The 141,681-nt window shown below is 57.4% G+C and overlaps 1 protein-coding gene across 7 annotated transcripts; it reads right to left on the reverse strand.

The window, feature by feature from the left end:
• Positions 1 to 918: 918 nt before the first annotated feature.
• On the reverse strand, positions 919 to 105,702 carry CHL1 (cell adhesion molecule L1 like). Of its 7 annotated transcripts, none has more exons than XM_053929884.2 (29): positions 105,300 to 105,702; positions 80,154 to 80,228; positions 62,775 to 62,876; positions 50,913 to 51,073; positions 46,569 to 46,674; positions 44,931 to 45,118; positions 38,200 to 38,322; positions 36,815 to 36,985; positions 35,854 to 35,898; positions 34,139 to 34,259; positions 29,894 to 30,078; positions 24,513 to 24,644; positions 23,478 to 23,618; positions 23,045 to 23,156; positions 21,441 to 21,607; positions 18,811 to 18,976; positions 16,955 to 17,079; positions 16,171 to 16,272; positions 15,847 to 16,044; positions 14,460 to 14,530; positions 12,247 to 12,469; positions 11,214 to 11,329; positions 10,695 to 10,899; positions 10,378 to 10,500; positions 9,593 to 9,772; positions 7,672 to 7,836; positions 6,948 to 7,079; positions 4,575 to 4,647; positions 919 to 3,424 (listed from the first exon to the last, which is right to left on the reverse strand). In XM_053929884.2, the coding sequence occupies exons 4-29, from the start codon at positions 51,001 to 51,003 to the stop codon at positions 3,208 to 3,210; spliced, it is 3,678 nt and encodes a 1,225-aa protein (XP_053785859.1). In that variant the 5' UTR covers positions 51,004 to 51,073; positions 62,775 to 62,876; positions 80,154 to 80,228; positions 105,300 to 105,702; the 3' UTR covers positions 919 to 3,207. The 7 variants fall into 7 exon arrangements, with proteins under 7 accessions (XP_053785859.1, XP_053785860.1, XP_053785862.1 ...); XM_053929885.2 differs by having other exon boundaries at positions 105,289 to 105,702; XM_053929887.2 differs by lacking the exon at positions 105,300 to 105,702 and adding an exon at positions 104,359 to 104,397.
• Positions 105,703 to 141,681: the final 35,979 nt, after the last annotated feature.

The following is a 141,681-nucleotide window of genomic DNA, read 5'->3' on the forward strand; positions in this document are numbered from 1 at the left end:
ATTTATGCTTCACTAATCTATACCTCACGTATCGATATTCCGGGATCAGAGGCAACTGAAGATACGGTTGGGAAGTAAATTCTGATTCTTCTTATTGGGACAGAAAAGAATACAGACGTTTTCAGAGTCCGTGAAGTCAAACCTTTATTTGGAAAGTTGAATTCCATGTATAGTGAAAATATTTTGAAGCCGTACACATCCATAGGCATAACACACCACCACCTACGACACAAACACGTTTCAGTAAAGTTCTACTGTGAAAATCGATCTGGGTCAACAGAAAGGCCGGGCACTCGGGGCTCGCACCCCTGTCTCCTTCGAAGATGCCACCGCACCTCTGACGCGGAGCAGTCAGCGGGCTCCACGCCGCTCGCCTCGCTCGGGGACGCAGGTGGATGCGCCGGCAGGGCACGAACCCAGGCCCTGTGCGATCCACCCAGAATGGTTCCCAGAGTCCACCTTGAGGGCGTGTAAACACAGTTAGGGTTTCCGCTGGCAATCACGTCGTTCATGCTTCGAAAAGGAACCAGCCGGCATTTCTCATCATCGGTCTCTTTAGCTCATCTCTTCCGTGAATACAAAATAGGACAAAATATTATTTGGGACTTCCAGCACAACTGAATTGTTTTACACCTTTTATAAACGTGGGTACATCGAAAATATCTGATGCCTTTGCGCGGATAGAATAAATCCACCGAATGCACGTTTTCTTACAGACGCGTGCAAAGCCCAGGAAGAGCCTGTGCAGCGAAGACCCTGCTTGGTTCTCTCCTCATTAGTCGGTTTGGGTGCCAATCACCTGCTCGCTGAACAGGAGATTTGCTTTATTTCCTGCAGATTCGTTTCTCTACAAAAATATACTTATGTGCTCACAGGAAAAACCGCGGTGGTGTGGGGGGGTGACTTTTTGATACAGCATTGGGGGACCGGTTTGTTTATGAAGTTGAAAGGCATCTTAGCTTTTATTTTCAATTTTTCTCCATAAAAAACACCCTGTGACGAAGATAAGGTAACTGTAATCATCGCTAGCACTTCATAGTGAGACCGTTCGAAGCGAAGGGGTCGGGCAACTTGCCGAAGGCCTGATGCTGCTCGGGAGTCAGCGCTGGAACCAGGAGGGAACCCGGACCTCCCACCCCGGGCGGCCCTCGGCGACTCCCGCCAGCCGCCCCGAGAGCACGCACACCGGGCTGCGTCCACACAGCCGCGGCGGCAGACCAGGGAGAGTCAGCCAGGGCCTGGCCCTTCTGCGCGGGGAGAAGCCCAACACTGAGACGGTGAGGGAGGGGGCCGAGGGCGGACGGGAGGCGGCAGTGTTCCCCACGTCCGAGAGCTTGGGGCGCTCAGGGTACACGAGCAGGGGCTCCTCGCCACCCAGACGGGGGGAGGAGCCCTGGGATGTGGGAAAGGGGAACATGTCGTCACTTGTGTTAAAATGTGCAGTGAATCTGCTCCGGGCGCCTTTTCGGAGACTGTTTCCAACTCACACGGTCCCCTGCAGGCCCCTTTTTGACCGATGACAAAGAGCAGGGGCTCAAACCTCTGCACGGCTACCCCGCCAAGGCCCGAGCGTGGCCTCCTCGACCGCTGACCACCAGAAATTCCTCCCGGGGAGCCGGCACCTGACGCTGCTGCCCCCAGAAAAGCCGCTCCTCAGAAAGCAGACGGGGGCAGAGTTCAGGGGCGCAGGGGTCTAACCTGACAGTCCGCGCAGGCTACTGCACTAATAACCGTTATATACACATCCCTAATTCCGGCCCACAGGGAGTCGAGCGGGCACAGAAGTCAAAGCCAAGGACTTGAGGAGCTGTGCCCACAACTGCAGTTCAAAACGGGAAGTCAAGTCTGCGAGCGAACTCCACGCCGACATCACTCGGGGTCTCGTGGCACGGTGACAGCGGGTTTGCACAAACTGAGACGTTGACACGAGTTTTAAGGACACGCGTCCAGGGTCCTCCACGTTATTTCTAAACGGCTTTCGTGCGCAGTTCCAGGAGGACGGCAGCCGCGTGCCAGGAACCGCGTCCCCTGAATGCGCACTGACGTGGCCCGGGGAGCAGGAGGAAAACGGCCCCAGGGGGGTTCGGAACGTGAGGGAGGCAGACACACGCACAGGAGCCTAACTGTAAACAGTGTCTTCTGGGGGGCCGGGCAGGCGCACACTCAGCAACAAAACTCATTTTGAAAGTTATGGAAACAGCCCACCCATGTGTACGTGGCATCTGAGTTTGAGACTCAGATGGGAAAAGTGGTGTAAGAACGGAATGCAAGCCTTTCAGACAAAATCTTCCGTCTGGGGCCTCGCGTTTCTGGTTGCAGCTCCGGAAAGAAGCCAAGGGGCACCTTCCTGCTGACCCTCCTGGACAGACGGACGGGCCCGTTCACGCTGCCTCTTGCCGCAGCATGAAACCACCTCTACTCGAAACCGTGTGGGCAGTCACATAATATGTACAATGTGTCCACACAGCAGGTGTGCGGACACCCACGCAGACGGGAAAAGGAAGCGGCGCCCGTGAGACGCAGAGATGCCTGAAGCCAGGGAGGGCCCGGGCGGCAGGGAGAACTCGGCCTGCGCCATGTCCGGTGACCCAGCGGCGGCCTCCTTCGCAGCCGAATTTAGTCCGAGAGCAGGACAAACCAGGTGAGTGCAGACGCCACCACTGACGGAGGAAGCAACTCACCTTGAAAGCCAAACAGCCAGACGTCCGTTTAAAGTGGCCGCCTCTGGGCAAAGGGTTAGAGCTCAATAAATAGCGGCTGTTTACCTAAGACCTCTAGTAAAACTTAAATAATAGCTTCTGTACACAGTCAACAACAGATTTTAACAAGACATTCATATTCCTCTTTACACTTAAATAACCTGCCTGCTCACTGTCTGCCCTCCTGTAACAAAGTCACTCAGCAGCCCTCAGAGACCCCGTGCAGCAGCCCGGCTCTGTGGACGCAGGGAACACGCCGCGGACCTCTGGACTCGGGCGTGGTGCATCTGAACTCAGGTTTGCTTCCTCTGCGCCCGCAGCACCTGGAAAGGGAGATGAGGGAACAGGGGCCTACGGTGCTGGAGCTTCACTTTCCAAGGCGACGCCGCTCTCCCCCACGTGGTGGCCGGACGCTGCAGTCCCCACGGGCTCTCTGGCGACATGTCTCTGTCCCCAGCGCACGCTCCATGCCCGGGAGGCCGAGGGACAGGCACTCCCACTGGGCGCGTCACGCCCGCAGCGGGAACGTGGCCGCAGAGCTGCCGTTGCTCTCTGCAGAGCCCTTCTCCCTGGAGCCTGCGTAGGCGCCGATGAATGACCCGTCCTCGCTGAACAGGCCGTGGTCCCCGTCCCCGTACTGCACCAAGCTGTCCGCACTCTCTGTGGCCTGCGTGTCCCGGTGGAGGGACCGGAGACTCCCTCTGAGAGGCTTCTCGTCACTGTCGCTAGAAAACAGGAGACTCGTTCAGCGGAATGTCCCGAGTCCAGCAGCAGTGCCAACGAGCCTCTAAGCGTTCAGGGCATGCAGCCGACATCGAAGGCGGGGGAGCAAGCCCTGACGGACACTTACACACACACACACACACCCCCCGCTCGGAAGGCGTGACCCATCCACGTCCCTCTGAGTGACCGAGCACCTGTTACCCGTGCTCACAGCGCCCCTGCGGCCCCTACAGTGGGGAGCTCTGCGGGCCGGCGGAGGATCGCCCACAGTGCCGGACTGACCCCTCTCCTTGGCCTCCCCAACACCTAACCCTTCCCCAGTCACTCTGCTGTTCCTGTTCTTCAACCAAATTCTGTTCCTTGTAACCGAAGAAGTTCTTTTAGTACAGTAATGAACTCCGGTTTGTTGAGTAAAAAGAACGGCCGGCATTTCAGACCGTAAGCACTGCAGGCAGCCCATGCGGACGGTCTGGGCTCTACTCAGAAGCAACTCTGAGTGAGAGAGACACTTGTGACCTGGTGTGGCGTCTAAACCCCCCACCGCGGCTTCTTTTAGGTGCTGACACCCAGCACACCGTGGAGTGGCATACCAAATCAGACGATGCCATAAAATTGGAAAAAGGGGGAATTTGGAAAAATGTAACGAGCACGAGACCAGCACTTGGTGACACGTGGTGGCCCGAAAGGCTGCAGTGTGGACGCCTGGCCGAGGGCACTGGCCCCTCCCGGTGCTCGGGACTCGCCCTCACCAAGAAGCGCGTGCAGAGGTGACGTGTCCTGTGCGAGCGGTCGGGGCCCACGCTCGGTTCCCTGCGGTGCCATCTGTGGCCGCCCTCCGGCCAGTTGCTGCAGTGACCACTATCGCCAGGGCCAGGCCAGCTGGACACACAGCGGCAGGAGTGTGACTCGGGCCACCCTGCTGGGGACCGTCACTGGCCCCAGAACGGGATACTGCGGTGGCTCGGGCTGGGTGGCAGTGGCGAGGAGCCACTCCCAGGGCTGGGACTCGACCCCTGGGACAATCGTCTCCTGGGGCTGGGGGGACCCTCCCGGGCAGCACGCAGGGTAGGGGGAGAGTGTGAGGAAGATGCTGACCCATCTAAGGGCGAGTGGGGGCCAGGGCGGCGACGTCGCCTGGTGACACGTGTTTACCTGTAGTCACCGAAGGTCTCGTCCTTTCCCGACTGAACTTCCGGGTCCGGGTGCAGGTCCTCCTTTTCTTTCACTGGGAGAAAGAGAGGAGGAGTAACGCACCGGACTTACAGACAGGGCAGCCGCGCCAGGCCTCTGTCAGGACAGCAGACCTCACGCCCCGGCGCAACAACCCCGGGATCCCTGTAGGCCAGTCTGCCCCCCGCCAGTTACCCCTCACGGGAAAGAAGGGTTCCCGGGCTCTCCCTCTTCGGGATCGAGTTCCAGGACATCGCAAACCCTCGCACATGGAGCGTCTCCCCTACGGGCTGCGGCTGTGCACCACAGTCGGGCTGAGCAGCTGCCAGCAAGCGCACACGCCGCTCTCCTGACCTCTTTGGAGACGCCGCGGGCCGCACCCGCACTGCGTCACCGCACTGAGGAGCGCAGAGGTGCGCAGCCGTGGACAGTGGCGTCTGCGGTGGGTTTTCCTGGACAGCAGTATGGAGAGGGCCTAGCCTGTCCCACTAGGAAACTGCGGACAGAGGGGCTTCCTCCCTGTTCACGCCCTGCAGAGGCCGGGCCCCTTGGCCACCCCAAGGTGTGGGTGTGGACCTCCGTCTCCCCCGCGGGCACCGCGGGAAGAGGCTCCTGTAGAACTTGGAGAGGGCCGCGCCTCACAGCGAGGGGGCGAGCCCCCAAAGGGAGCTCCAGGTAGGTCTCTGTGAGGCTTCCAATTAACTGCCCGGAACACTCGCCAGTCCTTGAAAATCTACGCACAGTAACTCAGTCTTCGTAGGGAGAAGGTGTGATGTGTCATTGCCTACATTCCCCATGTAATTTTACAAAAATTTAGAAGTTAAGCTCATTTGTTAGTTTGATACACATGATGCGTTGCCAATGAACACCCGCAGGAGGAATCGCAGCCTGTGGGCTCCCGCAAGTTGGACGGGGAGCGGTGGGCGGAGCCTCTCCCCTGCGCGGAGCATTGCAGACACTCAGAACGAACGACGGCGACAAAAGCACAGGACGCACATCTGAACAAGACACAACCCATGGGACACGGAATGAAGTCGAAGTCCAAGCCGCCGCACAGGAGCCGGGCGGTCTGTGTGCACCCCGCACCACGCATTCGGGGCGGCGCCCCCTCCCCACACAGCAGCGCTGAGATACACGCCCCGCGATGCCTGGCCCTGAGCCTGCGCACGAGGGGCGGTGCGGTTGGGAGTCACGCCTGCAGAAAGTCCCGGGGTCCTGAACCTGGCGAGAGGCCTCCTTTCTTCGTAAGACACAAACACCTGTGCGGTCCTAGTGAGTCTGCTCGACGTCTCTGAGGTTCACAGACTCCAAGGAGAAGCTGGGAAGCGTTGAGACTCAGGAGAGCCCGTTGTTGGTGGGGGAAACTAGAAATGAGGAACCACAGGAGACAAGGCCCCCTCTGCTCAGGCGTCAGGGAGCGACTTCCCTCCCGCGATGCTGCACGTCTACTGGGCGGATATGAATGGGACCCAGACGTGCAGTCGAAGGAGTAACAGCGTCTCTGGGGAGAGCCTGCTACAGAATAACAATTAAACTGAAAACACCTTCATTTGTTCGTCTGTTGCGTTCGGTTTTATATCCCCCGCACGGTGAGATCACGCAGTTCTTGGCCTTTTCATCTGCCTGGTTTCACTCGGCGTGACGCTCTCTAGACTCACCCATGTTGGCTGAGTGGTATTCCCTGGAAATCCGGGGGGGCGTGGGGGTGTGAAAACTGGATGACCTTGTGGAGGGCAGGCCCCCTGCGATGCAGGCTGCCCCGGGGGTGCGTGCCCCAGGAACCCCCAGGGTCAGTGCACCAGCGGGCGGTGTTCGGCCTCAGCGAGTGTTTTTTGAAGACTCTCAAAGCCTTTGCCCATTTCATGATGGGTGAGATTCATGAGTGCACCTGCCCACACCTCAAGGAGAGTTCAGCAATTTTTGACCAAAAACCCTACTACCCCCACGCCCCACCCTCCCTAGTCACCCAATATTGCCCTAAGTGACATTTTTTTGCTTGTTTTCCTGGATGAAAAACGTCCTCAAAGGGAGATGTTTCACGGATGTGGAAGAGGTGAAACAAAAAATGGCAGGAGCACTAAACGGCGTCAAAATCAATGATTTTGATCAAAAACTGTGTTGAGCGGTGGGAAAAATGTCGCAGTAGGTGTATTGTATCAAACGGACGGAACTTTGAAGGTGACCAAAATTTAAATAAATGTGAATAAGTACACAATTTTTATAAGGAGATTCTGTTTTGGGGGCTCCCCCCCGTATGCGCCACTCTTTCTTCACGTACTCACCACCCACGGAAGGACCCCCGGGCTGTTCGCAGGGGGTGGCGCTGCCCCAGACCTAAAAGAGCTCGGACGTTACCTGAGTACTTCCCGCCTCGGTTCCTCTTCACGAAGCAGACGGTCAGCAGGACGAGCGTGAGGGCGGCGACGGCACACATCAGCCCGATGAACCAGCCTTGCGTGGCGATGTCCTCGTACAAGCCAGCGTACTCTGCCGCACAGAGAAGTCACACCCTGAGCACCAGTCACCGGCCTTGGGGAGAACTAAACAGCATTTCTAAACCCACACAAGAGCTCTGGTTCTCCTTCGAGTGACCCTAGAGGAAGGGGACCCGGAGGACAGGGAGAGGAGCCCCGACAAAGGCTCGTGCTTGGCTGAGAAAGGGCCTCTCCAGCCGCGCTGAGTCTGAGGACGGAAACCGGACAGGACAGGGCAGGCGTCCAAGTTCCACACACACAGCAGAAGCGCAGGCAGAAGCCGCCAGGTTACGGGAGGTCGCGGCGGCCGTTCTGTGCATCCTAGTGCATCTGGTTTTTCTGTCTAGCTTTTGTTACTGGCAGGCGTTAATATGCGGGAGATGTTTTTAGGCAACTATTGCGACAGAAGCAATAAAGGAAGTGGGACCTTGGCTTCATCTGGATGTTTGGAAACAGGAAGGGCCGAAACAAACCGAGGCTGCTCTTCTCTGGCTAACGCACTGTGTGCCGTTGCCTTTGACACGGGGAGTGGGGACAAGCACACCCTCTACACTCGGGACACAAGGGGACCGGCTCGGGCTGCCCCACGCGACCCCACTCCTCACCTCTCCCTCTCGCCTCAACCACATCTTCAAAAATGCTATTGTTGTCCACCCAGGTCTTAGTCAGGAGGCGCACCACGGGCTCGGCACCGGGCGCAGGGAGGGCCTCTAGCGGGTGACCCTTCTGAGTGACATTGACTCCTCCTGAGGTCTTCCCGGTCCCTGTGCCTGAGAGACGCACACAGTGAAAGCACAGAGGCTGTAATCACCGGAAAGCAAGGACGTCACGAGAGGCTACCGGAGCCGGGGGTGGCGACACATCCTCGGTCCATCCCCGAATGGTCAGGAGGTCAGTAAAGTCAACATTTTCTTTCCTAACTCGCTGGAAGTCAGTAAGTGCAGTGAACTTAACTCACGCCCTGTGCAGGTGACGTGCGGACGGAAGAACCGCCCGAGCGAGGGGTTCAGGGCCCAGCACAGACGTCAGAGCACGGGGCCCTGCCATCCTGTGTCATGCAGACTTGGACAAACCCAGCAGGGGACTGAGCATGGCCACCGAGGCTCACAATCGGCAGTGCGCGCCCACCGAACCGTGGGCCACTCTCCCAGCTCTCCCCCACGAGCACGGCTGGCCTGGGTCAGGGCTCGGTCCTGTGTCGAATGCGGGACATTCACAGGCCCCCGAGCTGCACCGAGTGCAGGGAAAGGACGGCACGGAGGTTGGGAAGGGTTCTGAGAAACGATACTTTCCAAAACACAAGGCCAAGCCGACATGTTCACAGAAAAAGTCCTAGTTGCAGATAAAAATATGGGTCACGTGTAATTAAAAGAGACATTTAAGGCATGACCTTGCAACAAAACACCTAAAAAACTTCCTTAGATACGTTGCTAAGAATCAACAGAATAAATGAAAACCAGGGAGTATTAACTTATGGAGATAGGATCTACTCCATGTGTCGAGAGCACTGGGGGTTACGAAACTGCTCTCAGTGGGATGTTGCGTTGCGTGTTAAGTTTTGGACTAGAAACCGGGTGCAGGGCTTCTGCTGGTGAAAGGGCCCGTTACCGACGGAAGTGCAAGGCCGACTGCGTTAGCTGAGCAAAGCCACGGAGACCGACCACCACGGGGCAAGAAGGCAATTAGGTCTGACTTTGGGCAGCCGAAACATTAATAGAATGTTACGTAGCACAAGCTGTTGAAACTAGAGCGAAGCAGGTGTTTCATTCAAACCGGTCCACGCCACACAGAAGAGAAGCTAACTAGCTCCCTCCATCTTTCCCCCCGCAGGCGGTGAACCTGGAAAGCAGAGTGTGGCAACCGAAAGGTAATCAGGGAGAACGCCTGCAGCCCCTTCCTGGGGAAAGGCCCCTCCCGCTTCCCGCTTCCTGACCACAAACGCCCTCCAGCCTGATCGGCCGAGAGCTCCCACGGGGCCCCTCTGTCCTCTGATGGGTTTTCCTGTCTCGCTCAACTCTCTCGTTTCTCTTCCCACATCCCCCTGATTCTAAGGAAAGTTTAGCAAGCCCACCACTAAACGCACTAGTTGGAGGAAAACATGGGGAGGACAGGGGTTCTGAGTTGGAGAAAAAACGCGATTAAATGGGAAAAGTTGGGCAGATGAAAGCAGACTTGTCCACCATTTCAGGTCAGGTGCTTGGCGCCAACCGCTGGGCAGGGAGACAAACTGATAGGCAAGTCAGTGTGGCGCCAGGCAAGAGGCCTCGCTTCCGTGTGGAGACATTTCCAGAAGGAAGACACCCTCCTCCGGGCCTCATGGATGACGCTATGGCCTCCTGCCCCCTAGTTCAGGGAAGCGAAATCGCAGTGGCCGCCGTGTCGTGTGCAAATCCGTAACTTCGCAAACAGGGAAGATGAATCCTGTGTCCAGCAGCTGGACAGAGGTCACGTCATCCCTAACGTGCACTGACCAGCTCGCACACCCCTATCATGGCGGCGGCCCCTGGCCCCACGCCCCCGACTCACCGCCATCCCCCAGCGTGGCGGTCTCCTCCGAGACGGCCCTGCCGCAGCCCCGGGCCGTGCACGCCCGCACGTACAGCTTGTACTTGGTGTTGGCGCTCAGGCCCGACAGGCGCCAGCTGGGCTTGGCCGGGGCGGTGACGTTGATGTCGTGCAGCTCCCCGATCTCCTCCGTGTCGTTTACTGAGAGACAGAGGACAGCGCCGTCCGGCTCAGACCCGGCCACTCAAGCCGCCCCGCCCGCGCCTGTGCCTGTGCCTGTGGTGTGCCAGGCCCCGCCACATCCGTAGCTACCAGCTCTCTGATTCCACGAGGCCGGGATGAGGGCCGTGCATGGGAAAACTGAGCCCAACTGGAAGAGACCCCTCGCCTAGATCTGGACCAGCCACTGGCCGAAGGCCTCTCAGGAATGCACACTGAACGTGGTCTCTGGCGCCCTCTGGGGGGCGGCTTTTACTAAAGCGGCGTGTGGCAAACCTGCCGGAAAAGGGCTGCACTGTGGATATCGACCCCGGCGGCCCGCCACCTCCAGTGTAGCTACTCCGCTGGGACTCCATAGTGAGCAGCAGCTACGGACCGCCTGAAGGACACGGACGTGGCCGTGTGCCGACAGAACTCTGTTCATACAGCAGGCAGTGGGCTGCGCCGCCCCCGGCCAGGGGTGCGGAGCCCAGGCTACTGGGAGGTGGCCCACCGGCAGCCTCGGCCCCTAGGCTCCCGCAGAGCAAGCCCACGCCCGACACGCATGCAAGGACACGCCAACGGGGGCCGCCCCAGCTCCCACGCACTCGTCTGATACTGCAGCAGAAAGCCAGCCAGGTTGCCGTTCAGCTTCTCGGGCAGCCCCCAGGCCACCATGGCCGCGTCTTTGTCAACCTTGACGACCTTCAGGAAAGCCGGCTGCTCGGGTACTGGAAAACACAAGACCGAGAACAGACGCTCCCAACTGGGGCCATTTCTGAAACAAACACCCGAAGCCTCCGTGGCTGTGCTTGTCACAGAGGCCGAGACGCTGACTCACAGGGCTACGCTCACACCGACGGCCTGTCCCACTCAGCCGCTCGGACCTCCCAAGCCGTCCCCGCTCCGCACGGCCCCCTCTCACCTCCCTCCGGCGTCTGGAACGTGTAGGGCTCACTCTCGGGCCCGGCGCCCTTGGAGTTGTAGGCCAGCACGGTGAGGCGGAACTCGCTGAAGGCCTCCAGCGAGGGCAGCATCCCGGAGCCCCTCTGCCCCGCGAACCGCAGCACACTCGCCTCCTTGGGGAGCAGCCGGCCATCCAGCAGGCTCCTCGTCTTCCACCAGGTGACCTGCAACAAGGACGGGAGCGTTTGCCGCGCTGGCCACGGCGGCAGAGGCTCTCTCGGCTCCTTCCGGGAGCAGTCCTCTTTTAAGTTTTTTAAAGCTTCCCTTGAGGAAGTGATTATTGGTCTTAGAGAAAGAAGAAGGGGGAGAGAGACACACACATCAATGTGAAAGAGAAACACTGACTGGTCACCCCCCATACACGCCGACCAGGGACTGAACCTGCAACCGGCCAACCCACGGGGCCCGGCCAGGGCCCAGAAGCAGTCCTCGCCCGCGCGGGGCGCCGTCACAGGGGGCGGGAAGCCGGGGCGGAGACCTGGTATCCTTTCAGCTGTCCGTGGACTCTGTCCTTGGGGACGGAGGACCAGGTGACTCTGACGAGCGTGCTGTTCACGACGTCCACCCCCTGGATCACCGGGGCCGCGTCGGGATCTGCAGAGCAAGAGAGGACGGTCAGCTATCGATGACCTCCGACCCTCTTCAGAGGCCGACCCGTCACATGGTCACGCAGAAGCACTGCTGTGGAGCCAGGTCCCCCCGAGGGGCGTCCCAGCCCAGGGGGTTTCTCGGAGAAGGGAGCCCACTCAGCCCTGTGGACTGAACCCCCACAGCAGGCCCAGCGACTCTCCGGGGGCCACTGCCTTCGGTGGCACGGGAACTTAACCAGCGCCGTGACCGAAATTACTTGGGACCGTTAGTAAACTAACAGCAACAGCGGTGAAGACGAGCTGATCCTAGAAGGGCCCAGCCGGCCCCGCCCACAGGACCCTCCTGACAAGCTGCCAAGTCCGGGTAGAAAAGTTCAGACAGCAGGTGAGTAAGGAGTGGGTCCTTTCCCATCCTCGACCTCCTTCTAGTCTCGGATGAAAGCGTCACTCTGGGGGTCCCGGGAGTCCGCGGAGAGCAGGGTCAGGCCCATCCGAAGGATCGTGCGGGTATTCAACGGTATGACCCCACCACCAGCACCTCAAAACTCTGTGTGCTCGCGTGTGCTCACGTGTGCTCTGCTCCAGCAGCACGGACGGGGGTGGGGGTGGGGCGCAGGCGTTAGGAGGGCTTCGACGGGGAGGGCAGACACCGCTGGAGCCCTCGGACATCGTGCTGCCTGCCAGCCGAGGGGAGGGCCAGGCCTTTGGCGTCAGCACAGAAACCGCTTTATCAGGAAGGCGGGAAGTGAAGCCCCGAACACCCTCCCTCCCCACTCCGCCTGCACGGACCCTCCAGAAGGAGGCCTGCACGGCCTTCCCCGCACGGCCCACGGCGCGCACCCGCTTCGCGCAAGAGGAGCTGGACACGGCGTGGAAGGGGACACGATCCACGTGAGGGCCACCGTCCCTAGCGTCACTTACAGTCCTCTCCGGAATAGAGGGTCACGGACTGCGGCTCGGGGCCGGCGCCCAGGCGGTTGACGGCTTGCACCTGGACGTCGTAGGGCGCGTAGACGGCCGGCGTCATCACCCGCAGGCTGTGCTCTCGGACCGTCTCTTCCTCCCACTCGACCGGTGCGCCCTGAGGCCGCCAGGCCACGCGGTACTCCAGGCCTGGGCCGTTCTGCTCCATGGGTTTCAGGGGCTGGAACGGGTGGGATATGGAGACACACTAGGTCAGGGCGGCGACGGCCCAGCCTGCACGGCACAGGAAGGCTGAACAGACACATCGCCTCGCTGGGGCAGTCCCCTCTTCACGCTGGAACAGGCTGAGCCTTCCTGCCATTCTGTTCATTAGACAGTCAGCCCCGCACCACGTCTCGTCCTCAGAACTGCAGCTCCGATGCCTGGAAGCCATCCTTGGGGTCAAGTCTCACTTTTCTTAAGAAAGAATCTACTAATAAATTCCACACAGGCTCAGCCTGCACCTCCCCTTTCTGCTCCCACACGTGGTCCCGGGGAGGAAGTGGCTGTGGGTCCCATGAGTGGGCTTTCCCTGGCCTTTCACCAGACCCTCTCCTCCCCCGACCCCAGCCTTCTGCACCTTCTGTCCAAGAGAAAAACAAATTAACCATCATTTTTAGAGAATATGCATGTTTCCACCTTAGTACGCAGAAGAGGTAGCTCCTATCAGGAATAAAATAACGTCCCAGCTCCCCGACTATTCTGTTACCGTTTAAGAACCTCCCCCCAAAACACGCTTTATTTTGCTGTACAGGAATATTTAGTGGTGGAATTTCTAGTACAGGAGGTCGGTTATTTCTGTTCTTGTCTTTAGCTGAGCGATACTTTAAGTCACCAATCATCGACGTAACGTAAGCCACCCTGCTCCCTTTGCAAACGTGGGAATGGGCATCTAAATGAGTCAGCTGTGCAAAGTGCGCTCAGGTGTGACTCAGTCCCGCACGGCAGGGCTCGCTTCCACAAGCAGTGACTGTCCGTCTACAGGCGTGACTCGGGAGTGTTACTACATGCACTCGGCTCCTGCGGGATTTGTGATTTCTCGACTCCATCCGATTTTACTTAAGTACTTACTGGAGGCACTGGTTGGAATTAAGTTGAAAACACAGTGTTATGCCAGCAAAAATAACTTCAAGTCCACATTTATTCCAGAGGGAACGCTCTTGTTAGCTAGCACACCCACAAAGAAAAACAAAACCCTGAGATGCCCCGCGGCCTGGGTCGCTCCCGCACTCATCGGGAAGTTTCACTGCCCCGGGACTCCGGTTCCGCGCCGCGCTCCGCGGCCGCGCTGTCCTGGGCCCGAGCCCAGCCCCTGCGCACAGGGATGTCACAGCCGGCACGTTTGCCAGACAGCTTTAGCTTACGCTGGCTGGAGCTCCCTGGCAGGCCATAAAAGGAACCGTGCCGTGTCGGAAACACGTTGAAGAAAGACCGGACTGGCCTGGCGGGCCCCCTTGGCACGTGCACCTGAGGAGACGGCAGGAACTCTCTGCGTGCTGTTTCGGACGAGGGCCGACAGAACCCACAGCAAACTCCCAAGGAGGCCCCGAACAGAGCCAGGGGGCCAGGGCCCCCCTTTCTTATTTAAAGAGAAAAGCCTATTTTTAATAACCTTTAACAGGGATACGGGGAACGTGTCCCAAGCCCAAAGACATCTGTGCCAGCGTCCAGCTGGTGTGGTAACGGGCAGACAGGCCATCCACCGGGGGTGGGCCCCGTCGTGGACCCAGGTGCTGGTGCTGCCCTGAGCAGGCCGGCCCCGGGGTCCGATGGAGTGCACAGAAGCGCGGGGGTGCTGGCGGTGGTGCTACTTGGGAGCCATTCCTCTGGTGTCTGTAATGTTTAACAGACCACACACCTGCCTGAAGCGCGAGGTCAAGGTTTCCAGTGCTGCTTGAACGGGAGAAAACTCACAACACCAGCTACGAAAGTGTTAGGGATCTGAAACCTTTGGCAACGGATCATAATCAAACCAATCTGCATCCCCTTTAACTTGCTACCACTGCAAAACCTGATCTCACAACACCGAAATCCCAATGACCTCAAACCACACAAAATGTATTTGTGAAGTGTGATAATGTAACGTGAAGATCCTAGCTCCTTTTGCTTAAAAATACTGTTCTGTCAGCATACTTGGCAAACAAACCTAAAAGAAGAGAAAGAATACACACCTCCCACTTTATAATCATCTCCTTGGGCTGCGAGGCTTGCACCCGAATGTTCTGTGGGTTCTTGTCTGGAGCTGGAAAACCGGAAGCAGGACGTTATTCCTCCCACCGGGCGGTCCACACGTGAACCGCCGGGTCGGCCCCCCTCGGAAAAACAGGCTTCAGCGACCTTGACACGGGTGTTACTTTCTATCGAGCTCAGTTCCTGCAAAGACCTAAGGCAGCATTTTTGAAATATAACTGACATGCAACATTGTGGGAGTTCAAGGTATACAGTGTAGCGATTTGACACAAGCACATACACAAACACGGCCATACGTTTTCCGTCACAGGTGCACGCTGCGAAAGGATTGCCGCCACACGACTGGGCTGCCCGTCCGTCACCTCGCATGGGGCAGCTTTAAGGTATTTTATTTTAAAGGGTGAAGTAGTGGTTCCTGAAGTCTCACGGACAGTAGATGGTTTACCTACACTATCTCGATTTTAAACCTCTTTAAATTTAGAACATGAATTTTAAAATCATAACCCTACTTTAAAAAAGATATGTTTTAATTTGAACCTGCTCTACTTTTTTCTTTTACAATCATCATTAGGAATTTACGTTGTGAACATCCGCCTCTCAGCCAATGAGATTAAACACCAGGCACTGACATCAACAGCCGGGAGCGCAGGCCGCGTGTCCTGGACCTACCGAGAGGGACCTATTTCATGAGAACGGGCTCAGCACGCAGGTCAGCGCCGCGTGCAACCGAGATTCGGATCACACAAGTATCTGGGTCAGGTAAGCCCTCCACTCGCTTTTTCTCAGCCGAAGGGGAGCGCCAGCTGGCGGATGTGTTCCTGCCGGGAAAACGGCCCATGTCCCGGCCACACCCACGGCCAGGGCCCCCTCAGCCCTGCACAGACCTGAGCACTGCCGCCCTTGGGGTTTCAGTATGAGAAGTGTGCCTCGGGAATTTAGGGAGATGCTGAGACAAAAAAAGAGCTAGATGCTTGAAATTAATGATGCTCGATACACTGACAATTTAATAAATAAGGTGCCTCCTGTGAGTCAAAGTTTTATCTCAGGAGGTGGAATCCTGGACTTTCTCTGTCGACCTTACTTTCTATGTGACCGCGACGTGATCTTTAGCTACCAGAGGTCACTCAGAGGGACGTCTGCTCCGCCCAGCCCGCTGGTCCACGCTCTGTGCCCAGCATCTGCATGACTCTCAACGACGGGTCGGATCTGAAGATGTGGTGCGCTGTCAATTCGCACAGCTTCTCGAGCTCTGCACTGGGGAAACCTGAGGTCCTACGCCAGCCTAGCTGTTCTTTTTAAAGACCAAGTCAAGGACGGGTTAAGACTAACAACCGGGCTGGACGCCGGGCGGGAAAGCCAGCGACCCACCTGCCGGCGGTGTCTCGTGGTGATCAGAGGGCCTGCTGGGGCGGCTCCTGCCCACTTCGTTCACGGCGACGACCCTGAACCGGTACCTCACGTACGGAGCCAGCGGGAGCAGCACCGAGGTCCCCTCCCCGCTGACCACAGTCAGCGTCGCCCACCTGCCAGGTGCCTCCTTGTCTCCTTCGAACTCCACGACGTACTCTGGGGGGAGAAACCGGGGGCAAGCCGAGAGTGTTCACGTCACAGGGGCCGTGGACACAGTGCACACCACTTCAGAGGCCATTTCAGGAAGAAGGGCCACCCGCTGTGGTCCCAGGCCGTCCCTACCGGTGATGTTGCTGTTGTGGTCGTCCCCAGCGTCCCACGCCAGCCGCACACTCCGGTTCTGTCTCTCCAACAAGCGCAGATTTTCGGGTGGATCCGGGACATCTGGTGGCAGACGAAGGGTGAGAAACGCAGGTGGCAGCTGCGTGGCCGCCCCTCGCTCAGGCCCTCAGCCAGCCTCCTCCTCCCTGGGCCGTGTCCCCTCCGGTCCGGGTCACAGATAGCACACCACTCAGGGAGGCAAGCGGCCAGGGGGCCCACAGATGGTCCCAGAACTTCGCCCACGGGTGGACTCGGGCAGCTGCCTGCCTGCACAGTCAGCGTGCGCCCGCATTCCAATCAGGGTTATCACTTGAAAACTAAGTGAAAGGCAGTGCCTTGCAGAAGGCTTGCAGCCCCCCCCACCCTTCTGGAGTTCTGGGGGCTCAGCCCCTCCCCCCGGGTCATAGCATGTCCACCATGCAGCCCCTGGGCCCCAGCCCCCACACTAGCCTCTCTGCTCTGGAGCCCCACTTCTCTGCGCTCCGGGAGGGGCAGCCCACAGCCCCAGGGCTCGGCCGTCTTGGCCGCAGCACTGCCTGCCTCCCAGTGCGCTGGCGCTGGTTCCCGTGGAGGGACAGGAAATTAGCATTAATTTACTTCTTCAAAGAGAGGAGAAAGTGGGGTTACTACTAAACTGAGAAATTCAAACCAGTAATACACCTGCGAGGGCTCAAATGACCACGGCCTTAACTTGACCTGTAGCAGGGGAGGAACGGACAGACTTCCCACCGGCGGGGCCGCTCACCGAGGACCGTCACTCGCGTTTCATCAGCCACACTGTCGAGAGTGGTGCGGGCTGCGCAGGAATACACTCCCTGGTCCTCCGGCGTGACGTTGGAGATGGTCAGGCGAGCCCCATCGAGGACCACCCTGCAGGGACAAGGCCAGCGTGTGACGAGAGGAATGGCCCACACAACAGAAGCGGCCCTTTCAAAAACGCGTCTTCGCCATGGAAAAGCAGGCTCATATCAGGCACATTCCACTGGAGGACGCCGACACTGAACACCAGGATGAAAGTGTCACTCAAGCAGCCACGTGTCTGCACAGCCAGGGAAGGGAGCAGTTCTGTCCCGTTCTGTTTCTCAAGGCCGAGCCCAACCCCGGGGGCAGTGCCAGACTCGGAGACAGGCCGCGTGCTCAGGTGCATCCGAGGAGGCCGCTGGCCCTTCCACAGCTGCAACAGGCCTGGAGGACACCCAGCACCCGGGACACCAAGACGGGCAGCTGCTCCCAGCAACACGGAGCCAGCGTGTCCCAGATGGGGTCGGACGGCTCCTATTTTGACCAGTTTCCCCTTCTCAGCCCTCCACGTGCCAGCAGACCACACAGATGTCCAGTGGCATTTCTCTGAACTCCAGGGGGCAGCCCAGCCCTACTTTCTGTAAATCCCTGCTGGGCACTTCCACCCTGCCCTCTGTTTTTGCCAGTTTGCAACTGAGTTCGCTACATGAAAACCTTTTACATAAACTGTAACTTCTTCCATAGCTGTGTGCTGTTAGCAAAACCAAGTAGTTTTGCACCCGAACTACACACACAGCAGTGAGCTACTTAGTTGAAATGCATGACGCCACCTTGTGGGCAGAGAGACCCCGGTAATGCAGCATTTTGATGCCAAACCCCTGAGCCGCTGAGAAGACTGAATGCAGAAAACCGCTTCCCACCGCAGTCAGCTTCACCACATCCCATCGTTGAGGAGACACCGGGGCCTCCGATCCCCACACCGGTGACCGGATGGGCCACCCATGACTCCCCAGCACTCCCAGCCGGAGTCTGCCCTCTGTGTCGATGTGGGGGAGCCCCGGTGTGAATTCGCTTCCGGTTTACACTGTTCCTGTGCCCACCTGGCACCGCACCAGAGCACACCACACAGCGACCCCTCTGAACAGGCCGCCTTCCTGGGTGAGGGGCTGTGAGCTCGTCGCCTCCCCCAGCAGCACTCTTTCCCCCCCCAGCACAGTCACCCACAGGAGGCAGGGGCACCGGGCCCGCGAGCTTCCTGATGCCTCTCACACTGTCTGGTGCTACTCAGCACCCACCCGCCCCCACTTTCCTCCCCACACTCTGTTTCTGCCTCACCCTGAGCACACGGGCGGGAAGGTGCCAACACCTGCCTGCCGAGTCTGTCCAGCAGGACCGGTCCCCACCAGGCTCAGGTCCTGCCAGTGAGACCGACTCAGTGGGTGGTGGGGTGAAGGGAGAAGGTCGCCGTCCCCTCAGGCAGGGGGTGGACTTGGAGCAGCCCTGAGGGCTGGGCTGGCCGTGAAAACAGCTCTGGTTTGCGCACGCCGGCACTGCCCCAAGGCCAGGTCCTAAGAACCCAGAATTTCAGGGGGCAGCCCCTTTGAGCTCCTCTCCTCCTGTGCCCACAGTTCTGTGAGCCCCGTGGCCGGAAACGAGCCTCAGGCACCTGCAGTGACTTCTGTTCACTGTGAACAGGATGGTCCACATGATACAGAAAGTTGGTCACGAAAACAGGGTGAACCTAGGGGCCAGGGGAGGTGAGGCGGGGCCCGTCTGCCCTCGAGGCCTGAAACAGGCCCCCTCCGTGCTGAGCCCGCTGCTCACACCGGCACACCTGTCCCCACACCAGTGCCTGCCCACCTGCCGTCCTCGGTGCCGTTGGTCTGCAACGCGTCCCCGTCTTTGCTCCAGGCCAGCGTCAGACTCGGCCCCAGGTGCGGGTCGCAGCGGCTCGCACAGCGCAGCTCGAGCGTGTGTGATCGGGGCACGCGCGGGTTCTCGGGGGACACCCGGACCGTGGTAGCCTCTGTTTTCACCAAACAAGCACAGGTCAGAAAGGCCACGTGTCTGCGGTTCGACCCGCCACAGCGGCCGGCAGGACGGCTCCATCTCAGCGGCGCCGCCCACTGCGACGTCCAAACACCCCGGCCCGGGCAGCCGAGAAAGCCCACGGGCAGAGTGAATCCACGTGCAAAATGAACGCCTTAGCGAGTGCCCTGCTTCCTGGGCTCCGGGAGTGCGAGCAAACGCCTCTCGGAGACAGAAACAGCCTGGCTTCTCCTGCCGGGCTCTGGGCGAGGGGTCACCGGGGGCCTGTTCTGCTGCACTGGTGCATACACAGGCCCTCAAAGCAGGCTTGTTGATTTGCTTGCTGAAAGAGTTAGGGCGAGCGATGTTTAGAAGTAAACGAGTGGGGGAGAGGTGAAGGGATTAAAAGGCACAAACGGGAGTTAGGGGGCAGTCACGGAAAGTGAAGGACCGTGCCGGGCGGGGACTGGGAGCCCAGGGGCACGTGATTCACAGAGTGCACGGCCGTCCGGCCACGGTGCTGCACCCGGAACTGATGTGATACTGAATGTAGACTCTAATCAGAAAAGAAAAACCCCAGGAGAAGGAGAGTGAGTGTAGGTGCAGACCAATGACATTGGCCGTGAACTGGGCGTCGTGGAGGCTGGGTGATGGTGAGCAAGATTATGTCATACATCCTACATCCTTGTGAGCTAATTTACAACGTCACAGAAGCAGCTTCGACAACCCTTTTTCACTGTAAACCCTTGGTAACCACAGCCTGAGGCTCACACACGGGCACTGCGGCTTTCTTGGGAAGTGCTTCCTCCCGACTGTTTCGAAGCACAGCACCCTGCTCCCAAAGGCCACTTGGAAGGGACGGGACTTGCTCCCCGTGGCGTTTGTTTGCTCACACTCCCAGGGGCCGCCCCCTCCCCCCTGCACAGGTCTGTCCTGAATGTCACTCCCCACCTGTCACTCACGGAACTGGCTACAGGGGAAGTGCTGATAATTTGTTACCTGGCAGCCCAGGCTCAGGAGGCAGAGACTGACAAACTGAGTTAACTTCCGGTGAGTCATTGAACACTCTCCTCCTCCTTCGAAGTTCGAAGTCGGAAGCCCGTCTCGCAATGACAGACACTCTCTAACAGCACCTACTCTGCCCCTCAGGACTCTGCCGAGATGGTCACAGTGAGACGTTTCCTAATTCGAACGGCTCGACGAGTGCTGATATGTCCGCTTTGCGGAGAAAGTAATTGGAGAGAAACTGGCACCAGAGCTTCCTACTGGTAAGAGGCTGCGCTAAGGATTTGAACCCCAGCCCACTAGAGACCAAAGCTCATGCCTTCCACCACTGCGCTATTCGGCCTCCCATTCAACCCTGTCCCTGGACCTGCCCCTCTGTACGCAAACAGGGCACCCTTAATGCTGCGCCGGCACGGCTCCTGCACGTCCCCGACACGTTAAATGGACGTCAGGGCAGACCGCCGTTCCCGAACTTGACCGTCTCTCTGGCAAGCTGCGGTGTGAGGTCCCCGTGGGCGGCACTGGGGGCAGGGGACATTGGGCTGGGAGGGTCCTGTGAAGTCCAGGCTTCACCCTGACTTTGAACCTGGCTGAGTCGCTCCCCCTGCATGTAGCCCGGCTTCGTGAAGCAGAGAGAGTCATCTTCGTGACTTCGAAGGGGCACTTTGCACAAGGGCACATGACACTGAAAATGCAGACAGACACAGAGTGGAGCAGCCGACAGGAGAGAATATTTAAGTGCTTCAAGAACGCGGTCCCTGGGGTGCGGGCCGGGCAGCTGAGGGCAGAGAAAGCAGCAGACACTGGGACACAGGTGAGGCGCAGAGAAGAGAATGAGCGGGAGGAGGGGGGAGGGAGGGAGGAAGCGTGTGTTGTGGGGGGTGGGGGGAGAGAAACACCAAGGTATGAGCATGGGTGACACACACGTGCCCTGAGACACGTCACCAAAGCATATCCTCACCACACATGGTGTGACGCCCTTCTCTTCTCTGTTTTCCTGAGCGACTTTAAAATCAAAACATTGCTGAGGCCCCAGAGACTCTTAACAGCGCCCAGGGCTCGAACAGACAAACACACGCCGCTTCCGACTCAAACAGCGGACAGGGTGCTCCCCACCCGCCACGCCCCGGTCGTAAGGAGCTGAATTCTTTGTTTATTCGTGACTTTGTAGCTCAAAGAGTTGATAACTTGTAACAACATGCTGAGTTGGTCATTGACATAAGACACACAGAAATACCAAAACAGGACGTGTCAGATGCTGCCGGTCACCCCGAGCACACCTTGCCCCCCTCAAACACTGCCGCAGGCCCTGGGCTCTCTCACTGGGGTCTTTCAGACAGAACTCGATCTAGGGGTCTGCGCGAGCGCTCACACTTCCATCGCCTTTCAGGTGGGAAGACGAAGACTAACTGGACCCGCAGGGGAACTCACACACCGCGAGAGCAACATCGACTTACTTCGGATGTCCAGACTGGCTGTGACCGCAGTCTTCCCTTTGGCGTTCTCCACCCAGCAAGTGTAGGAGCCAGCGTCCTCTTCGGTGGCTCTGCTGACCTGCAAGGTGCCGTTGTCAAAGACACGGTACCGCGGACCTTCAATGGGCCTGAGCTCCTCCACCCTCAGCCTGCGGACGGAAGGCACAGGTCAGCACAGGCCGTGAGACCGGACGCACGCTGAGGTCACGCACGCTTGTCCCTTCTCCGGGGGCTTGGCCGACCCTCTGCAATGCTCCCACGGGTCACGGGACCATCTCATCTGCCCCAACAGAGGGTCCCTGGAGGACCAGGGTCCACACCCCGGGCCTCGGCTCAGTGTCTCTACGCTGGCAGTGCAGCTGGGCATCTGGGCGCAGAGCACAACTGTGCATCTTTCCTGGCTCACGGGTGGGAACCCCTCCACCCGTGATGGCCGCAGGCCCTGGGCCAGGAAGTGTGGCCTTGAACGTGGTCGTGACCCCTCGGCACCCTCTGCTGCACGGGGGGAGCCAGGGCCCCAGGAGACCTTACAGGCCAGGAGTCTTTCCTGCCCCGTTCGTGGATTCTGCTGACCCCTGTGAGCCCCGGGGCACTTCCCCTGCGTTCACCCCATTTCCAGGCCTTTGCCGCCACAGCCTGGACGAGTCCCAGTGGGCAGCCGTGGAGCTCAAATTTCACAGGACTCTGGCTGTCCCCAAGGGATTTCCCAGGATGCCAAAATGTCCAGTAATCAAGATTGATACTATTTTAATGGAGGATCTTATTTATTATGAAATAAAGACCAAGAGAGCCGAAAAGACAGCCTGCCGAGGCCAAGCCCGGGAGTCTGCTGGCAGCTGCTGCGTCTGCACCACCCTCTCGAAGGACGGAGTCGGTCCCCTGCTGCGTGCGGCTGAACCTGCCCCAAGGTAGGACACCTGCCCCGGCTCCGTTCTCGGCCTGTCTGGGATGGAGGGGCGTGGGCACCCACCGGGAGCACGTGGGACGGTCTGTCCCCCTCACCCCTAAGGCCAGGCCATCTGCGGGGATGCCGATGTGCCACGTACCCTCCGCATCACTTTGGGCAGGTCACTCAACCTTTAAAAGCCTCAGTTACTTCTAGAGGGTGTTTAAAAATCAAAACCAATGCAGTAAAACTCCGTGAGGAGCAACATCCCCACAGGGAGGGAAGGACAGGCTCTGACCCCACGCAGCGCAGTTCAGTGCAAAGCACCTGCCGGAGAAGTTTCACGCGTGTTTGGGATGAGACATGGGCTTAGAGAATCATTGCAGCGTTATCTAGCATGTCGACCAGGAAGGCATGAGTTAGACACACCCAGAGAGAAACACAGCTCTATCCATAAACCTGTTTCCACAACCCCTTCAATTCTTTGCTTCCCTGCACGGGCAGAAATGGCTCTCCACATTCCCCAGCCTGGGCACACTCGGCAGGTGTGGCCCGTGCTTCCGGGGAGGCGGGTGCAACCCCGTTTTTCCGAGGCGCCCAGCAGGGCAGCCGTTCGGAAACAGGCGGCCTATTGGAGGGTGGACAGAGGGGCCCGGGAAGCCCCCCGTGGACTGCCATGAGGAGGGGCGTGCCCACTTACCAGGACACCACCGCCTGGGGCGACGCGAAGAAGTCGCAGTGCAGGGACACACTGGACCCAACCACAGCAGCGTAGTCTTCTCCGTCGTCGGTTTGAATCAGCGGAGAAATATCTATTTGAAAATCACGGAAATGCTTTTAAACGTTCACGTAAGAAATACCATTTGCGAGTCAAAATGTTCTTTACGCAGCCACGTGTGTACGGTGTGAACGGAAAGGAGCCGAGTGCTACAGGCTGCTCTCAGGTGAGCAGTGCTTCCGACGCAGCACGTGCAAGAGAGTCTGGTTTTGCAGCCAAGTCGGGGGCCTGGGGGCCGGACCAAAGGCCTGCTTTGCCCCGGGTTTCACGTGTGGAGGACTCAGTGCTGCTGAGCTCAGCCTTCATCCCCACCCCTCGGGCCACGGCAGGAGCATGGCCTGCCCGGGACCCTCACCGATGACATCGATGTTGGCGGTGGCCAGGATGGTGCCATGGGCATTGGAGGCCTCACACTGGTACACGGCCGAGTGGTTGGGCTGCAGGTTGGTGAAGCTCACCTCCCCAGGGAAGATGACGTCGCCGGCAAACGGGTTTTCTGCAGGAGGTTAAAGGATGTCAGTTTCACTTTAAAAATTTTTTTAAAAGGATGTAAAATATTTAAACACCATTGATTAAACATATCCCACAGGATTCACATTCTAAGACCAGTTCAGGGTGACTCATAGTCACTCCGCCGAGTTCTTTAGCATTTCCTAACATCAACGGTGACTATTGCTGCAGTTTTATTTCTGCAGTTTCGACGTCCCGCACATCAGTGCTGATTGCCCAAGTCCCCATGGCCTCAGCTCCCTGCTTCTCCACGCCCACACCCATACCCACACCCAGAGGGAAGGGCACTGGCAAGCCCCCCTCCAACCCAGAGGCCCCGTCCCTGGTACACGCAGGTCCTGCGGCCCACCACGGCCCACTGGCGCAGCCTGGCCGCTGTCCCCACACTGTTCCTGTGCTCCCCTCGTCCTTCCCTTCTGCCTGCGCCGCTCCTTCCAGTCCTGCCGGCTGTCTGACCGCTTCAGGGGCGCAGCTCACAGGTCTCAGCTCCCCTTCTCGGGAGGCTCAGAAAACGGGCCTGGCTTCCTACTTCGTGGCAATAATCCTACCTCACTCCCGACCCAAGCACAATTCTGGAATATGTTTTGGAAGCAGCAGTATTTAACACTCCTGGTGCATTTATTAGGGACCAAAGGTGGCTGTGGACGTAGTGCAGGTGATGTCTCAGAACCTGAGGGCTCAGCACTGACACGGCCAAGGCTGGGTGCGCCGTCTGCGATGCGTCTGTAGTCAGCCCGGACCCTGCTCCCTGCGCAGACCTGCTCCCCGCACACACCTGCTCCATGCACACACAGCAGGAGCCTGCCCACGCCCTGCCTGAGAGCCCCTCCCCTCCGGAGAGCCCCGCCCCTGCAGCCCCGCCCCCAGCAAGGGCACCCACCTTCGATGGGCAAGCCGTTGACTCGCCACCGGATGGTGGGCTTGGGCTCTCCTTCCGCCTCACACAACAGGATGACACTGGTCCCTGTGCTGTACACGCCGCTCTGCGGCTTCTTCACCCAGCGCGGGGGCTCTGGGAACAAAGGCAAAGGGGGGGCTGTCAGGGGTGTCGCCCAGGCTGGGAGGCCAGCGAATGCCGCAGCCTGCGCTTCCAAGACTCTCCAGCAGGTGGCAGACACGGCAGGGCTTCCTGGCAGTGTGCTGCGAGCATCCTGTAAGGAGGTGCACTTGTGTGAGTGTGCACGTGCATGCGTGAATGCGTGTGTGGGTGTGAGCGTGCATGTACACACACACACGTGTGTCCACGTGTTCTCACTTGGACTCTGAGCACGGACGGGAAATTCAGCGTGCTCAGTCGCCTGTGCTCGCTGCCTAGCTGCAGGGTCGGTCTGTCCCAGGACCGGAGAACGGAGGAGCAGGGACGCGGGGCTCAGCGCTGGCCACGCGCACGTCCACGCGGCAGCAGGGGTTTGAGCCGGCTGCTGTCAAAGCCACTTAAACGAAACCACAGTGTCCAGCGCGTCCTTCGGCTCCATGTCTGTCTATCTGGGAGGGAATCTGAGAAACATCGTCTCCCGGAGAGCTCTGTCAGAGGGCGGGGGACCCTGGAAGCGATGGCTCCTTCCTGCCCTCCGAGCCCTGGAGGGAGACACACGTAACCCACTCGCACCTCCCGTGTGAGGGCCGCGGCGCAGAAGGAGACTGTTCTTCAGCACAGACACCACTGCCGGGAGTGGTCGCCCCCCGAAGTGCCGACTGCAGGGCAGAGGCCAAGTGCCGCCGGCCTATTTCCCACGAGACGTTCGAATTTCCATTTTGGTTAAAAACGGTAAGTCTCTGAAGTACGTGGATAGTAACATGAAAAATGTCATATAAGCATTGTTTCCAAGGAAAGGAGGGGAAAAGGATTACACGAAAACACCTATGAATTCACCAGGAAAACCAAAAACATACCCAAAATCCTGGCAAGTTCAAATGCTTCGGTATGTATTCCATAGCGTATGGGCTTAGCAGTTAATCCCCAAGTTAAATATCTGTATTCATGATCTGCAATCCATAAATATTTAGTTTAAAATGTAATACCCAAATTATAAACTGCGTACCTCTCTCTGAGGTGAAGGGTTTTTTCACCTGGGTGCGTTTTTATGGTATCCTTACTTTTCTTTTCATAAACCACATTATAATCAAGTATTTCAGTAGAAGCCGCACGAACACGCAAGTCGTCACCTTCGGAACGGAAAGCTCTCCGAGTGTGTAAAAGCGCAGGGGCTCAGGGATGTGACGGACGGGCCGCGGGGACGGAACTGTGGGGCCTGTCCGAAAGCGGCTGTGAGAGAGGAGGCTTTGGAGGCACTCATCACAGGGACGAGCCCGTGTGGACGGGTGGACGCGCATGCTGGGCCGGGGCCCTGGGGATCGAAGCACCGCACGCCAGTACCGGTCCTTGGGTCGTGCGCTTGCAACCCACACACCCCGGGTCAGAGCGCCCCTGAAGACCCCGGGGACTATGGCCCAGGGAGGAGAGGGCTGGCCATGATTGAGGAGGCCCTGTGACTGCCAGTGGTTCGCAACCCCTGGCCTCCCATGTCACTCACTGAAGGACGTCTGGGGAGGCTGCGGACGCAGCCACGGCGCAGGGAAAGCTGGTGGCCACAGTACGGCCAGGGGCCCACGGGGCAGAGAGCCTGTGGCTCTGCTCCCACAAGGTAAGAGCCGGCAAAAAGGGGAGGGAGGCCCGAGAGAGGGGCCAGGACACCCCATAGCTGAACCTCGCTCGCTTCCCCGCTGCCCTGAGACGTGGGTCACCGAGGAGAACTGCGGGTGCTGGAGCCTTTGCCGTAATGGCTACGTTCGAGCTGAGATGGTGAATGCATCTCGTGCTGCCAGAGGCAAACGTGACGTTAGGATACAGTTAATTAGAGACGTCTGCCACTAAAAGGAAACAAAACAGGAAACTTGGCACCTGCAACTCAACACACAGGCTATTTCTTAGTAACAGGTTCCTATTAAATATGCGTATTCTGAATAAATAAAAATGGCTATACGCTCACCAAACTTGGGACTTCATTGCCGTTTTTTAGAAATACATTGGCTATTTGAACATGGGGCTTGCTTAAGTGTATCCGTGACTAAATCTCATTTAAATCCACAAACCTCCTTTCAAAAGGCAAAACACTTGCAGATACGTAAGTACGTATAAATACTTATTACACTAAAAATTCAGAAGTCTTAAATGATTCCAAAGTTTATAATATTGTTGGGGGAGGTTAGTTTTAAATAATCAGTTCAAATGGGATTGTGGTCATATTTTTATTACTGAATTTATAATGTATTAGATGTCATTTTAATATAGTTGTATTAATTCAGACTTAATGTTATATTTTATATATACTACATGTATGAGTAATATAAGTAATGCATAATGATATAATTAACATATGTATACGTATACATTAATTATATGAGTGTATTACTATAGTCACTACATTAATTATAGATTCAACATACATTAATTATATATTACCTATATAAATAAGGATGAAAAGGGGCCCCGTGCGAACCCTGACAAGCTCGGGGGAGGCCTGCGCGGCGGCCCCACAGTCTCAGAGACCAGAGTGACCCTGCGGGACAGTCTGAAATGAACACTTTCTAACTCAGTGGGTCATGGCCAGGGGCGGGGGGTCACGACCTAGGGCTGCAGGTGTCGTCCTTGACCGAGGTCGGCTGTCACCTTGACTGGGCCTGTCCACTGTCTCTTTGCACCTGCGATAACACAGACGCACCTGCCAGAGTGACCCCGCGCCCAGGCCCCGCGGGACAACCCTGGGCCAGGACACAGGCCCCAGCGCCCCTCATCCCCACCCTGCTCCCCGCGCCATCTCCACACGCGCAAACGTTCACTGTTAACTGACCGGCCCGCCAACGCGAAGGAAGCGTGTGTCTCTCCATTCTACTCTGTGTCCAACCCCGGGGGCTTCCCCGCTCCGCTTTCTCCCGCCCCCTGCACCCACCACCAGTGACCGTAACCCCCTTCCGCCGCCTCCTCGGATTCCAACGTGTAAAATAAGCCACGAAATGGCCGTTCTCCGGAGCATCTTCTCCATCCGCTGATATTTTCCTTCCCGGCAACTCTCGTCAGTCTGGCTCGAATAAACGCACAGATATTATCTACCGACTCGGGAACGTCCTGTGTCGACGTAATCAGTATGTGTATAATGGACATGAGGACATGTTTTTACATGTGTTTGCCGTGCATTCACGCACAGGTACCGAATCTCTGTCACCACACAAGCACAGCCACGCCACGGGAACCTGGGGAGAAGAGCTGCGAGCCCCCAGGGACCCTCCTGCTGTTCTGCTCCCACAGGTCACAGGACCCGAAGGGGCAGTCGCTCCCACAGTTGGCGGTGGTTGTGGCTCGATGCGCAGCGCCGGGGCTGTGCTGGGGGGGACGGCGCGGAGGGAGGGGGGAAGCACCACACAATGGGGCTCTCAGAAGGGCCTGGCGCTCACAACTGCCCCCCTTCCCAACCCTGGCGCTCGGTCAAAAGGAGGGAAGGAGGAAGGCCCAGGAAGACAGGAGAAAGCTGAGTGGCCGTGAGCTGGTCCCCCCGTGATTGATGAAGGTTGTATGTTCGCTGCTTTCACCCTCAAAAGAGGCCAAGAGCCCTTGGGGCCAGTGGCTCCTCGCGGGGCCTCTGGGAAGGCAGCCCCTGGGACACGCAGCCCAGGGCGCCCTCAGCGCTTTCCCATTAAGGGGAAAGGATTAACTGCTCCTAATAAAAACAGAATTTGCATCTCAATGGTGCTAATAGCTGCTCTATGAATGGTGGGGACAATTTGCTCAGGAAACCTGTATTCCTTTGGAGCCCTACAGTCAACATTTCAAACTGAATAATCGATTTTACATCCTTGACTTTTTTTTTTTTGCAACCCTTGCAATTCTTTTGAAAGCTGGTCTTGCAGTCGAGAAGCCGTGGCCAGATTGCTAAACTATTCTGCTCGGCAGCGCAGCTCCAGCCATCTGGAAGGGTTTCTAGGAGTCAGCAACTGGCAGCCAGAGCAGCGAGCAATTACAGGGTCTGGCTCCCGGGCTGTGTTTGTGTGTTTGTGCTGGGGCGGTGCCCGGCGCGGCCACACCGTTGGGTTGTCGGCAGTGACACAAACGAAGATCCCCTGTCCCTCTCCAGCCCTTCCTCTCCAGGCTCCTCTGTGACTGATCGAGGTCACGGGAACGAGCCCGTCTCTGTGCGCGCAGTGGGCTTCCTCATGCCTGGCTCTGCTGTCGCTGCACAAGGAACGTGAGGCCCCCGCCCCGGTCCCGTCCCCCCGACTGAGGCAGCGAGCCTTTACATGGGAGTTCCCCGTGCAAACTGTAGCTTCAGAGGTGAACTTGACTGGAATGTAGACAGAAGCCTGAGAGTGCCAGTCCCCGAATGGAACCCTGAAAGGGACAATTCCCTTCAACACAAAGACCACACAGCCTGTGGGAGTGCAAACCAGGCACCATCCCAAGGCGCGGCCAGTGCGGCCAACCACGCCTGTACCGCGGAGCTCGGTGCAATCAGAACTAGGGGTGCAGTCCGCATCCATAGAATTCCCTGATGACGAGGGGCCTTGATCTCTGCCCAGCCGGCTCAGCCCCATCTCCACCTACTTCCTTCTGCAATGCCATAAACCACAGCCACGCCGCCATGGGTCAAGGGCTTGGGTTTACGGAGAGAGGACCTCCCTGTCGTCTGTGTGCATCTTTCAGAGACAGGTGATCGTGACTCCACATAACCGACAGAGTGAATGTCCCCTGAACCCAGGCCATGGACAGAAAAGGACAGACAGGTGTCCAGGAAGAAGCTGCGGTGCAGACAGTGGCACAAAGTCATCGCGGACGCACCAAGTTCACAACAGAAGGGAACTCAGCCCACGCTCTGCTCACGCACGGTGACACTTCCTTCTATGGCGAAGCCCCCTTCTTTCACGACCAGACCTGGTGCAGTGCCGTGGGCGGGCACCGGCACAATGGTCCCTCTCCACAGGCTGACGTGGGGGACCAGCTCCAGCAGCTGTCAGAACGGCCCTGGAAGCCGTCCGCGCGCTGGGCCCCGAGTGCGAGATCTCCCTCGTCACTCGTCCCCTCCCCTGTGGTTCTGTGGGGTGACTCACAGACTGAGGGGGGGAGTGTGACGTGCAGGGCCCACTCCACAGTCAGAAGTGGGAAGAGCTTTCCTGTGCTCACACGTGTGCTCTACAGGTGTGGGTGTGCTGCGTGTGCGACTCTGCACAACCGTCACATGGGAGACACGTCAGCGTGGGCGGCGAGCGTACCTTCGACCGTGACGTGGAAGTCGTGGGTGGCCGACCCCAGGGAGTTGGTGGCCGTGCAGCGATAGCGTCCTCTGTCCTCATCAGAGACCTTCTCTATCTTCAACATCTTGCCGTAATTTTCTTTGGTTTCTCTTCCTTTTGGTAAATCACCACCCATTTTTTTCCATTCAATCTGTGGAGTCGGTCTGAAAAAGAACAAACAAACAATAAACACCTTTTACCATAAAATGTGGAGAACCCCGTGGGACGCACCTCGTATGGCGTGGCTCTGCTGTGTGCGCTGGGAGTCTGAATCACGTCCTTGTCCCCGGCACGGCCCTGCCCGCACCGCCGCCGTGGCCATGGGCCAGCTCAGGCCTCCACCATCGCTACCTCCTTCAGCCGCGTCCTCCCCCAAACCCTCCTCCTTCTGTCAACAGGGCAGGGGTGGCACGGTGAGGGACGCGTAATGGACACACATCTCCAGGTCTGTCTCCAGTGTGCCGTCCCCCTGTGGGTGACCTGAAGTGGCCAAAAGTGACAGCCCTGCCCCCTGTGTGAGTCTGGAGGGCACGGTAGCAGCGAGCCCTGCCGTCAGCCGAGTGCGGCCCTGTGGCCCCTCTACCCCCAAGGAAGCTGATTCTCCAGAGCGTGGCTCAGAGCGGAGAGCCGAGAGGAGCCGGGCAGAGAGGCCCAGAGGAGGGAACCTGTGCCCTGGCCGGGAAAGACTAGACCCCACAACCACAACACACGCACAGAAAAGCAGAAGCAACACAGAAAAACCAAGCTGACAAGCCGTCACTCTCTCCTCCTTGGTAAGGGGACGGGAGCAGGGTGGAGCCAGATAAGCAGGCCACAGGCCCGATGACTCTTGTGACATAAAAGTTCAAGGAAAGCCACACGGGCCGAGTGGAACTGGCGACGTGTCCTCTGCCCCCTCCAGCCGGGCCGATAGCATTGACGGGAAGCAACCCCTTCTTGCTGCTTCTGTTGATACTGCTTTTTTATCCCTCACTATATTCTTTTTATTATCAACTAAAAAATATCAAAAAAAGTGAAAAGGTATTGAGCAAGTTCTGAAGATGGGGCTTATTATAATCCTTTTCCCACAAAGGCTCCGAGGGGTTAACTCATGGGCTTCAGGCCCCAGGGGCAGGTGGCACATCAGAACCTAAGCTTGGCTCTCAGTGTGCGCTTTCTGTCACCGAGCGCCGGGCTGTTCTTTGGGCTCTTGCTGGCCCTTTCCCCTCCCTAATAGTGCATTCGTGGAATACGGACATGCGGGCAAATCAATCAGTTATTGGTTAACAACTGAACTACTATTGTCTGAGACGACCGTCCCAGGTGGCACTGATGGGCGATGGCTGACTCACGAGGATGCAAACAGCTGCTGCAGGTACACGGAAGACCTCCCACCTGCACGCGCCTGCCGCTCCTGGCCCCACAGGTGAGGCTCGTCCCGCCCTCGCAGCGAAACCGAGGCTCGCAGGACCAGCTGGGGCACGCGGCGGGCAAGTGGACTCCAAGCAGGTGCCCCCGCCCCGGCTTCCCGAGCTCGCACTGAACAGGTGCTTCCCCCAGCCCGCGGACGGCCTGCTTGTCATCCGTCTGTCAACACGGCAGCACGCCAGGTTACAGGCTGCCCTGGACCCCGGTTCCTCCCGACCGGGCTTTCAGGAGTTGGCGCTTTCACGGTGCAGACATTCACCCTCTGCAAAGGCTGTTTTTTTTGTTTGCCAGTCTTTGGAAATTACTCTAATCCTCTAAAACCTACCCCTTGGAAGAAGAGGAAAAATGGTTATAAGTATCAGTGACCGTGAAACATAATTTCTCCGGGGGCATATAGCTACACTGCCACATGCAGGCTCAGCTATATTCTTGCCAAAATTTTTCTTTTTTGTTTTCCATTTAATTGGAGGAAGCTTCACTAATGACATTGGAACACTGAAGACCTGAAGAAAACTGTATTGCTTAATCCGTGGTAATACACACACAGTACGTGAAAAGCTCGTTTTTGTCCAGGGCCCTGTCCTGCCCATTTACCTCACCTTTGTCCACAACGCAGCTTCCACCAGTGGAACTGCGCCCCCACCTAAGCCCACAGACCCGCAAAGCAGAGGAGACAGCGAGCACCCTGAGGCCGTCCGCCAGCAGAGCGGAGCTGCAGTATCCCCTCTGCCTGACTCACCCCCCGAGGGAGTGGGAGTGCGCAGACACCCGGGCATGAGCAGTGGGACTGGGTGTGAGCAGGTTCCCTGGCCTGAGCAGTGGGAGTGGGTGTGCACAGCCCCCCTCCCTGCAGCCCACCCGGACCCCCGCCTGCACGCCCTCCTCTCTGACTCACAGGGCCTGGGGGACCCTCCCTCACGCATCAGAGCCCAGGAGCTGTCCTGACTCAGGAACAGCGCTGTGTCCCCACTGTCACTGACCACGTGGGGACCACCTACTATCGATTCCCCAGAATCAGAGACGGCGCCGCCCGCGCCGCCCCCAGCCTGAACGCAGCAGCTGCTGTGGGTGGAATGGGCTGAGAGGGCCCCGTGGAGAGGCAGCACAGGTTCTCGAGACGGACAGGAGGGGGTCAGCCCCGCCCGTCCAGGCCCCATGCCCCACGCCTGCCATGGGGACGAGGAGAGAGCCGACACATGGTGCAAGGCACCGCGCCCGGCACAGGACAGCAAAGGCACACCTGGGCGCTGATCAGCATGTTGCCACCAGGCTGTAGTTTAAAGACGAGTGAGGAAAAGGAACACCACGTTCTCTGCACCCTGGGCAGGGTGTGGCCGACCTCTCACACTGGCAAGGCAGGACCCCCACCCCCTGCCCAGCACCAGGGAGAAGGAGCTGCCCACCTCCGGGAAGCCGGGCTGAGGGCGCAGCAGGGCTCTTGTCTCCCGAGGATTACAAAGCAGTGTCACTTGTCTTTGCAGATTACTTGGGACACCGCGTTTTTTCCACCGCACACGCGGCGTCCCTGTGGGTTTGCAGGCCACTTGCGTGGCAACCAGCCAGGTCAAGGGGTGAGTTAGGGCCTTTGTGGGAAACAAGGAGGGAGAATCACCTCCCTCCCACGGCATCGACGAGGCAGGGGCAACCCCAGAGAGGGCGTCACTTCTCCCAGGCAAACACTTGTGACTGTAGGGCAGGGCGGTGGCTCCCACTGTGACTCCCCCAACCTGACGCAGTCACCTTCCCACACAACGGAGACGGGACTCCCCAGACGGGAGGCTGCATCGGCCAGGCTCAGTGTGTGGGCGCCCGTGGGTGCGTCCACACAGACCCGCAAGCCGGAGGCTCTGCCGACGGAAGGGGGCGCTCACAGGGGCTGTGAAGCCATTAGAACCCGCCCCTCGGATCCAACGGGAAGCCACCCACTCAGAAAACACACCGAGTTCACATGGCCATGACCTTTAACATCCCACTCGCCGGTCCATGACCCAGACGCCCAGCTGCCGGAAGCCTTGAGCTCAGGATTGGACTGCTGGGGGGCTCCGCAGAGGCCAGGGCATGGGGCGGACGGCCCGGCGGATGCAGGCCAGAGGGCCCCCTTGCCTGAGCCAGGGTTAAGGAGGGCTGGTTTACAAGGGCTACCGAATGAAGATGACAACTTCAAGACACACGAGGTGAGGGAACGAGTCTGACTCTGGGGCCGGGCGCACAGCGCAGCACACGGACCACATGCCGTGGGCATGTACACTTGAACCCTGCGTGACCTTGCTCACCAGGTCTCCCCAGTCAGTTCAATTTAAAGAAGAAAAATATGTGACCCAGGGAAGGCTCCTCCTCAGGCTTTCGTTGGGAGGATTCGGAAACGTGCCTTCCTGTTTCAGGTCGGGGAAGCCCTGGGTGATTCTGTTCTCCTGTGAACCCCCTGAAGTTACCTGCAGGGACCTCCTTGGGGGCAAAGGGGAGCAGGTGGAGCGGGAAGAGGGGGTAGCCCACACAACCTGCAGGAGGGCGTGAGACCAGGCCCCCTGGGAGAGGGACCGGGGCCTGGCTGGTGTGGATGGCGGGCGGCTCGGGCCTCGGGCTCCGAGGAGGGCACCCAGCGACTCAGCTCAGGGGACGTTGTCCTTGCCGCCTCTGTTCACTCGCCTCAGACTGACAGAGCGATCGAATCACACAATCAGGCTCGGCCTGCCCTGAACCCTGGGAGTGAAGTGGAAACCACGTCCTCCGGAAGTGCACACTCCAGGGGAGGAGAGGAGATGCCCGGGCCGGGCGTCTCCTTGTTTGCACAGCGGCAGGGGCCGCCGGGTCACTCACAGGCCTTCGGCGAAGCACTCCAGCAGCAGCGTGTCCCCTCGGAGGATGGTGACGGGGTGCTCAGGGCCACTCTCGGCAGCCGGCAGCAGCAGCCTGGGCATTCGCTGATTGATCGAGTTTGCTAAACGGAAAAGAGAAGCCTCCTGTTTTTCTCAAACGGACAGTTCAACCCCTGTGCCCCCCACGTGTGTGCTGGTGGCGCAGACACGGGCTCGCCCCTCATCTGGACACTCGTCCACTTAGATGGACGCCCTCTCGCCCTGAGGCTCGGGCAGCCGCCCGGTGAAGCCAAGGCTGAGAAGGCTCCTCGCTGCCACGCCTTCAGGAGCAGGGGGCAAGCTCGGGTCAGCTAGTCCCTGACGAAAGCCCTTCAGTCCTGAACCGAGGCCTGTAATTCCACGTCCTCCACATTCGCCATACCAGCCCCGCTCGGTGGCTGTCCGTGTCTGTCACTGAACATGTCTAAGTACCTGCTGAGGTCCCTGCTATCCTGCAGTCTCCGGGGCCTGCAAGAGGGACCCGACTCGGGACGCCTGTGGCAGACACCGGGCGTCCCCGAACTCGCCACACTCCCTAGGTGACGCCTGGATCTCCGGGCTCAGAGGGACACAAGCTGGACAGACCTGTGGCGGCCTGGCTGACTGCAGGAGGAAGTGGCCCTTGGGCGACGTAAGAAAACCCCCAGGAATACTTCTCAAATACATGGCAAGTAAAGGGACTCCTCTCTCAGTGCTACTTGTGACAGTGTCTGCAAACGCCCACTTCCCTTGCTTCTGTGCCCTCAGCCTGGGGGGCCGGGCTGGCCGGGGCGCCTGCCCGAGCCTCCTCTCGTGTGGGCCTCAGACTATTGTCACAAACAACATCGTTACATTGCAATCAGAGTTAATGTTACATGTTAGTTGCATGAGTGTTCGTGCTAGCGCAAATATAAATCATATCAGTGTGTTCACATGTAATTAAGTGTCTGGTGTGCTGTGAGGGTATAACGTCCATATCTGAGCTACGGACTTCGAAGACTGCGGGCGCCCCCGGGCGGGGCCCCCCCGCCCCGCTGACGCTGCAGGAGATGCCGAAGCTATGCCGCCGGCCCCGGCCACATTCCTATACGTGGCCCCTCACATTTCGGAAACGAGCTTACTGCGTGTCACTCAGGTGTACTCCGCAGCTTCTGCAGAACACTAGCTCCGGTGCAAACAGAAAATAGTGCCACTGGCTTAGGAGAAAACAGAAAATATTCCACAGGCAAGCGAGGCTGGGAAATGCTCAGGTTGCCGACGACACGCAGGTCCCTGGGAGGCGTCCTGGGAAGTCCCAAGGAAAAACGGCCTTTTCGCTTTCGTAACCACGTTTTCCTTTCCGCACCTGACAGCCCTCAGCCAGATGTCGACTGACCACGAGGGCGTCTGCGGAGACTCGGAGTAACTGCTCCTCTGAACCTGTGTAGTTTTGCGTGTGGGCATATGCGTGTCTGTGCGTGTTAACTATGTTACGTGTGAATACAGGGTTAGACTTGCATAGTTGTGCGGCTGAGTGTCACCCCTTTTGTATGTATCGAAGGCAGTGTGACAGACACCTCGATGCTGAGGGGTGTCCCCTACCGCGGATATTGGCGTTTCAATGATCTCACAGCTGTGTTACAGGAAAAACTCACAGAGACGGCAGTGAGCCACCACAGCTGGACACTGACGCCAGCACGCTGCCCACAGCCCACTTACCCTGGGAACCAGGCTCTGTGGATGAACCCGAGGCGTTACGCTTTACTGAAATGAAAAAACGGAAGAAAAAGACTCACAAACATAACGGTGGATGCTGATGCCAACAAAGAATGAAGTCAGTTTTTTCTTGGAAACACTACAAAATGAGGTGTAACCATGCTTCACTAGAACATCCTCTCTAGGGAAATAGAGGAAACAAATATTTATACGCGGCTCAACCTCGGACTGCCGCAGATGGACCCAGGGTAGGAAGGTCCCCCCAGCGGAGAGCGCCAAGGCTGCCCTAGTGAAGCCCTGGCATGGCGGGTCACACGTAACGATGAAAAAGTCACCACTCAACCAGACAAGGGCGCGGCAACGCCAACTGCGGCTCCACCCGTGCCAAGCATCTTGCCCCACAAGTCTGTGGTTCTTTCTCACCACAGGACGTTTTCCCGTGTGGGCACCCAGGCCCGAGGAAGGATGAGAAGCAATTCAAGTAACTTGGTCAATTTGGGAAAGACAGAAAAGCTTGGCGTGATAGAAATGGCAATATTACTCCTTTTGCCCTCACTGGTGTGGCTCAGTGGGTTGAGCGTGGGCCTGAGAACCAAAGGGTCCCCGGTTCAATTCCCAGTCAGGGCACAAGCCTGCGTTGTGCCCCAGGTCTCCAGTAGGGGGCGCATGAGAGGCGCACACACTGATATTTCTCTGCCTATATCTCTCCCTCCCTCCCCCTCTGGCTAAACATAAATAAATTGCGCCCTAAATGCACTGTGAAGGGAGGTTTGGTTTTCTGGTTGCCAGCGACGGGCCCCACAGAGCTGCAGGGGCTGGCGTCTCGGACCTGGGTGACGCCTCTGGAGATGAACTGGACGTGGCAGAAAACACGAGTCCCAGCTCTCGCTAGCCTCGGCCGGGACGGCGTCACAGACACACTTGTGTTTGGCGCTCGGGCGGAAGGGGAAGTGTTTGTACTCACAACTGTGGACGGTCAGCTTCATGGGCATCTTCTGCACAATGGTCCTCAGCCTGGGGAAGGCTGCAAAGCAGCAGTAGTCGCTCCGGCTGTCCTTTTCCTCCACGTTCGCGAAGTACAGGTCCCCCTTCTGGCTCATGTACACCCTCTCGTCCTGCTCGATGTGCTCCAGTTCTGGGGAGAAGGATCTGTCGTTAAATGGGGCGACGGTCCATGGCCTGGCCGGGTAGCTCAGTTCCTTAGAGCATCGACCCCACAGGCCGAGGCTGCGGGTTCGATCCCTGGTCAGGGCACACACAGGAACCAACAGTGGACGCATGAGTAAGTGGAACAACAAACCAACGTTCCTCTCTTCCTTTCTCTCTCTCTCCCCCTGAAATCAGTAAGTGAAAATGTAAAAGGGGGGTGGGGGCAAGAGTCCTTCATTGTTCTCGTCTCCCTAGTACAGCTCCTACTCCTTTCTCCAGGACTTCTTCACTTATTTTCCCACCGTCTTCCTCACCCTCTCACGTCTGGCCTTAGCACAGGAACCGTGCGTGAGCAAGAAAGAGAAGAAAGCCGACACGCCCCGGAGCACGCTCTTCCCCAGGACCTGAAGGTGCGCTCGTCCCCGCCCCCGGGCCTCTGCTTCCGCCCAGGGGTGTGCAGGGCGCGTCAGAACACCGCCCGATGGAGACAACGGCCTACCGCCGCTCCCTTCTTAGGGTGCCAGAGCGTTCAAAAAGACGGCCCCGATGCCGTCTGAGAGAGGAGTCTCTCTCTCCTGGACGCAGCCCAGAGCGTCCGAGGGCGGCAGCACCTCGATGTTTGGCTGCAGCCGGGAGTCACCTCCTGCACTTCTTCTGAGCCCTGTCCGAACGTCACCGTTTTTCTCCGCAGCCACGGGGAGGACATTTAGAGACACTGCTAAGATACATACCAGACATGGGCTTTGCCATAAGCTGGAATTTCAACTCAAGAGCTGGCAAAACGCTTTGGAAAACCCATCACAAAGGCTAACTAATGCCTGCTTCCCTGTGGGTCCCTGTGTGCCACGGGCGAAGCGTTGCTGAAAAGGGAACACGGAGCCAGCAGCACACCGGCCGAGCCTGCGCTGGGCGGCCCTGTCCTGAGGTGGGAGGGCTGTCAGGAGCAGGAAGTGCTTTCCGCACAGACGTGAGTGCATCACCAGCCTCTGCCCTTCCCGGGTGGGACCCCCTCGGGGACACAGTGAGTGGTTCCCAGTGTGTCCCTGGACACTCGGAGGGGCGTATTTCAAACTTGGAGCAGACTGCAGGCAGACAGAGAGCAGGCGTGCTTGGGCCCACCCAGATGACCCGCTGCCGTTCTGCGTCTTTGGCTCCAGGGTCTCCTGTGACAAGCGCGGCGCTGGAACAGGCACGACTCACCGATGTTCATCCAGTAAATGTGCAGTGGGGGCAGGCCCGCCGGGGGCTTGCAGGAGAGCATCACGGGGTCCCCCTCCTCCACTTCGAGAGGCTCGATTTTCTCTTTTGGGAATTTGGGAATATCTGGTGAGAGAACCATTTGAAGACACTATGTGAAAACTAACTTTCAATGGCATGAATAATATTTTAATGCACCATCTTTTAAAAAATCAGAGCTTTTTTAGTAAGGCCAGCACCCCCATCTCCTTCTCCCTGCTGCAGAAGGAGGTGCACCCCCATGGGTGTGAGGACGCTCGGGCACCTGGGAACTGTAGGCAAAACCTGCCACTGGGACGTCGACGTGGCCGCACGTGCACCTGCCTGCCTTTCCACCCGCCTGTCCCAAGGCCAGCGCTGGGCACTTTTATGAAAAGATCTGTGCAGCAGCTTTAAGAACGTTCAAATGCGTTTTGCCTGCACATCGCATCGGTGCCTTTCCACTGAGGGGAGCCGGCATCATGGAGGCGCCCCAGCCCTGAGGAAGAGCAGGGCACGGGGAGGGACTTCTGTCACAGGACCCGCCGAGCGGAAGGCACTTTTGCACTGCTGTAGCTCGTGCTTAAACTGTGGCTGCCCGGAGACAGCCACTGCTCCCGGATATCTGCGGACGTGCTCACGACTCATCCGGTTCCTCCCTGAGAAGCTCGTGCATCTTTCCCGGGGACGGGACACTGCTCACACTTCTTATGGGTGCACCAGCTGGCTGCACCGAACGGCTTGTTATCCAAAATCAAGGGCCCTTCACAGGCTAGTGTCGCAGGGTGCAGGGTGGTCCTCACACCGCCTGGCCACGTGGGTGGGCCGGCTTCTGTCACGGGACGGTCCCTGCTGGCTCCACACCGCCCCCCATCACCCCATTCCAGCCCATTCCTCCTGGCAGGTCTGGAAACACACCTGGGATGGCAGCCGCCTCAGGGAGCCGTGCGGTTCCCGCCGAGAGGCAGGAAGCCTACACACACGTCCACCAGGCTCAGGTCCCCAGGCGAACAGCAGCTCTGCCCACCTGCCGAAGCCTCGGCTCTGACCCAGAGCCACTGCCCCGAGGGCCGCTGCACAGAGAGCCTACCGCAGGCTGTGACTCGCGGTGACTCACACACGGGCCCCACCCAAAGCCCAGCGCGCACTGGCTCTGAAGTCAGCGGAGTCGCGGGGTGGCCACCCAACCCGTTTGCACTCGGACACGAGGCGCAACCCCGGAGGGGAAACAGACTCCGAGGCAAAGAGCCTGTGGTTCCAACGGCACGAGCAGACGCCACAGGCCCAGCCGGAGCACCCGCTTCCTCAGGCGCCTGTCCATCGTGCAGCCACTGATTAATCGGACACACGGAGCCCCCGTCGGAGGGCCGCCCGCTCCGAGCGCTCAGAAAACCTGATGGCTGGAACGCACCCTGTGCCAGGGAAGAACACCCTTCCCGCGCCAGTTAAATCTGGATTACAACATCTCGAGTCTGCACACGGGAACATGCAATGCACCTGGCTTCCGGGGGGTCACTGATAAATCAAAAGAACAGGAAAATAAAACCCACAAGGTCCACCAGGCCCTTCACCACATTCTGTAATTCTCTGGAGCAGCTTGTAGCCAAAGGTGAAATCGTATCTGGAAACAGGGAACAATATTTACACGTGTAATAACTCAGGGTCTGAGAACAGACATTACAAAGGACGTTAATTTGTCAGGGTTTTAGGTCGGACTCTGACTCTGAAGCCATTTAGTGAGTCTGATGCTACGTGAGAAAGCAAACAGTTTAGCGTCCACAGATAAATGTGAAGTTTAATCACCGTAATTCAACAGCAGGCACGGGGTCTGCTTTAACTCCAGCGGAGACACGCCTCCACTTCAAACTCACCCTCACCGATGACTTCGGCTAGTTGTGTTGTCTGGTGAGACACACGGGCTTTGCTGAGTTGGGACACGCAGCTCTGGGCAAAGTGGTTCCGAACGGCCACTTTTCCTGGGCGCTGCGGCTCCCAGCTCATTTCAGACAGGCGGTCCACCCTCCAGAACCCCCACCGCTCACAGGGGGCCGGGCTGGACCGGACAGGGCTATTCTCCAGGCACACGTCAAACCAGGAGAAACATACGGTATTTAAATGGAATGTCACATGGACAGAACCTCAGCCCGAGCTGAGGTGGACCAGGAATGCCAGGTTGCTGAGGCTGCCCGGCCCGGGCGGAGGGGGGGCCCCAAACAGGCGAAGCAGAATCAAGTGTCACCACTTTAACTCCACGGAGGGCCGGCTGTGACGACGAGGGGGCAGAAACAGCCCATCTGCCCCAGACCCTCCGGGAGGACGTTTCTCAAGGAAAGCCCCCGCTCGGCTCCCTGCTGCACCATAAATTATGAGAAAAGCAGCCAGCGCAGAGGAAGGCTTAATAAGGTTTGCTGAATAATTTACTAACTCTCTGTGCTGCATCTGGAAACCCATTGGCTGGAGCGGGTTTCCCGTGTCTGGAAGGAGCACCTTGCATTTGTTTGGAGGCTTTCCTTTGACTCTTTCCCCGGCAAACTCACGGGTAGGGCGGCCTCGAGCAGGACCCTGCCCATGCATATGAGACTCCTGTCTGGGGGACAATAACGGGATTTTCAGTGGCTGTGTCCACCTTGGCACTCAGGGGGCTAAAGCTCTCAAAGCTACTAATGACAACTTGAAAGAGAGAAATACATTACAAAATTCAGATCACGAAGTTTCCATTGATACAAAAAGAACCAAGTCTCTGCACGGTAAGAGCAGAACACGTGGTAAAGGCTGGGGAAAGCCGCCGCTGGCCTCTGATTTACAAACCCCTCGGACCTGGGGTCCCGGTCCTATTCAAAATACAAACGACCCCAGAAAGCGGTGAGGCGGCGAAGCAATTTCGGGAGAGACGGAACACGATGCCCGGGAAACTGATTTGTTTTTCTCTTTGCACGGCAGCAGAAAAACGAAGCCATCGCCCATCACTTAGCTCAGACCCGCGCGCCTCTCCAACTCCAGGGCCAGCGGAGCGGGGCCAGGACCGCTGCCACGGCTCGGGGCTGCACTGCTCTGCTCCGATAGCTGGAGAAAAACATTTTAAAAACTCCTTGAAAGGCAGAGTCGTAGACTAAAATGGGCCATTTCGGTCTCTGCAATAGGACCGGCTGCTGCCTTCGCCTTTCTGTCTCCATAGCAACCGCCAGGATTCAGGTTAGGGATCAGCCCAGTGCTGTGTCTCCTTCAGCAGATTTCTAATAACCTCTCTCTCATCTTATTTCAGTTAACTGGTTTCAGAGAAAACAGATGATGGATGGATGGATACGTACATAAATAGGCAGATAGGAAGACGGATGATTGATTGATCTAGTTTTATGATCTGCAACCAAAATCTTCAGAGCAGTCATCTCTGATCCAGAATTCATTACCATTTGCTATGGGACGTCCCCTCCAACAGACTCCAGAGGTCATTTCCAAGTGCACACGTCACGACCTGTCCTTCGCTGTGCCCCAGAACTTCACTCATCAACCCAGCTCGTTGAGTTCAGACAGACCGGCAGGCTACACACTTATTAACTTCACATGTACCAAAGGACCGCTTGTAAAGTAAATGTACTTTACTTTACATTAGAAGGATAAAAAGAAGGAAAGAAACAGAACACTCTTCCACCCACCGCCCATCGTACAAAAACCGTTATTATCACCACATCCTTCCTGTCTGGTGTGCCTCTGCCCCTCCTCGTTCCATCCATCCGAGATGGCCACGGCCCTGACTTTTATTTTTCATTATAATTTCACCACACGGAATCATACCCCCAGACAACATCTATCTTTACCTACGTCTGAGTTTCCACAAGCAACATCGCAGTGTGTGTGTGTTCAGCCTGTTCCTGAGGCTCATCGGCGTCCACTGCGGAGTCACACACTTTACCCGAACACACTGCGGTTCTCTCATCTGTGCCACTGCGACGGGACCCGCGTTCTTCCAGGGCGTTCCGAACACCAACGCTGCTGCCACACAGGGCGCTCGCGCGTGGACCGGGAGACAGAGTGCCTGGGCGCCCGCGGCGGGGCTCCACCGGAGGAGGCCGAGAGCCCGTGTCCGCAGACCATGCAGCAGCAAGTGCCTGTGGCCTGGGTGCTGCCCGCCCCCACCGAGCCCCTGGCCTCTGGCCCATCGCCCACATCGCGGGCTCAGGGGCTCTCGTCGCCTGGGGTGCAGGGAGCGCTTCAGTCTCTGAATGGAGCGCATTCCCATGTCGGTGTGGGTTTACTCCAGTACGAGGTGCACGCTCATGTCTGTAGCGCTTTGTTCTTTTCTTGGAGTCCGCACAATCATTTAACACACTCCCACAGTGCTGCACTGGTCACCGTCGCAGGCAGCTGTCTGTCCTGCGTGGAGGGAGGCTAACCTCTGCCCTCCCGTCCCGGGGTCTTCTGATGAAAAGGGGGACTGAAGGTCAAGCACAGCCCAATGCCCCTTTAACGACTTCCCCTTGGAGCTTTCGGGTGTCTTGCTGACGAGTCTTCCCCACCGCGGTGTCGGGACACTGCCCGAGTCTTTCTCTAATACCCAAAACACTTCTCCACAGCTAAGTCTTCGATCCCCCGACAAAGGTTTGTACTCAGTTACTCTGTAGAAAAACTGAGTGATTCATGGAGAACGACATTTCAGCCTTACTGAGGCTTCCGATCCATAAAAGTGGTGTTTCCCCCATACGCGTAGATCTCCGAAAATGTTTTTCCGTAATTATGCCTAACTCCCAGCTATAAACCTTCCGCCCCGCTTTGCTGGACTGATGTTTTGTCTATTTTCTCCCTTCACTCTGCTTCCTGGGAGTTAACTCTCCCCTTACATCAGTGAGTCCGGGGCCATCTTCACGCCCTGTCCCCTAGCAAGCCGACATCACTAGCTGCAATCCCTTCGTCTGAGGTCAGCTCTCTCAGATGGAAAATACCTGCCGCCCACACAAGGCGTGGCCGCACGAGCAGGTGCTGTGGGCAGAATTCCTGCTGCCGTCACTTCCAGACTCGTTCCGTCTCCTCACCTTTTCCCCGTGACCCAGGAGCGACCTGGAGACACGGTCAGTAATTTGCAAAGACACTAGACTTTTCTAGTGTCCTCTGCGTTGTGGATTCCTAACTTAACTGCCCACAGTACTCTCTTCCCCCTGAGATGTCACCAAGTGTCGGGATGACGCCCTGCTGTGGCTGTCGGCGGGGCCGTCCCAGGTGCCTCCGACGAACATCTGTGCTCGCGAGCGTCCGGATAACGAGCAGATGCGGTAAGACCTTCTCCATCCGTTGTGACGACAGTTGTCCGTTTCTCCCTGAGGCTCTATTTCTGCTGCACACACTTCACTGTTACATTTGCGCCCTGGGCTGGTCTCCGGGGATCCTCTTCAACACAGGCCCCTTGTGCCGGACAGGACACAGCCATCCCGCTTTCCTGGGAATAACACTCAGCTGGGGCGTCGTTTCCACTGTTCAGTTTAACGGCTCCACACCCTCATAATTTAAGGGGCGTTAGGTTGTAAATCGTTTATGGCTTTTTTCTGATTTGGAGCATTTAGTCCATTTGCTTGCACCTTTAATTGGTGATAAGTATTTGAGCTTGTTTCTACTTTTGAAATTGTCTGCTTATCTCTTTTCTTCCCCTTCCCCACACCACTTGATAACCGTTCACATTTTTCTAGACTCTTAGTGTGATCAGGAGGCACCCTTAGGTGCGTCTTAACTGATCTCTCCTCCATCCTCTGCAGCATTTAAATCCAGTCCCCACCTCACTTCCAGGATATGGCACACGGTTTTCCACGATTTGTCGTTTGGAAGCATGAGCACGTTCTTCCTCCGTATCCCATAGGTCTGCGGCTCTCTTTGAGTCACCTCACTTCAGTGTCTGAACGCCGGAAGAAGAAACTGCCACCTGGTGCGGATGACGGACCACACGTAAGGATTTATTCTCCGGGCCCTTGGTTAGAACCACACGGCGCTGGGACCCTTAAGGTCGGGGAAGATAAACGACGATTGTGAAAGGTGGTCACCAGAGGCCCCAGGCAGAGAACCCGAGGTGCTGGTGACGAAGGCCTAGTTCTGGTGATAATCGTGGATAAATGACGCCTTGATAGGAAAGTAGCTCACAGTCCCCATGCCGACCGTGAATGGCAGACATTCCCGATAATACCGACCTCTGCTCCTCCCCTCCTGGTGGACACTTCTGTTGATGTCAGGTGGGCTTTCCGATGCACTTTGCGCCCCTGGCAGGTGAGAAGTTGCCTGTGTCCTGTCTCGTCGGAAGCGAGTCTTCACGTCCTCTGCCCCCGAGGGCCCACGGGTCCCACACGGCAGCCATGGGATGACGGTGGGTCAGGAGGAGGCTGCCTGGGTACCGCCCGTGCCCTGACACAGCTGCTGGGCCCGCAAGGGCTGCCCGATGAAGGAGCGACCCAGCGTGAACAGGGCCTGGGGGGTGTTTCCGAGGCACAACCAGCGAAACCTAATGCCTGTGTCTTGCTGCGATGCGGAACTGGACACTGCATGGACAGTGGCCACCTCCACTGCCCGCCAGCTCCCCACTTCCCGGCATTGGGCCCGGGAGAGCGTCCCCTGGGGTCCGTGGACTGTGAGGCACAGGGCAGCCGGTTAAACCTCGGCGTGCTGCTTCACTGCAGCCCAGAACCACAGCCACCTGGCCCTGCACTAACCCGCCCGTGGCCTGTGCCCCCCATGGTACTCACTGGGAACGATAAACTCTATTTCCTCCGACATGGCGGCTCCCAGCCTGTTGGAGGCGAAGCAGCGGTACCTGCCCTGGAAGTGCGATACGTGCCCCTCGTTTGGGATCCTGAAGGTCCCCGAGTTGTTGGCGACAATGACCCGGGGGTCGGAGAGGTCAAAGGGCTTGTCATCTTTCGTCCATGTGAATCTGTAACAAAAAGTCAGCTTAGTGCCGTGGGAAAATCATATGCACAGATGTTTACATAGAAAACCAAAGATTCATAGTAAAAAAACATATATTTACTGGACTATAATAGAAATCACCTTACAGGCTGCTGTAGACTAACCGTTTATCTCCCGAATTCCACAAAATGGTGTTAGGCGGCGGGGCCTGTGGCAGCTGACGAGGTCACGCGTGGGGGTCCCCATTAAGGGGATCAGGACCCCTATACAAGAGAAAATCCCTGCTCTCCCCCCCCACACTCGGTGAGGTTACAGAGGGGGACACTCAGGGAACCGGCAGGGTCCCCACAGACGTCGGGCCTGCGGCACCTGGGCCTCGGACCTCACACCCTCCGGAAGCGGAGACCGGCCTTTGCGGGGACACCGCCCCAGGCGGGGTGGCGTTGTAAGCGCGGCCTGGTCGGCATAATGCACAGGCAAGGACGCGGCGGTAACTGAGCACGTCAACAGCGCGTTGGCTGGCTCTGCTCCGTGTAAGTCAGGGTCGGTTTTAAATTTGTGCAATCGCCAGCACTTGGAGACCACAACACATGTCACGCATGTCAGGCCACGTCGATACATGATCCTGCTCCGGAGTTCCCCAGTCATCGCAGTGCTGGTGAGACGGCACTGCTGTCACACGGCCACCATTTAAGCCACTTCCCTGTTCCCATCTGCTCCCCTTTTACGAGCAGCACTGACCAGGCACCCCTGCCGAGTCACAGCGCACTGCAAATGACACGTTTCCACGGAGCGCGTGCCCTCACCAGGGACACAGAACCCGCCCAGCAGAGAGAACGAGGCAGTTGTGCTGCCCAGCTTGACCCACGCAGAACTTCACAGCCTGGAGTTCTCCCCACGGCCCCCACCCACCCGCATACACTTCTGCCTCCCCGACACAGGCGGCACCTTGAAATGGCGTCACCGGAGACTACGATGACCCGCAGGAACAAGTGTCACGTCATAGGAAGCACTGGGTGGTGCCAGCTTAGAAAACACCAAGAACAACCAGCTCGCGGGCCACTGCCGGTGCCCCATCTAAAGACGCGTATCGCGCACGTGTGGGACCCCGCTCACAAACGTGCCAACGTCTGCCTTGACCATGCTGCCTCTCCCAGAGCGGAACCGCCTCCGGCCTCTGGCGCTTCGCTCCCTCGGGAGGGGAGGGGCTGTGCCCGGCACAGAGCCCCAGCCTCTGCGGAGCATCAGCATAAGGCGGTGCACTTCACGCGAGAGCAATAGCAGCTGGCAGACGGCCGTGTGAGAAACAGCCAGACTTCGGTTTTGCGGACGCAGCTACCGCGCTTTGGCGGCCCTTCCCTGCGGCCACGTGTGGACTTCCAGTCCGACGAGCTCGCTGCGGTCAGCGCCGAAAGAAGGGAGAGGGGTTTCGTGCACCGCACAGCCCTGGGGTGGGGAGGGGGGCTGACACTCACTGCGGTTCTGGGTTTCCTTTAGCTTCACACTCCACCTGGAAGTGCTCGTCAAAGGGAAAGGCGACCAGCACCGTCGACTGCTTCGTGATGGTTGGCACCTGTGGGACTGAACAGCAAAAGCAGGTGTTTAGAGACACTCTTCCAGCCCTGAGAGAGGTTACTTTAGCCCCAACGGGACACTTCAAACGTGCCTTCTGTGGTGGTGACCGCCGGGCTGTATCGAAATTCCTGAACACGCCTGCTTGCCTCTTCGCACGACGCACTCAATTCAGAGGAACCCCGCGCAGTGCCGCCACTCCGTGCGGCCATGCGAGACCGTTAACCCAGAGTTCCAACCCAGAGCAGACCCCAAACGACCTATTTTGAAATCACCGGCATTTGGTCTCTGCGTACGGTCCTCATTCATCAGCTGTCATTTTGACAGGTCTGGTGTTTTTACCTCTCCTTCACAGTTTTCTCAGACATTATATTTAATTCACTGCTTCTACATTATTTCTTTCTGTTGATACATGATTAACATCTAATACCTTTCCTGTTATTGGACGTTGGATTTTATTTTCATTTTTCTTTTCCCAAGTTAGACAGCCTTTGGAAAACGTCCTCGTAAACTTTCCCGTATTGAGTCAGCGACTCGTGACACTTTCCCAGGCGCAGACACACGGGGGAGATTCTGGGTAGCGTCCCGGCCGCCGACTCAGCATCTAAAACAATAAACTTCCCAACTAATTACCACCAGGGGGAACACAGCCTCCCCCGTTCTGTTTATTTTTGTTTCATTTACTCCTCGTGTTAATAAGTGGTTTTCCTCGAGCGTATTCATCAGCTGTCATTTCCCATTCACCGATTTTCCTTCTTTTCCCGACTTAGCTGCCGGGGCTCAAGAACAGCCCCCCGCTGGACCGAACACAAACAGTCACCCGCATGTTCCAGGAACTGACACTAGGGAGCAGGGCTGGGTTCAGCTTTGAGAGGACGCAGCTCATGGCACGTGAACATCTGCCACCAAGCCCTCCGTGGTCCCCGCTGACAGACACCCCACCTCAAACCCGGACAGGGGACGGAACCCATAAGGGGTCGGCGGTTCAGCGGGACCTGCCCTCGGTGAATACGTGCTGAAGAGAGCAATTTGCAGAAAGTCAGGGAGGCCGATTTGGGGGAGTCATCCTGCAGACGGGGTCACAAGGAGGACCCCACGCCCTGACATCACACCCCGCCCCCACCTGCTCCTTTTCCTCATTTGTAAAATCGGGGACTCAGGCTGGAGAAGCTCTTCTTAGTCTTTTGGTCTCAGGGTCACCTGACATTCTTAAACATTCTAAAGGGATCCCAAAGTGCCTTTGCTCCCGTGAGTTACATCGGACAGCATTCACCATCGCAGAAATTAAAACAACGCTATCACGTGTTAGAGCAAGTAACGCGTGTCATCAAAGCACTCGGTGCCATGGGAGTGGGACACTGTACGCTCAGACCTGGGCTTGAAGAGGGGACACGGCTCACTCTCCCACCCGGCGATGGAGGGAGCGTGCGCCAAACCTCACCCCGTGGTAGTTACCGGCCCATTTCCTGCCGTGTGCAACCTGGCATCACTGCGGCAAACTTTCATGCTCTGCTGTGCGAAAGTGTCGTATGCTCGGGCTCCTTAATCAGGCACGGTTCTGTGACATCACACAGGAATGGTTTCGGAAAAGCACTGGGTCGCTGAGTTAGACAGATAGCCCAGTTCTGGCCTAGCTCACGGCACAGCAGCCCAAACGCACGCTGGCTGGCACCCTCGCTGGTCGGACTGAGAAGCCTTAACTGTCAGGAAGCCACGGAGCTCCGAGTGGGGAACACGAGTTTACGACAATCCCGATTTTTGCTCAGACACTCAAATTTTATCAGTGACGACATACATGGCCAGTTGTCTGTCTCCCTGGACGTGACGGGCTCACGAGATCCATGCGGAGAGATGCCCGCCAGGGGCCCCATCAGCGTGAGCCCGACCTGCCCGCTTTCCTGGGAAGTCCCTGCGGTGCTCCAACAAGGGCCCAGCGGGGGGCAGAGGGGACGGTGGCACTTGTTCCACCAAACTGTTGCCTCCTGGTTCGGCCCACAGTGTGCTGACGGGAATGCTCTCTCAGATGGACCCTTAATGAAAGCGGTAACGTTTCGCGGCCGGCCACGTGTGACTGCTGGTCAGCCCAGGACAATGACTCGTGCCATTCCTGACCCCAAAGTGCAGTTTTCCTTACTTTTGCCTGATGAACCCGGTGACTGAGTTTCAGCACCTCAGGGACATTAGCCCAAGTCCAGGCTGCACGCTGGGCATTACTGAGCCGTTTACTAACATCAGAAAGCATCCGTGCCCACGCACCCCTGGTTCTGGGCGCTCCCGCTCTGAGGGGCGCAGGCCCGGACCTCCTTGCAGATTCGCATGCGTACGTGTTGCTGCAGCTGTGAATGGGGAGGGTCGGGCACCTCGGCAGGAGCCCTGAGACACCAGCTAGTGCCTGGGGACAACTTGTTTATTGGAGCATTATCCTCTCCCAAATTTGCTATGGTTGTAAAGTCTCGGCAACAGCTAATTATTCAGGGAATGGCGCTCGTCACCTGTGGGTGTCATAAGAATATATATTCGACACGATAAATCCTTTCTCCGTAATTAGGCCAATTACAGAGACACCCGACGCGCTGACATCCAAATTGAGCACCTGCCTGGGTTCATTTGCCCGTGAGTGCTCTGGAGTGCCGAAATAAATGGGTAATGTTCACTTGTTCTGAAAACATGTCATTAATATTTTATAACAATTGTTGTCTGAGGACAGCGCGGCATGAAAATGCATGAGGCGCTGAGACAACCGGCATCGGAAGGAGCGCCGTGGATTACGGGAAACTCTCACACCGCCGGAGAGCCCACGGCGCAAAGGCGCGGAGGAAGCGGATCTTTTCAGAGACTGCGGTCCGGGCCGTGGCCCAGGAACCGCAGTGGGGAGAACGGGAAGTGGTTAACCCCCTTCCCACCGGGACCCCCAGGAACCTGGCTCTTTAGGCATTGCCGACTCAAACCAAAAGGCCCCACTAAAGGTGAGTTATTTCTGGCTCCTCCCAGAATTTCTGCGACTGGGCAGGCACACCCTGCCTGTCCGTGAGCCAGCAGAGTTCCGCCTGTCTTGCTCAGAGAGAACCTCGCGTCTGCACCTCGGTGGGGTCCCTGAGGAAGAGGGAATGTGGAAACGGAGAACTGACCACCTGCCACGGAGAGCGGGGAAAGGACTCTTACCTGGGGGCGGGCACAGGCGTGGGGCTGCCCGCTGTGCGTGATGGGAGACCCCATTTCATGCAACTCAGCAGGCCCCAGGAAGTGGTTGTAAACGTGTCCCGCCACCCAGAGCCACAGCCTCCTGTCCACACTCAGACGGGGTCTCAGGACACGTCCAGTTCAGTGGTAGCCTGCGGCGTGTGTCCCACCGTCTGAGGCCAAGGCTGGCCCTCCGGAACTCAGGTGCCCGGGAGGCAGTTCCCAGCGCTGGGATGCTAACACACAGCCAGGGCCGCTGGTGCCGTAACTCTCAAAGCCACACGCAGGAAACACGGCACGATCACGCTTGAACCTTACGGATGAAACACGAATGACCTCCCCAGGGTCTTTCAAGTCCCACGTGCTGATAACACCGGAGAAGTTTCCCAGACTCCTACACGACATAGTCAATGCACTAGCACACGCTTTGTGTTCGCAGACACGTGATGTTTTTAACTTCTAATTAGATGAACTTATTTAAACTGGCGATTTCCAAAAATCTGGGTTCATTTACGCGTGCTGAGACGTGAACTTCCACAAAGCCGCTGACCAGCCTCTCGACACAAACCCACACTGCAGCAGGCACCTCGGTCTGCAGCCGCCATCGCTGTGATTATCCGTACGTTACAAAACGGCTGCTCATCACTCTCCTAACTCATCTCTCATTCCTACAGGCAGAGCCACTTTGGAAAAGAATACAGAGTTCATCCGTTTCTTTTCTGTCATGGTCGGCTGCGTACCAGTAATTTCTAAATCATAATGTCCCTAAAACAAGAAACCGGAGTGCATGAAAGGATCGCTACGGGTCACATTTCAGAGAATCTTATGAGGCACATGCCCCCCTAATCTACAGCCCAGGCTCCCACGGGCCACACCTCTGCATGGGCAGCGACAGCCGGGCTGCAGAACTAGTGTGAGCAGCCGAGTCCGTCCGAGCCACCCAGGACCGAAGAGGCAGAGAGAGACCCTGCTGGCAGTGCTGGGAAGTACATACAAATAGTGCCTACTTAAAATCAGAACACACGTGTGAAATTCCAGACAGCCGGTATCAAGTGCCGTCGCTTTACCTGAGAGGGGTATTTCGGTGGCGGTGGCGAATTCCAGCAGGAACAAAATCAGAGAGAAGACCGAGCCTCTGACACTCGACAGCGTCTCCATCGCTCCTCCGGAACGGCGACACCCGGAAGAACGACAATCTTGCTGTCCCTTCTGACCACAAATTCGTGACCTGCAGTTCAGGGAAAAACACACAGAGAATAACATAGACTCGAAGGTCCCGCACCCGACAATGCCAACATAACAGGAATTCAATGTGCTTCTCTGTCGGCGGTAATTTTCCTCGTTGTGAGAGACTGTTCTCTAAGAACCCCACAGAGGTGCACGTAGTCCCCCCCTCTTTGCTCTGAGCAAGGACGGTGGGTGATGCCCCCCTGGAAACCAGAAACCGTCCCAATACGTCGTGTTTTCGGCCGGAGGCACCCTGGTGCACCCCAAGGGCCGATGGGGTGAGACCTGCTTCCTTCAGTCCGGTTCATTGACAAGATGGCTCTGTTTCCACCGGTTCTTCCCGTCAGGCACCCAACCCACTGGACTCATTCATTAAAGCATCACGAATTCAATCTTCCATTCTTCTGGCAAAATAACTCCCCGTGTCCAAAGTTATCGCACTAAAGGAGGGTGAACGGGGAGAGAGGAGGGCAGACAAATGAAGGACCGGAAGATAAGGACCAGCCACCGCTACTAAAACGTCCAGGTTCGGGTCTGTCGGAGGAGAGGAGCGCGGGCCACTTGCCCGACACAGGGTGTCCGCCGACCCCGGGGCTCGGGGAAGGGGGAGGAGGATCGAGATGTCGACCGGCCTCCACCTTCTCCCACGACTCCATCCCTTCCAGACGCTGTGACGACAGGCATCTAAACACTATTTACAACCTGGTTTTTAAAATACATTTGCCCCAAAATGTGATAATTGGGTTTTCGGCTACGTAACTTTCTTTGTCCATGAAAATCAATTATTGTACTTGCTCACTGAGAAGAGGTGAGAGACTTGGCGAGCACAGGGCCCGACAGGCCGGGGACGCGTCCTTGGTGCTGAGTGCTTGTCGTTCAGCTCCAGGCGCAGACCCCGCAGACGGCGGTCACACTTACAGGAGGACACGGCGCCCCATCTGCTGTTGTGTTTGTCACTTGAAGGTCTGAAAAGCTGTATCGATCGCGATGGAAAACACTCCCCCCCACACACAGGAAGTGAACCTCTGTTCTTGCATCGGAACAATGGCATTAACTCTATCTGGTCCCCACTCGGCCATTCTGTAACATGGAGACTGAAGACGATCACCCCTGTGTGGTTCGAGTACTTCTTGAAATGACTGACAGGCTACAGCGGAGAGAAAGAATGCCATCAAATGCGGCACTCTGGGCATCGACACCCACGGCCGCGGTGTGAGGACTCGGTCCAGCCGACCGGGTGAGAAGTGTCAGAAACCGCTCTTGGGAAGGACCGCCACTGCATCCCGGGGTGACCGGCGTGACAGGGCGTGGCCCACGCGTGCTTCGGGAGAACACAGACACGGGCAGACATGCACACAGCACAGAAGAATTCCTACACGACGAGGAGGAAATGAGCTGTGCGTGTCCCCAAAGGACACCTGTCACACACACACACCGTCAGCGCGACCACGTGACCAGGCAGGTGACCCGGGGTTCAGCCGACAGCGCCCCACTGCGACTCCAGAAACAGCGCCGCATCTGCACCCATCTTCCGCTTCGGGAAGTGCGTCTGGGTGCCGCAGCCCCGTCCATTCACCGGCTGCCAACACACCGAAGACCCTGCAGCTGCGGCCAGCGGACAGGGCTCAGGGACGTGTGCCCATGGGCACCGACAGCAGGCCAAAGGCGGCCTGCGTCTGTCACACACAGGGGAACGGGGCACGGGGCCGACGCTGCTGTCTCACGGCCCTGCCGCCTTGTGGATGCGGCCTCTCCTTCAGCCGCTGAGATGACCCTGGCGTATATGCCCAACTTCAAGATGGAGAGACTCCCGCTGCACCCTAAAGGGAGGGATGATGCTGACAAGTGCGGGCAGTGAATCAAAAGCAGCTTAAAGGTAGCTGGTTGGGGACAGCAAATTCAACCCTGGAGACAGTTTGCACAGCCTCAGTGTCTCCTGTCAGTGCTCATGCTCAAACTCGCAGGTCTGATTCCTACGGAGAAACGGTCGCAAGGCAAACCCAGAGACAGCGGCAACACGTGTGACAGCGTTCCAACAATCACTTCTCTGACAGGCACTGCCCAGGGCATGTGTCTGGACAGTCCGCCGGGCTTGTCTAATAGGGTGCGGGGTGCACCCCACAAGCACCGCAGCCCTCCCGTCCCAGCCACCCTGAGTCCAGACATCAGAATCAACTCCGCACTCTGTTTCAAGCAGCATTTTTCTACTTGGGAGCTGGAAATAGATCAGCAACTGTTAGTACAGCTGCAGGAAGGGACACATTGTGTAAAAGTAACTGAGGGTTCACACAGCTGCAGGAAGGGATACATTGTGTAAAAGTAACGGAGGGTTCACACAGTAGTCGGGGAGAATTGCTTACATTGCACTTTCTCGCTGCACAGCAAGGGCCGGAGTCCCTGAGCTGCAACAGCAGCTGCTGCAACCAGCCCTAGACCCGATCAGGGTGGGGGGCACACTCACCTCCACGAGCCTGGCCCCAAGTGAAACCCCTTTTGTGACGGTGACCTCTACAAGCCGGAAGTGTGATCTGAGCTGCTCAGAGCCTTGAAACCGGGACAGGACAAACACAGAGAAAACGAAGAGGCTTTTGTCCCGTCTCCCGCTTGGCGGAGACCATAAATCCACGTGCAGGTGTCGTAAACACAGGGACCCTGAGACAATGCTAATGGCTTCTGGCTCCGAAAACAAAGGGACATCGCGCATCATGGCCACATCCCTGCATGCCACTTCACACCACAGGGGGCATCACGGGGCACACAGGACAGCTGGACGCGCCCGCCCTCCTCCCTGCAGGCCAAGCAACGCAGACCTCACCAAGAACAAGTGGATTTTACTGGGAGAACGTCGGCTTTAACCGATAATTATGTTGGTTAAACTAATATTAATACCACTACTAATTGGATTAAATAGCAAAAGACGGAGGTTGAGCCCCGACAGGAATGTCACTGTACGTACATAACCAACATTTTCGGGTTTTCTCTTATTTTACACATACATCCGAATTCTTACCAAGTCGTTGCTACGTGAGGTTCCATTCGGTTCCTTCATCGTGAAGGAGAAGAAAGGAGACCACCACACGTCAAGATCGCTCATCGCAGGGAGGGGATGACCTTACATCCTGGCACCTCTCTCACTAGCACCTCACCTGCCACCTGGTCGGCTAGGGGTTTTGTTAGCCGAGCAATGATGCAGGTGTGCCAAACCACACAGAGCCCAGGCGCACACTCAGTAAGTTTCCACCCACATGCAAACTCGTATAACCACTTGTCACGGAGAGTCTGGCACCACCAGAGCCCCCTAGCTCCATCCGGAGGTCTCCCAGCCCCAGAGGGAGCAGGCCTGTTCGCACTCCTCTTGGGGCCGCATCCTAGCTAGGGGAGTCTCTCCCCCAGGAGGGGGGTGTGATGTGGGGCAGTCTGGGTGGTCACAGCGCCTGGGGAGCATTAGTGACTTTCCACATCAGGGACCACAGCCACAGACCCTGAATGACCTGCCCAGGGAAGAACTGGTCTTCTGGCGGCTGCTGCCCCACCCTCACCCCAGCCCCACTGTGCGCTGCACTGGGATCCGGGTCCCCACGCTAGAGGAGGCGGCGCGGTCCGAACACCCTTGGCATCTCGGTGCACTTCAGTGTAGAAAGGCTAAGAACTTTATTTTGCTTTATTCATCTTTCCACACACTTATACGCCTAAGAAAATACATGCGTGTGTGTGTGACTTTTATCAAAACCCACATGTGGAAGAAACCATTTAGGAAACACCACTGACAACCAACCCCCTGAGCTGTGAGTTATCCAGAGTGACAGCGGTCAGGCGCGTCCTCACTGAGCTCCCGTGCGAATGCCCCATCTCAGCACCCCCCTCCCCGGTGCACACACCACAGCGATGAGGAGGCTTTACACAGAAGGAATCCGAGCTCTGGGGCCCGCGGTCCTACCACCCAAACGCTGGCTGCGCGCCAAAACCAACAGGGGTCTCTCTGGGACAACCGTGCTTCCCTAACAGACACAACCATCTGGATGTGACCATCTGCAAAACTTAAGGGTATTTATTTACTCTCAGTTACGAGAGAACCAGAACAAAGCACATCAAATTAGGTAAGAAATGCATGGAATTACAGAAAGTTTCCTACTAATTCCATCAGTTCTTGGCTCTTATCTCCTAGAAAGACTGGCTAAAATACAGTAAGAATATTTTTCTTCCACGGAAAAAAATTTATCTGCAAATACGGAGTCCAGACCTTTGCATCCTCTCTTTCAAAATCTCAACCAAGAAGTTTCCCTCTCTTCTCAGTCAAAACTTGTGGATTATAGTCTCATCCAAAATGATCAAACAATACACGTTCTAAAGCTTGAAAACCGCGAAATAGGGAAGAAAGAAATTACAGAGAGTTCTGGGTGCTTCGCCCTGAGGTCCCCCCCTCGGGGAGGAAGCTCAGGAACTGAGGGAAGGGAAGGGAGACTGCTCTCCTCCCTCACCCCAGCCAGCCCCCTGCGCAAGACCCAAGCAGAAGCCACAGAAGCCAGGGAGGCCCTGCTGGCTGGCGGTTGGATCAAAACCCTCCTGTCGGAACTGAACTTCTCCTGCACGACCTCCCCCGACATCTGGCGCCCCCCCCCCCCCCCCCCCCCCCGCTATTTGTCCTCACTGCTTCCACCCCTGACACAGCCCAACTCTGTTCCCTCCCAAGAAAGACGTTTGTGCACAGGAAGCCGGGCGCTGCCGGGCCAGTGTGGGGCACTCCTCTGCGCTTCCCGGGGACAGGCCCGCGCCGCACAGGGCCTGCGGGAACAGCGCCCACTGGGTCTGGGAGTCTGGGACAAAGACCGACCACAGGCAAGAAACTTGGAGTTTAAAAAATAATAATAAATCACACAGAAAGTATTGTATTATGATACTTTCTGAAAAAAATAAAGAACTGATTTTAAAAACACGCCTAAGTTTTGGACGGTTTTCATCTGTTTTCCACTTTTCTATAGCAAGCATGTTTTCAATGAGCACACTGTAAAGTCTAAAGTCATTTTACCTGAAGCTCTCAGGGCATGGCATGCTTCCTGAGGGTGCCAAAACGCCAACTCAGCCAAAAAGGGCAACTGCAAAGGCGATGATGACGAGAACGAAGATGGTGTGGTCCCTTGAACTTCTCACTTCCTGGTCCACTCCTGTCCCCTGCTCCGGCACCCGTGCCACACCCTACCCCCTTCTCCCTGGTCGATGTCTCTCCCCCACCCCCCTCCCTGTCTGCTAAGTGGGTCTCTGTTCCAGTCCCCCGCCTGGCGCCTGCCCCACCCACGCCGCCCTCGGGCACTAGCACGACCTCTGTCCTTCCCAGGCGTCCCGTCGCGCCCGTCTCCCTGGGGTCACAGGTACTGCAGTGATGACACGGCATGCACGCGTGTTCCGACCAACCCACATGTCATGCGCACGCCAGTTCAACTGCCCCCCCCGCCGCCCCGGCTGCTTCTGGCAGGGTGGGCGGCTGCCACCTCGCCCCGTTTTTATACTTTCCAACCATCGGTCCCAATGAGGGCTCAGATCTACGTTGGCACAGGCACATCACCTAACCTCCCCAGGTCCCTGCCGGAGACGTCACGGCATTCGCGAGGAAGGGCCCTGCGCTGCTTTCTGTGTAAGGAAATAAAGCGAGGGCATGCCAGGTGCTGTCGCTGCGACCCCCCCCCCCCCCCCCCCCCCCCCCGCCCAGCTCCCGCCGCCAGGAAGGAGGCCCTGGCTCCATCCCCTCAACCAAACCAGGCAGCAGAGACCCCGGCTAGCCCCGACGGTGATGGCACTCCTCCACGCTCCAGTACCATCTCACACCGGGCCTGTGCAAAGAGGGGAGCTCGCAGGTCCCCTGGCTGGCACCAGACAGGACAGGGAGCACCGAACAGCAGCCCTGTCATGTTTGACAGACAGGAGGACACCTCCAATCCAGAGGACACGTCCGAGGCGCAGGGTCGGGTTTCCACTGTTTCAGGGCGGGCCAGCATCGTCCTTGATGGTTTTTACTCAGGGACTAAAGGGGCCCGAAGAGGCCATCCCAGAGGGGCCAGGATGGCATCGGGGCTGCTTTGAGCTGAGGGCCACTGAGGTCCAGCAGGCTCCGCTGGGAAAGCCTCACCCCTCCCTCAGGTAGGGGCCCGGGCTAGGAAAGGAGCTACTGTCACCAGAGACCACTTGGCAATTGAGTGCCCTTCCTGCCCGCCTGCGGCTCTCCACTGCTCCGCCCGGCCTCCTCCCCTCGGAAGCCACTTCCCCTTCCTGGGCTCCCAAGGGCCAGCCTCCCTGGCCCTAGAGCCTCATGTCTTTGTGGCTGCCACACAAGAGAAGTTACATTTGCTTTCCTCCTGTTAATCTGACCTTAATACGTCACTTTAACTGTAGAGCAGCCAAAGGGGCAAGAAGGGGAGGAGCCGCCAGCTCCCCACCGCCGGGCCTGGCAGAGCCGAAGCCGGGGCAGAGGGCTGACCGGCGTCTGGAGGGGAGCAGCCTGTGCCAGCTGAGTTGGCCTCTCCGGCGTTGGAATTGTCGCAGGCTGCCCGTTTCTAAGAAACAGCCGGCCCAGGAGCAGCTCTGAGAACGGAGCCGATGGAGAAGGTGGCCCAGTCTGCAGTTTCCTGGATGCGGGAGGCGCAGCCAGCACCTGCCCAGCAACTTCCCTCCACCCGTGAAGGTTCCCGGTGACAGGCTCAGCCTGGCCAACCCGGCGCCTGTTCCGCGTCTTAGCTGAAGGAGGTATTTACGGTGACGTCTTGGGCCGTGTTGGAGGGCTGCTCAGTCTTCCCGCATCTCCGTGTCACTGGACTTCTGCTTGTTTTTCTCCTATTAATCTACCTTTATTAAGGGAGCGAGGGCTCAGCAGAGAACCTAAAAGGGTGCAAAGAGTTCCCTCCCCTCCCCCACTCTCTCAAAGATAATTCTCCGAGTACGGCAGCTCCTTCTCTCAGTGACTCCCCCCTACTGTCAACACGCTTTGGCGGCGGAATTACTTCTGTTTGATCTCACACACGTGGGTCGCTTTGTCCCCCCACCAGGCAAAGGGCAAGCCTGTTTAAGCAGCTGCTCCTCCGGCCGCCCTGGGGCATCGGGAACTCGCACGATCCAATGCCGTGTGCTCTTCGACGTCCCACCCCACGTTGGTGTGGTGACTGCTCGCTCATGCATGCACAGCACGGGCCCTCGGCTCCCGCACCCTCTCTCAGATCCCCAGCAGATGCGGGGGCCACAGGCTCTCCGACCTCGGACCACCAGACCTGCAGTGGGCATTGGGGGCCAGCAGGCCTTATAGAAGGAAATGGACAACACATGGAGGGAAGGAGGGAGGAGAGAGAAAAGCCACAGTCTCGTCTATTAATCACCACGCTAACGTGTGCCGTTGCAACAGTAAGGATCTGAAGGAGAGCAGCAGCACACGCTCCACAAGTGTTCAGGAAGTCAATGAGAAGGAGTGCGTTGCCCACCGGCTCCTGGGTGCCAGTCACGCAGGCGCCGCCCGCGTTTCCATGGTGAGCGGTGGGGAAGCTGAATCCCGCCCACCTCACTCCTGAAGGTGCTGCATTTGGGGCCCAGGGCATCATCACACTTACTCCTTAGCGATGCTGAGGTTGCCATTTGTGTGTCCTTCCTGTCTGGTGACCTGCAAAACTAACCCAGGGCCTCAAGTTCGTTACCACACACAAGCAGTGCACAGGCGATCCCTCTTCATAGCAAAAAGGGCCTACGGCAATGTGTTAAACTACAGGACACATTTACGAATTAGTCACGATGTCGCTGACCCCGTCAGGAAAGACAATTACAACTGCCGTCAGAGCAGGCATCTCTGTGTGTGGTCCAGCCGCACCCCAAGTGGGCACGGCGACCCCACGGGTTCCCTCCCTCACGAGGCAGGCCCGGCCCAGGCGGCCAGAGAGACGAAGACGGGGCTCTGTCCTGAATATGTTCCTCAGGCACGAGCACAGAGAGCTGGCCCCTCGGTTCCGCAAACGAGGAGCCACCGGAGGGAAGGACACGCGACCCTGGGGCCTCTCCCGTCTCACGCAGGGCCTGTGAGCATCCAGTTTTCTCCTTTCTGACCTGAAATGCGTGCGCAGCTGCCCCTCGTTCATCGCAGGTGCCACACCTGAGAATTCACCTTTGCCTGGAGCCCCCGAAGCCGCACGCAGCACTCCCCGGGTGCTCACCCGCACGGGGCCCTGCTGAGGGTGAACAAAGTGACTCTTCCCTTCTCGGCTTTCACACCGAAACGTGTCCTTCATGTGGCCTGTTCAAGTTCCCTTGTTTGTACGCTTCTTGCTGGTGATGTCACTGTGTGAAATGACTGTCTACCATTCTGTCGGGGGCCCAGGACGCTGGGGCAAGCCCGGCAGGGGGCACACAGGCTCCTGTGGGTGTCCCTCAGAAGTGGCTCTGGGGCTGTGGGCCCGAGTGCCCTGAGCACAAATTCCACATGCGTGTCAGGAGATGGAAATGCCGTGACCAGGGTCTCGGGCACCTCCTGGCCCTGCATTTCCCGGGACCCGTGCCCCGGGACCCACTAATTCAGAGTTTTGGGCAACTTGATAGAATAAAACTACCACAAATAATGAAAGTCAACTATAAAAGTACCTTGGTTTTAGTTAGATTTTTAACAGCTCTCACATTTGTGGATTAGTTTCAGAATAAAACTACTTGCCTTAACCCATAATGGAAGCTTAGGCAAATAAACTCCAGGATTAAGCAACATCCTATCTGTAAGCACACCCACAAAAGTAAATACGAAACCAAGTTTTCACCTCTAAGTTACAAAGAAGTAGCTTTGCTGCAACTCCAGTTTCCATCCCAAAGTTTTATGAAAACATGTTTCACAACTCCCTTTTACTGGATTGGGTGGGCCAAAAAATTCACTTGTATTTTCCTGTAAGGCGGCTCTAGGAGAGCTTAGCTGTTTTTAACTTCATTGAGAACAATTTTCTTAGATGGTATTGTGACAGCTATTGTATCAGCATGCATTTTGAAAAGTAAACTCATTAAAATTAGTGAGTTTTTTGTGTAGCCATTTTAATACTGAAGATGGAAGAAGATATATGTAATACTTTTGGCACACTATGCTTTATTACTTCAAGGAAGGTAAAAACGCTATTGAAACACACACACACAGATTTGTGCCCTATGTGGAGAAGGTGCTGGGACGGCTCGGACATGTCAAAAGAGGTTTGCGAAGTTTCTTGGTGCTGTTGACGTTTTGGCCACATAATTCCCTGCCGTGGGGCTGTCTTATGCACTGGTCAGCAGCACCCCCGGCCTCTCCCCGCTAGCAGCCAATAGCAGGAGACAGCCAATATACTCGAAATATCCAAATAATAAAGTTATTGGTAAAAGTGACAAATCCATCTTTTATTTTATGGAAAAAAGTAACGGACTTTTTGGCCAACTCAATACATGAAATAAGTGTTTTTCAAAGACGACCAATAAATGAAGGAAAATAAATGATGTAAAGGTTTTTTCGCTTGAATTCCAGGCTTCCACTTGCCACATTTCCCCCCAGATCACACTTCACATGGCCATGTGACCTGTTTTCCAAAGAAAGAAACTTGAGTAAAGACGTCCAGAGGGATGGAGTGATGGAAACGGCACAGGGGCCAACAGGACCACAGGCTGGATTTAAAAAGTAGACAAGCCTTCGTCTAGTAAGACTAGACAGACGAAAGGTCCAGGTATTTTCCAGAAGCTTCCACGTCTCCATATAAAGTTAGTCCTACTGATCTACAGCCACCCTCCGTCCTTCCCCGCACACACTCTGACGCACAGGGACAGCACGGAGACACGCCCGCTCCTGACTCTCGGCGGGAGAGCTGGGGGGCTGCAGGAAGCCTGTAGCCCCACCCGCCCCTCCGTGACGCGCAGCCCCTGTGGGACAGTAGCGGTGGGCAGAGGGACCCGTGGCCTGGACCCCGGCCAGAGGGCGGGTTCAGAGCAGGGGAACCTGCACCCATGTGCTCTGCAGCCGCGTGGCCTCTGCTGACCGGCCTCCGGCCGCACTGCGAGCCGTGTGTCTGAGGGTGTCCATGTGCGTGTCCAGTCCCCGTGTGCCAAGTACCCGAAACCTGCAGAAATTCAGTGCAATTCCTGCCGTTACGGAGGGAAGATGCAGGATTAACCAACAGCTGCTAATGGAAAAAGGAGGGGCGCCTGATGGTAATGACCAACTTCCTGGGGGAAACCGCGACCTACTGAGGCATTGGCTCAGCTTGATTCCGTGCCATTTTGTCCTGAATGCAGACGACAAGACGACTCAGCCAGAACCCAGGCGAAGCAGAGCTGGCTGAGGACACCCAGGTGCCCGGGGGCCAGGACGCCCTTCTTCCGGCGCACCTGGCTCTCGGGAAACAGCAGTTTCCTAGGCCCAGGGGCTGCACGCAGGCCCCGAAGGGCTCTCCTGGTGAGGCCAGAGGCTGGCGCTCATGGTCTCCGCGGAAGAGGCTGCGGCGACGGCCCCTCGTGCCCCGAAGGGCGCCCATCAGCAGTGGTAAGTACGCGACGCCGGGTGCCCCGCGCATCCGCCCAAGTTTACCACGAGCAGGTGAGCAGACAACCGCGGGTGCGAGTCTGTCCACTGACAGCTGAGTGAGAAGGATGGACAGGCTCTCGGACGCTGGACACAGAAGCGCGTCCTGCGCCCGGCACTGACCCACCGCCCAGGACGGAGCCATGACCAGACCGACTGCCGGCCTCCCGGACCTCGAATTCTCCCCGCGGGCATTTTTTGTTGTTGCTCTAACAGCTGGGAGGCCACCCTGGCAACTGCCGGCGGCCGGGGGCTGGCTAAGCACCCAACACTGAACAGGTTAGACCTCCGCCTGAACTTTCATAACGCCAGTGCCCAGGGGCGCCGACCTTGCGGCACCTCCAGGCCACACTGGAAGAGGAAGAGCCGCTTGGGCCACACATAAGTGCCCAAACACTAATGGAAACTGATGAGCAAAAATAAGGTTTTAAGTAAGTTTACAGTTTAGTGTTGGACCACACTCATAGCCGTCCTGGGCCACGTGCAGCCCGCAGGCCGTGGGGTGGACACCCCTGCTACTATTCTCCATTTCTCATTAGAATTTAGTCTAACACATTTAATAGACAAGCACTGGGTATTCCCGTAAATTTGGATTCCTGTGAAGAAAAAGGTGTAGATTACAGACTGACTGACAGACAGCTGGCGCGCTACGCTGACGGATGGATGGATGGAGGGCGAATGGACAGATGGACAGACGGATACTTTGTAGACAGATGCACAGGTGTATCAGAGACAGCGATCACAGCACTCTGCAGGGGGGGGGGATTTAAGGAATCGGACCCCGTGGCTCTGGAGCTTCATTGACCCCGATGTTCAGGTAAGTGGCGGGACAGTGAGGACAACCGCCGTTTGCGGTGTGTGCGTGTTCACACGTGTGCACGATGGGCACTCCCTAGTCATTACCTCCTGAAACCGGGAGGGAAGATCCCCATTGAACTACCCGGGAGAGAAGGGCATTCACTTACCGCCCATCCGACAACAAACGAAACTCCTTCTGGCTCATCGCCTCCCCCTCCCAAGTCCTCGTAGGAGGAGTGACTTCGTGGATTAGGGTTGGAGCCCTGGCTTCTGCAGTGGGACCTCCTGGCTCTGGGTCAGTGCCCCGTCGTGAATGCCTGCCTGTGACCGGCTCAGGCCGCCTCACTCCGATCCCACTCACCTGCCGTCCCACGCCGGCAGCAGCTGCAACACGGCCTGTCCAGCAATAAAATGTGTCCGAATCCTCACACTCGCCTAGGTTACGGGGCAGGTCCTCAGTGTGCTGTTGATGATAAAGAGATTTTTTCATGAGTTATTTTCTTTACTTTTGAGGAAACTGCTTTTCCATTTTCTTGACATATTTGATAAGAGAATATTTAGATACCGTCCACGGCAATATTACAGTTCTCTTGAAAAATCCCTGTAAAATCCCACATTTTGGTGCAAGATTGCCATCACTGCCACTGGCTGCAAAGTACAGGTCATCAGTCTTCCAGGAGCATCTTTAAACTTTATCGTGATGCTGACGTAGCAGAGACACCCCAGGAGACCGATGCCAGTGCAGACCTCTCCGTCTCTTTCTCTTCTCTTTCTGGCTCTCTCCTTGTCTCGTTGCAACCTGATTTTATCCCCTCACCGTGAACAGCAGGGAGGAAACACGCTGGACGACGTGGGGAAGGACCTGCGTTCTGTGTAAAGGTGTTATTCTCAGTAGGGAAAGAAAGAACGGTGGCCGAGTAGAGGCATTAACACATTTTCAAGGGACGTGGGATGTGCGGGCTTCTCCCCGGCCCAGAGGTTCATTTCCACAGCGCCCATTAATCACGCCTAAGCAGCCCGTGAACCCCCAGCCCCGGTTCAGGTGACTTCACAGTTGCCGCCCCCGTCTTTGTCTCCGGTATCTTCCTCTTGTGTCTCTGGTGTTTCAAACGCGGATCTCTGCCCCTCTCCTTCAATCATCCCGACCCCACGGTCCTCTGAGAGCAGCAGCCATCCATCTCCAAGACGAGACAAGAGGACTAATGTTTATACTTTCAAAGGGAATCCACTGAATAATAAGGGCCATTTATGAAATGCCAGGAAAAATGGATTGCTCCCGCATTCAAAGCAACCGGTCCAGACTGAAGAACAATACCTTCAGTCCTCAGAATTTGTACAGAGAGGAAAGGAAAAGACTAAATTTTTGTTCCTTACTGTGTTTGATATTAAAACTCACAGAATATAAGAAACATTGAACGGATTACTAGGGAAAGAGACCCGCTATAGAAAATAGCTTCCCGTCAATGAAAAGAAGCATTTTCAGGATCCAAAGGTGTGTGAAAGGAGGAGCTCACCCCTGGCGTGGCGATGCATGGACCCAGATGCCTTGGTCACTGAGGAATCATTCCAGCTGAAAGTTTTACTGTTTCACTGCGGTGGAAGCTCACACGTGGCTGTTCGCTTCTCCATCTGTCCTTACAAATAACTGAGCAATTGCCGAGCATGTAAAGGCTGAACATCACCCATCGACTGTTCTCAGACCCCCGTCTCCACTCCAAATGTGGTCTGGAGATCCATTTCACACGTGTCCCCGTGGGGACACTGAGGTTGGGGCCTGAGAAACGTGGAGAGAACTCAGAGGACTCTCAGGCTCCCCAAAGCTGTTTGAAAGCTGAGACTCCTACCTGGAAGCCCACCTTCCAGAGTTTTCTCCCACAACAACAAAGTAGCCCCGCCCCAGCTTCATCTACTCCTGGCGGGGCTCAGGCGCAAAGGCACTCCTCCCGTCGGAGCTCTGCAGACGGCCGCCGGGACGTCACAGAACGCCGCCTGTGCAGCGTGGCTGCGTGTGCCTCTCTGCAACCCTTGGTCTGTCGCCCAGGCCCAGACCCCAAACCTACCAGTGCGCTGCCCGAGTGTGACAGCGAGTCACTTCCAAATACACCTTCTCCCCGTCCTTTGGGGGCATTACATACGGTAGCAGCAAACCAAAGAGGAAAGCAAGTTAGTTCTATGCCCATCACAAGACCTAGTGACAGGTGTCTCCACCTGCTGCGACACAACGGCTCGGCCACGGTCGCTGCTCTAGGAGAAAGGCATGCAGTGCGTGCAGGGGTGTGACGCTCTGAGTGCCCCCCTGGGGTCTCTGTGGGCGTCTCGTGACAGGGACAAAATCACATCACGGCAGCACGGCACTTTCCAAACGTGACGGCTCCCAGACCGGTGGTCCCTTAGCGCAGCGGGGACAGCGTCCCAGTGAGTGACCCCAGCGGGCCGTCCTCTGGGCCTCGGGGAAGACCACCCCAGAGGGAACGCTCAGAAAAAGCGGCGCAGCAGAAGGCAGTGGCCAAAGGCAGAGGGGTGAGGCAAAGCAGTTCTGTTTCAGGTGGTCTCGTGATTCCAACTGGCCTCCCGGACAAGCGTCCGCAGAGAAGGCGAATCAAGTGGTCAGTATCGCAGGTCTGGAGCGCTGCCCACCTCTCCCCTGCATTGGAGCAGCAGCTGCAGTCCAGAGTGGAGGAGCTCTGCAGCAACCAAGCCTCCTCCCCAGACACGCACACACGTGCAGATGGCTCACACCCACGTGTGCCCCCACATGTGCACACATGAGCTGTGTGCATACACATATGTGTGCGCACATCGGTGCACACAAGCACTCCCATGCACATGAGTCATGTGTACACACATACGAGCACTCACAGCCTCCCCCCACGGACACGTGCTCAGACCACGTGTCTGCCACCAAACCCCAACACGAACACCCGTGCGGTCACTCAGCTCCATAATTCGGTCACGTGCACACGTGTGAACTGTCACCTCCACTGGAAAGCTGCTCATTCGGGGAAGGAAAGGTGCTGAGAGGGCGGACATCCGCAGCCAGTGCAACAGAAATACCAGGCAGTGTGTCCCAGAATGTCTGAGCCCATCAGTCCTGCCCAGCCCCTGCGATCCGGAGCCCACGCATATGTGAACTCTCTCACACACACACACATACACACAGAGCTGCCTCGCTCCTCCCCGCCCCCTGCAGGGTGGAGAGCTGCAGTTTCTACAGCTCTCCCTACCCTCCATGCACACGGCCACGGACCGACGTGCCCCCGCCCTGTGCTGTCCGGGTGGGGGTACCCGGCTGAGACGGGGCCGTCCCTGCCAGAGTACTTTCACCTGTGACACAGCCCAGCACTCGAGCCGAGCAGGCCACTGCCCAGTGGCAGGAGAACGCCATTCTCCGCTGCCCTCCCTCGCTGCTTTCTCTGCCTGGGCAGCCTTCAAACAATAAACATGAAAAAGCAAAACATTTGCAACCTAGAATAAAAACATGCCACCGGCTTACTTCATGGACTTCTGAGTTACGTCTATTTCCTGTGTCCATTCCAAAGGTCACGACCAAGACACAGGAGGAAGTGGTCAAACCGGAAAAGGGAGAAGCGGCAGTTTAACGGTCAGAAATAAAGTTACGTAGGGTATTTGTTTTCTTTGAATTCCTAATATAAACACAAGTTAGTTCTGAATGCCGCTTTTTTCCACAGTTCTCACAGTACATGGCAAGATAACAGATTAAGGACACAGTGACCGTGGTTTGGAAGGCAAGCGGTGTCTGGTCCCGGAGGGGGTGACGGTGGCATGTGAGAGTCGGTGCTGGAGAAGGGGAGCAAGACCTTGCGTGAAGTTCAACGCCTTCTCTCTGCCAGCAGGCGAAGTGCGGGCATCAACGGCATGTGTGTGTACATGTGTGCGTACGTGTGTGTGTGCAGACACGGAACACTGAATTCTCCTCCCACAATCTGGACGCTAGTTGTTAACTCCTAGGTCTTTACTGTGCTTTTTTAAGTACAAACTTTCTCCGGAATTCCTCTATGATCCAGGGTGCAAACACTTTAATTCCGTCACTGGGAGTACCTTAATTATCAAAAACCATCCTTCAATTTCCAAGCGGGTGTTCAACATGCAGGGTCCGGCAGAAGTAACGCCTGCTGGAGTGTGGTTGGCAGGGTAGTAACACAGGTGTGATAATTTACAGTTTTAACTTGAACGGTTCCCCTACAGTGTCCTATGGTGTGCTGGGGTGTGGGGTTGCCGTGTTACAGGCTCTCGGTCCCGTAGGGCAGCGTCCACGGCACAGAGATGGACGGCTTTGTTTCCCACTAGGACCCTATTTGCCTGCAGCCCCAGGTCCACTTTCCTCACGGGTGTCCTTGCTCGCTCATTCTGCACACCAGACAGGGAGCGCCGCCTTCCCCGCGCCCGCCCCCCAGATGCACGCCCAGTTCTGAGTATCTCCAGGACAGCAAGTGACAATTCACTTCTGCCACCTTCACGCAGGGCACCTGGGGAGTCCATACAGGCAGCCGTGCACGGTGGCTCAGCCCGGGCGTCAGGGAGACCGGCAGTGTGGAGCTATCCAAGGCGCCCACACCCAGCCACGGGCTCACGGTCGCTCCTTCAGAGCACTCTTTCACCACGAATTCTCCCCTCCTCCGTGACCCGCTTATTCGACAAACAACACAGCCCTACGAGAGCTGTGGTCTTGTTTCCACTGGAATTCGACTAGGAGCCCCAGGGGATCATTCCGGAACAATCCCCCAGGTGTGGGGGAGACCATGGGGCAGACCGCAGGGGCGGGTGGAAATGGTGTCATTTACCACTGGGGCTTGTTTTGAAAGTGCGTTGAGGAACGACTCAGTTGTCCTGTGCCCATGGCTCGGAGCTAGCGTCATCTGACCACGGCCATAACGGGACTCCCGGGCACTTCACGACTACTTGGGTACCCCCTGCAGTGACGTCTGAGGGACTGGGCCAGAGCCGCCCCCACCCCCAGGGGAGAGAAAGGGGAACAACACCTGCCGGCCTTTCTGCTCTCATCCCACAATGGTGACGGCACAGCCCCCACACCGCCCGCCTTGGAGGAGCCACGGCGCCGCGGATCACGCGGATCTCCCAGTCACCCTCAGCACCGTGCACACCTGCAGGAGGCCCTGCACGTGGGTGCACGTGGAAGCACGTGGAAGGTGGAGCCCGCACTCGTACACAACTGTTCGTGCTGAGAACGCAGAAACACGCAGCTCTCTGACAAAACACGGAGCCAGCACAGCTGAATGCCCCCCCAAGCTCCGTAAAACCTAAAAGCCAGACCGACGAGAGCGACCCACGCAAAGCCAGAGTGCGTCCCAGTTTCTGTCGGTGAGAAACCCGAGCCGATGAATCAGTGCTGGGACTCACCGCAGCGAATGGAGAAACGGAGGGCGGACACGTGAGCGATTGGAGGAGCGGCCGCCACAGCAGGCACTGGGGCCCCTCGTGATATCACGCCTGACAGAGCCCGTGGCTGTCGGGTCCCCATGACAAGCGACCGTTTCCTTTCCCCTGTGTTCTTCCTTCACAGAAGAGCAGACAGGAAACACGCCTGACGTGTCTCTGATGGCACAGAGACGTGGGTGGCCCACTCAGGGCCCCCGTGGGAGTGGGAGGTCCCCAGGGGCGTCTCCCTGCATCAGCACCACCCTGGGGAGGGACAGAATTAGCCCCTTCGGGGCGGGGAGCTCATTCAACAAGTCACGAGGGGCCCGGGCACCAGCGTGGACAGAAGTGGTCAATGGAGCCGCCCTTCCTTCGCCCGAGGGCTCAGGGTCGATTCTCTGGGGAGGGACCCGCACCACCCTCTCAACGAGGCCACTGGGAAGCTGCCATGTAGGATTGCCAAGTGGCGGTGGCTCACCTGGGAGCTGGACGTGCGGAAGGTGACTCCAGAACCCAGAGGCCAAGGGACAGACTGCTTACGGAGTCTTGTTTCGCTTGTACTGGGGCTTTTCGAACCCTAGACTTAGCATCCCTTCTTAAACATTAGGGATGTTAATATTAGCATTCCCATTACTGGCCCTGGCTGCTGTGGCTCAGTGGACTGAGTGCTGGCCTGTGAACCAAAGGGTCGCTGGTTCGATTCCCAGTCAGGGCACAGGCCTGGGTTGCGGGCCAGGTCTCCAGTAGGGGGTGTGTGAAAGACAACCACACATTGATATTTTTCTCTTTCTCCCTTCCCTCCCCTCTAAAAATAAATATATTTTAAAAAAATTTTAAAAATTCCCATTCCTGTCCTTTCGTTAGAAACACGCAGTCTGATACAATGAGCACTGCCCTGGCGGAGGCGGGACCATCCCGAGCCGAGCTTCCCGGGTCTAGAAGAGGCCGTGGCCCTGGCGCCCCCGGCCCCCACTCCCTGCCGCCCTGACTCCCGTGCGTTACCCTGCCCCGTAGCTGCTGCGTGAACCCGGGCTGCGGACAGACTCGGCCCGTTGAAACTCTCCAACCAAACCACTGACTTAAAGACGTTATTAATGCACAGGGTTTGGCACAATAACTCCCCTTTTTTTATTACAGAATATTTCACGACAAAATCATAGGCGTGTAATTCTGGAACGTAACACCACACTCAAGCACGCCATAGGACATCTGAGGTGACGTGTTAAAATTGAGACTATAAATTCTCACCCCGTGTTGTTGCCCTTACCGGCCACGCTCAGGGAGGCCCTGCTTCTGCCAGACTCGGGTGCTGTGCGATTTCTCTCCACTGGAGCGTCCAGCGGCGACGCTGCTTCACAATTACCGACATTTAAGCAAAAGGCGCTTCCCCTTACAACGCCGGTTTACCTCGTCTACAGCTGATCCCTAGCTCCGTGGCTTACAGTTTTAAACGCTTGTTCCGTTCTTTGTGTCTCAGAAACGACAGCTGTTCGACACCGAAGAGCCACCCGGTTTTCGTGGCTGGAGCAGTGGCTCAGCGTCTTGACCTCCAACCCACGTATTTCTACAACTAAGACATCTTCGCAAGTGTGTGGCCTGTGAGGGCACAGGGAAGGGCGTGTGAAAGTCAAGGGCGGAAAACGATTTCTCAACCTCAGTTCAACGCTCACCTTCATTCAGTAGGACCTGGCCGTACCTGGCCCGTGATGCCGCGGGGTGAACACACTACCATTTTCTGAGCAGGAAAGCTCTCCAGTCTCTCCCTGCCTCCCTCCCTCGCCCCCCTCTCTCTCCTCCTCTCTTCCCTTGTCCACAGCCAGTAGTTTACCTGGGGGTGCGCGTAAACCAGGCACCTTGCTGAGCAGGTAACTAACTCCTCCGTTCGGGGCCGGGGCGCCCTGCACCGCGTCAGCCTCTGCCTCTGTGCGGTGGCCGGGGACAAGAGCAGGGTTGCGCTCGCCTGCTGGTGGGGGCCGCTGCAGCTTTCTGGCTCACCTTTCACTTGACTCTTGTTTATTTATAACAAATCAAGTCCAGCGCACGTGGTCACGAGGCAAGGGGGCCAATGGAGGGCTTCCCCAGCCCCGAACCAGGCTGGTCCCAGGGCCACGGGCACCACGAGGAAAAGTCTGAGACAGATAATTCCATTTGAAAACCACGTGGCTTCTTAATCATGTTTGTTCCTTGCTGCTCCCGCTCCCCCCCACCCCCATCTCCTGAGCAGTGACACAGGCAGAGGCCCCCGAGCAGCTCTGGTGAGCCGAGGGAGGAAGCCGAAGATGCAGGTCCCATTTATTTAGACAGAATAGTTTGGGTGGTTTCAGACCCAAAAACGACCCATCGATGATGCCAAACACATGTAATTTTGTCCAGTGTTGCACAAATTCACACCCTTGGGAGCACACGGCTCTCCCAGGATGCACAGAGCCAGTGGGCACGGGGCCCAGCGGCCCAGACTTGGCCAGAGCTCCGGCCTGAGGCTGAGACGCTGCGTGAGGCTCCCAGGAAGGGGCCTGTTGGGGCCACTGTCACGCCGGGGCACCCACTAACTGCTGGGGTACCGTGGCCTCTAGAAGGCTACATTTACTTTTTGCCTATTCTCGTGAAAGTGAAAATCCTCTTTGGATTTCTTCCTTTCTCTTGGAGAAAACAAGACTGATGCAGGTGTCTCTCATAAGAGGAGGGGCAGAAAGCACGTTGTCCGCAGGTAGCAGGCACGGGGTGAGGGGTGGGGGTCTCTGAAGACAGCACGTGTCTGAGCAGGAGGTTCGGGAGGCGGAGTCAGCCCAGGCTCGCACTCGACCCTCCCAGCTCTGCACACAGCGTGCCCAGCTCCCCCTGTGGGCGTGGCAACGAGCCCCACGCCCAGAGCGTGCAGGTGCCTCAGAAGTCCGGAGGGTAGGGACCGCATTGCAGGTCCTCGTATGGACGCGGGGCTCCCTCTCGGGAGGCACAGGAGCTCCCACGTGGTTACCGGTTTGGAGCGTGCTGCCCGCTGTGTGTGCTTGTGCAGGAACAGTCGCCCCGAGGGGACAGATGCAGCCCCAGAGCCCGGCCTGCACAAGGCTGACCCGTGGGTCCCCCAGCGCCCAGGGCTCCGCGTCGGCAGTGAGCGCCCGCGACTGCTGTCACCTCTTCACTCAGCTCGCCCCTGGCAGATGCTCACTCGACCGTTGTGTCCCTGCTGGGTCCCGCGGGCAGGGAGCTGGGAGGACCGAGGCCCCGCAGTGCGCACTCGGTCATAACGCATGCAGCACACACATACCCCTAGTGATCACACGCACGCACACACATGATGACATGCTGCCCGGCTGCATCTCTGTGACCACGAAGTGACTGAACTTCGAGGGGCACAGGGTGACCCTAGTTGTAAACCCACGTGGTGCAAACAATCACCACTTACAATGTCTGGGAAGGTTTTCATAACGGCACAAAATTCTAAGAAATGGTCCCCACCGACTCTGAATCAGTGACCACATGCTCGCCTTCCGATAAAGAGACTTTCAGCTGCACACAACTGACTGAGTCACAACTAACAGCTCAAAACATCCTTTTCCCGAAAACAACTGCTTTCTGAGACTCCAATTACAGTAGGAAGCCAGTGAGGAGGGCAAGAATGAAAGGGCCCACTATGAATAACATTCTGAAAGAGGACGAAGATCAAGTACACTTCACGGGGCACAGCGGGCCCCTACGGCCAGAGCCAGGCGGCTGGCGCAGGGTGCAACAGTGGGGACAGGGCTCTGGGTCTAAGGCCCCTCCCAGGCTGCTCCCTGGGCCCCACCAGTGAGGGCCACTGTTGAGACCCCAGAAAAGGCCCAGCCCTGCCTCCACGTGGCTCTGATGGGCCTCGGCCCACTCGTCTTCCCCACAGAGGCCTCAGCACCCAGGGTCAGGGCTCTCAGAAGGGGCCAAGCAGGTGATGTCCCTGGGAGGCAGAGTCTGGATGACTGGTGAGCGGTCTGAGACCCACGGGGAGGGACAGAGGGCAGCCGGGCTGTGGGGCAGCGCCAAGGCAGCGGGCTGACCGGAGAGCTGGCCTGAGTCAGGCTGAGGGTGCTGCCGGGAAAGGAGATGTGACCTCGAGCAGGGAACCCAGGCAGCTGGTGGCCAAGGGTCGGTCTGGGGCGACGGCAGAGCCTCCACCCGGACTGCGTCTCGCTGCCCCTCCACCTTCTCTTCTGTAAAACGGGGACGCCGTACTGACTGCAAGGGGCACTGTGTACGATGTAGCGGCTGGTGGTGACGTTCTCAGTAAACGTTAAACCTGCATCCTTGCCTACCCTGGTCAGGAGGTCAGGAAAGGTATGGATGCACATCTGACCACGGCGCATTAAAAACAAACCATCCCTCCCTTTCTCCTTCCGCCTATGACTCAGCCTGTATTTCCTGGGAGGCAGGGGCTTTCCACACCCGAGGAGGGAGTCCGCACCAAGTCGGGAGCAAGGCAGCCCCAGGAGCAGTAATGTGCCTGAAGGCAAAGGCGCGTGCTTCTGAAGGTGCCGAGTCTTGCTGGGCTCCATCAGTGTGTCCCAGAAACCCGAATGCATCCCACTTAATCGAGGGCAATGTACTGGCCCACGAACAGCAAACCACAGAAAAGGCCGAGGGGCACGCAGCGCCAGGGTCTCCAAGGCCGGCACACGACCACAAGCAAGGCCACCGTGCCCCCCTCGGTCCCGGCCGGTTCCGCCGCCAGCACCCTCCTCTGGGCCGGCTCTGTCGTTCCAGCCTCAGGGCAGCAGACCCTGGTGTTGGGCCCTAAATGACCGTCACACAGGCCCCCTTCACTCTGCGGAGCTCAGACGGGGACTGGCTCCTGACCCGACAGGCGCACAGCCCGGTGGCCCAGCACTAAGAGGGGTGTTGGTGAGGACTGTCCAGTGGTCACCGGGGGTCGGGTGTAACATGGCGGTGTGACGGCACCTGTAAAAGTGAACTGTGCGAGTGCTTCCCCTCCTTCACACCAACAGGAAGGCCGAGGCCCAAAGCGCTCAACAACCTGAACAGGCAGACATTACGAGCTCATTAGTACGCCCTGCAGGTCGAGGTCATGCCCCCTCAGCCAGGTCTCCAAGCACATGCTGGTAACCACTGGATGGCCAGGCCATGCTGAGGACGGCTGTCATGTGGCTGCATCACACTCGGTACAATTACCCCATCACCCTAATGAGCCCACGCTCATCCGATCAGCCCTCCATCCCGCACGAAGGTGTGTGTGTGACAGCTGGACGTTCCCAAATGAAGGGCATTTCCAGACAGAGGGCAACACAATGACGTATATTGTAACACAGGTGGCAAACACAAGGCCCGTGGGCCGAATCCGGCCCTCCACCTGTTTTATCCGGCCCGGCACCTTGTTTCTACCCAGCGGCAGCACTGAGCTCTCACTTAACTGTTCAGGAGTAGCTACATTTATACAGCCCTACAATTACATTCGGCCCTTTGAAGGCAACCTCGAGGCTGATGTGGCCCCCGGTGGAAGTGAGTTTGACACCCCTGTATTATAAGAAAAAAACAGTCGGGGAAATCCACACGAAATGCCACGTAAAGCTATGATTACTGAGGCCAATCAGACAACAATTGACTGATTCAACCAGACCCGGCTCCCGCCAGGGCTCTGCGTGCTCCCCCACAGCAGGGCGGGGTCTCTGCTATGCGGGACGTCAGAGAGAGGCCCTGTGACGCATCCTAGTCCAGAAGTTAGGAGCTGCAAGGTCTGGTTCTCGCTCAGTCAATATGCAGTCGACCTGGAGTGGGTCAGCATCCCATTTTCCAACCTGTAACTTGGGGACAGTGGCACCTGGGCCACCTGTCTACTGTGTTGGACATCTGCCCTCTCAGGAGAAAAGTAAATATGAAGGTGCCCAGGGAAGTGGTCGCCCAGAACAGGAGGCTGAGGCTTTAACCCTCCAAGCGAGGAAAGTGCAGCCGCCGTTCACAAAGCGAGAACGGTTTGCACGGCACTGGTGTAACCTGGCAGCCCCGGGGCGTGGACTGGGATGCTCGTGCGTTCCTTCTCACCTCGGGGGCACTAACAAAAAAGGTTAAATGTCTAAAATAACATAGTCAAACTCTGAAAGGCTAACAACAGTAGTTTAAGTGAAGCGTCAACTGAATAAAGAGGATCCAATCAGACAAAAATAGTTAGGTATTTAAACAAGTAATAAGGTGTAAATCATTTTCCCTTTTCTAGATTAAGAAATGTTAGAAAATTTTATTTTGACCAGAAAAATCTCAGAGGTGTTCTTAGGTATTTGAGAAGAAAGGAGACACTTGGGGGCTGACCTTCCCGGATGCTGTGCTGGGTCGAAACCTCAGCCCGAAGCCCACTCTTATCATCGGATTTTTCCGTCTTTGGATTTCAATTTCCAGCTCAGCTTGACATTTTTGGTTGGAAAACTAACTTCATTTTAAACGGGACTCTAAAATTGTGACAATTACGAAGGGAACAAGGTGAGAAATGGGAGACTGGACGTCCCACCGACGTGCTACAAAATTTAATCTCAGATGACAGAAACCGCTACAACGTAACTTTAAGAGTATAAGGAAAGCTACTAAAAGGTGGAGCTGTGCTTCTTTTCAAAGAATACGTCCCCACAACACCACCTTCCCTGCCTGGCCTGCATTCGGGGTTCCCGGAGCTGAACGGGAGCGTCCAGGGTTAGACGGTGTGGGAGCTGGGGAGAGTGAGTGGAGCGGGACCCTGAAATCCCTTAATCTCACTCCCCCGTGTCAGAAAAGTGTAAAGTTGGAGCTCAAAGTAACGAAGTGATTGGCCTGAAATCAGTGCTGGACCCCAGGGTGATGTTGAAGCTGATGGTGATGGTGGTGATGGTGGTGATGGTGGTGATGGTGGTGATGGTGGTGATGATGGTGATGACAATGATGATGGTGGTGATGGTGATGGTGGTGGTGGTAGTGATGGTGATTGTGGTGATGGTGGTGACGGTGATAATCATAGCTAATATTTATCAGGACAATTCTATGAGATAAGGATTACATTTAATAGCTAGAGGTTCAAAGAGATTGATTAATTTGTCCAAAACTCTCAATGGAAAAGTGGAAAATTAGGCCTGCAACTCAGATACTCCTGGTGCCAAACTCCATTCTTTCAACTGGCCCACCCCCTCCGCACTGCCCTCTGCCCTGTAGCTATGCTGATTTCCCCCCCCAAAAGGAAACCATGTTGGTAATTTCTCTAATCACATGGCTCCTTCTCCCTCCCTCTTGTCCAGCTCCCTCCCACCTCTGCCCGGCACCAGCCAACCTCCGTGGGTCAGGTCCCCACCCGCCCTGCACCCCAGCACTCACCAGAGCAGCAAGCTCACCCCGCCTGCCTGGTAATCCGAGCACGCGTGTGTACCCGAATAGACTGTAAGCTTACGAGGGTAAAAAGTGCATCTGGTTTTCTTTGTTCTCATATGCACAGCTGGTGGCAAGAACAGTGAAAAATAACTGTTGAACGAGTGAGTGAAGAGTTTGGAACATTTAAACCCCCCAAAGGGATGAGGCGTCCCACCTTAGACAAGTGCACAGTTCCGTACAAGGTTCACTTTCCTTTTGCTGCCACTGTCACTTGGCACAGGTTCAAAGGTGTGAGTGGCAGGACAGCGGAGTGCACAGGGACACTGCCCTGGGCTCGGCAGGGACTGGCCAAGCTCAAGAGCGCCGAACGGCACCGCACAGGGCGGGTTACCTGAGCGAGGAGAGGCTCACAATCAGCGCGTCAACGTGGACCAAACTGAACTCAACGACGGCAGGTTCCCCCCATAAACCCAGCGCCTGCTGTTTGCAGCTGTGAAGAGAAGCTCAGGTTCCACTGGGAAGCAGGTACAGGAGGCAACGGCCTCCTGTCTGTCTGCGGGCAAGCAACCCAAGCCCAGGGCGCACCCCTGTCTGTGCAGACCCACACCCACCATGGAGAAGCCGACATGGCTCATCCCCTTCCCCGGCGAGTGCATGCCGTCTCAGCAGGGAGGTTGCACAGTGTGGGTTCCGAGTAGCTTTGAGATGTCGCTTCCTCGTTCCCCCTCCCTTGGTTCCTCCGGGCAGAAATCTCGGTGGTGTGTGGGAGGCCCTGGCCTCTGATCACTGTGGGCAAGGCTTCCTTCCATGGCAGGGTCATCTATGGCAGGCGGGTCGCTTTGATCAGAGCCTCTGATTTACTTCTTAATTCCCCCCCATCGTGGGCTCCAAGGGGCGTCTGCCCGGCCCCTCCCCGGTTGGGCTGCTGATGGCGGTGACGGACCTCATTGTTTGGCTCCCTCTCCAAGGCCCCGGTTATCCACACACACATTCAGTTCCATAAAGTCTGCTGTCGGGAGCAGCCTCCGATCTGTGTCGGCGCCAGGCAGGGCACTTTTCCCCAACGCGGCTGCCTCGGGGCAGACATGGCGTTTTGTTGAGGAGACACAATCTTCTCTTCTCGTTGGCTCTCACTCTAAGTCATTTCTTTGGCTGTGCTCCGTGATTTTATGCACATTTTATTTGTGCCATATGTCACGCTGTTACTTGAAAAGTCCTTTTAAAGAGAAGATCCAAAGCGTACATTTATTTAAAAGATCAGCCCGGTTTTGCTGGGCTCCAGTGTCTCTTTGTCTGTACTGTTTTACCGGCCATTTGACGTCAGTCCTTTCTCTGGCATGTTATGGCAGCTGTTCTCCTGTGTGTAAAGGACTCTACCAGCTGAAATTGCAAAGAAAAACTACATAAAAAGTTAGAGAATGGCCATGAGGCCTGAACCCAGTCCTACCAAAACCCTAAAAGCCAAGGGGCAGCCCTTGACCACAGCGGCCTGAAGGATGACCCCCGACCTGACCGAGGTGCAGAGCCAGGACCCCGCACCCAGTGCCCATCCGGGGCTCTCCCGATCTGAGACGCCAGCACCCTGGGCACTGCCAGCCCACCCGCAGCGTCGGGACCCCCTACCAGTGCGCCTCAGCTTCCCCAGGAGCCCTCGCTGTGTTCCCATGCCTCAGAAATCACATTTACTTGTGTACGGGGTTGGCGTGAAAGCGACTTCACCCAACTCCCGTTGAAACAAATGCATTTTGGGCACCTCCACACCACAAGTACGGGTGCGAGCTGGAGGCGGGCCAGAGGCCTGGCAGGAGCACGGGGAGGGAAGGAGCTGAGGAAGAAGGGCAGGGCGTCTGCGTGTCCCCAGAGTGGGCACCAGGGACGGCCCTCACTGCTCATGAATATTTAAAGGTGTAAGCATCAAACGTGGACAGGAATGATTAATTCTGGGACAAGGGAACAGAGCTGGTTCCGATGTATTTATATCACGGCCAAGAGAAAGAAAGGGGTGTTATTTAGTGCCGTCGTGCTGAACTATGAAACGTTGTTAGTTATGCAAAATACTCCAGCATCCAATGGGATGCAATCTTATCGCCTCGGAGGGCCCCGTCTTGAGAGACGGTGACAAATTAACAAGCGCTCACATGGGGGACTTCTTTCTGAGGTGAGGCTACACGGCTTCCACTTAGGGTTTCTGGAGGAGACATTTTCATTTGCGTGACACCCATGGGACAGTCTCCTGCTTCCATTTCTCATGGCCCTGAAGCGAGCCAGCCACAGACCAAGGCCAAGGCCAAGGCCAGGGCCCACTCAGAGCAGAGTTAAGCAAACATGAAAATTCATCAGAAACCACGTTTAAGTGAGACTAGAGGTTCCTAGCAATACTGCCCAGACTGTAGGACCCAGGAAAGCCACGCAGAAAAGTGAGCACGGGGAGTGTCCAAGGAGCCCTGGCCAGTGTGGCGCAGGTGGCTGGAGCGTCATCTCGTAGACAGAACGATCGTGGGTTCGATTCCCGGTCAGGCCACACGCCTGGGTTGTGGGATTGGTCTCTGGGGGGGATCTGGTCAATGTTTCTCTCTCACATCGATGTTTCTCTCCCTCTCTCCCTTCCCCTCTCTAAATATGTCCTCAGGTGAGGACTTTAAAAAAAAAAAAGGAAAGAAAGTGTCCAAGAGCAACCCGCAGGAGACTCCCCGCCTCCCTTCGTCCTCTGCTTCCCCCCTCCCACCCCCACGTCACTGTTAGTGCTGTGCTCAGTTCCACGCTCAGAGGTACCAATGCACATACGTGTTTGAAGGGGACTCTGCCCCAAAGACTCGTTCCTGAGACAAACGTGTAAACAATTCGTCCCAACTGCGTGCGGGGCCCATAACTGAGCTCAAACAAGACAGACGCGGAGTTGGCCACACAGGCTGTGTCTGCGCAGAGTTAGCCAGGCCACCCCAGGGCAAGAGAACCCGAGGGAGGGACAGGTAGGCAGGTAGATAAGTAGACAGGCAGACAGACAGACAGATGGTATAGATAGGTATACAGATATAGACAGATGAATTACAGGACGTATAGCACATGACCACGGGGGCCATGATGTGCCCACCAGGCACCCAGCAAAGCTGGGGGAGTAATTATTCAGCCCGAGTCCAAAGCCCACAGCCGAGCGCCGATGACCGAGGGCAAACAGAGGACAAGCGGGCCCTCCCCTGCCTTCTGCTCCACGAGGCCTCTGTGGACTGGGGACGTCTGCTCACGCCGGTGTGGCAGCCTTCCTGCTCGGCCCAGCGTGCCAACACTCGCCTGTGCCAGACGCCCTCACCACGGGCTGGCATCTGATTGGAGCCTCGGAGATCACTTCACACTTCGGGGTGGGGTGGGGCTCCAAGTGAAAGATCCCAAATGAAAATGCACGTGTGTGCATGTGTGTGCGGGTGTGTGTGTGTGTCCTATGATCCCGCCCACGCGTCTGGAGGCCGGATCTCTCAAGCACCACAGTGAGAACCGGGCACAAGCGAGTGCACTTTGCAGGACGGATGGACGGTCCGATCGACCACCTCGGGGGCACGAGGAAGGAAACGTAACTCAGCGAAACAAGGGAGAGAATGCGCCACTGTGAGGGAGCGCTTGCCTTGCGGGTTCCGTCCGCATTCCCGGCGCCAAAGCACAATTATTGACTAACTCATCACCCTGCTACAGTCATAATTCAGGTGCCTCGCGGTAGCTGTGACAGTTTTTTTTAAATTCAGGGCCCTGGACTTTGTATTTCACCCCCCAGTTTCTGGAAAGGTTTACCCAGGCTTCCTGTCAACTAGAAACTCGTTTAGGGTGAAGTCGCAAAGGTGCTTTAGCGGAAGCAACGTGCCCCTCGCCACCGGCCACCACCTTCGAAGGCAGCCATCAGCTGCAGGTCAGGAGGCGATTTCTCCGAGCACAGGAGCGCGCAGACCTGCAGAGTCACGGGGGCAGCGAGCCTGTGCCCGGGCCGCTGGAGCGCGCTCCCGGGGGACCCACCAGAGTGGAGGCACAGCCGCCGCGGTGCGCGTGACAGAGAGGCGGGCGCTGTTCAAAGAGCAAGCGGTTCCCTTGCCCGCCCCTTGCACAGCCCCCGCCGGCGCCCAGGCCTGGGCACGCTGGCCGGGACAGACGCGGCAGGGCGTCCCGTCTCTCCCCACGGGGTCCCCATTGTCCTTGGCCCCTGGGGCCCCTGACGCGGCCAGCGCACACAGAGGTTCTGCTTGCGCCAGGTCACCCTCCAGGAGCACCAGGCCGTTGGCACCAAAACGTGCTCTTGACTATTCTTCCATTCACAGTGTTGAAAACGCCTCTTTTTTCCTCAAACCCCTGTCTTTAAAAACTAGTGAGACAGTAATTGGGGACGTTTACTTACCAATACTGGGGAATAAACAGGGTGCTAACAAACGTTATAAGATAATCTGATTTAGCCGGCACCTGCAGGCAATTACGCCTTTTCTTCCAGCTTCATGAGTCAGGAAATCGATGCTGAAAAGGCCCAAACAGTTTCCCACAGCCGCCTCGCTGTGGCCTTTGAAAGTGGGCTTTTTGTCACCCTTCCAGACTCTGAAATTAGTTACAATTCAGCCTGGTGCCGCACAAAGAGTGGGGAAGAGCTCCGGAGGGAGACTCGGTCAGCCTTCCCGTGGGTCCAGGTCCCAGACACAGTTACGAGGCTCAAGGCCCTCCCCGCAGGCTGAAGGGCGGGGCTCTGTGTGACCAAGGAAAACACGCTTTGCTCACTGAAACTTCTCCCCGAGCGGCCAACCGTCTCCGGTCCCAGCAGTGAGATTCGCTTTTCTATTAAAAGTGACGTTCTCGTAAATACCATCCCAAGGCCAAGAGGAAAGGTAGCATGGAAAGCAACTCTTCACTCAGTGGCCTGATCTTTCAAAAATAAACCATCACGTTAATGGGACCGAAACAAACACCCCACCCCATCCCCAGTGCCGAGTGTCTCGCCCACACCGCCACTCCCTCCTGCTGTGCCCGTCTGCCAGGCGCTGCGAGGGGAGGGCCTGGGCAACATTCTTACCGGAAGCCGGCTCCCCACCTCCCGCTGTGGCGTGTCTGCAGTCAACCCAGGGTCATTGCGGGCCGCTCACAGAACCTAGAGGAAGATTTGAGAGCTGTCATTTCAGAGATAATTTCCATTTAAAGAGCCACTTTTAAATTATCGTCTACCTCCCCCCTGCTGAGCAGAACTGATTCCAGTGTTCTTTCTCCCCACCTCTCCGAAGTCCTCCCCAGCACCTGAGCAGTGGCCTGGCCGTGCTATAACAGGGCACCTGGCTGTCTGCGGAGAGACAGGTAAGGCAAGGCGGCCATGCGACCAGCCGCGCAGTCTCCCTTCTCACCGACAGGAGTGGGCCTCCCCCGCCAGGCGGGGCTGTGGGCACCTCTATTTGGCAGACCCCCCTGGGCTGCTTTCCACAACCGCCACTCACTTATGCGGGACGCAGAGTCCAGTCTGCACAAACACAGCATGTGGGCTGCGTGCGGAGGGGTCCAGAGGCGGCGCCGGGATCAGACCGGGAGCCCCAGCGAGCCGCCGCCGGCCGGCTAAGTGGCCTCCCCCAGGCGGTGCCTCCTCGTCAAGCCGCCACCTGGCTTTTCAAAAACCACTTGTGAAGTAAAGGAGGTGTTTCCACCAACGTCCAGGATCCTTGCACTGCCACCCCCAGGGGACCTCAGGATGGGCCCGACGTCTCCAAGCTCCTTCTCCGAGGCGGCCCCTGGCTGCGCCCCGCACACCTGAGCTTTCTCTGCTGAGCGTGAGGACGGACAAGCAAGGCCGAGACTTGCTGCACTTAGCGTCATGCAGACAACTGGGTTCCATCCAGTAATTCAGATTCGTGCCGGTAGAAATGACAAATTAAAGTGACGTACAAAGCTGTGATGTCTTAGGCCCCACAAAGGCAGCGCAGCTGAAGCAGGCTCTTGCTGCCGTTCCGGGGCATCACTGGACAATCTCTCCATCTTCATCCCGAAAGCTCTTGCCAAAGAGTCACAGACGGGCCGCTGTGCCCCGGGAGCAAGCCTCGCACCAGCACGCCGAAGAGAAAAACTCCGCCCAGCGCGTGTAAGGATGGTCCCCACTGCCTTCCCACTGACCGAGGGCCACGCGGCCGCCACGGCCCCCTGAAGACTTGGTTTCCGGCTGCACGTCCACCCCATGGGCTCTACCTGACGCCATCGCCGTCGGCATCGTTATAACGAACAGAGTGACTCGTAGATGACCAGCAGTGCGTTTCTGCAGCTGCTGACCACGGGGTGCTGGGTAACGCTGTGCACGTCCGACTGTGTTTGTGTTTGTGGGGTCCCCGGACTGACGGAAGCAGGTGAGCTATCCCCTGAGCCGAGCACCTCAGACACGGCTGCCGTGTGCTGCGCCCGGCGTCCTCCCCATGTTACACCTGCCCTCAGTGGGGACAGAAGCAGCCAGGCGTGTGCCCCTGCTGACTGCAGACGGGACTGGCTGACCCTGCACCTGGTTTCCCAGGCTGAAGTCAAAGGAGATCTCAGAGGATGGCCACCATGAGTCCAGGGGCAGAGGACATCATGTCATAAACTGGGCACGGTCCCCAGCCAAGCAGCCACTTCTGTGGCTCCAACACCAAATCTCCCGAGACGTCTCTTCCAGTCCCTTCCACGTCCCACAGCACCTGCCGGGGCTCTTCCTTCCCATGGGGGAGGGGTCCCACCTCCCCGCCACTGTCCCCGGCACCTGCGAGAGCTGTCGAGGGGGACTGAAGCTGTGGATCACACATGTCTGCGCTCACAGCGCACACACGCCTGCTGGGCTCTCCCCGCCCCATCCCATCCACCGGGCTGAGAAGGCCCTGGCTCCCGATCTCACCTGTGCGTGTGTGTGTGTGCTCACGAGTGTGTGTGTGTGCACACGAAGGGTTCTCTCTGTGCACATGAAGGTCTCCTCTCATTTCCTCACGTGGCAGATGTGGCCCCCCCAAACACAAGCAATCCCTTAGAATGTAGCATGTAGTATTATTGCACACATGTAATTAGTGTCAACATGTCCGTGTACACGTGTGAACATGTTTTTTATCCCATTCTCTTAGATTTCTGTCTCCTCCTCTGCTTTCTTAGAGTAAATATGAGCATTCTATACATTTGCTTGAACGAGTGGGCCCTGCACCCCCACTGTGTTACCCGAGGAAAAGTGCCTCGCTTCTACCCTCTCTCCCGTCCAACGCGGATGCGCTCGTCCTGACGACTGTCTCAGAGCCAGGAACCATCAGGACTGGTCTCCTGCAGGACAGCTCCCCAGAACTTTTCTGGCAAGTTTCCTAGGAAACCAGCTCCCTCCCTGGAGCCGAGAGCTCAAGGCGCTTGGTTGGAGCCGAATCCCCAGGGGAAACAGGGCCTGGGCCACCACCCTGGTCTTCCCACCAGGAAAGCTCAGTGGGCAGCACAACCCCACAGGCCCAAATCAGCCACATTCTGCAGCCAAACCACACAGCTGGTCCCCCAGACCTGGGGCACCAGAGGAGGGGCTGGCCCACTTCCAATGGCGCCACTTACAGCCCCACCTGCCGAGGCTCGGGCTGCCTCTGGACCTGTGATTCCTGTTTGTCACCCTGCCGTGGGACAGGCAGGGCCCTTCCTGACTTCCTCCTTATGGTCAAAGGTGGGGCACCAAGTGCGATCACACGTGAAAGGGTTTCAAAAGCAATGAGCAGACATGTCTATGTTTCAAGTTAGACATGCATCGAACAGAACCTTTCAGCTCCCACAGGAGCTAGCCCTGACTTCCATCACTCTCCGATGCAACTGTCTCCCCTAGACGTGGACATGCCCATTGTGTATGTGGACACCCCCATTGGGTACATGCCCCCACAGTTCTAAGCATGCCCAGCGGAGGTGCGCTTCCTTCCTACGCAATCCAGGGTTCTGTTCTACGTGACAGCAATCTCATCATGTACCTGAGAGGCAGGGCTGCTTTGGCAGAAGGCTGATAGCATCCGTTGATGGTGGACCAGCTAATGCAAGGTCATGCAAGGTCAGGCTCACTCAGTGAGGACAGACGGGCCCACAGATGGGCGGCTGGCTGTCACCAATTCACGTCATCCTTACACCCCTATGAGGTGCGTGCTTTCTGTTTTCTAAAGTCCTCGTTTTAAAGACGAGAAACCTAAGGCACAACGATTATCACACGCTGCCCAAGGCTGCGAAACCATCTCTCCACAGGGCAGCTGAAGCACTTTGCCTGCGTCACCTCCTGCCCGGGTGGGGCCCAGCCGCAGAGCACACTGCCAGCAGGCTCTCCGCGCTAGGGCTCCGAGCTCTGTGACGCAGACGTTGCCCATCGTGGCGAAAGAGTGGAATTGACAGTCATTGGAAGTCACACTGAGAGGCGTGTGGAAGTGCCTGGGGGTCTTTCAGGCACACGTGGGTGGGAAAGCCGTTAGCCTGGCTGCGAGGGGGGCCTCCTGTCCTGAAGCAGCACACGGGGGGCCCTGCCCATCCACTCGCGTTTTTATCACTTGATCGCTCGCTCCAGCACTGCAGTCAGGGCGCCCCGACAGGGGAGCCCTGTGTCCCCCAAACGGGGACTTGCCCAAACGAACCCGGCCCCGGGACACTGTCCTAAGTGACTGCGTGGGTCGTTGTGCCTGTGCTTTGACCCGAGTATTTGCTCAGGACCCTCCACCTCTGCCCAGCCTCCCGTTCTGCACGCCTGGCCTCCCATTCTGCACACCCAGCCTGTGGGCCTCACCCCCCTGCTCCCCCAGAAACAGGACTGAGTCTCAGGACGCTGTCCACGCATCCCAGACATTCCTGTGCCGTCTCCAGTTTGGTCTCCGTCGCTCCAGAAGGCCTCACCACAGTGACCCCCAGGAGACAAGACGAGGTCCAAGTGGCTTCACTGTTCCCCCAACAAGAAACTCACCGTTACCCACAAGTCCAGTGAGAAGGGCAGGGGGCGGACAGGTGGTTAGGGCGGGTAACCGTGTGGGTTGGTCTGCTGTGTTGTGAGAATAATGAACTCTCTGCAGACATCTGGTGAAGTGCAAAGGGAAATGCACACACGGACTCACAGGCGTGTGCGTGCGCACAGACAGACAGAGTGGGATCGACGTCGTCTGCGCAGGATAAGTAATGGCGTATCCGCGCCTTTCCTGCTCCAGGAGTCACGTCAGCTCTCAGCTGGCCCCGCGGCTGCACACGCGTGCACATGTGTGCACACACATGAGGGTGTAAAGCCCACACACTGCTCACCTCCCCATCGCACTGTGGCCACGGGACAATCTAATGTGCCATCTTAGGCTCACACGCTCAGGCCAGTAACCTCGCGACTAGAAATCAGGCTTGAGCTTAATGAGAACGTGTGAGGGGACCCTCACCACTGATGGAAACTGGTGTGGGCTCGGTGCGGTCATAACAGTGGAACAGCTCCGTAAGGGAGGAGCGTGTACGTACTTAGAGTACAGCTAGGTGGTGGAAACGTCTGCAGTCTTAAAAACAACTACTGTCAAAGAACATGGAACACTGAGACCCCCACGCTGATATTAGGTGACACGGAACACTGAGACCCCCACGCTGATATTAGGTGACACGGAACACTGAGACCCCCTCCGCTGATATTAGGTGAAACAGACAAAATACCGCCGTCCACGACACCAGTACCTCAGAGCGGCATCCGCGTGCCCAGCCGGCCGCAGCATCTGCCCGCGATAAAGAAACAATGTTTCTCTCTCCCTCCCTCCCCCTCGCTCTGGAACACGACTCAGCCACAGAAACTGAGTTAGCGCCGCCATGAGCAACAACACGGACGGGCCTGGGGGCACCTGCTGCCTGAGAGGAGCAGACGCTGGAGGACGGGCGCTTGCGTCTGACATGCGGAATCTGGAAACGTCAGACCTCAGCAGCAAGAGCAAAGATGGCCCCCGGGGCAGGGCAGGGCACGGGCAGAGAGTGGTCACAGCTCTGGGGGGCGGAACGGGCGGCGTGGGCGAGCATGCTGGACGGGGCACTCGGGATTGCTAGGAGAGGAGAGCTTGGTGTTCTCCGCGCAGACACGAAACTGGTAGCCAAGTGAGGGGCTGGGCTGTGGTTTTCATCCCACACCGTGTCCGATATCAAATCATCACATATAAACCTAATCTGCATAATTCATACTTGTCAGCTATAGCTCAATAAAACCGGAAAGAGGAAACAATGTTTTGATTTTAAAAAGCACAGATAATGTCTAAATCATTATTTTGTAGGCACTCACTAGCAAATGGAAACTTTGTTCTGTAAAAACAAATCTAAGTGCGAAACTGTGAAAGCAAACAGCCAATCAGAAAAGCAGAAAAACAGCCAATCAGAAAATCAGAAAGCAAACAGCCAATCAGAAAAGCCAATTAGATCAGTTACTCTAATCACTCAAAACATCTAAAACTGCTCAGGAGATGTGATAATCTGTGCGAAAACCCGAGTAGGCAATAGTTCTTGACACTCTAAATGCCAACTGCTTAACCTCTAATTTATTATAATGAAATGCTAACTCTCACAAAGCGTAATGTATAAAAACGTATGCAAACTCAGCGAGGACTCTCAAATATCTGTCGCCGGGACGAAACACGATCCCGGTAAGCAGAGCCCCCGTGTGCAAGCAGAAAGCCGCAGAGACATAACTGGGTCACTCGGGAGCCCAGACCGGCGTTTTGCGGCAGCCGCCGGCAGGCAGACCCGAACTGTGAGTCAGCAGGGCCTCCTCCTGAGCTCAGCACCGGGCAGGGGCCCGGCCACACCCCAGGAAGGAGTCCGAGTGGGAATTCCCAGCCCAGCTTTCTGGTCGCCCAGCGGTGGCCGCTGGGTGCTGCAACTTCCAGTGAGTCCATCGGAACTATAAGGGGATTCAGAGACTTTTGACGTGGAGAGAGTAAAAAGTCAGTGGTGGTGCTCTGAAAAACATTCATTAAAAGGAAATCGATGTTGGGCTAAGTGAGCTGAAAGCACAATTGAGGGTCATCCCAACATACATATTTAGGTAGAGAATAAGAAATGGAATCTAAAGATACACTCCCAGTTAAAATTTTCAAGGAATATTAAATTTACAGTTAGGAAAAATATATTGAATGCGATCCTGTTTTTCAAAACTAGAAGTTTAGTCCCCCTGTGGGCTGGGCCTGTTTCAGTTTCCATGAAACTGTGCCCCTCAAATCACCAGCGTGTTTCCAGCAAAAGGGGAGGGGAAGGCGCGGTGACCGCGGTGATGGGGCCGGTGGTGTCACCACAAACAGGAGAGGAAAGGGGAAAAGGAGGAAAGCAACTTGGGTTAACTGGGAAATCACCAAGACAAGGTGTTATACGCACACGTCAAACTGCGGAAGTAGCTCTCCTGTGCGCATCCGTTGTCTGCCCCCCAGGAATTTGAAGGAGAGAATCTCATCCCAGAATTTCCGGGAGACAGAAACACTCAGGTAGCAGGGACGTGGTCCTTCATTGTCTCCAGCGTCCCAAGCGGCAGGGGCCGGGCCACCCACGGGCGCTCCATGAAGACTGTGGGGGGGGACCCCCTTGGTCCCAAACACACCTGGGGTTCTGCAGACCGTGAGGGCTGCTTCTGCAGAACCCAACACACGGAACCCAGTACAGGGGCTTCACAGTCGCCTCCGCCCGGGGGCCTGCCCACGGCCCACGGCCCACGGCAGAGTCCAGCGTAAGAGGGGAGAGAACGACAGTCTGCTGTGGGCGGTTGACCAACTGTGGCGCTCGCTGTGGTCAGCACAGCCAGGCGACTCCGGACGCGCACGGCGCTCAGAGACTCTTTTCGTTCAGGAGCTCCACGCGTCGTTTTATGGGGTTCACTTATAAACGAGGAAAAACGATATCAGAGGGTCCAGTCACTTCATCAGTGTCACACACGGCAAGGGACAAAGGTCAAGCTTAGAGCCCAGCCTGTGATTCCAGTTCTAGACCTTCCTGGGCACGGCCGTCCCCCAGTTTCTGTGGGAAGGTGGGCAGTTTAGAGGATGGGAAACAAACCCTGCCCTCCCCTGGGAGAGGACAGCATTTCCTCCCAGGGAGACGGCTGGCCTGCCAGGACCCGGGGGGGAGGCCGCTCGGAGCTCGTGTGGGCAAGAAGCCTCTGCAAGCCCCTGCGTCTGTCGCTGTCTACCAAGAGGGAGGGACACAATGCCAGAGACAAATGCCCCTTCCTCCGTCTCTGCCCCAATCCGGCCTCCTCCCAGAGCACACAATGCGCTTCAGTCCCTGCTTATGTGCTGCACCTACAAGTTTACTGCACAAGAGCTCCTCGGACCCTCCGGAAACAAGCCCCCTTTGAAGCCCGGGGAACGGCGTGTTTACAGGGGTCCTCCACCAGGGGCCTGTGGGGCCCTGGGCTCACACTGGAGGCTCCGTCTGGACTTCCTGCAGCTCCTCACCGGGGCTTCCTCACGCTGCTGGAATCAGGGTTGGGGTGCAGGGGCGAGCCACACTAAGCAAAACTGAAGAGCAGCCGCAGAAGCCCTTTGGGGCTCATGCCCCTCCCTGGAGAACCCAGGAGGGGAGGATTCTATCTGAGCAAGTCTGTGATGGTGGGGGGGGGGGGCGGTGTCCACAGGCAGCTGTCAGTTTGCAAGTTCAAGACACAAGCACAGAGATTAAGGTCTAAATCGCATGCCGTCAACACTATTTTCTGCTTTCTCGGAACCACACAGAAGGTTACAGAGCATAGTCTGAACCCAGCTATGAAAATCCCCCTGAACTCTCCCTCAGCGGATGTTCTAACCCCACAGAGAGCGGACAAACCACAGCTGAGAGCAGGACCAGCTGCCTACAGAACTCAAGCAAAACGCCTTTGCTCTCACCTTTCCCACCCACGTCTCAGGACACACGAGGCTCGAGAGGTCCACGTGGTCCAGAAAAAGGACCCAGCTCTGAGCGGCCGCCTCTTCTTCGGATGTGCCCATGCTTTTGGTTCAAGAAGTGTCAGCCTCTTGGGTTATTGCTGGCACCCCTGAGTCACCTGGGCACCTGCAGCGAGTGCCTGGACTTGCTCCTGCGTCCGGGGACAGGGCGGGGCACCTGGGGATGGGGCGGACTCGCGGGGAGACGGGCTGGCCGAGCGCTGGGTGGATGGCCCACTCTCCTGCCATTTGTCACGCATCAGCGCTCGAAATTAATGAAGTTCCTGAAGGACGTGACAATTAGGGAGAAAAAGGATTAGGAGAGAGTTTTAATAAACTGTATCAAGCATAAACCACGTGGGCAGAAATTGTAATTAATAAAAAGTGAAATGTAACAAACACCACCTTAAAACACGAAGTGGCGTCTCCTTAGAAACAGCACGCAGGGCTAATGCAGAAAATCAATGGCCACTGGGCTGGCTGCAACATCACACAATTAATCTTGGGTAGACGAACCACCCGTTAGCTGTGCGGACGGCAGGATCCCTGGTCACCGCCGGCTGCTCGGTGCACTAGCCGAAGAGAACTTTAATGAGATCCCACGAGAAACCGAAAATTTAAATCGCTTTTTTTCCTGCGTAAAAGAACATTTCTACTCCACTGACTGGACTTTCCTTGCCGTGTCTGACGCGCATATTGCGGGACCTGCTCTAAGTCTCTCACCGGGAGCCCGAAGGCAGCCTGTCTCTAGTCGGAGACGCGCCCGGGAGCCGGGTTCAAAGCAAGAGAGGATTTAGAAATCTACTCGGGAAAAGATGCCACTTCGTCTTCTTGAATTTGCTGGCGATCCTTCCCATCCTCGGCCACCGGGGACTCCTGGGGCTAATGAGCTGCTCTGAAACCGCACCACCGCCGTGGACCCCACGTGGATCCGACTCCGGTAAATCTTAATCCGCCTCATTCCGCCAGGAAAATCAATGGAGATAAAGCACCCACTTAGGCGTAATCCTCTCTAAGATACTGCCCGGTACACAGGCCCACACATTTGTACAGCGAGTGTATGCGGGGCGTCGACTGCCACGTGTAGGTGCCCCGCCGAACATTTAACACCTAAGTAGACAGTTTTGCACGGCTGAAGCAGAAAACAGCCGAGCGCCTGGGGGTTTGAGTCAGCCTCCGAGGGCCCCTGGAGGCTCCCAGAGTGAAGGTCCTTCCACTGAAGCTTGCTGCCGCCACAGGTCCCCCCAGCGCGGCCCTGTGCCCCCACCCCCCACACGGGCGGGGGTCCTGGGCTGAAACCCCCGAGAAGGCGCGAACATTGTAGAACTACAGAGGGCAATGGCCTCGTGACACCGGGTCTCACCTCCGCTGAGTCCTTCCCCTTTAGCCCCACGACAACCTTGCTACAGGTGGGAGGTACCCAGGCACGGTCTGCCTCTGCCAAACACAGGGAGGCAGGACGGGCCGATCGGTCTGCCATCCACAGACCGAGACCAGTCCGTGCGTTTGCTGCAAGGAGCACGGGGGCAGCTGTTCACCCCCCTCCCGCAGGTGCAGGCAGGGTGCACACTGAGCCCCACCCCCAACCCTCCTGGCTCCCGCCCCTGCCCCCAAGCTCAGTCTCTGACCCTGCCCTGGACGTGGACAACAGTGAGTGCGAATCCTGCCCGAGTCCCCGTGAGGCCAAAGCGCACGCACCCCGGGGTAGGAGTTGGGGAAAGAGGGGACAGACAGAAAGAGGAAAATCCAGGAGGCAGTAACTCCCTGCACTGAGGAGGACAGCGGGACACAAAGGCTGGGAGGGCCTCGGCCACGGGCCACGGGTCACCTCGGTGACCGTCTGCACAGACACTGCGAGAGCCCCCTCAGGCCCCCGGCCGCGGGGCGGCTGCCCTGACCCCCGGCGTTTCTCCTCTGTGCCTTCGAGCCCCTCCCCACCCACACCGCCCATGTCTTTCAGGATGGCCAAGCTCTCTAGTCCTTGCTCCCCATCCGCTTGATGGGGAGTCAGAGAAAGGCCGGGGTTCGGTTGCTGCGTTTTCTCCGTGAGCTCAGCAACCCGGCACCGCCCACCCGCCCGGGAACGGCACAGTCACCCCTGCTGGTCCCTGAGTGCCGCACACACTCCCGGGCGGGGGCTGCACCGGCTTCCCGCTACCCTCCAGGTGAAGGGGCGGTTCATGCCTCCCGGGTTCCTTCTCGTGGCTTTCCAATAAAAGCTGTTAGGCAGGAAAATATGAATTTATAGGACTGCTCCCCAATAGTTGTAACAGAGGCCCCCCCGGCGGTGGCCCTCAAGGTGAGAGGCGGGGGTGCCTGGGTGCAGGGTGCAGGCCGCCCCGCTCTCTCGTGTGCCGCATGCAAATTCATCCACCCACGCGAACTCCTGGTGAAGCCACTCACCCGGAATAATAGGCAGGAATTAACCTGACACGCACGTCAGCCTTCGCCCCCAATTTTCCCTGTGATCCTCAAGGAAATATTTTGACAGGTCTGAGACCCCCTCCTGTTGTGTTTTCCGGATTCTCCCAAGCGGAGTCTACTCGGAAAGGCTCTCCCCACAGAGCTGTCTACTAGGCCCTGGGCGAGGGGGAGCATTTTGGAAAACGAGGGGAAAGCTACGGATTGCAAGCATCACAGAATGAAGAAGGTTCTCTATGAAGTCACAGAAAGGCGGTAGTCCCCGCCCCCTCCCTGTGACCCAGCCCTGGCTCTTCTCCCCGAATTGTAGCAAATCCAGTGAAGCACAGTCATTTACTTCCTGCGCGGTGCTGCGGTGTGCGTGAGTGTGTGACCACGGCATGTGTGCATGTGCGTGTGAAAATGAGCCGTTCGTGGCTGAGCCAGCTCTCACGTTCGCTTTATGATCTGTCCTTATAAAGAAAACAGTTGTGCTAAGAGCTAATTTGGGGTCCCCCTTCCTGGACGGCTCTCCAATTTACATTCACGTTCAGGCTTCAAAGGTGTTCAACTTGGCTTAACTCTCCAGGTCAAGTGAAGGGCAGTCTGACCCTGGCACCACCTGTGCCCTGGCGCTTCCCGCTCACCGGCAATGGCCCAGCTGGGAGCTGCACACTGGCACTCCTGAGTCACAGAGACAGGGTGCTCCGTGTTTCTGGCTGAACGAGAGAAAGGCACTTAATCCTCTAATGCATCAGCACCGTCCGCTGTCCTGTGGAGTTCTTTTCATCACTTCCTGCACTTTTCTCTCCCACTGACCCCTGCAATCTGATGTAGCTAACGTGGATTTTGACACTTCGATGCAGGCAACAATGTTGACAACTGCAGCAAACACATGTTTAGCAAATGCTACAAGCCAGTCACCGTTGTAACAGTTTTAATGATTCACTTGGAAACGGCCACAGTCTTCTGAGATACATACTATTCTTTCTCAATGATACAATAATAGCAGAGTACCGCGCTTGACCACATTCTGAGTAGTAGATTCCTCCCTTAAAAAAATGGTACGGCGTCCGCGGAAAAGTTAAGCATGGTCAACTCTACCGGTCAATACTTAGGGGACATTTACCTCCTAATATTAACTTCATAATGAAGATTTGTGTTCTCATAACATCTCACCGAGTACGACTGTTTTATATTGTACAGAAATAGTGGCGGACCATAAAACTCTCACCAAAAGGTCGCTTAATTTTATGGATATTTCAACCAGAAAAAGAGTTTGAAGGGGGTGTGTTTGTGTGAATAGTGACTCCCAAAGATGTCCCCATTCTGTGCTGGCACCTGCGAGTGCGTGGCCTTGCCTGGGGGACGCACCCTGGCAGATGTGGCCGAGGACCCGAGTCAACGCGAGGGAAGAGGCCGTTCAGAACTGGACGGAGACCCTCAGACCCCATTCTCCCCTCAGGTTCTCCCACAGGGCACCAGGCACGCGTGGTAAGCGGTGCTCCCACCTCAGTGCCCATCGAATCTGCCCGAACGTTGGTTGCGCTTCAGAGCAGCGGTGAGGACAATGAGGTTTCTTCTCAGCCTTGCCAATCCGGCCTCTTCCAGCAGCTTCTCCCGGTGCACAGGCTGCAGGTCTCGTTTCTCCATTCTGACCACGGGCTGCAGGTCTCGTTTCTCCATTCTGACCACGGGCCCACCGCCCCTCCCCGCGCCCTCCAGCGTCCAGAGTGCATCGCGCTCACTGGAGTGCACGCCCCAGGCTTTGCTTCCACTGCAGGTCCCTGACCTGTGGAGCGCTGCACCCGGGACGCGTGCGCGGACGTATTCAGAACACCTTACGGGCCTGCACTCAGCAGCGACCGTGAGCCACTGTTGAATTCACCCGGAATTCGCCCACCAGCAGGGTGATTTCACGCAGCAAGAACCTCCTGACTTTTCACCGAGCGATGAACTGCAGACACAGTAGGGTACAGAGAGCAGGGGCGTGCGCCGCGTGTTCCTTTGCGCATCTGCCCTCCTGGGTCTGGGACGCGCTTTGGCCGTGAGGTGAGCACGCACCCCTCCCACGTCCCTGACGACCCTCCTGGCTGCGGAAAGCTGAAGTCTCAGGTAGGTCCTAGCGTGTCCCCAACAACACTTCAACCCGCCCGGTCTCACTGCTTCGTAAAGAGCGCGGGCCTCCAGCCCAGCGCATTGGCCAGCAGCGGCATGGGGCTGGAATTTACGGGCCGTGGGTGTTCCCATTGCAGAACAAGTGTGTGACCTTTCCTCGTTTCCCACGGGCACTGGGGTCTCATTCATAGAAGTGGAAGAAAACCGTCGTTGTAAGTCAATGTCCTTTTCCACAAGCCAGTTAAAAACTGAACTGCATTACGGTAGATGGTGCAGAGATAAGGCAAGTTCTGAAGGTGGTGAGTTCCGGGGGCTAGTGAGGGGCCGGCTACTTGAAAAAGGACTACAGGACACGTGTCTGTCTGACAGAGGAGGGCGGGGAGCTGCTGAGGGACAGCAGGGGTATCTGAGGACACAGGACGCCAGAGGGGGGGAGCATGAGGCAGAGCCCGCTGGACCTGGACACCCAGGGTGATGGTCACCGGCCTGTGAAGCGGTGGGAGCTGGGGGACATTTTCAGGGAGCGACACCGTGCTCAGTGACAAGCGAGAAAGGGAACTGGCACCGTTTCATTTAGGCCCTCGTGGAGAAATGTGACTACAACAGGCGGAAGTCCAGGGAGGGAAAGGGCACAGTGGTCTAGTGATTAGAAGACTGAACAAGGAATTTTCCGGAAGGGCTTGTGAGAAATGAATGTCAGTGTGGCGAGGAGCTGGCTGCAGCAGGCTGCCCGGTCATCTGAGAGCGCCGGTGACAGAAAGGGCCGGCCATTAGCTGAAGCACGCCCAGCACAAAGGGGGTCCCCGCGGCGGTGACAACGCTGAACCGCAGAAACCTCTAGGGACCCGTCTGAACAGACCCCGTGGCTGGTTTTAATGCAAAAGCACCACAGAAATCTGTCTACCACCCCACCACCACTCCTTACGTCTTTTTCTGAAATCTAAGAAAGCAGAGTTTAAAATTTATAAAGTTTCAAGTCATGTCACCTAAATACAAAACTCCACCAAAAAACAGGAAGAGGCCCCAAAGCCACAGGAAAAGGAGGAGGGGCTCCACAGAGCTCCGCCCTCCCCGCCAAGCACCGGACCTGCCACCTGGGGCCACCTGGGGCCTCCTGGGGCCACCAGCCAGAACTGCCCCCATCAGAACACTGCCACGTGGCCCGGTTGTCACCTGCTTGGGCTGAAGACAGCGCCCAGCCCAGCCTAGATCCCTGACCTGCAGAACCATGAGATTTCACAACATGGTCCTCGCTCTAAGTTACTGTCTAAGGCAGGGGCTAGCTTGTCCCATCCTGAGAGGGGACGGGAACTACGTCCCTTCAAGCTCCTTGAGCTGCTGCCCGGTCCCACTGCAGAATCACTTCTCATCACTTCCCCTCCTAGCCACACTCGAGTGAGCCTCCAGGTGCTTTTCTCCCGGCGACGAGCAGCTTGCGTGTTCCCGCAAGACTCTCGGTGTGCGGAACGCAGTCCTGCCGGGTCGCCAACGGCTCGAAGCCATATGGTGAAGTCCCCGCACACGACTCAGCAAAATAACTGACGAAGTAGCACGGGCCCCGTCACGGAAGCCCATGGAACGGGGACAGAATGTTCAAAGCAGGCCTCCCCCAGAGAGGCTAATAGAAAGCTGGCGGTGTGCTCCCTGTGGAAAGCGGCCCCTACACGGCTTTCAGGCAAATGACCTATGTGCCTGTAGGTGACTCACCAAAATCTGTCTTTCATTTTCAAACATTTACACAACTCCTGAGTGGTCCAGGGCCACCCCACCCACTCACTCTGACTGCTGAGGGGTCTTCTTCCTGTCTTTTCCTACCTTTCCATCCGCCAGCCTTGGGGAAGAGAGGTGGCTTGTACCTTCCTTTGTCTGTGAGTGAACCTGAGAAGCTTCCTCCATCTGTTCTAACTCACAGTTTACACTGCTGTCCACTCAAATAAAACTGACAGTCGTGCTCACCAGGATGGGTTCGAAATCGAGACTAGGCAGCCACTGAACGCGGGCGGTCTGTCCGTAATGAAACGCTCGTATTGCGGTGACTTTTATCGGAGATGAGACTGAGGTTGTTACGAGGCCTTTCCTGTTGGGCTTGCAGGCACCGACCTTGGAAGTGAGTGCTTCGGGGGCCCGGGAGGAGACGCCACGGGAATCCAGCCCCGTGACCCTCACCGTTTGCTCTCTGCACTCTCACCTGCCGCGGCACGTCGGCACGGGGGGGGGCACGGGCGGGGTGTTGGCAGCCGCGGACGAAGATGGACAGCATCCCGCTTCATGCGACGTCCTAGGACAGAGGTGAAAATAAACCGGGATCGGGGGCGTCAGGCCACACGGCAGTCACCGCTCTGTGAAACCCGAGGCCTGCAATCTCACTGTTCGACGTTTGGTGACCGGGAACAGCTGAGTGGCGACCGCTGTCCACTTCTGTTCAATCTGCGCCGTGAGGAGGGCGCAGCCCTACCCCACGCACACACCCAGCGCCCGAGTGAGCCCGCTCCCTTCACGGGACCGGTTTTAAATGACCACAAGGAGACTGGGGCGCAGTCCTCAAGGACAGTACATGCAGCGCGCCTCCCGTTAAATGGACCCAGGCCTGGGCACCCCACGCTCCCCGTGGCCCCGAGGAAAACGGCCTGGTTTCAGTGGAGCGCTCACGGGACGCTGCCCCACGGCATCCAGCCTGTCAGCCGTGCCCTCAGTGAACTTGGGGAACGAGGGCTCCCACAGCCGCCCCTGAGCCGCTCCGCTGAGGCCCTCGGCACCAAGGCAGTGCCAGGTTGCGGTGCTGTTCAATATGGTAATGGGCCCTCGCTGGCTGCTGTCCAAACGTACGCTGGAGAAAAACGGTTTATTAGTAATAACAATAGCTGGCACTTTTATCTTCAAAGCACTTTCCAAATACTAGCTCACAGGTCCTCCACCCGCCTGGGGGGCTACGGCAAACGTCTGGGCCCTCAGTTCACTGCAGGAACCAAGGCTCAGAGGGAGGTTCCCAGGAGGGAGGCCAGCTGCATATTCAAACCACCCTGACCCATTTGATACGCGACTGGACGGCAGGCACTCTGACGACAGCTGGCCCCTCTGGACGGGATAGTAGCTAAGGTCAATTCCAGTTTATCTGAGTTGCCCCTGAATTGCTCAATGCTGGTCCTTTATTTGAAGCAAATCAATGGTGTCCAAATCTATTCAGCCCAAGTCAATTAGGAGCAGAAACCTGTGTGCACAGGAAACGCGGTCTGGTGCCGCCCTTTGAAACCCGACTCCACTGAGTAGCTGCTGGAGGTTACACAGCCCAGGATCAGGTCAAATGTAAACTCCTTTCTCTGGGTTTTGTTTTTATCCATTCGCTAGTCTCCAATTGGTGAATGAGAGCAAATAACCCTAAGCAGTCTGTTCATTGATCCCACATCCTCTGTGGAGGTAACATTGTTACTGTTTTTGTTTGTTGCCATTGCCCACGATGTTTTCAATGTCTTGCCATTGTGTGACGCCTTAAATGTTTTAACTTAATGCACGAATTCTCCAGTGTCATCAGATGCCTTCCACAGAAGTTCAGAAAGTCTCCGAATTGTTAACACAAGAATAAACATATTGATTGAGAAGCTGAGAAGCTGAGAACCATGCTCACATGCTCTGGAGAAGCAGGCAGGGGTCAAACAAAAGCTTAGAGCTAATCTACCCGTAGGCCCTGAGGAAGCTGGAGCTGCCCTCGGGCCAGAGCGGAGGCAGGCACACTGACACCCACCCCATGCCACACACACACACACCCCACCCCCGCCTACACCACAGACAGAGTCTCCTGGCGCCACTCCGCCCTTGAGAATGGTGTCTATATTTTGCACATTAAAAAAATTAGCATTTGCTTCTAAATACCCCAAACCAAAAAAAACAAACACCTTCCTGATATCCCAAGTCTACTGACCATGCCTGGAACACAGTTGAATTTTCTCCCCTCCAAAGCTTTATCTCCACTGACGCTGATAATAAAGATGTGTCCTCTTGGGGCAGGTGCCATCACAAGCGGTTGGGGACCGGCCACTGCCAACTATTTCAGCCTCATCTGGACAGGCAGAGACTCACCTATGTGCAGAGGCCGACCTGGAAGGCCATGGGTGGCATCTAACCCCAGGGTGAGGGCGGCCCTTGCCCACGGACACCCCAGGGCGTCGGAAACGCCTCCATCGGGAGGTGGTGCTGAGCACCAGCAGAGGCCTTGGGAGGACGAGGCAGGCTTTTGCACGTGTGGGTGCCCGGGCCAGGCCCCACGCGCTTTCAGGCCGTGATCTGGGAGAGAACACAGGCACCCGCTCTCCTGGAGTCCCCTCACCGCCCACCCTCGGCTGGAGGGCTCCGAGCATCTTCTCAAACACCACGGGGGCCTGGGACATGCGTGCATGCTGCCACGCCCCCCTCGGGAGGGCGCCTTTGTAGCTTCGTGCCACGAATTCACGCCAGGTGATGAGACAGGCACTCGTCCGGTCCTGGGTGAAGACCCCAGTCAGAGAACCCTGCTGACCACAGAGGCATGGAAGGCCGCCGCTCACCTGGGAGACCACGTCCCGGAGAAGAGGAAGGGCGGCCTACATATGGACTGAAGGTTGGCATCGGCCCCCAACCCCACTATTCCCGTGGGGGGTCTGAGGAGGTGACTGGGTCACCAGGGCGGGCCCATCAGTGGGATCGAGGCCTTTGGAAGGAGTGCTTCCCAGGCCCCCGCTTCCCACCAGGGCGACAGGGAGAGTCGGCGTTCTGCTACCCAGAAGCAGACTCCACAGTCTTGGGCCCCGTGGGCCCCCTGACCTCAGACGCCCAGCTCCAGAGCCGTCCACAAGCTACCGGGCCTGGGGGGCTTTGTTCCAGTGGCCTGAACCAGGGTAGGGGCTGCAGGAACCGGGGAACAAGGGCGGCACAGTGTGGGGGCCAGAGCTTCGTGGAGGGAATCGCATCCGCCTGAGGCAGAGGCCTGGTCTGGATGCCCGCAGACAGCCAGCCTGGACAGAGAGCCCCGCGGCTCCGGCCCAGCTTTCAACCGGTGTGCAAGTCCAGTCCTTCCCTTAAGTCGCTGGTGCAGAGAGGAGTGCCAAACCCACGGTAAAGGGTCCACAGTGGTACTGCTCCCCGTGTCTGTCTGGCCCAGGCCCGGCCCTCTCTCCGGCCCACGGCCATTGCCCAGTGAAAGCATCTCCACGACTGGCCACAGTCAGTGTCTCTCGGGACCACGATCAACTGATCAGCTATCCCACCATTAAAGAGGTTCTGAGAAACGAAACCCTCTTACCTGGGGGCAGGGCCACCTTCAACCTTGGACATGAACCTGGTGAAGCCCCTGGTCCCAGGACGGCCCTTGGTTTACGCACAAACTCTGAATTTGCTCAGAAATGGGAAACCTCACCAGTGAGGGGACACTTGTCTTCCAAGTACAGGACCTGTCCCAGCAGGGGCCGGCCAGGAGCTTGAGCACAAAGGACGCCCCCCAGAAGGACCCACCCACTCTCTGGCCTCGCTTCTGTTCCTCGCTGTGAAGGGGCGAACTCCTGGCCCCCTTGCTCACCACGTTGTTGTAAAGTCACATGAAAGGACGCGGGGACCTCCCCACAGAGCGGAGCGCTCCCAGGCGATGCAGGGCAGGAGGACTTGAAAAACAGAAGCCTTGGCCAGCGGTTACAACAGCTGGAAATGCAGGCCCCACATCCGAGTCTCAGCACAGGCCGCAGTCCCCTTCCCCCGGACCCTCTGCACACAAGAGGCGTCATGTCCTCCGAACTCATCCCATAATAAGCCCTCACTTGGCATCTCCCCTGAAGGCTGTTGGCACAGCAACAAACTGAACTCCCACGAAGCTCTCGCAGTGTCAGGGATCAGGAGACCAGGTCCCTCTGACCCAGCCACAGGCCTGTCCCTTACACCTGGAGGCACATTCCCCCCCAAACACACAGCCCCCGACATCACCAGGCTCCCCATCCCCCTCTGCTGATCCCACTGCACAGACAAGGGGGTCTGTCAGGTGCCAGGGACTTCCGACAGCTGGATGGCTCCGGGAGGGTCTCTGCGCCTCGGGGCCTCCATCGAAGCACAAGCTTTTGTTAGGGAGGGGCCTCTACAGACACGCCTGTCGCCATGGGAGCTGAAACTCACCTTCTGCATGGTCCTCTCTCCTATAACCCCTCATCTGGGGACGTGGGGGTAACGTAGGGCGGGGCACGTTTATTATGCAGTTTGGAGGCTGCCGCAGACCCCACCTCTGCGCGGGAGCCTGCCCGCTGCACGGACATGCAGGGTGAGGAGGAATGACAAAGGGCAGGGCGGAGTGCGAGGGTTCTCCGTCCTGTCTGCTTTCGGCTTCAGGAGCTCAGTCCTCCCACCACCCAAGTGCCACCGCCGGGAGGCCCCAAGGGTGCTGGGCCGTGTCCCTCAGGAATCAGGAATCCAGCGTCTCAGATCCATCTTCTGCCGGCCGCCACCCGTCTGTGCAGGGAGACTGGCCCCTGCCCCAGGGAGGGGGGAGGTCGTGGGACAGGGAGCAGGACACCTGGCCAGCAGCCATCACCCGCCCGGCCGTCCCTCCAGAGTTATCGCTCCCCCCTCCTCCCTGCAACCTCCCTCTCCTGTGGTCCCCCAGCCAAGGACGGGGCAGCTCCAGGGCCCTCCAGCAGCCCTGCTCAAAAAGATGCGTCCCCTTCTCTGATCTCCTTCCAGTTGCCCCTCTGCCAGAGGGCGGGCTTTACCCGGAGAAGACCCTGAACTCTGGGTCCTCTGAGACCACCATGCAGACCTGCTCCTCAGGTCCCACCGCCGCCCCCGCATTCAGGGCCAATCCTGCAAGAGCGTCCTGTTGCTCAAGATAAGTCAGAAATACAGATTTGTGTGGGAAATCGCCAGTTTTTAAACACTGGCTGACACCTCGGGCCAAACAAAACACGGGTGTCAGTCAGGTTCAGCCCAAGGGACGCTGGTTTGGATCCTGACTAGGCTGGGGTGCCTCTTCTTCAGGAAAAAAAAGTCTGGTTTTCACTACAATGCCCAATCACAAGAAAGGCAGAGCTGCTCGTTCACACGGCTCCTTATCGCACAACCGTTCGGCCCCACGACAGACCCTCCCGTGCCCATCTGAAACCGCAAGGCCAACAGAGAAACATCCGGGACTCGGAGGCCACAGGAATCGTACCAGGCCCACCCCTGGCCTACACACGACTTCCACCACACACTCCCTTTCCATGTGGTCCCCTCCACTGACCAGGAGAACGGCTCCTTTCCCGCCCTCCCCGCGAGGCACGGGGCGGAGGGGCGAAGGGGCGTCCAGTGAGTGGCGAGCACACTGGAGCTCTTCCGAGAATCAAGAGCAGGCTAAACTCAAGGGGAGAGGAAGCAGCCACTCAGAGTTCAGCCAAAGCCCCTCCTTCTCCAAGCCCATTCACAAGGGGGAGGTGACTGTGAGTCAGGGCGTGGGGCCTGCGGGATCTTACAGGCCCTGCCCAGGTGCCGGCGCCGGCTGCCAGCCCCAGGCGCACCCACCCATCAGCACCCCACCCGGGGTTCTCACTGAGTAGTTCTGGCCGGCACCTTTGCGAAGCTCCCCGGGTGATTCTCATCTCAGCCAATCCTGACAGCAACCCCTCGGAGGGGCTTTAAAGCATCTGAGTCGCTGCCAGTGTGGGTACTGACGCCTTCCTGGGTGACTGTGCCACCGTCCTGGCTCACACTGATTCACGTTCACAACGTCACACACACACACACACGCCCATCTATCCGCTCACCCACAGCACGGAATAGGAGAGTAAGTATTACGATCACAACGAGAATTAATTGAGTGCTTCGTGTGTCCACTAAGCTGTCCACACAGACCGCCCCACCTCACACTCACGACAGTGCGCACAAGCTGGGCACGGCCACTGTCCTCACTTCCGCAGGACGCAGGCTTAGCGAGGTTACGACGACCAGCCTGGGCCACACTCAGAGGAGTCCGCAGACGTGGCTTCAGGCCCACAGCATCGCTGGGCCAGCGGGGCGTCTGACCAGACCCCGGACGCGTTTCTGTGATGCTTCAAACGTGCCCTCGAAGGGGTCACTGCCTGAGGAGGGAAGTGTGATGCAGGATGACACTCACAGGCCGAATCGGAAAAGGGTGCACCGTCGTCCAGGGGCCAGGGACAGGAGGCTCGGAAGACAGGCCACCAGGGGCTTGGCCCAGCGTCTGCCGGGAAGCCCAGGGGCAGCAAGAGGCCGCAGGCCTGCAGCCGCCGGAGAACCCGGCTCAGGAGCAGCGAGCTTCCCGGCATTTGCCACCTCCAACCTGTCACCGGGCTTGTCCTCATCTCCCAGCTTGCTCTGGGCTGGACACCTCTCCCTGGCCTCCCCGACGCCAGTTCAACCAGCACCCCACGGATGTTGAAGACTTCACCCCAGTGAAAATTCTATTTCTGCCTCTTACTGAGAAACTGTGAACAAATCCAGACAACTCACACACACTCCTATTAGTTTGACTTCCAGAGAGATAAACAAGTTGTAACCTTTTGGCAGGAACAGATTAATATGAAAAGGAAATAAACATTTTTACAGGAAATAAATTTATAAGAACCGAAAACAGAATGAGCTTTCTCCTTGCATTTCCGCTGTCTCAGCAGAGGGCTGAGGCACGCAGCATCATTTTTTACCCACGATACATAAAATCGCAATTAGTTATGGTCTATTTGTGCACTGACTAAAAACATTCGTTAACAAAACAGAATTTTCTAGTTTCCCGGATAAATATACCAGAAGAAACCGCGGAATCAAGTCAGGTTGCCTAGCAACCGCGGCCCCATTCCCGGCCGTGATCAATCCGCTCATTCACCAGGCTTCCCGCCCCAGTGCTGGAGAATTCCAGCCCATTTGCTTCTTGGGAAAATTATAGTGACTTTCGGCAACACAATAACACTTTTATTCTCGGAAGATAAACTTGGATGTTCTTCTCATCAAAGGGATCTGTTAATTCATTATTCTCTACACGGCGCTAATGAGAAAGCTGCAATTAACTCACTGCTCTGCGGCCAGACACACACAGTCAGCTGCAGCGATCGGTGATGTTTAAGGTGCTACCCAGCCCGCACGACCAGGAACCGCGGAGTCCCTCCTCCAGCGAAGAGGCAGAGAGAGGACAGCGCAGCACATCTAATTGCACTGAGAACCGCTTCCTCCCTTCCCCCCACATCCCCCCCAAATGGGGGGAGGCACGTGCTAGCCAAAATGTGAGAGAGTCGACTTCCACAGCTGAGAAAACGGCTCAGCGCCCCCTCTCCGTGTAGGGAGGGGGACCTGCAGTGCTGGCCAACCCCCCCTCTCCGTGTAGGGAGGGGGACCTGCAGTGCTGGCCAACCCCGGGGTCTTTCCTTTGAAAGGATGCTTAGCTCCCTGCTTTTCCAGGAACGAGAGGAAGAATCCCGGCGCTCGCTCATTAGCTGGGTTAACTTAGCATGTTGTAAGTAAATCACCATAGTAATTGCATTCTCCTCAGACCGAATTAGTTAGAACGAGGCTGTAAGCAAAACGCTCACAATGGAGAAGGTAGCATGCGCGGTCTGTGATTGCAACAATGACCGGGAGCGCCCGCGGAGTCAGGTCGCAGGGAGCAGCCCCGGTGGGAAGCGCCTTCGTGCGGGGCGGCCCGGCCAGGTGGCCCCCCCCCACCCCCAGGAGTGTAGGGCTTTCTGCCATGCCCTTGGCTTCCCTCGGCTCCCTGCGTCCTGGCCGCTCAAAGGTTTAGGGCGAACACACAACAGGCTCCGTTTTTGTCTCTGAAACACATTACACCCCACAGCACTGCTGGTGGCTGTAAATCAGAGGCCAAAGCAATTCCCAGCAAGTGACACGCCGCCGGTGCTCCTGGCGGACAACATGCAAATGATCGTGTGCACGGCAGGCAAGCTGTCACACCGAGTCCTCCTGGTCCCTCTTCCAGACGACAGAGTCCCAGGGAAGGAGGGGGCGTTGTCTCCTGGAAGCCAAGCTCGGAGGCAGGCTCCTCGCTGTAAGCCCATACTCAGAGGCTCCGCCACACGGGTTCCTCCCAACGGGAGCCGGGGCCCCTCCTGCTCCGGGCTGCCCTCCGTGAGACAGAAACTGGCTGTGCCCTGAAATGGGCCTTGGCTCTTACTCACTCAATTCTTCATAGAGACAAGTCGGCCTCATCACTCCGACAAAGCAGCCAAGGGCCCAGCCACCTCCCACCTTCTCGGCTGAGGGAAATAAACTGGGACATGAAACTTCTGTCCGGCAAATGTTCCCCGCGGCCAGGTCTGCTTCGTCCGTCAGGCCGCGGGAGCTGGTGATGGAGACTCCTGTCCGGCTTCCCTTGCTCCAGATCTGACGCCTGCCTATATTTCAATAACTAATTCTTTTCAAAGAAATCATTTTAAAACCAGTTCGTTTGACACTGGTGTCCAGCGGACTCGCAGTTCCGTCCATGGCAGTAGTGTCCGCTGGCCGCCCGGTGAGCAGGAGCCCTACACAGCCACAACGTGGCCACAGATGTCCTTTCCTGCGAGGAGGACACCCCCGGCCACAGATGGAATGGGGAACAGCCCACGCGTTTGTCCCTGGGGTCCTGCACCTGTGCTGTGAGGTGGGCACCCACATGCCGGGGAAAGGGCTGCTAAGGGACGGCCTGCCACACCCACCCGCAAACGACGGCTCCTCTCCACGGAGCCCCTGGGGATGCTTGGAGCTTGTGCTCCGCTGTCACTGGAGGCAAGGCCACCGTGGCACTTGTGGCCATGGCACGGGGCACCAGGTGACACGCCAGGCCCCAGGACCACGTCAGGTCACGGAGGCCGCAGGCACTGCACCACAGAGACGGGAATCAGGACGAACCCAGGGGCAACCTCAGGGGCGACAGAGGAAATGCAAAGCCTCACACACGAAGCCTGGAGTCGACATTTTTTGTCTTGTCACTAAGTTTCCCCAAATAGCTTTCTTTTAAGAAAAAATTATTGATTTTTTTTTGAGAGAGAGAAATATCGATTTGTTGTTCCACTGATTCATGCATTCATTGGTTGTTTCTTGTATGCGCCCCGACCAGGGACGGAACCCGCAACCTTGGCTACCAGGAGGACACTGTAACCAACCAAGCACCCAGCCAGGTCCCAGGGGCCCGCTAAGCTTCCCTGGCCGTGGGCACGCTGACCCGCAGCAGGGGGTCGGTCTGTATCTGCAGCAGCCCGGGCTGGGCAGGAGGCGGTCTGCAGCAGTGCTGGCTGGCATTCCAGAGCATCAGAAAGCAGAGTGGTTTGGTTTCAGCACAGCCGCAGAGAAAGGAGAACGCGTCCTATCTCATTAAACTGAGGAATAACTAGTAACAGTAGCGGCGTCAACGACCACAACCAACTTCCGAACGTTTACTGCGCGGCGGACAACCCGCTGGGCCGTCCCCTCGGAGGACCTCACTCCGGTCCTGCGGCCGCCCCCAAGGAAGGCTCCGCCATGACCCCTGTTACTGAAAAGGGGAAACTGAGGCACGGGGTCGCGAGATCGCTCCTGCCAAATCACACATCGCAGGCGGTGGCGCTGGAACCAGAGCCCACGCCGGGGCTCTGCCTGGCGCGCACCCAGGTGGCTCCCGGGCCGGCCACTCCGCGCGCACGCGCACCGCCACCCCGCGCCCCGCGTCCTGGAGCGCGCGACTGCGCACGCGCGTGCCGGCGGTCCCCGCCGGTTCTGGCGCTCCCCCGCCGCTCCCCGGGCGGGCGGGGCTGGACGCGGAGCCGGGGCCGGGTGCCCGTCCGCCGCCCTGCGGTGCCCCGCGCGCCCGCCCCGCGCCGCCACCGCCACCCACCCTTCCCCGCCCACCGCGCGCCGCCCGACCCCCACCCACCGCGCGGGGCCCGGGGCCGCTACCTGGACCCCGGTGCGCCTGCCCCTGGCGTCCGCGGGAGTCCCGGCCCCGCACCGAGTGGGGCCGCGCGGCTGCGGGGCTGCGCGGCGGGCGGCCTCCCGCTCCAATCCCCGCTCTCCGAATTAATCACTGCGCCCGCGCCCGCCCCCGCGCTCGGGAAAAGGGGGGGAAGGAAAGGCGGGAGGAGGAGGGAGACGGGGCCGCGGGAGGGGCGCCCAGAGGAGGGGGCGCGCGTGACCAGCATCTCCAGCTCCCGGGTCGGTCCCGGGAGCCATGGCAACCACCGTCTCCAGCCCTCCGCGCGGCTGGGCTCCCGACTGTCCCCCGCACCCGGTTTCTCCCCACCCCGCGGTCCAGAGTCCCCCCTCCCCTCAAGCTGGCAGCGTGTGCGGAACCCCACGGGGACCTGGATTCCTGTCCCGAGTGGGAGGAACACGAGGGCTGGGGGTGCGCCCCGCGACCCCAGAGGCGGTCGGGGCGGGGAGGGGTGAGGCGAGGCCCGGAGTGAAGCAAACCCAGAGGGACCTCGGGCCCCCTGGAGAGGGCTGGACTTTCGGGGTGGGGGGGTTCCGAATCCTCCAGGAGGGCGAGGAGGCGGGGGCTACCCCGCGGGTCACCCGACCCGTGGCCGGGGGCGGGTAAAGTGGGAGCTGGCGGGACTCGGAGACCCCGGGACCCGGCGCCCCCGCGCCTCCCCCGACGGACCCAGCCGTCCGGATGCAGCCTCGGCCCCCGGGGGCGCGGCTGGGAAAGGGCATCCCTCCCGGGGAGGGCTGAGGGTCCTAGGGTCGCGATGAGCCCCGGTCCCGCACCCTCTGCTGCCACCGAACCCTGCCCGGGAACCACCCCCGAGCCCTCCCTGCGTCCCACCCAGAGTTGGCCGGCGAGCTGGGCGACCCCGGGGCGAGGCAGACACCTGCCGACCGCCTCACCTCGGACCCACCTGCGCCGCCTGTGGCACCCGCTCCGCTGGGCCCTTCTCCGGGGGTCCGTCTCCGGGCGGGAGAGGACGCGCTGGTCCCGGTCCGGGCGCGCGAACCCCGAGTCCCCGGCAGCGCGGGCTGTGGCCGCGGGCACGGAACCTGCTCGGGCTCGCTGCGCTCCACGCCCTCCCGCGCCGGCTGCTCGCGCCTCGGCTGCGCCCGCGTCTGCAACGCCGCCTCCCTACGCTCCCTCCCGCGGGACGGGGGCGGTCACGGCCTCGGCTGCCACCGAGAGCAAACTTTGACCGTCCCTGTCACGTCCGCGGCCGGAGGAGGTGGGCTGCCGGCCGCTCGGGGCGCAGAGGCACGTTTGCGCGGAGCCCCTCCCGCGGGGCGGTTCGGCTCGGCGCCGCGGATCCCGGACGCGCGGGCCAGGCCTGTCGCGCCGCCGCTCGCTGGAGGGCGTGGTGCCGCGGGCGGCGCGGCGGATTCCTTCGCTCCGCTCCTCGCGCGGAGGCGCGGGGCGGGGGGGGGGGGGGGGCTCACGCGGAACGGCGAGAGAGGCTGCCCAGTTGTTCCTGAGGTGCGTGAGGGCACCTCCCACCGCTACCATTTGAAAAGACTTTTTTGTCCGGACACGTAACGGTCTGTAATCTCACCGTATTGTCCCCTAGCGCTGTCGTTGCGTGCTCGTTAATTCACTGTTTGGGGCGGAAGAAGGCCCCGAGCGCCCGTTCCCCACGCAAAGGCCACGCGTGCCCCGTGCCTCCTCCAGGCCACCCAGAAATGTACATTTTATTTCATGATTCCAAAATCCTTTGCTGTGTAAGTGCTCTGTATATCCCTTTCATTGTTTCTCACCACGATGATGATCGGATTTTCCAAAATTTTCACACACTACTGCTTTAGGAAAACAGGCTGCCAGGTCCCTTCGGTGGTAAGAGCACAGAGGGAATTTCTCTCCAGCGCGGCAGTGAGGAGGAGGACCTGGAGGTCTGGCCTGGCCCCCACCAGGGCATCCCGCAGCAAGGTCGGCTGGAGCTGTGAGCGCCCTCCCGGTGGGGCGCAGCCACCCTCAGCAGCGGCCTTGGGCGGGGGCTCGGGAGTCTGCTTCAGTTTTGCAAATGAAAATGAACCAACGGGCGTGTAAATCTTCCTAATTGCTAACCTGGGCGCCCGGGTTCTGCCCGTTCCTGTGTGGGCACAGCTCTCGCAGCTGCCAGGCAAATTGCAGAGGGCGTGAGTGGCCCTGCGTCTGAACCGCGCCTGGGCGGTGTCCCTGTCAGGGCAGCGCCATCCCCTGCTCGTCTGCTGAACTAGAAACCAAGGTGGGATCCCAAGTGACATTTCAACAGGGAAACGGTGTCTGTAGGAGAACATCTCCGAGGCCTGGAGACGTGGAGCCAAGTGGGTCCCGGGAGTTTCCCGCCCAGGCTGCTCCCAGACAGGAGGCTCTTCCTCTCTCTGTGATTCGTTTGCTTCACTCATTAACAAGATATATCTACTGAGCACCTACCAGGTAGCGGTCACTGTTCTAGGGATTAGGTCCAGTAGGACTCTCAGTAGACCAGGCCAGTGGCTTCTGTTTGAATCGAATGTTCAGTAGGACTCTCAGTAGACCAGGCCAGTGGCTTCTGTTTGAATCGAATGTTCAACATGTACTGCAGACTGCAAGGCGTGGCACCTGCAACGTGAAGGTGAAGCGTCATTTCTTCTGCACGGGGCCTCTGACCCCCCCATGTGAGGGGGGGCGGCAGCCCAGCCGTGAGCCCACGGCTGCCCAGGGTCCTGACGGGCTGCACCCCACACACCCAGCCCGGCTGGGAAACTGGAAGGGAGGGGGGACGGAGAGAAGGAGATGGTGAGGAAGGAAAAAAGGAAGGAGGAGGGAGAGAGGGAGGGAGAGGAATCATCACCCACGAATGGAGAACAGCGTTTGAGAGAAAGATGGAAAGTACTTCAGCCAAGGAGAGGATGTCATTTTAAAGGAATGTGAAATGGAGGCGATGACTTCAACTTCCACGGCCAAAACACACCTCCTAGCCGTTACCTCCAAGGACAGGCTCGTACTTCTCATTATCAGGGCAGTCAGCTGGAGGGGACGTGGAGACAGCGCCTGAGGCTGGGGCCATGGGACCCCCTCCCACCCTGTGTTCAGGCCCTCCCTCTCTACCAGGACCCTGGTCCCTCAGGTGTCCGTGCTGGGCTGCGGGGGGCGCTGCAGCGTCCAGACTCCCACTCGACCCGTGGGAGTGGGATTGTATTTAGCTTCGAAAGGTGTGCATTTCTCTCTCACAACTGAGGAAGGCCACGCAATATAGAAATACAGTATCCAACCATGAAAGAACGGGAGAGAGGGGCTCTTTTGTGTGCGAAGCAGAAGGTGAGGGAGATGGGCCAGCCACCTGGAAAGAAGGGCAGGCAGTCAGACCTGGGGCTGTTCCAGCCTTCCCTGCTGATTCGCGGCCTGCCCTGGCCTGGGCCATGGTTGGTGTCCTCCCCAGAGCGAGGCCCTGGCAGGGCCGCCTCCGGCACAGCCCAGGAGCTGGTGATATGGCACCATTCCTAGAAAAACTGTGCAGCAGAAGAGCTGTAGTTTGGAAATGCCATTTCCGTCTAGCGGGTCCGATTCGCACAGCCCGACAGGGGTTTTCTGGCCAGCTGGCGGCTTCCCAGAGAGGGACGGGATGGGCTGCTGCAGCCACCTGGGGAGCACAAAGCAGCTACCTGCAGCCGCAGCGCTCCCAAAGCAAAGGGGGAAGCTATCAACTGCCGAGTTGAGGGGCCGGTCAACCCTCCCGTGACCGGTCTTTTCATGCGGGAACAAAAGGGCATGCATAACAATCAAAGGGCCGAGCTTCTGGGGCAAATAAAGAGCTAGAAGCTTGTGTTTTACGCCACGGATCATTAATATGTGTGACGCAGCCTGGGGAGGCCATGAAACCAGATACCGTCACTGGATTTTAAAGAAGCCAGGTAACATGGGGGCCACTGTTAGCGTGAATCACTTACGGCGCCAAGATGATGCTAAGTGCCGTCAACTCTGACGTTTTAAGGCTTTTGTGGGTCACCTACTGAGCCCCACCCCCGCCTCTGCCTCAGCACCGAGCGAGGGCAGGCTGGCCCAGACATCACACTGCACTCCCACTCAGACATTCCTTCCCTCCTCCATCACTACTGTCCACGCCGCAGCTCCGCGGACGGGTGCGTGCAGCTCACTAAGCAGAGAATTGAGTTATTCACATAAAAATCCATTTTACACCAGACTAAAATGAAAAGTTGCTCTTAAAGTGCGGGGTAACAGACCAAGAACACACACCATTTGTCTGGCAGCGAAGGCACCACACTGTCTCCTGGTCGAGAGAGAGGGCACCCCAATTAACGCAATTATCGTCACTTCAGCGGAAGTTTAGAAGAGTCAACAAAACCAAGGGTGGAGGCCACAGTGGGCAGGCCTTGGGTGCTCGTTCGCCCAGCATCTCCTGCATTCCTGCAGCTCAACCCCTCCCCCCAGGACAACACGGCCTGCATGGGGGTCCCTGGTGCAGGGTCCCCAGGACCCCCCATCAGCCCCTGGGGACGGCATCTGAGAAGACCAGCAGCCTGTCTGCCCCCCGTCTGTGGTGCTGGGGGCTGCCTGGGTGCGAGCTTGAGCACTCAGGAAAAGCCGAGGGCGCCCAGCAGGCCGGCTGCTCCCACCCCCGCTGCAAGGGGGCCCAAGAGTAAGGCCCCAACGGGGAAAAGAAAGGGAGGCCACAGGCGCTTCCTGCTCTCAAGTCACAGACGCTGAAGCCCGTGTCCTTCGAAAGCTGAGCTGGACCGCAACTGGAGCCGGGGAGCAAAGTGTGTTTCACCTGGAAGGGTCTGAACCGGCTGCCCGTTTCCTATGACCGACATCATTTTCACTCACGACAGATGCCTCAGAGAGCCTCCCCTGTCGGGACAGGTAGTTTTCTGAGGGGCTGAGCGGGGCAACGGGAGCCTCCTTTCACGGGGTGACCCATCCGGCTGCAGTGCCCCTGCACTGTGCGTGTGCAGCGGGAAAGGGTAAGGGGCTACCGACGACACCTGTCGCTGAGGGTGCAGAGAAACGGTCCTCCCGGGTGGGTATCTGCCACCCTGGGTCGCGTACCCTTCCTTCAACGCGGCATCAGTCCAGGCGTGCGCAGGGACCGCAGTTTTCAACTGTAAGGTCTTTGCGGGCATATTTTTAGCATTTTTCGTGACAGCCGTGGGCCAATTAACTCTCTTCATGCAGTGTTTAGGGGCCATAATTCATGCCTTCAATTGGCTTTTTTTTCCAGGAAAATAAACAAACTAATTAGCAGACACGCATTTAAATCACAAGTTGCTAGCATGTGCTGTGCGTGTCAACACAAACTGTGGCTCAGTTACTTACAGACACCACGTGGGACTCGTTTTCTGTCAGGAGTCACATGGGACTCACGACCCCGCGCGTTCATGCCGTTTCTCAGAACAGGGTCGCCGGACAAACCAGCCAGGGGTCCAGAGCCCCAGGCCCAGCGCCCGCCCACAGCAAGGGCTCTGACCTACTGCCTCCCCCATGCAGGGACCCGGTCTCCTGCCCTGTCTCTCCTCCCTCTCACCCACCCACGTGGTTTTCGCACTCGGAACCCGGGAGGGCGCACAGACGGGGGAGGGTCACGGAACACTGGCAGACGGCGCTTGCTCCGATCGGGGCCAGGGTCCTGCCCCTACCGCGCAGTCGGTCCACACGAACAGGTGGGAAACAAGTGTGCGAGCCGTCCTGACTTGTGTAAAGAAGTCGTGCTAGAAGTTTTGTAAACTGTAATGTCTTGGCTATGCTTAAAAGAGGAAATTTAATGATAAAAGTCTGCCGTGTTTCACGGTCCCCGAAACGTTAGGACACGCACCCGAAGAAGACCGGCGGAAGTTAATACGCAAAGTGGAGCTGTTGAATGCAGACGATAACAAATGAGCAGAACAGAAACAAGTTGATGATGTTTTTGCTAATGAAAAATAAACAGACAAAAAAAGACGAAGCCCAAATATAATTGCATTACCCAGTCTTAAGATGGATGCCATTTTAGGAAAAATAACTGTCATATTAAAATTATACAATAAAATTACGAATTATATTCAATAGGCTTGAAGACGGCCGTGAGTATGAACACAGGGGTTCCACGTCTTAGGCTCGACGTGAATAGTCTGAAACACAGAAAACTGTCTGGCCCTAGATACACAGTGTAACATTGTAGATACATCCACAAAAATAACGACAAGCATGTAAGGACATGATCGCTAGGTTGAATTATTTGAAGTTGTTGCTATTTCAAGGCCATTTCTAACATGCAAAAATGGCAATTTCACATTGTTCAACCTAATAAGTTATTCTTAACCTTATGATGAAAGTCTAAAGTTATATTTTTAAATATATGTAACGTACTAAATTATTTCCGTGGTACAGTTGTGGGCTTCTAGTAATTGTTTCTTTCAGGACCAACCTTCCTGCAGATCAGAACTCTAAGGTACAGACAAAATATGATACATACCCCTGAAAGCACTGGAAAGTGACCCAGCACGGGCACCTGGAAGGAGGGACTCGCACGGGGTGAGCTTCACGTCCTGCAGCTTTGCCGGGGGGCAGACCCAGGGCGCCCACGGTGACGGGTAGAATAAGGAAGGAAGGCGTGCGGGCTCCCTGGCTTGAAGAAATGGAACACGGGGTTTTTGCCACCAGACAGGTGGGAAGACTCGGGGAACTCCCATGGAGGGGACGGGCCAAGGAAGGACCCAAGTCCCGTGTCAGCGCCCAGCCCCGGGCGGTCCTCGGAAACCACATCATCGGGACCGTCTCCAAGCAGCTCTGCGGAGGCCAAAGGAACTGAGGTGAGATTCCAGCGCCCACTCACTGCTAGGAAGTATCAAATCAGCTCGACTTGGAGAAGGTAACGGAACCCAACTGGAAGCTCAATTATAATTGTGCACAAGGAAATAAGAGATTCTCAAAAGGAATATAAAATGAGGAAACCTAAAGAGCGAAACAGAATCTCTGTAAAAGGAACTAAAGATCCAAAAGGACAGTCTAGATTTGAACATCGTTTCTGAAATAAAACATATCAATTATCTTCACAGCGGTTTGGAGGTGACAAAACTGTGTCCCCCCCTGAAAGAGAGTGAAAAGATTGGGGACAGAAAACTGAATACTTAACGTTTGCATGTAATCGAAGGCCCAGAGGAAGAGAGGCAGAGATGGGGCGTAAAAATATACTTGGACAAATGATGGCAGAAAATTTACCGAATATGGTGAAATTCAGAAATGGAGAGGTTCGAGGACCTCAACAAACTTCAGCAGAATAAATGCAAAGAAAGCTCCACCCAGAAGCACAGTAATCAGGCTGCTGAAAACCGGGGAAAAGAAACCCCTGAAAGAAGACAGAGAAAAGCAGCCCACAACAGTCAGACTGACAGTTTACAGTGCTGGGGGAGGAACCAGGCGGAGAAGTCAGCTGAGAGTTCCAGATCCCGGGGACGAAGGCGAAATCAGAGCTTCCGACGAAAGGAAAACACGGGGTTGCTGCCAGAGCCACCCGGGAGACACGCTGCACATGGTCCTTCAGCCCGGAGGATGGGGTGCCCGGGGGACTCGGCTCTTTAGAATGGAATAAGAAGCACCGACAGTGGCCAATGCGAGGTATGTTAAAAATGGTAAATATGAGACTATTTTTCTTCCAACTTACTTAAAGTAGCTATGACTGTTGAAGCGGAAAAGCCCAGCCCTTGCTTTCATTAAAACTGACAGTCCCCCTAACTCAAGAGAAAACGCACATTATCACACGCGCGTAAAATATCATTTTACGTATGAAGATGTGTTTTTGATACTCTGTATTTCCTGAACCAAAGATACAGCATCTTTCACAACAGTGATTTCACGCAGGGTGTTTTTATTATTAGCACGGCTACAGAGGCCCACAGGGATTCTGCAGCAAGATCATCCCAATTAGATAAGGATGAGAATCCCCTTTCCAGACCTAAATCTTACATCATTATCTCTCTAGGAGGAGATCATTAAATTAGGACTGAGTCACCGGGCTCGTGCCTGATTGGCATGCACAGCACTGAATCATTTGCATCTGAAGACAAAGTGGGATAAAGATAGCCCGTCCACTTACTCACAAAATAAAAGAACTTAAAATTTATCTAGATTTGACTGAATTGCTCAAGAGGAAGGAGAAAACGGCTCTCCGCCCAGCGTACCGCGTTTTTGTGGCTGTACCTGCCCAAAGGAAGCTGTTTTCGCTGGGAGCAGCTGGGACCCACTCGCTGATAAACACCTTCCACACCAGGTAATTAGCAGTCATTCTCGAATATCACACATGTTTTCTTTGCTTTGTCCCAGTGGAAAATACATTGGGGGGGGGGGGGGCTCATCTCAGATTCTCAAAACCACGCTGGCGGCTCTCCACGGCCAGACACAACCCTCTGAACCCGCAAAGGCCTCTCCGCGGCGCTTCCCCCGACACCACCCCACACCTATTCTTCACGCAGCAGCTGGCTACCACGGGCAGAGGAGAGCTGGTCTTTTTTGTGCTTCATAGCGGCCTAATCAGCAGAAACTGTGAAAGCGCAATGCATAATGCATCTCTGGGAGCTTCCGAGACGCTGGCGCGTGCCCGCAGTCCAGCTAAGAGGGAGGACGAGACGGACAAGATACGTGTCTCTCACGTTCCTGCACTTCTGTTGGTGGAGCCATGATTTGGAGGGTACCGTTCTTTTCAACACCCATGAAAAGGCCACAAACGTAATGTCCGTGCAGGAAACAGTTTCACAGTGATGCCAGTCAAGTCGAGGCAAATGCGCTTCCGCAAACCGAGGGTATCCGGGGGCCTGGTTCCGCCTTTAACGGGCGCGCCCACCACGGAGGTCCGCAGGGAGCACCGATCTACAGTGCGCGCCAGGCGTCTCCTGGAGCACCATAGGCCGCGTCTGAAAACCCTAAGTGCTCCCGGAGCCACTTACACTTCGGGAGTGAGCCGGTACCTGCAGCGGGGTCCCTCACAGAGCCTTACTGACGAATTCTCACTGCAACGATTTGACTGTCGAGTCCCGGTGCCGGGTTTTGAAGGTGGAAGTCTGTGACCGCAGCCAGGCGTAGGCTCCACACCGGAGGAGGACGACTCACCACCGTCACAGGGACAGGAAGGCGCTGCCAGGCCAGCCTCCAGACCCGCACCAAGGATCTCTTCCAGCCACAGCTTGACGCTGGGACAGAGCAGACCACTGGGGACGGGGGCCTCCTGACGGAGCGTGTTCTCCCACAGGACTGCAGTTCCGTCTGTGGCCTCGGCCAGCAAGTCAGCCCCTCGGGGCTGGTGGCCAGTGGCCCCCCGCCATGGAGAGCCCCCCAGTTCTGCTCTGACCACGGCAGCAGGTGCAACCCTGGACATCCGGGGGAGGGGTTGACGGGGCTGCCTCTGACTCCCGGAAGGCTGAACTCCAGCTGAGGGGCGTGGAGACGGTTGTGGAGGGGCAAGGACCCTGCGTGTTCAAGGCCGAGACGCGCCCAGTGACGTCAGAGAAACAGCAGCCGAAGATGTGAGCGAGCGAGTGGCGCTGAACACGCAGACGTGATGGGGAGGGAAAAGGCAAACGGGACATGGACGCCACGGCGTGCTCTAGAAACGCCTCGCCTGGCACACGGGGCTTCAAGCCCTTCCTTCCACTCTGGAGAAACAAACGTCCCTACCAGGAACATACGTGGCGTCGGTGAAGTGGACTTAAACACAAGGCCACAGGAACGGCGTCCGCACACGCACGGCTGCCAGCGGGGCCACTCGGGGAGGCCCAGACGTTTCGAGTACCCCCCCCCCCCCCCCCGCGCCCTTCGAGCGAAGGCTCGGGAGACCGTGCTGACGCCGCCGCCGTCTGTCTCAGGATGAGGGACCTGTGTGAGCCACTGTCTGCCACACGCATGTGGTGTGCGGGGTGCATCTCCTGGCTCCAGAATGACCCATGTCGTCACATGTGGGAAACACAGAGCTGCGTGATTCCAGCACAGACCGCCCCGGACACCCAAGGAAGCCGCAGCTCTGCCCTGTACCTGCAGTTGCAGAGTCTCAGCCCTGGTGCATGGAGGCCAGGGAGACTTCCAGGGTGGGCACCGGTGGGATCTTGTCACCTCCCCTGTGGCCCTGGGAACAGGGCTGCCTGTGGCACACTCGGGGAATGGACAGAGGGGGACACCCCATTATGAGTGGGGGGCCCAGGCAGGACGCCTGCTGCCCCTTGGGCCGGCACCAGGGCTCCGAGGACGAAGGGGCTTCCCTGGGGCAAGGGCACCTCACGCCAGGTGAGCTGCGCTGGCTGTAGCTGACTTGTCCTCCCCTGCAATCAAAGCCCTTGCTGTCCCATCCTCACAAACGAGGCCTTCTTCCCTCGAGGCTGGCAGCGAGCAGGGGCTCACGCTGTCGCTGGGCAAGCTGTCCCGAGAGGTCAACTGTTGTGAGTAAGCTCCGCGGCCTTTCCTCCCGGAGCATTGGGTCAGCCCAGCAAAGCCACCAGGCAGGACTCAGTGAGGCAGCAGCCGAGTTCTCGGGCTTACTGGAGCTTGTAGCTCAGAATCAGAACCAGCAGATTCTGTACTTTAATCTGACAGCGGTGGGGACGCCTTGGCTGAGACTGCAGCCTTCCTGTCTTGTGACAAAGCACCACGTGGGTTTTCGGCCATAAATTAGCCTTGATTTAATGGCACAGAATGTAGCCATGGGATAAATGACAAAATGAATATATCTTCATAAGATGAATTCAGCTAGAAAGTGCTAATTCATTCACTTCACTTCAGTGAATGATCAAGTGTTTGCTGAATACTTATCATGCACCAAAAACAAGAACCCCGACACGAGACATCCTTCGTTTGCATTCCACTTGGAGAAACGCAACATGTAAATGAGGGAGGAAGTAATTGGGCTGAAGGGAGAGCAGGCCAGCCGTGCACCCCGGGATCAGGGATCTGAAGACCTGGTGTTCTTCTAAGTCTCTTCCTCCCCCCCCTTCCCCCCCAGGTCTAACATGTCCCCCCACTGTGAACGGGAGGGAGGGCCCGTGTCTTGGCGTGTCCTTGGAGACGTCGCCCACACACTCGGTCCTGCCAGCGCCTCCCACACACACAGCCGGGGGTGCGTGGCCGGGCAGCAGGCGGGCTCCCGACAGGCCGCAGCTCGCCCGCTTCCTCCGCTGCTGCAGCTCCAGATGACTCAGCTCTCAGCATGCACGCCCTTGCACGGCCCTGTCTAGAAACCTCCTTTAGGGGTTCCGTCGGGTACGGTAATAGAGATAAAAGGGCTCGTGTTTGCTGAGGGCTTCGCACGTGCCTGGTACGGGCCGAGGCCTGGCGGTGCCCCCATCTGGTCCAGACTCAGCGAACACGTGCCAGCATGCTCTGTGATGGCCCGCCTCCCACCGGAGGAAGCGTGTGAGTCAACGACGGTTTTCAGCTGCCCTGTGACGCCGAGGCCGTGCGTGGGGCCCGCCGTTCCAGAGCCAGGAGACTGAGTGCTGACGCGTGCGGACTCCGCTGTCCTCGTTCCTGCTCCCAGTCCGAGCTGACCGCCCAGGCCACAGCTCACATCTGGCCTCCCCGAGGCTGAGCCCTGAACCTTCCCCGCACGCACCCTGCAAGCCGTGGGGCTGCTGGGCTGTGAGCCCACGTCTCCTCGGCCCTGCCCTCCAAGGCTTCTGATCAGCAAGGCACCCTGCAGAACCCCGTCTGCGCTTCCATGGGAACCATCACCCCTGTCTTGTGCCGCTGTGCCTGTCACCACCGTCATAGGAGGCACCGTGCAGAAGGCCTGACAAGTGTCACCGCATTTCAGCTGCACGCTCAGCCTCACCACCTGTGACCCCCCCAACCCTGTCTGTAGGTGGGGACAGGAGCGCTGAAGACCCTCCTCCAGGTCCCTCGGCTGAAGAGCGGCAGGGCCCACGCTGGCGTCCGTCCCCATCTGTCTGCTTTGCATCCACGGATTCCGACATGCCACCTGTGTGTGCGGAAGCTTCGCTCTCCATGGACGCCTGGCTGGTGAACTTCCTCGGTCGTAGTCCAAGCCACCCACAAGACCACATGTCACCTCATCCGCAGCCGCCGGGCGGGTGGGACGCAGGCCCCTGCTGTGTCCACAGGGGGGAGGGCAGTCCTCAGTTGCCTGGTGGTCACACTGGGCCCGCGCCAGCGGTGATGCTGCACCCGTGTGCTCTGCACAGGACTTTCTGTGGACAGCCGAGACTGCCACCCTCCTCCTCCGCCCGGAACCACCGCCCCCACACCCCCACAGGCGGGGTGGACTGGCGCTGACTGGCGAAGGAGCAGGAAGGGGAAGCCGCCTGTAATTGGACTCTGTTACAGTTTCACTCTTCCTCGTTTTCCTCCTCTTCCTCATGTCAGGGGTCCCAGCTCCTGAAGCATGTTCGATTTTCCTATGGCGAGCAGACTAAATAAAGCACTCAGAGCCTCCCATGTACAACCTACTAGACGTGTTTGCGGGATAATTATACCCACAAATCAGAAGTTAAAATTACCCACCCTGTCTGAAACACAGATTAATCAATTAATTAGTTACTGAAAAGTCACGATGGTTTGCTCTAATGCCACGCCTGAGACGACGTCCACGTCGAATAAAGCGAATAACTGAAGCGGTCGTCAAGATACTTCAGAGAAAATCAATTTTAGAACAAAATGTTGAAGCAGCGTCTCCTCCGGAATCACCCGGTTAATTGTCTGCACCCTGAACTTCACTTCGCTTGTGTGGAAACAGCACCATTTCCCAGTCAATAGCACTATTAAGTCCGGACCCTTAATTAGTCATCTCTCTTCTGAGTTCAGAAGGAAATTACCCAGGAGGCTGCGGCCGTGGGGGTTGGCTCGGCCCACAGACTAATTCCGCGATCGATACAGTAACAATAAAAATTCAAAGTGGTTTTCCAAATTGATTTAGTCAGAACCACCTCTGCACGGAATCCCAGCACAGTTGGAATCCCACTTTTCCGAGGAGCGCGAGGTTCAGACCCCGCTGTGGAGGCCCTTCCCCGGGTGCGCTGAGGGGGTGCCTCGGAGAACCCCAGTCTCGGGTCCAGGGGGGTTGATGTGGCCAGCAACTTGTCCCGGTGTGAGGAAAAGGCTCACCGCTGGGCGAAGACGTGGGCAGGCTGTTGTGGCAGCTTCTTCGAAAGGAGGAAATGCTGGCGATGAGCTGGGGAAGGCCCACGGGAGGAGATTTGCCCTGGGCCAGGGGAGGAAGGGAGAGAGAGAGGGACAGGCCGTGCGTTTGGACGCAGCCAGCCGCTGGCCTCCTGTGAACAATGAAGGGGCCCCAGCCGGGGATTCTGCTTAATCTAATGCAGGGATGACACTGAATGATGGCTCAGAGTCAGCATCCTCCTCTCGCCGGCCTTCGGAGGGACGCCCTGGGCGCCCTGTACCTGGGGCGTTGCGAGGCCGACCCAGAGCAAGGCTGGCCCTCCTTGTGGGACATGGGAAAGAGGGGCCTCGCTGGGCTCTGAGCGGGTGGAGGAAGGCGCGGCATCCTGTGGGAGTGGGGGGCACCCACGTTTGGGCAGCGGTCAGCTGGACAATGCACACCCCAGTTCCTTCCCCAAACCAGCTTTGCTCTGGAACCTCTCACTCAGCGACACAGAGCATCCCGACACAGGGCAGGGGCGGTGAGTGGTGGCTGGGGACGCGCGGGGGCCTGGGAGCCCACGCTGGGGCCACGTGCATCAGGCTTCACTGCACAGTGACGGAAGGAAAGGGGCCGATGTGTTTTCCCCTTGCTGTCCCGCATTCTCTGTGAAGCACGAGAAAGGAAAGATAAAGAACAGAAACACCCAGAGCCCTTTCCCCGTGAGCCTGGCCCGGTGCCTGCTCCCTAGCCGGCGGCTGACAGTCTCCCTCCTCTGCCGCGCTCCCTTTCCTGTGAGGTTTCCCTGGAGGAGACCTGATTGGACCTCAGACAGACCAGCTGGTTTGGAGGTGGCAGCTGGGGGCCAGGGGTCTCGCTGTTCTGACCCAGGTTGTAAGATAAGCCCCTACCAGGAGTGGGATTCTACATTCAGAATCATCCTGCCCCTGCCTGCAGAGCCGCCCAGAGCTGGTCCTCGGATATGCAGGGTGGAAGAGTGGAGCCGGGGGTTCCTGCCCCGCTGCAGGGGGACTGGGGCCCTGGCCCAGCCCGCCTGGATGCCCTGGATACCCGGACCCACTCGGGCCTCCTTTCCTCTGTTGGGCTGGCATGAGGCGGGTGCCCACACGCAGGTGCAGAGCCCGGTCCAAGGAGAGCCTGCTCTGGGGACGGGCCCAGTGCACAGGCAAGACGGCCTGCTGCTGGCATCACACCTGCAAAGGCCACGGCCACAAGGAAGGAGAAGGACGCAGGGAGAGAGGAGAAGAGAGGCGCGGCTGGGGGAAGAGCAGAACCGAGAAGGGGTGCGATGGAATGGAGGCAGCGGGGACCCACCCGCGTGAGGACGCAGGGCAGACAGAGCTCCTGCCTGCTGGGGGGGACGACTGGACTGGGGCCCGGCCCAGGGAGCTGAAACGCTCCCCAGCTGCGCGACGACGGAAGAGTTAATTCCCAGAGTTCCTAACCCTTCCTCACGGTTCTCATCAGAAGCGAGCCTCTGTGTATACGAACTTGGGTGATAACAGACCACTAGGAAAAAGTAGCTAATTATTTACTTCATGACAGCGATATAGTGGCATATTGACTTTCAAATCCTTTGTAATTTTGGAGATATTTGGCTGACACGTTTGTTCTGAGAAGTGTTAACGTTTTCAGAGCGTTGGTAACGCAGATTGTTACTGTTGCAAACTGTATCATGAATTGTTGCTACAGACTGTGTCCGACTATCATGTAGACAGATGTCGGCAGAAGAAACTGTTGGCATTACGTGAACGTGTATGTTGAGTTACATATTACTGAGAAAAATAGAGGATAGAAATATTATTATTTAAAGATGTCTCCTTTTTTTGGTAAAATTACCTTTGAATTAAAGATCTGTGAGGGGTATGGATGCTAATGGAAATAAGGTGCCTTATTTACATGAACGCTGCTTACTGGAAAATCATGTTTTTCCTCCTGTGAACAGAAGCCCAATGTACATTCAAATTAAAATATATCGGCATCCATATAGAAATTTCTGAGAACACTGTTCACTTAGGAAGCTTCTGGCCGCACTTCAGCTCACTTTGTTGTGAAATCTTCAGTAAGCGACGGAAAAAAGTGGTTTATCGTCAGCTGTTTGACGACTGTAGCTTGTGATTTGCAGGAACACAAGCCACAATTTCACGGCTGAAGATCGCTGCCTCCCTCAGGCCGAGGCCAGGGGACTGTGGCTCGCGATTCTTCTTCTTGCTTTAATCCCGTGTATTTTTGTTTTTTAAAGCTCGTGTCCTTTTGCACACTGATGTGATCGTCTAGAACTATGAAGTCACCGTGACAGCAGCCCCAGATCGTCGCTGGTCACTCTGGTCCCGATCGGGTGGGGCCAGGGTGAGGACAGCGAATTTCCTTGTGCCCTCAGCGTCATTTCCATTCCCAGCCCACTGTGGCAATGCAGACTCAAGCGTTTCACTGAAGAAATTACCTAAATAATTTTGGCAAAAAACCCCCAAACATACTTGAGTGTGTGCGAAAGAGAGAGGCAGAGAGAGACCCAGTCTTGAATAGCAAGTTCCTCTTTCACACTAATCACGTTGCAGGAGAACCCCTCACTGGACGGCCACAGGCTGCGGTGGACAGATACTTGATGTTCTCCCGATGGTCACGTGCAAAACCGAAGCTCACATTTGTTCTGCTTTGTTTTGCTTTTCCTTCCCAGGAACCACCTGGGCTCCTGTGTTTGGAGATTCAGGAGTGCTTCCGGCTTCCAGTCACCGCTGGACCCACGCGGAGGTCTTCCCTGGGCCCCCCCGCCCTTCTCCCCTGGGCACTTTGGGCGTGGCTCCATTTGAGGCTCTGACAACCCCCAGTGATGAATGAGGGGATGAAGGACACGACCTTGCAGCTCCAGGCCCGGCCCCGCCCCTCAGCAATCCGGGAAGGCAGGGACCCCAGTGACGCTGTACCAATGCCCAGTGGTCGGCTGCAAGAGTCACTGGCCGTGAGCCCGGACAGGCCTGCGTCCTGTGGTGTCCCTTTACAGTCAAACTAATGTCACGAAGCTGGTGTATTACTCTATAGTTTACAGACGAGGGAAGAGAAAGGCTTTTGGGTTAAGTCCATTAGAAAGTTCTGGAAATCGCTGGTCGATCTTCTTTGCCTAAATGCCCATCCCAACACGTCTTCCCGAAAGTAGCCTCACCCAACGGCGAGCCCCGCCTAGCTCAGGTCCACCCCTGCGTCCAGGGCAGCACATTCCCCAGGGCGGGGAGGACAGTCACACTTCACGTTTGAAGTTCAGGGGCCAACCTTGAACAGAACAAATAATCACTGACTGTCATAACTTAGAGCGTGGAGGAAAGCAAACAAAATCAGGGATGTAATTCCTACTCTGGGCTTGAGGGGCTACGCAAGTACGCGGGGGAGGAGTAAGTAAAAAATGCAGATGTGGAAGCAAAAATAACAAATGAAGATTATCGGAGGGTGAGATCGCGTGAAAGAGAGAAGTGCCGATGGCGAGGGCTCCAGCAGCTGCTTTCGCTCACTGGCGTTGAGAGCCTGTGTGCAGCCCCCAGTTAACCAACGCGGGAAACGCTCCGAGTGTGCGCACTCTGCCGAGGAAGGCGCTGAGGCTCCTAGAGAATACGGAGCTCGCCCAGGGCGATGCAGCTGCGAAGTGGCTGAGCCGGCACCCCGCCCGGCACGCCGGGTCCCTCGGTGCCCTCTCTTCCTGAGTAGAAAAGGAATGGGTAGAATTTATTTAAATTAGCTCAGGAAAAATATGCCCTGAAGTACTGTGATTCTTTATGCCGTACGTGTTCGAATAATTCTTTAATAATGCCCTGTACATTTGTAATTCCGATTTGTAACTTGTAATTCCGATTCCGGGAAATATACAACACATCTGAAGTTACGTTCACAAAAATGCATTAGTATTTAACCTTAAAATCAAACTGGAGCCCAGCAGAGCATTAGTTGTAAATCAACTTAATGAGCCCATTAATAAAATCCAGGTGACTTCACCGCAGCCCCGTGTGAGAAACGGCCCCACAAAGCACTGCCATCTCTCGGACAGAACATGCCAGGCAGGGGCCAGGTGGTGGGCACGGAGTGGCCCCCTCCGCAGCTGCTGTTCGAGGCCCGAAGCTCCGCTCGCAGGCCGCCGCACGCCTCCCGTGTCAGTGAAACGCGAGCACCGGCCTCTGCTCGTCCACAGCGGAGTCTTGCGGTTCGCCCCACGGTCCCCTGGTGTCGGCCAGCGCTTCAGCTTTGCGGGGCTGGCCTGGGACCGCTCGGGTCATTCGTGGGCCAGTGAGCACTTGCACGGAGCGGTAGGAACCAGCCTGGGCCAGTGTGTGCTGTGTTAGCACCCCATCCCCGAATGTGCCTTGCAACCCTTGAGGGCTTTATACATTTTTTTAAACATTTTTTTATTGTTGTTCATGTACAGTTTTCTGCCTTCCCCCCAACCCCTCCCCAGCAGCCCAGCCCTCCCCACCTCCCTCCCCGATTCCACCCCCCTTGTTACTGTCCATGTGTCCTTTACAGTTGTTCCTGAACACCCTTCACCCTTTTCCCCCACTCCCCCCTCCCCACTCCCCTCTGGTCACTGTCAGCCTGTTCTCAATTTCCATGTCTCTGGTTCTATTTTTCTCGCTTATTTGTTTGGTTGATTAGGTTCCTGTTAATGGTGAGATCATACGGCATTTGTCTTTCACCGCCTGGCTTATTTCGCTTAGCAGAATGCTCTCCAGTTCCATCCATGCTGTCACCAAGGGTAGGAGCTCCTTCTTTCTTTCTGCTGTGTAGTATTCCATTGTGTAAATGGACCACAGTTTTTGATCCATCACCCTGTGAAGTTTGCCTTCAGGTGGAGGGGCAGTGTCTGTCTTTGCGAAGGAAGAAGCCAGTGATGACGTCAACGTTGCCACTATTTCGAAGGTCCCGGAAACCTGCCCATGTGGGTCAGCTGCGCCGATATCGAATGCACCCCCCATGATGCGTCTGCACGGTGTCCGCAGTCACGCCGCCCACTCACCCTGGGCAGAGCTCACGGGCTCTGGGTCCCGGGACAGGGGTGCTCAGGCCCCATCACGGCCCGACTCCGCACGGTCGGTGCAGCCAGCGGAACGGGGAGACTTTCCCTTTGCACTCTGTCATCCGGAGCCACCCCAACTCTTGTCAGCGCAGACTGGCGATGGGGGAGACGGCGCTTTCCCCAGAATGGGGCTCGGCAGCTCTGCTCCAGTCCAGGCAGATACCAGTGGGCGAGCCCCGAGCTCTGGCCAGGGCCCCTTGCAACGGATCGACAAGTCAAACCGCACAAACCCAGGCTTTAATGTCGAGGGACTGACCCGGCCGGTCGGTTCAACTCAGAGGCAAGAACAGCTTTGCCTCTTGCTCTGAGCTGACGCGCACGTCGAGTTTTTACTTACAAAGGGGCGAAGGACGTGCCTTTTGGGGGAAGAATAATTCTGAGGAAGAATACAGACGCCTGTTTGGAGGGTCCACACTTCCTGGGGTTCTCTGGCCGTTTCACTCAGGGTTTCGATTCCAAACTAACTTGGAAAGGCCACGATAGGCTTCGGGGAAAAACGAAATGTGTGAATGTGGCACCTGGTGTGATACAATGTAACAGACCAGAACACACTGCCGGATGGAGGTGCAGTGTAGGGAACACGCCATAACCCAGCAGCGGGGACAGGGGCAAGTGCGTGCAGACGGGCACAGTGGTCCCGTGTCGATCGCACACCGGTGACGGTGACAGTGGCCATGGGCAAGGAGCCAGGGTGTGGCCCAGGTTGCAGTGGGAAGAGGAGCAGTCACTGCAGGTGGGAACCTGGGTGAGGCAGACACGGCCCCACTGGCTGCCCGTGCAGAGACACCGTGGGCCTGCAGTCTGCTCCGCCGCGCCCCAGATGCAAGGTGAGTGCCACAGCTGAGCGAAGTGCACGGCCCCGGTGGCTGGTGCCAGCGCAGACCGGGAAGCAAGCTGGGCAGCAGGACTGTGGCTGAGGTCCGTGAATAAGGCCCACCTCTGACAAGGCCAAGCACAAATGTCACGGGCGGGCCTAAGAGGCACACAGGCATTGTGTCCCCTCAGGAAACCAGCCCTGGACGCAGAGCACTGTCATTCCTCATCATTAGTTACACCGCCCCGTCAGCCATGGCGGTGCCACCGGGTCAGGCACGGAGGTGCCACCGCGTCTGCACCGACTGCGTCACAGACGCTGCCCTGTCGAAAGAAGGAACGCGTCCGCTTTCCTCGCCACTGTAGACACGGTGTCCCACGGAGTTCAAGTTTAAAGAACATTTGTAAAAACAGTCCCTTCGTGGAGGTAAATATTTATTTAAGATCCACATGAATTCTGGTGGGTTATTTCTAACGCATGACACGTTATCACTCGGAACATGAAACACGGACTTGAAAAGGAAGACACATGATGTGAGCTTAAGGAAACGCTCGGGGAGGGGAGGAGTGGGGGGCCCAGGGTCAGCCCCGGGAGGTGAAGGCCGCGGGGTCGCGGCGAACAGTGCGCAGGTGGTGTATTTAATGTCACTGGCGGTGCGTGTGAACGCGGCCGAGATGATGAATTTTGCGTTACGTTTTTAACCACAGTAAGAATCACTTAAAAACACTGTCATGAGATACATTTGCAGAGTGAAGCTGAAACAGGGTCTCTGACACGTCAAAACCAAACGCAGAGGCCCGGCCATTTCCTGCCGACACCGGCCACCGGCACGGCCCGCCTGCTCTCCCTGCCGCCGCTGTGCGGTAAGACACACGACGGCACCGGTTTGTCGGTATTCTCAGGGGAAAGAAAAGGTCTCTACCGTTTTAAGTGTTGGGGGTGGTTACAGAAGAGAAAGTGAGTGGCCGGCTCTGATGACAGACCCTTTACCAGGCCATGTTCTGCGCCTGCAGGTCCCCCCCCTTCACTTCGGTCCTCAGCTAGTCAGGCTCGCAGGCAGCTCTGGGGGGCCAGGCCCTTCCCTACACGCGGCGCCCCGTTCCTTCTGTGCCAATGACGGCTGTGCGCACGCTTATCATCCATTACCTGTGACCGAGGGCTTTCAAACAAGAAAGATTCAGAAGACCAGACAACAAACTACTTCACTGCAAGGAAGGTCTGTGCCCCCGAAATTCCCGCGTTGGAAGCCACAGCCCCAGGAAACGGTATCAGGAGGCGCAGGCAGAGGTCGCAGGGTGGAGCCCTCAGGGAGGGATAAGCAGCCGAATGGCCACGCGGAAGGAGAACCTGCCTCCCGGTCCCCTCCACCCAGGACCTGCAGCTGGAAGTCTGGGACCCAGAAGGAGGCCGAGCCAGACCCTGCTGGAGCCCAGGTGTGGGACTTCCGGCTCAGGACGGGGCGGAGTGCGCTTCTGGTGCCCTGGGTTTCAGCAGTTTGGATGGACTAAGACACAAAGAAAGGAAGGGCCAAGCGCAGCAAGGCTGACCCGGCAGAACCTCGGGACGTGGAGACAGACCACCGTGTGTGATGCCCCGGAGCAGGCCCCTGCCGAAACCCACTGTTTTCCCAGACTGACGGGCACTCAGCCGAGTTCCTGTTTCCCTGACAGACGTGTTTCCCTCGACAGCCAGCGCAGCTTCCGGGAAATGTCCAGGGGCCATTTCTCTTTCCGCCCACAGAGCCTTTGGTTCTCGTTTTCGGCACGCCCTCCTGCACCCTGCACACGCCCGGCGCCGCACACGCGCATTTTGGTGTGCGTGCTGGGTGATGAGGCCCCGGGCCTGGAGGGCGGGCCCTGTCTCTCTGGTGCCATGCCCGCTCTGCTCCTGGTTCTGCCTGCGAGAAACCAGACCTCCAGGGGGAGGACGTGGGCTGCAACTCCACTGCCCACCTGCGGCACCGGCGCTCCGGCGGGGGGCGCGGGGGCAGGCGGGCAGGGCGGGAGCAGGTTCTGGGAGGAAACGAGGTCTAGCCAGACCCTTTACCGAGGTGTGGACAGGTTGAAGGGACAGGCCGACGTCAGGCCTACGGACTGCAGGAGGCCCATCGCACACTGAAGGCTGAGGTGGCGTAGAAGGGGCCAGGGCTGGAGGCCAGAGTGATGTGTGCCTGGCAGCTCCACCACGAAGGACCGGCTGTGACTACGAGCCTGCAGCCTCTGCCGGACGCGTGGCCCAGAGCAAGAAGGGAGCCCACGAACCCCAGCCTCAGCTCTCTCACCCGGGAACGTCCCTCGAGACCATGGGAAAGGCGTGTTGAAATACACGCTGCTGCTGCCCCCACCCCCAGTGTCTGAATCCCTAGCCGTGGGGCGGGGCTCACTGGCTGCAGGAGCCAGAGGGCACGGGCGACCGCCTGTCCAGACGGGCACGAGGCAGAGGAGCAGGGAGGGTGGGCCTGGCAGCGCCCGAGGGGGCCCCACAGGGAGAGCCACCCAGGAGCACGAAGAAGCCCGAGGTTCGAGGGTGGGACGCTGCAGGCTGCATGTTGGGTTCCGCAGCAGAAGCAGGAAGACGTCCAGGAGGAACAGGGAAGGCTTAGTTCTGTGAGCGAACTTGGGGAGTGAGGCCAGACCCCAGCTCCCAGGCTGGGGAAGGAGGCAAGAGTCAGGGACACGGAGAACAAGACCATCTCAGCTCAGGGTCCCACCTGGTGAGAAGAAAGGGAGGGGCCTGGGCCGTGAGTTACCTGCAACCAAGACCCAGGTGATCCTAGGACAGAAGCAGGGATTCCAGGAAGCTCATCTTGGAGCCACTGACTTGCTCTTCCTGCGCCAGCCGAGGGCAGGCGTGGCCTGGGGTGGGGAGGGGAGGTCCGTCTGCCCGACACACAGTGGAGCCTGCACCCTGGGAGCAGGGACCCCACCGAATGGGTAGCAGCCAGTCTAGTGGCTGCCAGAGAGAACAGTGCCGGGGTACACGCGGTGGGCTTCTGATCAGCTCCCTAAAATCCAAACTCGGGGGCCCGAGTTCTCCCCACCCACGGTGACCGCCGAGGTCAGAACATAGCCCCTCTGGTGTGTCACAGACTCCCATTTGGTGGATGGCCTAGAATTTTTCTTAAGAAAAGCTGCGGCTGAACATTAAAGCGAAGAACTTTCCTGAAAGATCACAAAGGCAACATGACCCCTGCTCTCAACAGGCACCCCACTGGGCGCGGCAGTGTCCTCAGTGGGTATTTGGTTTACAAGGAATCTGTAGCCTTCAGCTTTCGAACACTTCCCCGCCCCCACCCCACCCCCACGCCTAAGGGGGCATCAGCCTCAGGGTTCCGGGGACTTGCCAGGGACCCCGCGGGCAGAGGACGTTTCTCCTCCTCTGGTCGTTCTGCCCCTGCCTTTGCACTGCAGTGCGTGGCCTTTCAGTGACGCTCTTTCTCCGGTGCTCGCCTCGCAGTTTCCTGGGCAGCTCCGCGGGGACTGCAGGCTCCCTGAGGCCAGAGGTGCTCCTGAACCTCGGAGCTGCGAGAAGCTGCTGGCTCCTGAACCACAGACTGCAAGAAGCAGCCGGCTGCCAGAAGAAGAGAGCTTCATAAATATTCGTCAGACGCGGCTGAGCCAGCCAGAGAGCCGTCACCGGCAACTTGAGTCCGTGACACATCCTCCTGTATGATTACTATTCCAAACCGAGCCCACGGTCTGCAGCTTCACAGGATCACTGCGCGACCGCAGCCAGGACTCGGGGAGTAAAAGCCTCATCTTTAAAGGGGCAGAGGGACCGACCGGCCAGTGCTCCCCGAGGGCTGTGTGCATGGCGGGGGCCGTGCACGGCCGACCCCGGCCGGTGAGGTCGTTCCAGAGACTAACGATTGTCTGGGTCAGCATCTTCTCACTGTTTTCAAGTCACGTGCCATCATACTTATTTTCCCCTGCACCTCAGGTCAGATAATAAAGAAAATTCATTACAAGGCAGCGTGGTGTGCTCCTAAGTACATCTCCACCAGGGAATTTTAATAATCAAAGAAGTTGCTGATGTAGGACTGTGATAAATGGCTTTGCCACCAGGTAATATAAACCGTAACCGGTGTGATGGATCCTCCTGCCTCACAAGGAAAACTGCGGTGCCCGAGAGCCCTGTGAGCCTGCCCGAGCCGGTCCGCGCAGGCGGCCGTCTGCGTGCATCCTGGAGGGGGCACTCGATGCTGCTGTGCTGACGTGAGGCGTCTCTTCTGGGGGAGAGGCTCCGAGGAGGACAGACAGAGAGAGGGAGCAGGTCCCCAAGTGCGTTCCGAAGCGTTTTCCTATCACGCGCCGAGCGTTCTGTGGGGACGGCTTGGGGGCGATGATTTGTAGAAATTCATTTTCCCATTGACGGTGATCAAACTTGAGAATAACTGGCTTCCAAAATTCCTTCTGAATGCTAATTTCCACGACTGAGAATGAAGAAAGGTCTTTAACAGCGCAATCCCTGGGGGCTCAGCATCATTCACAGAGGGAATGCTTGCTTTCTAAGCTCACGTGGCCAAACGAACCCCGCCGAGGGGCCACTGCACTTGCTTCTGTGCACGAGGCCCGGACAGCACCACCCCGACAGCCACAGAAACATGACCGGTGGCAGCAGTGACATGTCCTTGTCAATGTGCAGCAGGGGACTTGCATTATTTGGGGCGGTGCCGTCTGATACAGCACAATTAACTGATGCTCTACCTTCATTAACACACCCACCCCCTCCCTTTGATATTCTCTGTTCCTTCTCCCGCCTTCTGGAACTCTACGTTTATTTCATTTATTTTTAATTTTGCCACGTGTGTAATTTTCTCCTTTGAAGATTTAATAAGAAGTGTGTGCTTAATCTGCTCTTTCAAGACACGCTGCTTGGCTATTCTTTAATTCCTGGTTGTTTAACTTTGTCTCCTCTCAATTGAATTATTTAGACTACATAATTTCTGCTTTGAAGATGGTAAGATTGTTACTTTTGCCCTAACACAAGAGCATTTTTTGTTAATAGCGCATCATGTGTTTAAAATGTTACGTCTGATAGAGTGAAAGAAGCTAGATACTCCGATTCATCCCATGAAGCTTGTGCTCCCTACTGCTCACATTCGCTTTCTCTGCGCGTTCACATTGTCGCCTTGCCTGCCCACGTTTACAAGGGAAGCGGCTCTCAGGGCGACGTGGGCGAGGTCTTCCGTTCCCGCTAGCGTTGCGGAGACTATCCCCATTCTCTGTGTTGGGTAAGGGCCCCCATTGCGGATGGGCTGTAGAAAGTGGGAGCCTGAAAATACTGCGAGGGGGGCAAAGAGAAGGGGAAGCAGCTCCACCGACCGCATCCAGGAAGGTCGCAGCCCGGGGGGTGCAGGGTTCTGGTGCCCAGGGAACCCACACGCAGATCACTCCGTCAGCACCAGGCTGCGAGGTGCCCGCGCCGCCACCTGGAACGCCTTAATAAACACCTTAATTAGCAGGCTGGTTCCGTGAGCGGAGCGAGCAGGAGGCGGGGGACAGGGCAGGAAGAGCGAGGGGCCCTGGGCTCCAGAGCGCTTCCCTAAACGCCCGCTGTGTGACCTTGGGCCGGTTACCGATGACCGATGACCTCCAAGCCTTGGAGTATGAACTAGAGATGATAGCGCCTCCTCTACGAGGTTGTTCTGAAGGTCAGTGAGATAATTCGTGTGAAGAACCTAGGGAAGCAGAAGTGTGTGGCACACAGTAGGTCATCAATGAAGGGCGGATGCTATTGTTATTGCAGGAAAACTAATAATGCCAACATTCTTTTCTGTTTTTCAAGGAGATTCTTAAGGAGAACTAACCTTCAGACCTCGGTGGTCACTCATGAGTAACCTGTACTGTGGAACAGCAGGTCGCTACCTGTGAAATGGTGCACGTGGCACACCTGCCCGTGGCTGAGAGCAGTGCGCGGTGGCTGTCTCAGCTCCCAGGCATCAGAAACCAGGCCTGGCCCCACCGGCCTCGCCGACCTGGCCTCAGGGTCTCCCCAGCCCCCGTGACCACGCTGCCCAGGGTGGGGGCTCAGCTCAGGGCTCCGAGGGAAGGAGCGTGGGCCTCAGAACCATGGTGTCCTATGGCCGCTGGTAAAGGCCACCCTGCGGTCCCTCCCCAGGGCAGCCAGCGAGGGGCGGATCCCCCAGCCAGCCAGACACCACCTTCCTACCCAGCAGCCACAGAGGCACCTCCCTCTCCTCTGCTGCACGCTTCTGGTTGGAGATTGCAGGCCCCGCCCACAGCGAGGCCGGAGGTCACACAAAGGTGTCCAGGCTGGGAGGAAGCGGCCCTAGAGACCATCCTGGAGTTTCTCCACCACAGGCAGAAACCGGGGTTGGGGGGGAAGCTTCATTTAAGGGGTCCTCAAAGAAGCAGACCTATTCCCAGAAGGAATGGGCAGCCCTCTGAGGAAGTGCTCTCCTGGCTAGGTGGGGGGTCAAGGTGGCAGAGACATTCAATGACCTTTCACACCGGACATGGCCAACCGGGCCCGGGGACCTGGGCAGCCCGTGCACCTCCAGGTACCGTCCTGACAGGCTTCTCGGGATGCTGGTGACGGGGCTTCACCCTGAGTTCTCTTGACTCACGTTCCAGGTGTCTGTCTGCCCTGGAGACCAGGTGTCTGCCCTGCAGACCAGTAGCTTCTTAAGAAAGGAGTGTTCAGGAAGAAAGAGTAAGACGGGGCGCCCCGGACCCAGCCTCCACGGCCCCCCGACACCGGCGAAACACACATGGCCACGTGAAACCCAACTGTTTTCCCTGCTACGTCTCTGAGAAGGGCCGGAATTAACGTAATTAAAATGCAGTCACGTGGTTTAAAGAAAGCAAATTATTCTACTGAGAGAAAAGGTGGAAACAGAGTCCTCATGGGTGAAATAGTGAGGACTATCCCCGTCCTGTGTCTGGAAAACGGGAACTGAGCTCACGAAATCCGTGTTAAACACACGACCTGTTTTGCGGGAAGGCCCGAGTCAGACGGGCGGGTCCTGACCTCTTCCGAGGACCCCTCCGTGCGACCTGAGGTGGGCCCCTTCGTTACCGCGGGCCTCAGGCGCCCCATCTGGAAGGCCTGGGGGAGGAGCAGCACCACTCTTCAAATAAGGGCTGTTTGCAGGGTCCTACAGACTCAAGCCTGTTCACGTGCTTAGTATTCGCGCGTTCACACCACTAGTTAGTCAGAACGTGTTTAAAACAGATAAAGATGGCTTTGGAAATTAAAGAGGTTTTTCTTTAAAGCAGATGAATGGCCAGTGGGTACACAGCCCTCGTGAGCTGGGCCCGCACTCCTCTGCTGCGCCGGCTGGAGGGGCAGCGACCAGCCCGTGTGAGGGGAGGGGCCCCATTTGTGAGCTTGGTTACACGGCTTGGTCGTTCTTGCTGAAAACCTCCATGAGATTAGGGTGCAGGGAGAGGCTTGCTCATGTCCTCAACAGCAGGCTAATGAAGCCTCTGTCTTCCCACGGAGTTAACATGCCGTCCCCTCGGGTCCAAAAGCGGTAACAGCTTTCGGAGGTATAAGCGGCCTGCCAGTGCCTGTCACACATCCTGCCCTGGCCTGCGGTGGCCCGGATTACAGGTGCAGGAGGTCCAGAAATGCTCCCGCGAGTTCCCAGGGGCCAGTGCCACCCAAGGAGCTCAGAGGAACCGCACGCAGGACTTGGAAGCACCAACGCGAGTGTGTCGGAAGGCGTCTCCCCCCCGAATGAGTGATGCCAACCAGTTACTCCGACTGAAGACGCCCTTCCCTTCCCTCCCCTGTCCTTGCAAAGAGTCCCGTCCTTTGCATGTGGGATTCTAAGAAGAAAACTTGACTTTGATAGTGGGAGAGTTTCAGAATTACCCTGAAGGCTGGAATGGTACAGCTTGCCAGGCGCCTTCAGCCTGCATCAGCTTCCTTGTCAACCAGAGGTCTTTCTCTTTCATCTGCCCCAGTCCCAGCCAGTGCTGTGATGGTGAGGGACCCGGGCCCTGGACCCTGGGCCCTGGACACCAGACCCCGGACCCCGACGGGGTGAACCTCACTAATGTGTCCGCCTGGGACTCATTAGATGTCAGGAGTTTGTAAGAGATGGCATTCTGCCCTCCATCTCTACCTTGCCATTCCTCTTATTCTCGAGATAGGGACACATTTTTGCACTATCTATGTAGTTACAAAGTCACACATTAAAAAGATACAAAGTGGAAGGCAGTTTGGAGGCTTCTCACAAAACTAAACATACTCTTAGCCACACAATCAGCAACCACGCTCCCTGGCATTTCCCCAAAGGAGCTGAAAACTGATGTCCACCCAAAAGCCTGCACATTCGTCATTGCCACAGCGTGGGAGCCACCGAGACGTCCTTCATCAGGTGACTGGGTAAGAAGCCGCGGTCCTTCCAGGCAGTGGGACACTCTGCAGCACTGCAAAGGAAGGAGTCACCGGGCCGTGACGGGACCTGGAGGAGCACAGACGCCTGTCCCTGTGAGGCAGAAGCCAGTCTGGAAAGCTGCTGTGTCACTGCGACCCTGTGACGTCCCGGAGAAGGCAGGGAAGGCAGGGCCGTGGGGACAGCGGAAAGGTCGGTGGCTGCCGTGGGTTGGGGAGGACGGAGGTGGAGAGACAGAGCACAGGTCTTCGGGGCAGTGAAAATACCCTGTGTGGTGTGTAATACTGGAAATGTGTAGTTATCAGTGTGTGCACACCCACAGAACATAAACACTGAGCGTGAACCCACGGCAAACTGTGGGCTCTGAGTGACGGCAACGGGTCATTGCAGGTTCATCGTGATTGAAAAAATGCACCGCTCGGGTGAGTGACACTGGTAATGGGGAGGCCGTGCATGTTCGGGGGAGGGGTGCATGGAAACACCCCCATCCCATTTTGATGTAAATCTAACAACGCTCTAAAAAGGAGAAGGAAACACACAGAGGCAACCCTTCATCAAGCAAGACAAGGAGCAGCCTCTTCCACGAACCTGTGTCTCTACCCAACCGACCCCTCCGCTCACAGTATGTCCACCGTCCCTCTTCTCCCCCCCACCTGCTCACCCCAGTGCGCATTCAATCGGCACCACTATTTAGCTGAGGCGTGAGCACCGGGGTCTCGGCCACCAGACCAAGGCAGTCCGCTGGTTTCTCACGTGCCGCTGAACCGCAAAGAGGCGGCATGGCGGTACCCGCATGTACACACACGTAACTCTGGGAGTATAGAGAGTGTGCTCAGCCAGAAGAAATAGGAGGAAAAACATTAAGGACAACAGAAAATTTCTTTTCTGGAAATGCCCCAACTCGAATACGGAGAAGTAATACAGCATAAAAACACTCTCGACACAGACCATCTGATTCTGCACCGTGTGGCATCGGGCAAGGGGTTCAATGTGTGGATTCTGATTTCTCAGCCTCCCGCCCGTAAGATGGGAACAAGAGGGATTCTGCACCTCCAGGTTGTTAGGGTAACTGCAGTTCACACAGGTGAAGTGCCTAACGCCGCCCCGTCCACTGCGTATGGTTAGGGGTACCAGGCAGAAGGAATCTGAGCAAGGGTAGCAGAGGAGCAGCAGCAGCAGGAGGAGTGTAGGCTCTGTTTTTGAGTCCGACAGAAAACTATGGATGATAGACAGGTACCATGGACGAAGTCCTTCCAAACGAAAGGCCCTGCCTTCCTCTCTCCAGCCACCACCACAAAGGAAAACGACCACAGACATTTCTGGTTCGTGTCAGTGACAAAGGTGGCATTGAAGTTCCTGTTTTAGGGGCATAAACTTACTTCAGGAGACAGAAATGCCCTTTGTGGGAAACACCGTTTTCGGACACGGTGTGAGAACAGTTCAAGGGTAAACCGAGTCCCATTACCAGTTCCGAGAGTTCGTGTGCGCATGCGTTGTTCAGGGGACCACGGCAAGTGTGGAAGCAAAGGTGGTGGGAAGTGCGCCCCACCGACACGGGTCAAGGTTTTGACGGGGAAGATGCTGAAGCGAAGCCGAGAATCTGATTGGCTGTAGCTTAAGCAGCGTGTCCTGTCTGGCTGTTCGTGATTGGTTGTTGTTGGTACCGGTTTCTCACGTTGCAGCGCGGCCTCGGGCTCCGGTGGCGCGGCGGGCCCAGGCTCCCCGGGCCTGGGAGCAGCCCCGGCTGAACGGTCTAGGTCTCCGCCCAACTATTTTACCGGGACTGGGCGCGGCAGCTGCGACTCCGGCCACAGAGGCGCCTTCCTGCGGAGCGGCCGGCCGGCTTTGCACGGGGCCCTTTCTGATTGAAGCCACATTTACCTCCTGTGAACGGGACACGGGTAGGAACGGATGGGCAGTTAGCGCTTTCAGAACCTGTCTGGGAATCCGTGCATTGGGAAGGGATTCGCCTGCCTTTTCCTCACCGGTATCGCTCCTGCTGCAATGGCCGTTCACGTTAAAAGGGGAATTTTTCACTGGATTTGTCTTGGCTTTAAAAAGCAAACAAAGCAAAAGGCCTGGGCTCCATGGCAGCACGGAATGCACTAGGCAGAACCGGTTATTCTCGTTCTCTCTTCTGTGCGTCCGGGCACATTGACCACGGATTACCATCTGAAAACAGGTGTTTGTGTTGTTACAGCTAATGTTTGCGGAGTTCCTACCGCAGGCAAATAACACTAGTGTTCCGTATGTGTGTCCTTAACCTTCTGGTCAACCTAAGAAACAGAATTGCTACGATAACCCTACTTTTGTTCTTCTTAACAAATATGTAATGAAACCATGGTAACGTTTAGGTGGTGAAGACGCAGGCGGCCACTGCGACATGCTCGCCGTTTGGAAAACAGCAGTCGCAGTTCCAGCGCGGAGAAAGGGAAGCCCCGAGGGGTCAGTGGCTCCGCCCCCAGCTTCGCTAGGTGACAGGCGTTGGGGACAGGCCATGGGGATGCGTCCTGCACGGCTGCCACTGAGCCGTACCCGCTTATGTGGCTGAGTCAAAGGTTTCACATCAGGTGCATTTTACCACAATTGAAAAGGAAACCTTTTAGTTTCCACATAAATTAAAAAAAAAAAAAGGCACTCTCTTCTCGGACTGGCTTCCACTGCTCGCAGAGCGGCTGAGGCCGCCAGAGGCGTCCTGTGTCCAAGCGCCGGCCTCCAAGTGCACCGGCCTGAAACGCCACATCGGGGACCCTGCCACGCTTCCTGCGGTCCCTGCGCACCGGCCCTGCGGGCCCAGCAGCGTCTGTCCCCACGGCCGCGCCCATCGCCACCACCAGGGACAACGCGCCTGCTTAGAAAAGAGGGTCCCGGAAGTGCAGAGTCTCTGCAGGGCCGTGGGCAGCGGTGAGAGAGGCTGGAACCGGGGCCCCCTCGCTGCTCCCCGAGCTCCTACCACACAAATGCCCGACGTCGTCTGCAACGCGGCTACTTTTCTCTCTCTCTCTCTCTCTCTCTCTCTCTCTTTTTTGCATGAGTTGAGAAGATTTGGGGGAGGCACATCTTTTAAGTCTTTAATTTTCCAACGACGGCACGCCCCAGTGGCACGTGACAAAGAAGTGCGCAGGAACACGCACAGAGGCGGCAAGGCTGCTGTGAGGGCTGGGGAGAAAGCGGACCTCGATGGCCTTCTCTCTCCTGGTCCCTGAGCTCCGACTGGCCTGTCAGGGGTGTGAGCAGGCGGGCGGGTGATCCCAAGTGTGGCCCGGGTGGCTGTGGAGAGGACAGCATCGTGGGGCAGCGACGGAAGGCTCGCAGTGACACAGGGACCCTGCAAGCTTGCCAGCGTGCCCAGGTGGGGTGAGAACCTCGCCAGCTGTTAAATCTGTGCAACAGGCTTTCAAAGGCCTTGCCGCACGCCCCCCGTGCCCCTGGCTCACGAGAGAAGACAGGACTCTTCAAGCTGGGGTTGGATTGCAACGACCGCACCCCTGCAGTGAGGAGGCCCCAGTGTTGGAGCTGCTCTCTCCCGCTGACATGTCCGCTGATGGTCTCCGAAGCCAATAGCATGGAGTCATAACCAAAGAACCTGGCACCGTGAAGACCAGTTACAACCGATACGATACACACCCCTGTCGGCAGTCTGAGCCCGACTCTGAGCCCATCACAATCTAATTTCCTCCCACAGTAACCCAGCACTTCGGGAAAACTAAACAGAAGAAACCACCTCTCCACTTAATTAACTTCTATTCTTCCTTTTTTGTTCAGCCTGGGCACTTAGGGAAACACAACACTCCGTAAATATAAATAAATGAGATAAGACCGTAAATCTTCTCCACCTGCTAAATTCAGACAGTGATGAAAGACTAAAGTAGATTCACTTCGCTGGAAACGCAAGGAAAACGAGAACCGTCGTGAGAAGGAGAAGTGCCGGCTGCGGAGGTTTCTGGGCAGTTCCGAAGCTCTAGCGAGGGCGTGCCACCGCACCAGGCACTAAGGGCCCCGGCCCGCGGCGATGGACTTGGAGGTGACCAATCGCGTGACAACGGGCTGCTGTGCCTTACAGTCGATCAGACGGCGGTAAGCTGCGGCTGTTCCGGTTTGCTCTTGGTCGTTCGTCTGCCTGTTAGCATGGCAGTGCGCTACCAACCAACCTCAGAAGGGGAAGGCTGGTCCCCCGGTATTTGTGAGACAGGCGTCCACGTGAGCTATGGGAATGGACAGGATCTGCTGAGCTTCCCTCGGGCCCTTCAGTACCTGTTCGTGATCTGTTACTGAAATGCACCTGGACCTCCGTCAGAACAACTTCCAGACACTGAGCCGGCCGAGTACGAACAGTCTGAGAGCTGGCCACTCCGTCATGTCACACGTCCCAGAGACATCCGCACGGCCAGGTCCAAGGTGACGGATGCTTCCCCCAGGACAAGTTCAGCGTGTGAATGCCACATGACACGGTGACACCGGGTGGTGACAGTAAATACATGGCAGCTGGGAGAAACCTTGCCTTCGACAGAGGTCTCGGCTACTTTTCTGTTTCCGTCTCTCCCCTTTCTCTTCCTCAACTCTTCCCTCCCCTTCTCTCTCTCTCTCTCTCTCTTCCAGAACGCTTCGATGGCAAAGCCTCAGTCAGAGAGCAAAGCAAGTTTGGCACGGTGAGGGGACAGGCCGGAGTGGCCCCGAGCGGGTGTGGGGTGAGCAGAATGTCAGGGTGGAGGCCCTGGGCGAGGGCGGAGCCTGGCTGGGGTGCTGGGGTCCCACTGGGGTGACGCGGGCCCTCACATCAGGGACGCCAAGCACAGGTGTCCCGGTCCAAGCGGGTGGAAGAGGGCATCCGGCCAGGGAGTGGGGAGGCAGGGTGTTTGTTAGAGGAGGGAGGGCTGACCAAGTGAGCCGGCAGTTTAAAGACAAGGAGCAGGGCTGCTCGCTGGCTGGGGAAAGGAGTGAAAGGGGGGGACACGGACTGGATTGGGCTCCGCGGCACTGAGGGAGGTACCGCCGTGAACTCCCGGCTGCATCGTAGAGGCCACAAGTACGGAAACACGTGGACGGACAGGCGGATGCCCGACGCCACCCATATCCTGGCTTCTCAGCATCACCCCGTGGCTCCCTGCAGAAAGGGCTGCCCCGGGGTGGAGGAGGAGACGTCGGTGGTGTGCTGGGCCCTCTGTGTCAGGGAGCAGGGCCCTCTGTGTCAGGGAGCAGGGGAGCACTCAGGTAGGGTGGGGGTGGGGCCGGAGGGGGCTGAAGCCACTCAGAGGAGCCCATTGGCCGAAGGAAGTGCAGCGCCCCAAGGACATAAACAGCAGTAGACCATGAGCCGTTGAATAAAGAAGGATCCACCAGTGCAGGGTGGATAGAAAGTAACGAATCAAAAGTTCAATGAGAAGCAGACTACTTACACACTTCCCAAGTGCCCCCCAGTAAAATGTTTCCTAGTTACAAAGAGAAAAAGAGGAACCTTACACTGGAGACATTTGGCAGACACGGTCTTAATCAAGTGGTCAAAACGAGCAGGTAGAAACCCAGACAGAGACCACCTGCCACGGCGGGACGCGGCGAGCAGAACCGTGTCAGACTGGCGATGTTCCCTCGGAGCCTGATTCCGAGCAGCCGCCGTGCAGACTCAGACCGAGGGAGCGTCTGTGAGGTGACAGCCCTGGGAGCTCCCAAAGGGTCACCACGGTCATGCACTTCAGGGCGGATGGGGCTGCTCACACCCCGGCGTGGCTTGTGATTCTGAGCCGGTCCTTTGCCATGAAGGACGTTGTTCGGACAGTTGATGAAACCCCAGTGGGACCCGAGGGTTAGGTGGCAGCCGTGCGCCAGCCCTGGCTTCCTGCCCCCGAGGCTGTGGCGTGGTGTGAGGAACCTCTTGTGGTACGGGGGACACCGTACCCTCCAATGCTTCAGGAGAAAAAGGTCCCGGTTATGGCAGGTTTTCTGTAAATCAATGCTTGCTTCAATTTCTTTAAAAAAATCAAAAAATCGTTTCCATCCGAGTCTCCCACAATGTGATACGTTATTCTCTTGATTTAAGGCGAGTTGCAACAATTCTGGCTGCTTTACAACCTCTGAATTTTAATGGATGTCGTAGATGTTTACCACCCCAGAGAATTTGTACAAAATTCAATTATTTTTCTAGCTCATTTGATATCTCGCAGTGAGTGTTTACACGTGGTGCCCTGGGACTTGAGGATAATATGAAAAATCAATTGTTCAGCCATGTGGAAGAGGCGTGTCCCATGACAGCACACGCCAGTCTCATGTTCTGTGTCCACTACGCTAGTCAATCCATTTGAGAGTGAAATCCAATAAAGTTTAAAGCAATCCCCCACAAAGAAATTCTAATTAGTTTGATGAAATCTGCCTCTTAAGCCGTTGGAAATTTGGAGATCCAGGAAAATGATCTGTTGGGTTTTTCTTTTAAAAAAAGAAAGAAAGAAAAAAAAAGCAGAGCCTGGGAACTCAACGGCTCCATGGGGGAGGGGCAGAGCTGCCCCCTGGCCCGTGCGGCCTGTCCCCTGGCCACCTTGCACTGGCCTGGGGTGCAGCGTGGGGCTCCAGTGGTTCCCACACAGCCCTCCTCAGTGCCCGGCAGCACCCGCCAGAGGCTCTGCCGAGGGAAACTGGCTTTCATGCAGATTAAACACGGTCCACACTGCGCTTTCCGTCCCACCACTGACTCCTCTCTGCTGGCGTTGGGTGTGTGATTCCAGGCGTGAGAATGTGAGCAGACGCAGGGCTATCCCGCCTTCAGGCACCTTCCCCTCTGTCCCATGAACACAGGGCAGGTGGGGGCAGCGAGGCGCATCGTGGGAGCGACCCAGCTTCGTGGGCAGTTGTTCAGAAGTGAAGGCGGCCTGGGGACCCCACACTCACGGTCCCCCCTGGAGAGAGGACGGGCTTGGGGGCCCTCAGAAGGCACAGGCCCCCGGGGAGGACCCCAGTCAGACCAGGGGCATTGCTATTGGCCCTGGCACGTAGCCCAGAGGCCCCTCCGCGGGCTTGTTTCTGTTCTCACGTGCATCCCGCCTGCAGACACATCCAGGGGAAACAAAAGCTTCTCTGCCTTTGGGATCAGGGATTTTGGAACGCGTTTGATAAAACCATCGATGCTTCACAAAAAAACGGAAGAGTGGGTGTTAGAGACACAGGTTTTGGCAGGAGGAGGGCGTTCAGGATTAACACATGTGAACAGGGACAGGCCGGTAGATTGTGACCCGTATCAGGGACTTCTGCCACGATCTGGATGAGATTCTCTCGGTATCGGATGACAATTCTTTCATGAACCAAGCTGGCTGCTCTGGAATTCTCACCCTAATTTCTTTCTGTCTCTGGGGCTTCTGCACGTTCGCATGGCTGGCCCGGAGAGCGCTCTCTCGTCTCTTGTTCCTGCGCCCGATTTTTCTGACAGTCGCCTGGCCAGTCAGGGAGGACACCAGGCATGTGCGCCAGGGCAGCTTCTGAGAGCTGCTCGGCTCTCCTCCCGGTGCTCGGGTAGTCTGGCACGGGCGTGACTGACAGAAGGGTGCCAGCACAAGCTGGCTGGCACCCAAGGCCACCCTCACGGAGCGGGGGGTGCGGGGCAGTGAAGGAGCTCATGTGCGCCCTTCACCCGCAGGCAGGCAGGCAGGCTGAGAGCAGGAAGGGACCGACAAACCCAAAATAAAGAAATTCTCTGATTGCGCCATTGTCTGTTTAATTGAAAACACATCTAATTAACTGTGCGGCTGCGTCAGCAGGCTGTGAATAAGGGTACAAATCCAAGTGCCACTGAAGCTCTCCCAGCATCTGCGGAAATGCCCGCCCCCTCTCCGTCCACGACGCCCCTGTCCACAGCTCCGGGTGCCCGCCTCTCCACGGGGCGAGGTCTGGGCGGTCGCTGGGTCTGTATCACGCTGGCCTCGGTCCCCGCCCAGAGATCACGCTGGCCGCAGAGGGCCGCTGGCTCGGGCCTCCCGGAGGAGGGAGGCTGCGTGCACAAAAGGGAGGCTCTGAGCCCCATGCGGCCCATCCCATCACACCTGGCTGAGGGGACCGCGGGGCCCGACTGCTGCGTCAGCGTCGTGCTCGTGCGACAATCCCCAAGGCTCCCTTGGGACCCCTCCCAAAGACACGCGAGAGTAGGCGCCTTACACCCCGCCTCCCACTCAGCGCTCGTAGCACAGGGGACCCGGGACCGCTGGCCTCCTCGACGGTCAAGCCCTCTTATTTCTCCATCACACTTGCTCCACCCCAACCCCTCAGACAGGGGTCCCTTGTGAGCCCTGCCCTCCCTGATCCCTGGATGGCTTTCCCCGGAATGCAGGGCTGCAAACTGGTTCCTAAATTGCTTCCGTTTCATCATCTGGCAGCCGTGGTCTCTGTCCCTTTCACGTGTCCTGGTTTCACGGGGGTCCTGGTTCGGTGGCAGGGCAGGGAGGCACCGGGGAAAGGAGCTGGGCTCGGATGACGGGCCTGAGCTCGAGTGTGATGGAGCCGTGGACAGCTTCCGTGTGACGTCAGCACACATCCGCGAACGTCACTTTCCGAGGCTGCTGAGGGCTGAGTGGGCTGCCGCGGGGACAACAGGCTTCAGGACCCCCACGGCTCCCGCTCAGTGGGGCTGGCGTTCTCATTCCCGCAGTTCTGGCGCATGAACAACTGGGGGCGGGGGTGTCTTCTCCACGTGGTCAGCCAGGGATGCAAGCTAATGGGGGGTCGTCACAGTTTGCGCTGGTTTCATGTGTGTGCGCCTGTGTTTGTGCGTGTGAGGTGTGGTTGTGTGTGTTATAGTGTGTGCGCCTGTGGGGTGTTGCAGTGTGGGGTATGCAGTGTGGAGTGTGGGTGTGGGGCATGGGGTGTGACTGCCGGAAGGAGGGCTGAGGGCTGGCCTTCAGCACCAGGGACAGCAGCCGGCCCGCGGGTCCGAGGCACAGTGCTCTGACCCCAGTCCTGCCCGACAAGTCACCTTCACTGAAATGGCACAGGGAGCCGGGGAAGCCCACTCCTCTTCCTGCCTGACCCCCTCCACCAGGCAGAGAGAAGGGTGTGCTTCCCATCAGGTCACTACGTCCCTGTCTCCTCCGCTCACCTGGCACCACAGCGTCCCTCCCTCTCCTCACTCCGGGTCCTGTCTAAGGACAAGATGATGCACAAGTGGCCTGTGCATTTGAAGCAACAAGTTCAGTCCCCACACACAGCACGCACTCGGGATGGTATTGCTGAACAGATGACGTACCAGAACCAGCAGCTTCTGAGGAGCGTGGGGTGTCGCGGCTCAAAATGGCGGAAATGCAGACACAGCTCGAGGAAGGGACACCTATTACCTGAGGTGTGACCACACGCTCACGCTGCAGGTGCAGCCCCTGGGGGCCACACGACTGTGAATCTGAGAGTCGGTCCGGACACCAGACGGACCCAAATGGACTCCTGCAGTCGGGCCGAGAGGCCCTGGGCTGTGGTGGCCCCTGTGGGCTCTCGTCGCTCTGCCGCAGGCGAGCATTCATGCCACTATGTCACTTCCGGGCCAGTCTCTGCCGCTGTCTCGTGCGCATCTGTGGCTGGAAGCTCCTGTGTGCTTTGCGGTGGATTCTAATTGCTGAGTCTTCCGAGTCTCCCTCCCTCTGCGGCTTTGTTGTCCATGGTTTCGTCTCCTGCCCCAGGGGACAATGTCCGCACTGGCACTTTCCTCTCTCTGCTGTAAAGTCTGCATTTAAGAAAGGAGCTTAAGGAGAGTTCTGCACGGAGCAGGGGCCCCCTGCAGAGGACGTGTCCCCACGACGCACAGACGCTTCCGGTGACTGGACGCGACGCAGCTGGTCACCGGATACGCGCGTGTCAGCTATTCCAAGTCGTCACCCTCCCAGCGAGGACGGCCGCCGGAGGGTGGAGTGGGCACTGGGGGCGTGGGGGTCTCTGGGATCGTCGGCCAGCCTCGCCGTGGCCACAGACACGCATGGAGCCAGCACTGCGGGGCGGAAGAGCTACTTCAATTATCAGAAGCAATTTC

Source organism: Desmodus rotundus, chromosome 8 (genome assembly GCF_022682495.2).
Source record: "Desmodus rotundus isolate HL8 chromosome 8, HLdesRot8A.1, whole genome shotgun sequence".
Lineage (NCBI taxonomy): Eukaryota > Metazoa > Chordata > Mammalia > Chiroptera > Phyllostomidae > Desmodus > Desmodus rotundus.

Bases quoted from the DNA above. Each gene is read 5' to 3' on its own strand.
- CHL1 (XM_053929886.2), bottom strand. From the start codon at position 51,003: ATGGAGACGCTGTCGAGTGTCAGAGGCTCGGTCTTCTCTCTGATTTTG. The intron at 34,260-35,853 runs GTAAGTGGGCTG...TTTTCCGTTTAG, and splicing joins CACAGAGCCTGGTTCCCAGG to CAAACTCGATCAATCAGCGA. The intron at 11,330-12,246 runs GTAAGTGACGCT...CTTGCTCTGCAG, and splicing joins CCTCTATTCCGGAGAGGACT to ATCCCGACGCGGCCCCGGTG.